Here is a 142,228-nt window from a genome sequence, read left to right as displayed (position 1 = left end):
CGCACTGACTAGCCCAGTCATGCGTGCGTTTTATTGACCAACGCGGCGGCGCCCTCCAGTGATCATTAACGTCACAGAAATTTCATCCACCGAAAGAGAATGAGCCTTGCTTTCCCCGCACTCTAGGAAACATCGAAACCAAGGCAGAAGATTTGCAAGCATTGGTGGTTCGCGAGAGAAAGTTTTCCATTAACTTTCTATATCTCAAGAGTTGGTGAATCGTGTTTAGAGAAACAGAAAAGAACAGTCCAAAAGTTCCAAGTGGTTTGCACACCTAGCTGGGAGAATAACCGCATCTATAGCTGTGCAGCAATTATGAGCCAGCCCTCAATGATTTCAGTTGAAAGAATTTGTTACCGTGAGAGTAACAAATTTCCATCGGCAGCTACAGAATGGTGACTGTAGCATGAGAAGCAAGAATTTTTCTAGCTGCAATGTGGAAGCAATGCGAAAGCACAATGATCTTGCTCATAGAAGGAGGGGTACTTTTTTATGTGTGGAGCAGCCGCACCTTGCAGCGATCCCCGATTCATTTGTTAGTTGTGCATGCTGTGGTTATTATATTGTTGAACTCAAGTAAGTGTCCATATTCCGTGACATTTTGCAAACAATGACAACCTCTAACTATTGCTTTGAGCAAATCGACGGAGGGCTTCACATGAAAAGCACACATGCGTATTTCTTTCAATTCCAAACGTAGATTCTAGTGTATTGTATTAAATACTGTGATTGGTGTCATGTGGGCGCCAGCGTGGCTTCACGTTGAAAGAGTGGTGCAGGACACACATTTATTGAGTAAAATTTTGAGAGCGGCGACATGCTTTTTCACCTTGTTGTTCTCCTAGAGCTGTTAGCAGGTTCAGGACAACATTCGTTTGGGCATTAGTTGGCGCTGTTCCTTCCTAATTCAATGTTTGCAGGGTTTTTCACGCACAAACATAACTCCAAAGCGGGAAGTGGTGGCTGAACTGCCACATTCTGCAGCCTTTCGCGCCCAGAAACAGCAAAGATCAGCGCTTGTAATGACAAAAAATACCCTTACAAGTGGTTTTATTACACTTGCAAGGAATTAAGCGGGCACCAAGGGAGTAGGTGTGGCTTTTTTTGGACTGCTCAGCAGAAATATGTCCGTAGTATTGCTTTGCCATGTGCCTACAAGCAGCAACAGGCCCCTCCCCAGCAGCAATTGCAAATTTTAATTAGACACTGAGGTTGCAGAACGCTATGTACTAACTGAAAAACCGAAATAGTTTACTACAATTTTTCAAATAAATCCATTATAGAGGAGGCAGGAAAAACTGAAATGTCATCTTGTAATGTTGCTAGGAAGCAAGCTTTACTGCCAGTATAAATGCCCCCGCCTTTGTGTTGACTAGGATATACAAGCGTCATTCCTTCCGTGCCATTTCCTATAAGGTTGCCAAGGTCCCTTGCCATCTTTTCACCATGAGCCCCACCTACTTCTCTCTTCATTTTTCCTGTGTGGCGCACTTTCAAACGGCGGTATTGCCCGTCCTGCATTGGTTTACTTGTCGAAGTCGGGTGCCATAATCGGTAGTGTTGCAGACAGTGTCTTATGCAGAGGCATTTGTGCTTTGACCTCGACTCTTTTGAAAGCGGGGACCCTATGAGAGGAGGGGTGTGCGGGGTTCAGTTTGAAATTTCAGCTTTGTTCGTGCCGTGCAGCCATTTTCTAATTTGCAGACAGAATTGCTACCCACCTCACTTGTCTGTTTGCAAGTTGTGTTCTTACATTGTGTGAAATCAAAGATGTAATAGGCTACGCCAGCGTGGGAGGGGGTAGGGTATGGGGAGCCGTTCTCATGCGTTCGCAGTTACGTCAGAGTGTTCTGTCAAATGAGGCTTAAAAAGTTATGGGGTTTAATATGTCCGGAAGTGGACATTGGGTTCTGAGGGAGGCTGCAGTGGACGTCTCAACACTAACTTTGACCATCTGGGTGTACCATGTACAGAAAGCACGCTAAATGAGTATTCTTGCATTTTGCTTCCATTGAAATACACCTGCAACAGCCAGGGATAAATGATTGAAAAGGCATGGCGTTATTCCTCTCATTCTGGGCCTACTCTTATGTAGAGCGCATATATTTCACGCAGGCGGGTCCATGCAATAGCGCAGAGGTTTAAAGGATAAAGATAAGGTATGGCTATTGTTAACCACTCTTCTATGTCTTTTTGTAATATGAAATTGACATTTTTGAACGGAAAGTGATACTTCTTGTGCTAAGGTTGTCATTTCATTTCCATCAGTTTTACTTCAATCTTGCATCAGGCTCTAAGCGTATGCTACGTAGCAGAAAGTTTGTTTGTAAACTTTTATCGGTAGTTCACTACATGTAAGTATTTCTTCTCTTTCGTGTCCTTAACTGGCGCTGCTTGCAATGCATTGTTACCAACTAGTCTAGTTTGTCATCCTAATAACTTTATGCATTCAGTAGCGTATCCATGTTCACATGGAGATATATGAGGATCGGAAGTTTTGTTTTAGGCTGCTCACGTGTTACTTGTTTTCTTTTTGAAAATGGCTTTGTGATAGGCACTCCTAGGACTTCAGTGTTCTGACCCTTAAATTCTTACGCTTGCACCCACTGACGTCATGGCTGTGCCATGACAGGGGCTATAGCTGTTCCATAGGGGCTTACGCAGACCGGCAAAAACTAAACTAACTTACTTTCGATAGTACTTTCGATAATTCCGAACAAAAGGTGCCGCAAGCATTCAGATGTATGCACGCTTAGAAACTAGTGAGGTGTGACATCAAAGTGAAAGAGAGTGTATTTATGTATAATTGTTGTAAGAAATCCTAAATTTTCTGTATACTTATATACAATTTTATGCAATGACACGTTTCTTCCAGCCGGATGGCGCAATATGAAGCTTTTTATTTCTTTTCTAATTCTTAGTTATGTAGTGTTCACAAGCTTTGAAACTAGTCCGGTCTGACATTTGCATTTTGTTAACTATATCAGGAAATCTTGAAATTGGATTTGCATTTATTATGCAATTTTTAGCAGCGACATGTTTCAGCTGGATAATGCCTTAACGCTTTGATGGACAGAGATACGTATTGTTCTCACTTTTCTGGGCAACTTCACTGCATTTTTGTGGTGAAATATAGCTACGTTTGTTTAGGGATAAGAAAAGAGCAGATTGGGTGAGGGAACAAACGCGAGTTAATGACATCTTAGTTGAAATCAAGAAAAAGAAATGGGCATGGGCAGGACATGTAATGAGGAGGAAAGATAACCGATGGTCATTAAGGGTTACGGACTGGATCCCAAGGGAAGGGAAGCGTAGCAGGGGGCGGCAGAAAGTTAGGTGGGCGGATGAGATTACGAAGTTTGCAGGCATGGCATGGCCAGAATTAGTACATGATCGGGGTTGTTGGAGAAGTATGGGAGAGGCCTTTGCCCTGCAGTGGGCGTAACCAGGCTGATGATGATGATGATGATGATGATGATGATGATGCTGTATTTCTTGTGTGGCTTTTTTAACTCCTATTAGAAATAGTTGTATTTATTTGTTAAATTCCATATAATTAAACACGACGGCATAGTTGCACTGATTACGTGCTATGCTTCCTTTATTGCTGTGCTTTTTTTTTCATCTTTCACCTATTTATTGGTTAAATTTCTTCCACTAGACGCTGGAAATGGTCAAGCCCGTTTCCCGCATAAGACAGGGAGTATTATTTTATAAATTTGAATTTTTTAAATAGTTTTATAGCTCTAGTTGTGCCAATCAAATGGTTACCTTTTTATCTGCATTTGTTGCTAGGCTCCTTCATTATTATGTTGTTATTTACAATGTTTCATTTCATCTCTGTGGGTGAATCGGGGTCAGGCAATGAACAACTTTGTTGGAAGAATGAACGGGATATATATACAAAGTAGTGCCGCAGTGGGTCATACGCAGTTCATGTATATAAGCGTGACGTTGCACTTATTCAGCCTTCCTACATCTTTCCTTTTACAGGGCAACTAAGACATCGTTACCGTGTCTCTTGTTGAGGGTACCGACAGGGCTCGCGTCGAAGTCTTGTGCTTCTCCGTAGTTCTTGAGGAGGCTCTGTGGAAGACACGTCTTCGAGCACGAGGCTCGCTTCTGGTTGTGGGTCTACCAGGCGGAGGTGCTCTCGTGTGCGCCGAAGTTCTCGGCAGTCTTCAGTCGTGATGATCGTCGAACGGTGTTCTTCGGCTGGTCGTAGAAAGACGGTGGGAGCCCAGGTCAGCTGGTTTGCATGGTACACTGTGACCTGCTGACTTGGCATCACAGGCGGCAAGTTCTTGCTGCCACAGTTGTAGCAGGTCCTTTGTCGTTGGCACATTTCTTGAAGGCGGCCCTGGACTACGTCAAGTAGAATTGTCCGTGGTTTCAAGTGGCTGGTAGGTACTGGTAGAAGCGTCCTAGTCTGGCGTCCCAACAGCCTCTGCACGGGGGACTGGAGCACATCATCACGTGGGGTATTGCGCCATTAAAATAATGCCATTTGAAACACAGGCATTTTAAAGGCACACTTCTTTAAAAGATCTTCTGCTTCCTGAACCGCTCTCTCCGTCATGCAATTGTAATGCGGATGATAGGGGCTTGAGGTGATGTGATCAACACCCAAGGTGTTGAGAAAGTCCTTTAAATTCACGGCTGTTAAAAGGCGGACTATTGTCAGTGCACAACTTCCTGGGCAAGCCATGGACCGGGAAAATTTGAGAACACCACGTGTTAAGAGAGCTTGCAGTTGTTGTACGAAACTCTCGAATTTCAAAGAAGAAGGAGTAGAAGTCGACAATAAGGGCGAACTCGTGGCCTTCATAGGAGAACAAGTCCATGCAAACAGCTTCCCATGGTAGTGAGGGTACATCATGACTCAGGAGTGGCATTTTAGGGTTTCGAGGCTGATGCTTTTGGCACACTTTACAGCCTTTACAGAACTGCTCGATGTTGCTCGAAATATTGGGCCAGAACATCACGTTCCTTGCTCTCGCATTCATCTTATCCACTCCTACGTGCGCCGCGTGAAGAAGACCCATCATTTCCCACATCTTTCATTGAGGAACAATTACCTTCCTTCGAACCACGAGGCCGTCCTGTACATGTATCTCGTCCCGGTACGCCTAGTACGTGGCTCCGGGACTTCTTGCTTGTGAAGCGGTCACGTTGTATTCGCGTACTTCCGTAGCTTGACGAGGGTATCGTCATCATTGGTTGCTGCTGGTAAATCTTGCAGGAAGCGTTGAGAGGCTGAAACACATTCAAGAACATTGACTTGAAACTGCTCGTTTTGTTCCATGAATCTTTTATTAGGAAACCTTGATAAGGTGTCAACGAGGAACAGCTCTTTCCCAGGCTTGTGCGTCACATTGATAGGATAACGCTGTAGAGCTAGGCGTATGTGGTGCAGACGTAGCGGGCACCGGTATAACGGTTTACTGAATATCGCCACTAAGGCGCGGTGGTCAGTTTAAACTGTCACTGCATGCTGTCCAAATATGTAGTCATGAAATTTGGTGCATCCATGAACAATAGCTAAAGTTTCTTTTTCGGTTTGAGCATATCTGGCCTGTGCCTCCGTGAGTGTCCATGAGGAAAAGGCAATGGGATGCGCATCCTGTATAAGCGCAGCACCTACCCCCTGCTGACTTGCATCAACTGATAGCGTTACTGGTTTGCTTGTGTCAAACTAGCGGAGCACAGGTGCTTGAATCAGAGCCTCACGCATCTAAGAAAGCTTTCTTGCTGTTTTTCCGTCCAAACCCATGCAATGTCCTTGCGCAATAAAGTTCTTAGTGGTGCTGTTACTACAGACATGTTTCGGATAAAGCGCTGTACAAAATTCATAGTGCCCAAAAACACTTGAAGTTCCTTACAGTTTCTTGGTGTCGGCCTTTCCAGAATGTCTTGAACACGTTGGGCGTCCACACGCAGGCTTTCGGCGCTGAGCACGTGTCCCAGGTAGCGCACCTCTAACTGCAAAAAGAAGCATTTCTTCAAATTTAGTCGAAGATTCCGTTCCCGGCAGCGCATTAGAAGAAGCTGTAGATTCTGGTCGTGCTCTTGCTTAGCCTTGCCCAGAGAAGGATGTCATCCATTACTACTGCGACATTTGGCAGACCTTTTAGGACGCGAAGCATCGCTGCCTGCAATATCTCCGGAGCAGAGGCAATGCCAAAAGGCATGCGCAAGAAGCGGTAGCGTCCGTTCGGTGTACTCATTGTACAAAGTTTGGAACTTGAGTCGTCTATCTTTATATGCCAAAACCTCGATGCTGAGTGTAAGGGTGAAAAAAACGTTGGCTCCCGCAAGCTTTGGCACAACGTCTTCTAGAGTAGGCATAGGATAGTTTTCCCGTAACAACGCCTTGTTCAGCGCTATGGGGTCTAGGCAGATCCGCACCTGCTCTGATCTGCTGGACAAGTACGGCCGGCGTAAACTTGAAGCTTTCTTTGGGTACCTCATCCTCGTCATGGCAGTCACTTCCGGATATGAGTACGTGTGAGTGGTCCCTGACCAGGTGCGAGTGGTGGAGGGCCTGTTTGTTCCCTGGTGCTCACATTGCAACAGCCGGGCCCTCTTGCAGGCAGTGGGCATTGTCGGCGCTGTCATCACAGCGCACAATCTCTACCTACACTCTGCACTTGTAAAGTCACGAGATGTAGTCCGTGCCCAAAGGTCCAAGTTCGGGAAGCCAACAAATACCTTTTATTGAAGCCTGCATTGCACTCCTCGTCTCCTTTATCATCAACATCTTCATCATGGGTGCCTTTGCCCATGGACTCTTTGGCCGCACCAACCTTGACATTAGAAATCAATGCATAGGAACTGAATTCCAGAATGTCTTGAACACCTTGAGCATCCACACGCAGGCCTTCGGCGCTGAGCACGTGGCCCAGGTAGCGCACCATTCGCTGCAAAAAGAAGCATTTCTTCAAATTTAGTCGACGATTGTGTTCACGGCAGCGCGTTCGAAGAAGCTGTAGATCGTGGTCGTGATCTTGCTTAGTCTTGCCCCAGAGAAGAATGTCATCCATTAATACTGCGACATTTGGCAGACCTTCTAGGACGCGGTGCATCACTGCCTGAAATATCTCCGGAGCAGAGGCAATGCCAAAAGGCATGCGCAGTAGTAGGGGGTAGGCGCTGTGTTTTCCTGCCCTCCTCTCCAATTGTTACAAGCAACGTTGCTGCTTGGACTTCCTTGGGCTGCTTACTTAACTTGCTTACTGTAGAGATTTATACAGTACCAGTGGCACCCACGACGATAATGGAAGAGAGAGTAGTCTAGAGGAATTCGAAATCCCACAGGTAATGCCGGAAGAAGTATAAAGAAAGCCTTGGGAGCTATGCAAAGGGGGAAGGCAGCTGGGGAGGATCAGATAACAGCAGATTTGTTCAAGGATGGTGGGCAGATTGTTCTAGAGAGACTGGCCACCCTGTACACGCAATGCCTAATGACATCGAGCTTACCGTAATCTTGGAAGAATGCTAACATAATCCTAATCCATAAGAAAGGGGACGCCAAAGACTTGAAAAATTATAGACCGATCCGCTTACTGTCAGTTGCCTACAAAGTATTTACTAAGGTAATCGCAAATAGAATCAGGAACACCTTAGACTTCTGTCACCCAAAGGACGAGGCAGGATTCCGTAAAGGCTACTCAACAATAGACCATATTCACACTATCAATCAGGTTATAGAGAAATGTGCGTAATATAACCAACCCTTAGATATAGCTTTCATTGATTACGAGAAAGCGTTTGATTCAGTCGAAAACTCAGCAGTCATCGAGGCATTACGGAATCAGGGTGTAGACGAGCCGTATGTAAAATTACTGAAATATATCTATAGCGGCTCCACAGCCACTGTAGTCCTCCATAAAGAAACCAACGAAATCCCAAGAAAGGCGTCAGGCAGGGAGATACGATCTCTCCAATGCTATTCACAGCGTTTTTGCAGGAGGTATTCAGAGACCTAGATTGGGAAAAATTGGGGATAAAAGTTAATGGAGAATACCTTAGTAACTTGCGATTCGCTGATGATATTGCCTTGCTTAGTAACTCAGGGGACCAATTGCAATGCATGCTTACTGACCTGGAGAGACAAAGCAGAAGAGCGGGTCTAAAAATTAATCTGCAGAAAACTGAAGTAATGTTTAACAGTCTCGGAAGAGAAAAGCAATTTACAATAGGTAGCGAGGCACTGGAAGTGGTAAGATAATACATCTACTTAGGGCAGGTAGTGACGGCGGACCGGGATCATGAGACGGAAATAATCCGAAGAATAAGAATGGGCTGGGGTGCGTTTGGCAGGCATTCTCAGATCATGAACAGCAGGTTGCCATTATTCCTCAAGACAAAAGTGTATAATAGCTGTGTCATACCAGTACTCACCTACGGGGCAGAAACCTGGAGGCTTACGAAAAGGGTTCAACTTAAATTGAGGACGACGCAACGAGCTATGGAAAGAAGAATGATGGGTGTAACGTTAAGGGATAAGAAAAGAGCAGATTGGGTGAGGGAAGAAACGCGAGTTAATGACATCTTAGTTGAAATGAAGAAAAAGAAATGGGCATGGGCAGGACATGTAACGAGGAGGGAAGATAACCGATGGTCATTAAGGGTTACGTACTGGATTCAAAGGGAAGGAAAGCGTAGCAGGGGGCGGCAGAAAGTTAGGTGGGCGGATGAGATTAAGAAGTTTGCAGGGACGACATGGCCACAATTAGTACATGACCGGGGTTGTTGGAGAAGTATGGGAGAGGCATTTACCCTGCAGTGGGCGTAACCAGGCTGATGATGATGATGATTACTTATCTGGTTAGCCGTGGAGAACAATGTGAACTCACATTTCCAAGTTTTCCATCCAAGCCATGCGTCTGCTGACGGGTCCAGTGGTTTCGGCGGGGGAAGCAGCGTTGATGGGGCCGACATAGCGATAGTGAACCGCTGCCACCATGTGGGCAAGTCGGGGTCAGGCAATGAACAATTTTATTGGAAGAATGAACGGGATATATATACAAAGTAGTGCCGCAGTTGGTCATGCGTAATTCATACATATAAGGGTGACGTTGCACTTATTCAGCCTTGCTACAGTCTCCTTACTCAGGAAAATATATAAATTGAAGAGAAATCATTGAAGAGGCTTGATTATGCATGCAGTACTTAATGCTAAACAATGTTCGGCATTTTCTTGTTGTCGAAATGTCTTGAACTTAGAAGATCGGAGTGCTGAGGATTGCTTATCGCTGGCGAATTTATTGCAGCTACCATTAGATGAAACTGCACAACATGAGCCCCGCACAACTTCTTGCGTTATGAACTGTCGAGTAGTATACCACCACATTGCGGTAGACTGTAAATAAAACTGCCACTTCTGCAAAGCAGGAAACAATAATTCACTTGTACATGTCATTGCTACCCAAAACTTAACATCAGCCATAATGGTAAATGTTTATTTGCAGGAATCAACCGCAACGTTACACATTTCTGGTAATTTGCCGACCGTTCATAGCTCCAATAATTCTGCCCGAGATGATTCGATAACTGTATAGCTGCTCTCTACACTAATGGGGATTTCAACATATCGCTATCGTTTTCTTAGTACTTGCAATACAGTATATCTAATTGCCATTTCTTGCCATTATTTTCTTTTTGTAAGAACTAAATTTTGGAGTGCCAATAAAGCACTGAAAAGCGCAACATGAGCTGTTGTTCATTTGTTAAAACAAGCTTCTTTTCTGCAACCGACCCAAAATCAGTAAAAACTAGGGATGTTTGAACATTTAATCGAATATTTCCAATCTCTAAGCAAACTGAAGTAGTATCAGGGTTGCATAGAGCCCCTTTAGCAAAACAAGCTTACTAACGCTAATTCATACATGTGATGCTTTTGCTCTGGACGTCTGGTCAAATGAGAAGGCTGCACATATGAAACAATTGACAGGTGATTGTACACGGCGCTTCATGACACCGATAGTTATTATAAAAGAACACCACACGCATGTTGTAGTGTCGTAATAGCTGAAGGAGCTAGGTGTAGTACTACTAAACTGCACACCTCTTTATAGGGGCCCTGAACCACCCGTTGGGCATGGTGAAATAACATTGTCCGCGGGTAGCACACGCTCTTTTGAACATCTCAGCCAAGTTTTGCTGCCGTACGCGGTGCGTAGAGCCCACAAGCGGAATGCGAAGTGACTTTTCTGTCAAATGCTCTCTTTGGAACAGAATCTTGCTCTTCATTTTCCTTTGGACACTTTATTTCATAATAAAGTAGCTTAGATACCACGGCCGCCGCGGGTTGCCGCCATGAGTCCATTGACTAAGCGGACTGCGGCTCTCTGAGGACAACGGCGTTTGGCTTACGTTTAGCGCGTCGTAGGCACCGAAATCGGAAGTCGTGGTGTCTACGTTACCATTCAAAATGAAATTTTAACTGCGCGCTACGGTGACATTTAGAAGGCGGAACGTTGTCGGCACGCCCCACTTCGCCGTAGCCTTCGCGATGCAAGGCATTGAAAAAGGAGTGGAAACACAACAAGGGCCGTGTTCGATTACCAATAACTCCGCTTTTGCTGAACGCACTGGAATACTTATTGCGCAAAGTATTTCTGAAATAGCCTAGGTTCACTTCAAATGGCTGTATCCACGTCAACAAAAGTGGTTCAGGGTCCCTTTAAAGAAATCCAAACATGGTGAGATGGACCCAACAGTAAGTCGCTGCGCCTACTTATTTGATGAATGGAAATAATGGCGGAAGTGAATTTCTCCACACATCTGCTCATAAAATGCTGCCTCTGCTTAGCTACTGCAGCCGCTCTGCGGCAAATTCACTCTGAAGGGTCTTCACGTACATCAGTCTTTCTCCCTATCAAATGCAACAATTCTTGTCAGCCCTGTTAGTATTCGGTAGAAATTAGTATTTGACAACCTCAAGTAAACGTCAAATCGAATAGTACGTCAAACATTAGCACACCCCCTAGCAAGAAATGTTCAGAAATACACACTCAGACATTCAGAAAAATATCCCCTGCGTGCGAATAGCGCATCAATACCACTACAGGAAAAAAACTTCATGCAAAACGCATTCCAAACACACATACAAGACAGACAGACAGACAGACAGACAGACAGACAGACAGACAGACAGACAGACAGACAGACAGACAGACAGACAGACCAGGAAAGTGCGTGAAGTGCCCAAAGAATGCTAACGCATCAAAAAACATTACAATCGGCATAGAAATATAACAGGAACAAAGGGTTGACTTCTATTCACAGTCGTCCCCGTATCACCAGGACAAGCTTTTTCCTTTCACTTGTAGCCATGTCGGACTGTTCTTGCTGTAAAATTGGCTGTACCAATTTCTGAATTCCTTGACGTTGTTATCTTCATCCAAAAAAACAATCTTCTTAAAGGTTTTCTGATTCCATACAGAGACGTCTCTGTCCATCTGCAAACAAAGTTACGAGCAGGATTTGTAGTGCTGTGAGTAGCGAAGACATGTGTAAGAGTTTCATTACCTGACTAGCTAGTGAAGTAAAAACACAAGCGCTGGTTTGTTACTTGGGACTCCTGCTGCAGTTATACAGTTAAAGGAATTCCTTATCTTATACACTGACTTTATGCGGCGTCTGTACATGAACTACAGGTCTGTCATGGTTGCTTTCGGACGCACGTGAAGAATACTACTGCCTGCTACCAAGTTATACTACCTCCAACTTGCGCTCAAAGTGAGCCAATACAATTCCATAAGAATGGTTACAGCTCTTATTATCAATATAAATGCTGTTAAATGCACATAATTGCGAATTATAACATATTCAATTGCAAAAACATATTCGAGGAGTTACTTTACAAACTGCGCTATTTTTTGAAAATAATGCTCCTTAAATCTTCAATCTAATTATACATGGTGTTTTTAATTTAATTGACTTTTTGTACGAGCCCTCGGCGCATTTGTTTATATGGCTTATTTGGAGGCACTCACATTTTAATGCACCCCTATTTTTTAATGTTGAAGATCGCCCTGATTCGATATATTCATATTCTAATTACCACGCTAAATCCAAGCAATAGCAGTCATGTGAGTTTGTAAGAAGCATGTGAGGCCTTCTTCAATTAACAATGCGCGCACCATCACTCATATAGATTTGTTATATAAAGGTTGTTAGTGTAGCGTAAGGGGTATTTTCGCAGGTTAGTTCCACGTCAAAGCACACATACTTTGCCCTTAATAACGAATACTTTGCCGCTAATAATTAACGAGCAAAATTTATTTGACCGTTTTTAGAGCCCTCGTGGCAGTTCATATGGGAAATATAGAGGCAGTGACACTTTATCTATGTATGTGACAACTTTATTCAATCTCCTGCAAATTGATGGCCTGGGTCTAGGCCGCGCAGGGGGCAGCAGTCTCTCGGTAGCTTCCCGAGCTTGCTGGATGATCCAAAGACGGTCCTGGAGATCTGAGCCATTTTAATGCCCCCTTTCTTTTTTAATCTTGAAAATCTCGCCTAACTCAAAATATTCATGATCGAATTACAACTCGAAATCCAAGCAATAGCAGCCATGTGAGTTTGTAAGAAATTTGTAAGGCCTTTTTCTTCAATAATGAGCGCGCCTGACGAATAAGAGCCCTCGTTAAACCTTCATCGTAACCAGACACGCATTGGGCAGTTTTCATAGGCTGAAATATAGTATAGGCGAAGCATTTTCGTTGTGCAAATGTGAAAGCTACTTTTTGTTTTCTTAGTGCGACAACGCCGTCAATCGCTTCCTTTAAAGGGCCGTTAGCAGGCTTGCACCACGCACACTCAGGAGGCGAGTGTTCGTATGGACGACAAGTATTTCAGGCCATAAAGCATTCCTCTTTTCCTATCCCTTGATCCTCAGCTCGATGCGAGAATGACCTCTGCCAACCATTCTATACAGACAGCCCAGTACATTGAAGGCGAAGTTTATAAATTTTCGCTGCCCCCCAAGGCAACACAACCAACCACAGCAGGCGACGAACCATCTCGCTTGCAGTTTAGCGCGACCGATGGCTTGCACTTCAAATAAAAGCATAGAAGTGACTTTGCGTAAGAAAAAATACACTAAGCCGAACATTTTTAGGGTAGCTTTCTCTTTTGACTTCAATGGTGACGTTAAGGCCTTGTCACACGTACGCGTCGGCGTCTGCTCACTCCTGATTGCCGAAAAAGTGACTACTGTTTGTGGACAGAACATGTTCTGAAACCGAACCACTTCGTACAATTCAGTTCTCCCTCTCTCTGCCGACGATCTTGAGATGGGAGACGCGCGAGTTTTGTGCTCGTGCCTTGGAAGTGGGTGAGGCGAGGGTAAGTTGTGTGTTCACTTCAAAAACACCTCCAGATCGGCCCATTAAAAAATGGAACCAGGAAATCTAGTGGCGACATCTTGAGACAGCGTTTCCTACCAAGACGAATTCTGAACATTTCAGAGCGTAGTACTACTCCTGATGGAGATAAATTGAACAAAATGATTGCTTTAATATAACAATGTCTCGTCAAAACGCTTATACCAGCATATAAGTTCGGCTTTAGAAAGAAAGCCATTCGGCTTTCTTTCTAAACTGGTTTCATGGATGCTTCGTTACTATTGATCCAACCCTATTGCACGCACGCGATATGGCGGTGTTCTGAAGCAGCCTTTTGTAACCTGGGCTGGTATAATGCGAGAATTCACCTCGCTCGAGGAATTCGCCCATCGCTAACAACCTGAGCACTGTGGTGATAATGTAGGCGGAGCGCCACTCGGACGATTGACGAAACGTAAAATGAAAAGAATTGAAATAGAATCATTACATTATTGTGAATCTGTATGTATTCTCTGGCAGTCAGTCTGAAAACTGTAGCTCTTACATGAATGCACCTATACGTGGTCCCTATGCTTAATGGGAAGAAATTTTAAAAATAGCGATGCATGACGTTTTCTTCAGCCCGTGCTTTACATGAATAAGTCACGCAACTCTAATTTCAGAAGGTTTATACAGCATGAAGTTAAAGAAACAGTGATTTGTTTATAAATAAGGGCTCCAGATCTCACTTTTGCTGGCATACGGTACGTATGCGCATGCGCCGTTGTTTCCTCGGAACCTCCACTCATGGAACGGGCACTCGATGCAATCCCCTACCAGGCGCCCCAATACCCCCAGGTGGGCGCCCAGGTGCGGGCAGTAAGCGTCCAGAACGCGCGCAACGCGCCCGCGGTGCGGAACGCCGCCAGCTCCTGGGCTGCGAATAAAAAAAAAGAGCTCGAGCAGAATAGCTACCTGTGGTACAGAAATTATTGCAGAATTGCCTGTGGAACAAGACATGTTTATAGGTATGCCTATGCATAACATTTACTTAACTCCGTCCAGATTGTGGTGCATGCCATCTAGCCACCGTACAAGGCCGCTTCGGCACGCATGTTATGAAGCAAATATATTTGACCGCTTCTGAATTCGACAAAGGGGCGAACAATGCAGAAATCTTAATGTCCATTTGCATGCGGCATTCTATCTTTTCAGTGGTATTCACATCATCCCATTTGAGCACCGTTCTCCTCTCTCGTTTGCCATGAACTTCGTAATCGTAGAGTGAAATTACACAGCAGGTAATGACCACTTGACGGATGATAGTAGAAAAGCATTCGCCAAACAGCATTAGTCGAACGGAAGAATAATGTTTGCTACCGCCTCAAGCTCTTCCCATCGACGCATCACCGCTGCTTTGTCCTGCGGCGCCCGCGCACTCCTTTAAAACGAGGCTTTCTTTGGCTACCGTCCTGGGTTTGCCATGATTGCTGGCTGGTTCGCTCCGCATCTCCTTGGATATACAGTAACGAACAAAAAATGATATTTTGCATTTGGATCCTGTGTGCTTACTGTTAAAGGGACTGGCAACCAATTTTTATAGTACCCGTATTTCTTTGTTTTTTTATTGAAAGAGAAAGCTTACTGGTGAGACTGTCCAATCCTACAGCTTAACCTAGGAAAATACCGTGCAAAATTTTTGATCAGAATTTTCGGATCTGCCTAGAGGGTGTAGTTGTGCTCAAGAAACATGGTGCAAACAGTGACAGCTGAGCGCGAAAGCGACTATGCGCCGCCATTAGTGTGAAATCATGTTACAGCGAAGCTCTCTATGGCTAGGTTCCCAGGATTTCTTCCTGGCGTAACGTCGACAGAAAAACTATCTTCTATGGCTCATGCCCCCAAATGCAATAGCTCAGATCCCGGTAAGGCAGAGGATACAAGCACTCAGCAAAATGCTGTGAACAGTAGATACATTCTTTATAATCACGCACACAACATACAGAACAGCATATATTTCAATAAAGAACAAGCTGAAAACAAGCATCGTAACTACATAATTGATGATACGGCGCTCCTGCGCCTAAATGGAATGCGAAGCACGTAGCGCTCTCCGCATACGTTTGTCCGTAAAGATTACTGTTGCGCAAGCTGTCACGGCGACGGCAGCTTCACTGCAGCATACGAAGCAAGAAATGATGTAACGCACTTTTTTACGTAAAAGAAAAACCCTCCAATTTGTGTTCTGACTGTGCTATGGGAGGGCCACGTATAGTGACGACTCCTGAAGAGCAGCGCCCATACGAGCCGCGGCGAATTTCTCTTCTCCCTGGTCCACTCTTTGTAGCTGCACGAAGTGGCGGCGCAAGCCAAGTCGCGCGCCCTCCACATGTCTTAGTCTAAAAATTAGATTAGGTACATCCGAATGTCCGCACGTGAATAGTTTCAATCTATATCGCAATGGGCGCTCGTTCTAGTTGTGGTTTACAGCTTCGCTGTAAACACCTTCGCAACGTGGATTGGAGGCCATTCTTTGTTTATGAAGTCTATATTCCTGCCGTTCATGCTTTATGAAGCGTTCATTTACTTTTACAATAATAGGTGGTATCCGAAAATACGCCCCAGCGACGGCTCCCTCCAACTAACACAAAGCGATCCCCAAGGCCATGCTTTTGCTGGCTGCATGCGCCAGGATTTCTTTAGCCAAGCCAAGCTAAATGGTAGGATGTGACAGTAGTGCTATAATTGCAGTGCTGGCACTTATTAACCTCATTACTCATCCAATGAATTTTGTAGCTCACATAGAACACATAACTACGGGTACTAACTAGCAAACTAGGGCGCGCACAACAGCCCTCATGTGTACCGTGATGCATTGTACAGCTCTGTCCGCCCTGAGGCTCCATCCGTTGCTACCAAAGCAGCGTTCCTAGCTAGCGTGCACTATATTTTACTTAGAAATACATGTAAAATAAAGCGCAAGGGCCTAATAATATCCAAAATGCAATTTTAAGCAATAAGTATGCTGTACTTTATGACAGCGGACTTATGTATATACTCATATACTACATCCGAAGTAACAAGATTTCACCGCCAGGAAATTATACGTAATTCCTATAAATCGCACAAAGCGCGCTGTATTCCTATCACTATGAATCCTGGTCATTTCATTTCCATCAACACGCTTCGGATGCTCCTTCTATCTATCAGTCATATTGAGGCTTCATGAGCACAATATGTACGGGCTATGTCACTTTGCTTTGCCTTGAACACTCGTGTCTGGCAGGTTTCACTTCATAACTAAGGTCACTATGTCGGCGAACTGCGTCATATGGCTCAAAATATCGGCAGAGTTTCTCGAACAGCCCACGACGTCGTGCATGGGGTCCAAATCCCCACTTTCTCACCCGGTACATACTTCGTTTCACGATGTCTCCAGTTGTAATGCCTTGCGTCGATCTGTTGTTGGCGGCGTACTTGGTATCTTGACAACTGGCGGGCTTCCTAGGCTCTTCGAAAGAATTCAACTAAATCTGAAGGGTACTCATCTTCATCTATCGGCAGCACAGCATCCAATGTTGCGGTAACTGCACAGCCGTATACAAGCTGGAATTGTGTGGCTCTAGTCTCTTGTACGGCCGTGTTATAGGCAAAGGTGACGTAGGGTAAAATTTCATCCCGTATATTATGTTCAATATCGACATGCACAGAGAGCCTGTCAGCGAAAGTTCGGTCCAGGCGTTCACTTAGACCATTGGTTTGGAAATGTCAGACGGTAGTTTCCTTATGGTGCGTATGAGTCATCCACAGGATGCATTGCATAAGTTCCGCTGTGATAGCTATTCCGCGATCAGTAAAGACGACGGTTGGAGCGCCATGCCAGAGGAGTACGTTGTCTCCGAAAAACTTGGCGAATTGATCCACCATTCCTCGGTGCAGGGAAAAAATAATTATGGAATTTAACGTGCCAAAGCCACGTTCTGATTATGAGGCACGCCGTAGTGGGAGACTCCGAAAATTTGAACCACCTGGGGAATGCCTCTAAAATATTAATTATAGTGTTTTACGTTCCAAAACCGCGATCTGATTATGAGGCACGCCGTAGGGGGGGACCGATGAAATTTGGACCACCCTGGGTTCTATAATGTGCGCCTAAGTCGAAGTACACGGGTGTTTTTGCCCCCATCGAAATGCGGTCACCGTGGCCGGGATTGGTTCCCGCGACCTCGTGATTAGCAGCCCAACACCACAGCCACTAAGCTATCATAGCGGGTCGCTCCGTGTTCGTTCTCATCTTTCGCTGTGCTACGTCGAGGGACAACGCCGATGCTTGCCGCAGGAACGGGCGCCTAAGAACTGCGCCCTAATGTAAGGTGCGGGACTGGCCACAATTGCTTGTCAAGCATCTTGCTACTGCAGGACTTCGGTCACCTGAGGATAAGCCGCTTCTTGCTCTTGTGAATTATCCGCAGCTCGACCAAGGTGTCACAGGAAGAGAGGGTGAAGTTATTCTTGCCTTCAGCCCCCTATTTGCTGGACCACCGAACACCACAGGCTGGAAGGTAGGACGAGGCCGGATCGTTCAGAACAAGCTCCCAAACAGTTATTCTGGTCCCGCTTAAGTCTTGAAGCTCGGGCCCGCAGCCCGACAGCTTCGATTCTCCGCCCGGCACTTCAGTAGTCTTGATGATGATGTTGACGTTCTGCTTTAATGTCGCGTAAACACTAAGCGGGATAGGCCAAGAATCAGACGGCAGGAATTAGCTTCAGAGAGTTCCTATTTGAAGAGGAGAAATGGAAATTAAAATGAAAAGCAAAACGAAATATCGGAAAGATTGGAATAGTATGCGAGTGAGCACTCAGACTAACTGAATTAAATATGTGAGAGAGTGAATAGGAGAGTATAAAAGAGAGTATGAAGACAACCGCGAGTTTTTAAAGCCTTGCTTTTCTTCTTTTTTCTTATCTCTCTTCAAGAATCCATGTGATTGACTGTTGGTATAAGTACCACGACCTGCGAGCTCGCACCCTATATCACCGTTCTTTCAAATGCGTAAGCATTTTTATGCTTAACCAACGAGAAAACCCAACCATCCGTCACGTAAAACGAATCGCTATGAAGCAAATAATGTATAGAAAAAGAATAAATTTGAAACGAAGAACTTTGGTAGGGTGATTTACGAACCTACGACCACACTCTCAGAAGCCTAGTGTCTTACCCACTGCTCTAAACAACGACGCTTGCAGAACGTCAAAATATCTGAACCATATCAATGTGTTGTAAACGCGGTACAAAACAAATGTCAATCTAGAATACTCGCGACGAGTTCATCGAGGCTAAGCGCCTAGCTCACTGCGAATGCCTCTCCCACACCGCGACCGGACGCCAAGTCCTCAATCAGCTGAGCCTCCCTTACCTCAGGCAGGATGGAGTCAAGCCCTCCATACCGCAGCACATTCGCGACACTTTCTTGATTCCCTCTCTTCCGAAGAACATGCGGTGCGACCTGCTGTAGTGTAGTCGGGGTGCAAGGACTCAGCAACTCGGCAATAAGTATGAGGGCGCCTCGCACGTGGCTTATGTCGACGCTGCGGACTACCCGACCCACTCGGCCATGACACTTGCCGTGGTCGTGGGCTCGAAACTGGATATCACAATAACCAGCTCCATGCGCGGTTTTTATCCTCAAGAAGGTGAAGAGTCTTCTATAGCTCTCGCGTATGCATCGACTACTGCGTCATTCATCATCACTGATTTTAAGACAGTCATACGTAACTGGCTGTCATGGTGATGTCTTGATGATGCATCGACCACTGTGTCGTGCATCATCACTGACTCCAAGACAGCCATGCCTAACTATACCAGAGGACTCATCTCGCCCCAAGTGCACCGCATTCTCACCGGCACCCACCCCTCCCGTCGCCGCAGCGTCCACTTGATCTGGGCCCCGAGCCACACAGGTCTTACCGGAAACGACGCGGCGCACGACGACGCCCGAGCAAGCGTCCACCGGACACGTCACTCCTCCTCGGGCCAGCAGTTTTCCGGACGGCCTCACCATCCGCAAGCCCCTCATCACGAGGCCGTAGCCTCCTGGCGCAGCCACATGCGCGTGATCACCTATGGCGAGATATTCACATACTACCGTAAAGCCCGCCTCTAACCTTCCCTCCCGACAAGTCTCTCAACAAGCATCAATCGACCCCGTGGTGGCTCATAAAGACGCACACCTTTCCTTCACTGTCCCTGTATCATCACATGAGGGACGCCGTAGTGGGGGACTCCGGAAGTTTTCACCACCTGGGGTTCTTTACCGTGCACCTAAATCTCAGGACACGGGTGTTTTCGCCTTTCGCCCCCATCAAAATGCGACCGCCGTGGCCGGGATTCGATCCCGCGACCTCGTGCTCAGCAGCCCAACACCATAGCCACTGAGCAACCACGGTGGGTCATTCACCGAATAAAACAAGTCACACCAGCAAGTTCTTTTCCAAGCGAATCTCGATGTATACACTGCAAACACTATGAAATTTCTGCACCGCAATTTTCGCCATGCATAACACTTGTAGTACATAACACACTTTTGTAACTAAAAACAAATTGCAAACATTAGCTCATTGGAAACTGACGTTGGCAACATTTAACACCCGAACTCTCTCGAGTGAAGCTAGCTTATCAGGGGGAGTATTCTGTAAGAATCTACCTAGTGGACTGTCCATTTACGCCGCTGCTGATTGGATGCTGCTGTACGAGAGAGGAGTCCACAAGGTAGAGCCTTACAGAATACCCCTCCCCCCACCCCCCGAGGCCTCTTTGAGGAACTATCAGGGATTGCTTGGGATATCATTGGCCTTAGTGAGGTTAGAAGAACTGGTTTAGTTTATACAGTGCTGACTAATTGCCATGTCCTCTGCTGTAGAGGACTTCCAGGTAAGCTATACGGAGTAGGATTCCTCAGCGATAAGGACATAGCGGGCAACATTGACGAATTCAGCAGCCTATGAGAGGGTAGCAGTAGTAGTAATAAAACAAACTAAGAGCTACTACATATTAAAGGTAGTACAAGCCTACGCTCCAACCTCCAGCCAGGTGGTGTTGAAGCAGAGCAGTTTTATGAAGATTTAAAATTAGCGATGAGAAAATTGGAAACTCAGCATACTGTACCAATGGAAGACTTCAATGCAAAATTGGGGGAAATGCAGGCTTGTGTACAAGCAATCGGCAACTACCAGCGTCGATTCTAGAAACACTAGAGGAGAGATGTTGGCAGAATTCGCGGAAAGGAATAAGTTGCGAATAATGAACACCTTCTTCAGAAAGCGTAGCAAAAAAAGTAGACCTAGAAAGGCCGTAATACTGAAACAAGAAATAAAACTGATTTCATACTTTCTGTCGATCCCGGCATAGTGCAGGATGTAGAAGTGTTAGGTAGGGTAAACTGCAGTTATTATAGGTTAGTTAGAGCTAGGATTCACCTCAATTTGAAGAGAGAAAAATAAAATTGGTCAAGAAGAAACAGGCCAACATAGACACGTTTAAGGTAAGAGCAGACCAATTCAGGGTGGTACTTGGAAACAAATATTAGGCCTTAGAACAGCGAAATGAAGATGACATAGAGGTCATGAATGAAACCGTAACTAGGCTGGGCTTCAGAAGCATCAATTGAAGTGGGAGGTCGCGCACCAAGGCAACCAATTGGTAAGCTCTCCCAAGCAACGAAGGACCTAAAGAAGAAACGACAAAAATTGAAAGTGCCCAACTCAAGAGATCTGATAGCATTCGTGGAATTGTCAAAACTGATCAACACAGACAAAGTAAAGGATATTCGAAATTATAACGTAAGAAATACTGAGGAAGTAGTAAAAAATGGACGCAGAATGAAATCAGTGAGAAGAAAACTTGGCAAACGACAAGGCAAGATGGCGCACTGAAATATAAGCAGGTTAATATCATGGGCAATTTAGAAGATTTAGTAAAATCAGCGGAAGAAATCTATACTGACCTGTACAATACCCAGAGCAGCCTCGATGCCTCCATTCGAAGCAGTGATGAAATGGTTGCAGAAACTCCTTCTATAACTAGCGATAAAGATAGAAGGGCCTTGCAAGACATGAAACCAGGAAAAGCAGCAGAAGATGGAATAACAGTCGATTTGATCAAAGATGTAGGAAACAGCATGCTTAAGAAGGTTGCGGCCCTTTATGCTAAATGTCTCACGACTTCAAAGGTCCCAGAGAACTGCCAGAATGCCAAGATTAAACTAATACAAAAAAAGGGAGACGTTCAAGAATTGAAAAATTCTAGGCCCATTAGTTTTTTCTAGTATTGTATAAAACATTCAGCAAGATAATTTCCAATAGAATAGGGGCGACACTTCAATCAACCAAAAGAACAGGCTGGCTTCAAGAAGGGAAAATGTACAATGAATCACATCCATGTAATCAATCAGGTAAGTGAGAAATCTGCAGAGTACAATCAGTCCCTCTATATGGCTTTCATAGCTTACTAAAAGGCATTTGATTCAGTAGAGATGCCAGCAGTCATAGAGGCAACACATAATTAAGAAGTACAGCAGACTTACGAAAATATCTTGGAAAATACCTGCATAGATTCCACAGCTACCCTAATTCTCCACAAACCAGCCGTGGTTGCTCAGTGGCTATGGTGTTGGACTGCTGAGCGCGAGGTCGCGGGATCGAATCCCGGCCACGGTGGCCGCATTTCGATGGGGGCGAAATGCGAAAACACCCGTGTACTTAGATTTAGGTGCACATTAAAGAACCCCAGGTGGTCCAAAGTTCCGGAGTCCCCCACTACGGTGTGCCTCATAATCAGAAAGTGGTTTTGACACGTGAAACCCCATAATTTAATTATTTTAATCCTCCACAAGAATAGTAGCAAGATACCTATAAATAAAGGAATCAGATAAAGAGACACAATAAAGAGACACACACTGCACGTTTGGGAGAAGTACTCAAGCTATCAAACTTGGAAGGCTTAGGAGTAAGGATCAACAGCGAATATCTCAGCAACCTTCTGTTTGCAGATCACATTGTCCTGTTCAGCAACACGGGGGACGAGTTACAACAAAAGATTGAGGACCTTAACTGAGAGAGTGTAAGAGTGGGATTGAAGATTAATATGCGGAAAACAAAGATTATGATTAATAGCCTTGCAAGAAAGCAAGCGTTCAGGATCGCCAGTCAGCCGCTAAAGCCTGTGAAGGAGTACGACCATCAGAAAGCAATTTAAGAAAAAACTATAAATGAGTTGGAGCACATACGGCAGACATTATCCGATCCTGACTGGAAGCTTACCATTATCAATAAAAAGAAAGATGTGCAACCAACGCATTCTACCGATGCTAACATTTGGGGCACAACCTTGGAGACTGACAACGAAGCTCGAGAACAAGTTACAGACCACACAAATAGCGAAGGAATGAAGAATGTTAAGCGTAACGTTAAGAGAAAGACAGAACTCTCTTTGGCTATGACCCTCATCCTTACTTATATTCGTCCTGGTGGCATTCGATTTGCCATTACCGTACTTCTAGTGGTGCGCACCTGTGCCCTATCACTACGCGTTATGCCCCCGCACCATTATAAAGCTTGAAGAGCAATATTTAAATTTGTGTACCTTCGAAAGCAGTTCACTATCATTGGTAATTACTCCTCTTCTCTCAGAAGTTTGGTGTGCCTGTGTGCCATAGGGAAGTGTCCTTGGACACCAACTCTTTCTCATTTTCATTAACAACCGGCCATCCGAAATTACGCTATTTATCGTCAATTCTGCTCACCTGATAATCACATCGCTCTTAAACTAAATCATGAACAATTTTTGCTGCTCAGCTTGGAAAATGACCCTAAATACTGGGAACTTTACACCAATGACATTGAGCCGTAAACATTGGTATTCCACTTTCAGTCACTTACTTAACAACAGCCTCGTCACCCGCGCACGCCATACAAGTGCCTTGGCCTTCTTCTAAGACCAAGCTTATAATGCTCTGCCCACGATGAAAAAGTAACAGCTAATGTCTCGCGCACGCTAAACTATCTAAAACACAACCCTCGTGGTGCTCCTTCCCTCACATGAAAGCTTGAGTGTCAGATGTTAGTAAGGCCCAAACTAAAATTTGCAGTTACAATTTGGTCCGCCTCAACACGCATATCTAATCCCCATTCTCGAGTCGATCCAAGAACGCTCTGCACGTTTCATTGCCAGAGATTGCAGCCCATATTCGATAGTACGTAACAATAAGTTTTCATTGGCACAGTCATCCTTGCAATCAGGCCGGAATGTAGCTTTTCTTTCTCTGCTACATATAATAATCCATAATGAGCACCCTTCCACCTTGCCACACGTTCGTCCGTTCCGCATGTCTAGGCGCCTTAACAACCACTTGAGCTTACAGCGACGTTGGGTTTAACGCATTTAACGCATCTGCTTTGCCACGTGTCATTAAACGTTGGAATGAGGTTCCCGATTACATCGTTGACATAAACAATCCTTTAACACTCAAACAAAAAATTCGCGATGTTTGAGTATTGATGAATTGTTTATTTTTGGTGTACATAACTCCTTGATTTATATAGTTATGTAAACATTAGAGAGATTTAGAATAGGGGCCCCAAACGTTTTGGGGCCCCAAAGAAATAGCGTTGAAGCCACTGGGCATGCGCGAGACGCAAACTGCGTTTGGGTTTTGCGTTGGGAACTCTATTTTATCGATTTATCGGGAGCCTAAATAGCGTCCCCAAAAGCTTTGCGTCAGCAAACATGGCGGCACCCATCGAAGCGACGGCTGTAACCTAGCACTAAACTGGCTTCGATTCGTGGTAACGCATGAAGTTCGCAAGCTATGAGAAGTGACTGCGGTTATCGCTTTCTCTCAACTAGCGTGTGTTATGAATATTGATTCATTAGACGCCGCCGATTCCGAATTCGATTGTGGATTTTATGACTCGTAGGCCTAACACGGCTAAGCTTGGCTGGTGAAGGCACGTAAAGATGGTTTGCTCAAAACTAAGTTCTACTAATTGTTTGCTGCTTACAGAATAACCTCTAAATTGTACTTAAGCGCGAATGCACGCAAGTCAAAATTACTATTCCTATCATAAAATGGTATATTTTATTTCGTTATTTCTAATAGCTCTTTTTTGACGCCGTAGTGGCGCTGTCAGAGCAAGACGCTATCCGCAAACGCAAAGCCCTATTCTAAAACTCTTCACTCCTGCGTGCCCCAACGCTAACAACCGCAAAGCTCTTTGGCGCCCCAACCTATTCGGGCCCCTATTCTAAAACCGTCTATTAGCTGTATAACCCTGCACGTGTTCTACTGAAAGGCTTTTATTTACGGGGATTATATCCTTTCTATTATTCTTCTGAAGTGTATTTTTGATGTTTATGACATTGTACAACTTGTTTTTTGCTGTTTTGTCATTATGGGAGTGTCTCGGCGTAGCGAGGTAACTATAGACTGTGGCGACCTCACTCCACTTCTTTCCGGTGGATGAAATCCGAAAATGTGCCAGTAGCTCTATGATGATAAGACCGCCCAAGGCTTGAAAGACGGATATTACTCGCGTAATATTCGCGTTAGTCCGCGAATGCCAACGTCCAAACCAAAGTGAATGTTATGCGCAAAGCTATATATATATTCAAATAACGGTTGGGGAACTTTGGGCCAGAAGTTCAAATGGGGCTTACCGTGAGATGAGTTCAAGAGCAACTTAGGCGAGTAATAATGCGGGCTCGTGATGGCAGTGTAGTGGAATGTCGGTGAGGACGTCGCTAAGTACTGTCGGGAGATATATTTTATCGTGCTAGAGATAAGCGCGTTCGCTTACTAATTGATACTGCATCCTTCCCATCTATGAAGATTTCATCTATTGTTTTCCTTTCCCTCCCTCTTTCGCAGGTTTGATCTTCTTCGTTTGACCACATAGCTGTCAACTGCCGTTCATAACGCAACTACGCCTCCCATATGCCTTTCAACACAATTTTAGTCGCCCGGAAACTGTCTTCTCGTCATCCCATTCCGTTGTGACTGCTTAGTCAAAATGTATTCTTTCACAGCTTCAAGAAGCGGAACACCAATAATGGATTATTTCACACTTTACAGGCTATTGGGTGTTACTTTAGGCTTTTCCACAGTGATCCTCATTTCAGCTTTTAGGTTCTGCCGGATCGAATCATATATCATTTGTTTCAGGTCACATTTGGCAAATTCAGACTGTTTGATTGACAACGCTTTAACGGCCACTGTTGTGATTTTTCTAAGAATCATGCTACGTATGAAACCTTTAAAAGAAAGCTTTAGCTCGGGTCCAACTCCGACACGGCCTCTTCAAATACATGTAAAACTCAGAAATGCTTTTCTGAGATAACCCCTGGACCACTTTTAATGAAATCTGGTACATTTGAGAGAAAAAGTTAAATTCTAGTGACTGTTGGAAGCGGAATTTCGATTTAGGGCCTGAATTTTGTTAAAACAATTTTTGAAACTTTGAAAGTTCGAAAAAAATAGAAGCACGAAGCTTACAAATTCATAACTCCGCATCAAGAACAGATATCACGGTTCTGTAAAGGGCATCCATTAGATCAATACACGCCGACAAATTTGAGATGTCAATTTATATCTTACTTGAATTCGTTAGGTTGTATAGAATGGTTCTGCAAAAGATGTATTTTCGTATTACTAAATTTTTTTGACATTAATGCGTAACGTATAAATTTTGTCCGGTTTAGATGTACTATTAGATGCGATTGACATAATTGTGATGCGACTTGTCATTGCTTAGTTACAGAGTTTTAAGCTAGATAGTTTAGTTTTCTGAGAATGTGCGATTTTTGAAGAAATTTTTTGAAAGAAATTCGACTTTGATCACGCCCCGTAATCCTCTACCTGCCTTGAAAGAGTTTTCTTTGGCAACAGTTGTGTTGCTCAATTTTCTTATGCTTGCTCTCCTGCTTGTTTAGGCAATGACTCCGTGAAGGCTCTGCCTTTACTGATTCGAACGTGTTTTCTGTAATCTGTGAAGTTGATATGCCAAGGATCGTTATATTCAGCAGACTCCTGAATGTCCTGATAGATCACAAGGATGTTATGTCATCCTTGAATAACCCTTTCTATTGACTTTCTGTTTTTGTCCGGAAACAAGTGTTGCCCTGGTTCTGTTCGAAATTACCTACATTAATATATTGTAACTGGAGGATATATTCTTGAGCAATTATTTAAATTTCCTTTCTTTAAGGATTGTAATTTTCAGGGCACTCTTTCAGCTCCCTGATTTAAGTCACGAGGCATTGCATGTAAATGGTAGCAAGCTTTTTGAGTATACCACCCCTTTCACCAGGTCAAATGTTTATTTGTTCTATCATCGGGCACATTTCCCCTGTTAATATCTTGCGAAGCCCTGCTGTCTTCATGCACACTTTCGCAATTCGACTCTGCAACTGTGTCTAATTGAGGCCGCTAGCCATTCTCGGTAATATACCAGTTCAGTAGACAAATGGTAATTACTAAATGCTTCTGTTTTTATTCCTCCTCAGTGCCGTAATTTTTTTACGAAACTGTCGATCGTATATTTGTGCATACACAGTGCAATCTGTCCACGAAAGTTTAAATACTGCAAGGAAATCCCTAGTGCGATAAAACAAAACTGGAAACCTTCCTACAAACTGTGCAGCAAATACTGGGACAGCTAGCACAATAAGTAGAGTTGCCATTTGGGATGCAACTTAACATCTTCCGGATAAGAGGTCTTCCCAAAATGCCAGAACAAATAGGCCGCACAACTGAGGCAAGCACGAGCTATAATTATGGCGTAAAAGACGGCAAACCACATGAAGAAACGACCGGACAGAAATAGCGCCACTCGTCACTAAGTTTATTCAGGGAATGCAGGTACAGGTGCTAGCAAGCGCAAGCACGTGTGCTCACTCACATCAGACCAGTTAGCTACGAAAATAACATTTTCGGCAGGGCAATTGATAATCAGGACAATAGGCCATAAGCGTGGGAAAAGAACTGAAGTGAACAAACTGAGACTTGAACATGCATTGAGCGAGGTAGTTGTTTTTTTTTCTTTTTGCCTGTTGTCCTGCTCGATATTGAGCGCGCACTGAGCGAGGAGCGTTGAGCTGCAGCGAAGTGAAGAAGTCGGCGACCGAATATTCGATGAAGTCGGCGACGCAGAAGGTCACAAAAGTACATTCCCCCGTATGCGTCATTTTACGCGAACATTCCCGTCATAAGCGTTCAGTTTTGCAGAACATTTGCAGTCAACAATCGTGCAAACATCCCAGAGAGCTACGCTTAACACCGATTCCTACGTAAGCTTGGAATGCGCGCAATCGATAGCAAACCGGTAGCTACGGAATTATAATGGGATTCTAACTGCACTCGTCTCGTGGGCCCAATGTGAGGTGTCGCTACACTGCATGAATGCTAATCTCATTATCGTGCTGTGCGTTCTGCGGGGATTTTTTCCTCTTGTCATTTTTCTTTTTTTTTAATCGGCAGTCACGTGTTGTGGCTTGTTTTCCCCTGTTTTCGTCTAAGCGGATCTGCGAGAAGGACGAAGCACAGAGGTGCACGAGTACCGTCTCTATTACTCGGTACTCTCTGGTGCGGAGGCGCACGCCAAACTTAACACGGCGACGCTCGTTTCTCAAATTTACTCGGACGGCGCGTGTGCTTCGCAAGGCACACCGGTGCAAGCTTAGCCCCTTGCCATGCTCTCCGTGGACGTGTTTTTCTGGTCCAGCCTGGGCTTTGCACCGCTCATTGCTTTGTTCGCCAGCCTCACCTGGGCCTTCTTGCGGCACCGTTCACGGGCATCGGAGGAAAAGAAAAGGGTAGGGCTTTCAATTTATTCTGTACACCGTTTTTTATTTGCTGTACGTGTCCCCGTATTTAGCGAGTAGTAAAGTTCTGCTTTCCCAGTGCGCGTGAAATGTGTTTTCGCCTTCATTCACGAGAGGGCTTTACACGGGCTCTTCGGAATAGTTTCACCCACCGGAAGTTATTTTCGGCCCAATTTTTTTTTATCAAATACGCCAAACGCCTATATGGGCGTCACAAAAGGAGGTGTCAGTAGGTCAAGGCTAATTACAGCACCCGTTACATACATACATGCTAATAAAAAGAATACGACGAGAAATCAGAATAAAGCAAAGCAAGGTACAGGCATTTGGCACATTTATTATAAATTATCATATAATGGTGGGTGGGAGGACAGGGATGGGGAGTTGGTTGGCAGCGGTGATATAGTTATGACATTGTTAATGACTACCGAGGCTAAAACCGCAAAGTCCAGAGAAAAACACGACTCTCGTTTTTTTTTTATTATTCGCTCGAGTTCCTAGAAAGCATCACTTCGGGTTGAAATTAAATGTAAGCATTAAGGCCAGTTTCCCCCATGCAGTTGCAACAAAAAATACTCGACTCATAACGTGGTTCTTTGCAGTGACATTGCCGCCCTGTTTTTCTTCGGGCATCTCGTACATATCGATGCTCACAATGCGCGAATTTAATGGCATTAGCGGTAAATTTAGGTGCTCATGGCCTGGCCTTTTCACCGCACCGAAGAGAAGAGACATTTGGTTCGGCTTTCAACGAGTGAAGGCCCTTCCATCGACCCTTTTCTGCCTTTGTTTGCATTGCGGACGTACAAAAGAAAATCTTTTCGATTGGTCAGCACAATGAGGCTCATATTCCTGACCGAAAAAACGAAGAATGTGTGCCCAATTCATATAAGGTACATATCAAGCACGACTTAGCCGACTGTAAACATTAGTTATATGTGCCCTGTAACGAAGTGATGAACATAGCTTTATAATGCGATATTTGTACTCTTGAACTTTGGCAATTATTGTCGCGACCTGCTAATTTGTTGGTGCTGCTATTTTAGCTCTGTTGAATAAAAACGTCAGTGTGTTGCCTCTTAAGCTTGTTTCTTATGTTCTCTAGTTGCTTGTTAGCAGCATTTCATAGTTGATCAAATCCTTGCCTGACATTAAAACTGCCGTACCGTCCGCATACATTGTTGCCTCTCCCTTATCAAGCTTTTGGGAAAGGTCGTTAATGTACAAGGCAAACAGTATCTGTTCCAACGCTGACCTCTGCGGTACACCATATGAGATAGTTAAGAAGTTAGACGAGATGTTTTCAGCGTGTATACGCTCTGGCACCTTTCCTCAAGATAGCTCTAAAAGTAATTTAGAATGTCACTACGAAATCCGTAGAGTTCCAACCTCCTTGGCAATGGCGTGATGATCGACGGTGCCGAACGCTGTTGTTTACGTCCAGGACAATTCATCTTACTATTTCTTTGGTATTCAGAAAAGCTTTAGTGTAGTTTCTCACTTAAGTAACTGCCGTTCTAGTTCCTTTATTTCGACAAAATCAATGCTGCAGTGGAGTTAAAGTACTAAATTTGCTTAGCAACTTAGTACTGTTCTTGGATATAAACTATTCGAGCCACGTGCTAACGGTTGAGAGTATCGAAATGGGTGTGCTGTTTTCTAACATGAGATTACCGTTCTTAAAAATGGGAGATACCTTAGCTCTTTTCAGCAGAGTAGGATATGTACCAGCGCAAAAAGCGCAGTAAAAAATTTGCGCTCGATGTGGGCACGGTAAACCTTCATTAGGTTTCATTATACTCAATGATATCCTGTCACACCCCGTGGCTTTACAAGTTCGTATTGAAGAAATTGGGACCATTATTTCTTGAGCGGTAAGTTAAAGAAAGACAAATAAAGGTAAAGTGGATTAAAATTGTTTGCTTATTGTAGTTTTGAGTCAGCGTATAATATATTATGATGCACCTGGCTTGCTGAGTAATACCTTTATTAAGAGAATTAATTACTTCCCACAGCTTTCGTGGGTTCATTTGACTAGCTATCATAGTACGATGATCTACAATATCCTGTTCTTACTGCGCCGTAGAAGCGCTAATAATTTGCTCCTGAATAGCTTTTATTTATTTGTGCAGCAAACATTATCTTTCCTTTCCTTTTGCTTTCTATGCCTGCATTCCATGATGCGAGAATACAGGCACTTTGCGTCATCCAAGAGTTGATCCGCTGTTTGCACTATTCCTTGGCGTGTTCATGGGTTAGCGTTACGCTTTTTGTTATTGCATTATTCAAGATTCTACAAAATCTTCTCGCATGGTGGAAAACTCTCTCGAAGTGAAATACTATCGGTACGTGCAGCTGTTTCACAAAGCGATTTTTATTGTTGACGCACTGTTGAAGCAAGTAAAAACGCTATTTGTGAACCCGTATGATTCATCTAATGCTGATACGAAATGTTAGATTGATCGAGTTTACGTTTTAGTTAAAGTCTTCACAAACGAGTGCCTCCTTATTCCTGGTGCCCAGTTCATCTAACGTGCTTTCTAGTGTCTAAAGGAAAAAAGACTTTAGAACTTGGTGAACGGTACACAACGCCGACGGTTATCCCACCAGAAAATTCAATAAATAGCGCCTCATATTAAGGTGATAAATCTGTGGTTAAATGAGAGATGATTATAATGCCTGGGGTTGTTCACTGACAAATAGCAGAGCACCTCCACCCTCTCTTTTGCTAAGTCGTAGAATGCAATTTAAGTTATCACCTAAAAGGTTCACAGATTCCTCCCGCGTAAGCTGCGTCTTAGTCCGAGCAATAATATCATACTGAAATTTATGTTAACAAAGAAGTATCTGGAGACTGTTGATATGTCCAATAACGCCATTGATGTTGGAGTGTATCAGTGAAAAATTTTGCAATTTCTAATACCTATTCATTTCTTCATTTGTAGCGACTTGCATTTTCTTATGTGCAATGGCGACAACGCATAAGGTGCAAAACAAATGAATTGTAGTAAACAAGAGAAGATCGCCCTGTTTATCTGCTCCTTTCATCTCGTCTGCCGAGCCGTGATATTTAGACGCGAAGACACACCATTTGTGTTCCTTCGTGACACTGAGAGTAGGCGTCCACTTGGTGCTCTTATAAACATACAACCTGTGCAGCTACCTTTAATAATGCGAGCACACGCTTCAGTGTTTATAGGAGGATGCAGTGTAGCGATCGAAAACTACCCTGGTTTCGTTTCCCCTTAATTGGGTAACAGGTTGCAACGAAGGTACACTAATTGTCCTGACAATCACTTTTCCCTTGCTCGGACTACAGGATGTTGAAAGCGTGTCTGTTCCAGCTAGAAAAGGCGCGAGAACATGGACAAAGAAACGTAGAGGACAACGCTGGCCTAACCTATAACTTACTCGACCTGTGCGTTTCCTTGCATGTGCTCGCGTCTTTACTTGCTGGAACAATCACACTGTCATCATGCATCAAATGACCCAGAAAGCTACCCTACAGGATGTTACTCACTAATGACAGAGCATATAGAGGCCCCCACTGTCAGGGATCAGGCATATGTAAATACTCCACTTCCTTAACTAAAAATTCTGCCTGCGTTTACTAGTGCGCATTGCCCAGTATTGCAGTAGCGGTTTGCTAGAACCTCATGCAGAGAACCATAAATTAATTCAATAGCTTATTTCATTCGCGCAATTACATAGGCCCTTTTATACATCTCACAAACTCCTACAATCGGCAACAAACATTTTGAGTAAAGAAACTGGGATATCCTTGGGTAACTAGCTATCCTTGCGTCGTCACTTTTTCGATGCTCAATGGAACCCTATGAATCGTTGCTTAAGGAAGGGAAACGTTCACATAAGTTTAAAGCATTACATACTTGCACATGCAGTTGACTCCTGCCCGAAGGCGATATCCTCAAGAGGATTTGCCGCCGGTGTTTCCCAATGGCTGGTTTCCTATTATAGAGTCTCAAGAACTCAAGGTCAAACAAGTAAAGCGAGTCGACGTGCTTGGTAAGTTTTAGTGTCGGGGAATCCCTCTTTGACGTGTCCTAGAAAGAGAAAAAAAGACTACAGCCTTGAGCAAATAGGTTAGGCAATTAAAAAAATAAATATAACAAGGTATAGAGGAATTATTCTGTGTTTTTCATACTCGATTTTCCCTGTCTAGTCATTTGGGAGGGGAAACAGCTCGTAAGACGAGGACTAAGAAAGAACGACAACATATGCGCTGCCTACCAACGTTGTCTTTATTGCAACATGACAATATATATGCAGAACACGCCCAACACCCCGCATGCGTCGAGCATATCGTCAAAGATTAGAAATCAAAGATGAAAAATATTTTGTGCAGAATAAGGGTGAATCATGGATATTAAATAAGCGGTTATCCCTCAAGAACGACGAAGCTCAAGGTATGCAGGGGGCTGTGCGTGTTCTACATATTTATTGTTGCAATAAATGCAACGTTGTTAGAGAGCGCATGTGCTGTCGTCCTTTCTTAGTCTTTCGTCTTACGCGTTGTTTTCCTTCCCAAGTGGAACGCCAACCAGCCCAACGTCGGTCCATTATGCCGTCTATACCCGCCGTGGTTGCTCAGTGGCTATGGTGTTGGGCTGCTGAGCACGAGGTCGCGGGATCGAATCCCGGCCACGGCGGCCGCATTTCGATGGGGGCGAAATGCGAAAACACTCGTGTGCTTAGATTTAGGTGCACGTTAAAGAACCCCAGGTGGTCAAAATTTCCGGCGTTCTCCACTACGGCGTGCCTCATAATCAGAAAGTGGTTTTGGCACGTAAAACCCCAAATATTATTATTATTATGCCGTCTATTATTGAAATATCACTAACTTTTTGGCCTACTGCACGCCTTAAGCCTAAATATTTTACTCCTTGGAAATTGAAAGACATAAAGGATATCCTTTGCAACATGAAAAAATTAGCAGACTTCGCGAATTGCTCTGACTGAGCTCATTTGCTGCGATAGCAGCCGGCTGTCACAGTAGCGCCACCATTGTCCTATAGCTAATGTTTCAACCAACTTGCTCGCTATGCGTACAAGGTCACCCTCATTAGTTACGGCATTGCCTGTTGGGGCAAATGCCTCTCGGATCGCTCCATGCACTCTCCAAGGAAAATTAAAGTGCGCGTACCGCAGTTCGAGAACACCAGAACTAAGAGCCACGTAACCTTCCCGATGCAGCAACACAGTTTTAATCGGACAGAACGGTGCATGTCTAGATCCGGCCCGCAGCTGATCTGGCAATCTGGAGCCCACTTCGCGAGGTGCGCTAATATATTTTCCTCTTTCTACAGGATTAGAGCTTGTCGCGTTTCGTACCGAGGACGGCATTGCACACGTGCTTGACGCCCACTGCCCGCACCTGGGCGCCCACCTGGGAGTGATGGGTCGTGTGGTGGGAGATTGCATCGAGTGCCCCTTCCACGGGTGGAGGTTCGACGCAAACGACGGCGCTTGCACCCACGTGCCTTACTCGGCCAAAGGTGCGCTGTTACTATGTTCTCGTAATAAAAGGCTGTGGCGCTGAGATTTCAGCCGTTAAACATGCTCCTACAGAAGTGTCCATCCTCAAGCCAGCGCTTTCTTTTTTTATTATTATTATTGCTTTAATACACCCAAATGAAATCTTAGCAAAACACTTTAGGAGGGATCGATGGACCATTGTAATGAGAAAAATCTCGATATCAATTTCTGTAAACTCGTAGTATCTATCTATCTATCTATCTATCTATCTATCTATCTATCTATCTATCTATCTATCTATCTATCTATCTATCTATCTATCTATCTATCTATCTATCTATCTATCTATCTATCTATCTATGTGCGCAAGAAGAGCTTGACCTTGGTTAATATCCGTGGTACACATGGTAATGCTCGCCGCATTCGTCCACTTTTCTGGCTAGTTTTGTTTTATGCGTCCCAACTGTCGTTTTCTGAGCTGTCAATCCTCTTGTGATGGGTGTTGATATTTACACATAGCGCGTTCGAATAGGTTGTTTTGTACCATTTGGGAGGGATACTGTGTTATTTTCACCAGTATGGTTTCGTCCAGGCTGCGCTGCCACTAGGATGTGCGTAGGCGCTCGGCCGACTTTGGCTGTGTCGTGTATATGGCTCCTGTTAATCTGTGCTGGTGACGTTGAGACAAATCCTGGCCCAGACACATATGATCGAGTTCTTTCTGCAATTAAAGAAATGAGATTAGCCAGTGAAAATTTTCAAATAGAAGTTCTTGGAAAAATGAAAGATGTACAGCTGAGCGTTCCAGAAATCAAACGGCGCTTACCTAAGCTAGAAGAAAACTCGGCCGCTGTCACTGACGTCTCCAAAGAGGTCAACACCTTGGTCTAGATGCTGAAAGAATCGAAAGACAGGCTTCGAAGCTTAGAAACAACTCAAATGCGACAGTCTAGCAAAGTTCTTGATGACCTCAATAATAGAATGCGTAGACATAACTTGATCTTCAAAGGCATTGCTGAGCAGACAACGGAAACATGGAAAGATACCGAAGATGTGGTGACAAAGCTTTAACCAACAACTTGGGAACTTCAATTGGCGAAATCGAGCGAGCCCATAGAATAGGAGAACGAAGGGAGAACAACACCTGCCCGATAATGGTTGTGAAATTCTTAAATTTCAAAGAAAAGACCTGCATTCTCAAAAATGCCCAAGAACTGAAATATCTTAAATCTGCTTCCGTTTGGATAGAGAAGGAAGTTTCACCTAAGATGAAATTTATTTGGAAGCAGCTTAGAGACTTCGCTCGAAAGACCCGACATCCTGGTGAGCAATAAAAACTATTCTTTGATAAGGTCCTTCTTAATCGTGCCCTGTATTCATTCAACTGCACCACTAGAGAAGTGACTTCTCTTCCCTAGCGCCACTCTACAGATGGGGCTGCTTTTTCGAAAATTCGTATAAAAGAAATGACTACTCCCGCTGAAGGCGACGCGACCACTCAGGACAACTGACTACCACATAAAGGGATAAATCCAGCGTTGTCAATTATGGTGACAAACTTCCGTAGCCTCCTTCCAAAGCAAGATCATTTCTTTTGATATGTCGAAGCATGCTCAGCTGACCCGGTGTTAGAATCAGAGACTTGGTTATCTCCCGATGTTAATAATTCTTAACTATCCTTGTCCAGCCAACTTTCATTATTTAGGAAAGATCGCACTACTTCACGTGGTCGTGGGGTGATAATCGCCGTAAGGCAAAGCTTGCAAGCGTATGTTGTTGATACGGGATCGTGCCTGGAAATTTTGTGGATTGCGTTGCGTCTGTCACCGTCTGTAACTTGTGCCACTTGGGGGGGGGGGGGTGTTATCGCCCACCTGATTCCCACGAGGAATTCCCTGAACACCTGAATGAATCTTTACCTCACATTCAGAACAAATTTTCACGCGCACCAGTATTCATGGCCGGGGACTTGAGTTATCCGAATATTGAATACAAGACATGCAGGTTCCTCCATGTCACAAGAAAGCGTGAATGCCAGAATTTGTTGGATGCGCTAACACTTTTCAATCTGCGCCAAATGGTTTCCACACCTACGCGTGGTCATTCGCTCTTAGATCTTGCACTGACAACGGAACTGGAGAAGACACCTGTACACGTATTAGGTGGTATCAGCGACCACATGATACTGCAGTGTGATTTTAGAGCAGCCAGGAATAAACCAGAAAAACATAAAAAAGTTATATTTGATTATACCAGAGCAAATGTTGACGCTCTCCTCAATGAACTATCATTATTCTCTGCGGATATTTTCCACTCTTTCAGTACGCGGGATGCAAATGAGAACTGGTTCCTAATTCGTGATAAACTAACTCTGCTGAAAGATAAACACGTGCCTAAAGTCACCATCACCACATCTACAGAAAGCACATGGTTCACAAGGCGCGTGAAACGGCGCATAAACAAAAAGAAACGGTTGTACGCAACAGCTTAACTGACAGCATCTGAACACGATTGGAACAACTACCACACACATGTGCAACTGTGCAAAAGTGAAATCGAATCAGCGAAGGACAAATTTTATAACAGTGACCTTTCACACGTGTTAAAAACAATCCTCAAAAATGTGGGCGGGTTGTTAATCCAAGTCACAGTTCAAACTCCTCAGTATCCGTAAATAACGAAGGTAATCTTCTTACCTGCCTTGAGGTAGGAAAGGAATTTAACCAATTTTTTCTGCTCAGTATTCACTCATGAGGGCCCCTTACCTACTGACCTACAATTCCCAACGCTGCACTCAACTATGCCTGACATAACTGTCACGCCAGAAGGCGTATATTCTGCCATAAACGGTCTCCCTAGTTACTCGGCACCCGGCCCCGATGGAATATGTCTTAAATTACTCAAAATAGCAAAAGCCTGTAATATGCTCCATCTTAGCCGCCATTTTTCAGCAATCAATAGATACGGGCCGTCCCAAACGACTGGAAAATTGCGTGTGTCATGCCCGTTTTCAAATCTGGTGATGCTTCTAACCCGTCAAATTACAGGCCAATTTCGTTAACCAACATCAGCTGCAAATTACTAGAACACATAATCTCATCGGCCATCACGATCTATCTGATGAAGCGTAACTTATTTTTTTGCGAATCCTCACGGCTTTTTCCACGGACGGTCTTGCGAAACACAACTGTTAGAATTACTGACCTTCATTGCGCTGTTCATGCTCATTCTCAAATAGACGCCGTATTTGTAGATTTTGCCAAAGCGTTCGATAATGTTGCACACAAACGTCTAATAAAAAAACTTGAGAATCTGAACATTAATTCGAAGGTTATTTTTTGGATTAAAATTTTTTTGGCCAATCGCTACCAAGCAGTCTTTGCTAATGGCCCTTAATCAACCCTCTCCCACGTTAAATCTGGAGTAACACAAGGATCTGTACTCGGACCTACCTTATTCTTAGTTTATATTAATGACATAAGCAATAATAACCTGAGTTCTACGATCAGATTGTTTGCAGATGATTGCGTGATATAGAGGCAAATTAATGAGCCTTCTGATTCACTTCAGTAATAATCGGACTTAGACAAAATTAGCAATTGCTGCACGCAATGGCAAATGGAAATTAATACCTCAAAAACAAAAGTCGCGGCATTTACGACAAAATCTGTTCCCGAACCTTGCCATTACACTCTAAACAGCATGACCGTAGAATCGGTAGCTGTCATAAAATATTTAGGGGTCCATTTAACATCCGACCTTTAGCGGAATATTCACATAGATACGGTTATTAACAAGGTTTCTAAAACACTCGGATTTCTCAGACGGAATCCGCATTCAGCTAATGCAAATGTTAAGATTTTAGCATACATCACATTAGTGCGCTCGCAGTTGGATTACGCTTCTTTGATTTGGAACCCATACCAAGCATACTTAATAACAAAATTGCAGTCTCTTCAAAATAAAGCCGCTCGATTCATATCAAAGAACTCCTCGCGTACGGCAAGTGTGACTGAAATAAAGAAAGCTCTCAAATTACCTCTTCTTGAAAGACGTAGAACGCCTTCCATTCTGTGCTTTTTCCACAGATTGTATCACAGCCGCTCTTCCTTTCTGATGTCCCGTTTCACGCCAGCGCATCGCATATTCCCACGCATTGACAACAAGCTCAAAGTCGAACCCATCTTTGCTCGCACTAATTTCTTTAATTCACCTCTCGTCCTAGCCATTCGTCAATGGAATCTTCTGCTTGGCAGGCTTGCATCTGTCATTGATTACGAAGCGTTTGTAACCAGCCTGAAACATCACCCAGAGCTGCAAACTTCATCTTTCTCCTCCTCTCATTTTATATATGAGTGTATATATAAGGCTACTCTCTGTAACAATTGAATGGTTATTGATGATATTCAATTCGCGATAATTCATTAGGGTAAAAGAAATAATTCATTCCGTGCGTCAACTGGTTACATTTCCGGAAAGGGTTATGAGCTCCTCGCACGGCGCACTTGAAATCGTCCATTCGGATCAATGGCACGTAATATTTTTTAACATAAATTAAAAAGTCGAATTTGCATAATTATTCGTCTAATTTGCACCTCTACTCCGAATATAACATGAGCCCCTGAGTTAAAAGCAACAATGAGGAAATAACTTCATTATCCCACTTTCCGGTTGCCTTAAGAACTTTCGAACGCATTTCATGAAACAACCGGTATACTACACCTTTATCGCCTCTCCTTCAGCTACGCTACTTGCCTTCCTACAGTGCCCGACTTCGTCAAAATAAAAACTTGGACCACGGCCGAGCTTCTGGGCAACGTGTTTCTGTGGTACCACGCCGACGGCGACGAGCCCAGCTGGCAGGTGGAAGACGTTCCCGAGGTGACAAACGGTCGCTGGAAAGCGTGGAGGCGATACGAGGAAACGCTGAGCTGCCACATCCGGGACCTGTCCGAAAACGAGTCGGACTTCATGCACTTCAGCTACTTCCACGGACCCAACGTGCTGCTGCCGCCGGAGGAGTTTGCGAAAACCGCGGGCGACACCGTCTGGGGCCGCTTCTTCACGCACCTATGGACGGCCAAGGGGTACACAAAGGAGCACCGCTTCTGTGTCGACATCGTCGCCAAGATGCGAGTTCTTGGCCGGTGCCCGCACTTCTTCGACAACGTGAGCCACCTGACGCAGCAGGGACCCGGGCTAATGGTGGTGCGCGGCGAGTGTGGCTTCGGCAACCAACTTATCGTGATCGCGGTCACGCCGATTGGTCCGTTCCGGATCCGCGTGGTGCACACCATGTACTTCGAGCCCCGCGCAAGCTTGCTCTTCCGCTGGCTGGCAGGCATCTTCTACACGAAAGCCGTGAGTTCACTTTATCGTTCAAACTAGCCCACGAACATCCATCATCAACTGCACCGGCTACAGGAAGACAAATGACAGAAACGAAGCGACCGCACAGTGATCTGTGTGTTCGCCTCCTTCCTGCCGTTACTCTTCCTGTCGCGCTGCAGTTAATAGGGAATGGACACCTACTATCCTGGCTTTCAGTCTTTATGTCGACGCAAGACGAATAATTAAAGGAACTAATAGTAGTGTTGTAATCGCACCGCTGGCGCGAGTTGTTGGGAACTCGGCGCTGACGCCCGTTGTTGCACCTGGGTCGCAAGCCCCAAGGGTAGCGTTGGCCTGGCGGCCTGGGGTACAACTGGAAGCATCCGAAGGTCCCGGCAAAGCATGAGTCGACTGGTAACAACAAAACAACTTGTTTATTCTAACATCGCAAAGAGTTGGCGGTCAGGTCGACCGAAGTAGAGAGACGGGAGAGCACGTTACTCAACAGAAGAAATCGGAGCTTTGTTTGGTGTCCGGGGGCAGCTGCTTTTATACTCTCGCAGTTGAGGGCAAGAAGGAACCCCTCCATAGACGAGCACGCGACTGTGCCGCTCGGGCACAATGGGATAAGGTGGCGCAGCGTCGTGTCGGCGCCACTCGGGCACAATGGGAAGAGAAGGTGGAGCAGCCGTCGTGTCGGCGCCTGTCAGACCCCCTCGCTTCACAGTTGTTGGGAGCTCCTCTCCCCGGCTGCCGCGCTTTGACAAGCGTGGGCACCAATATGCACATACACTCACACACGCACATGAAGACACGTGGCATTGGAACATGCCTGGACGCGCTTGGCAGGGAGGCGTAGCGGCGGCGCCGAACGGGCCAAAATGTCTGCCGCTTTGAACGAAGCCCCGGCGTCCGTTGCATCCGCGCCGGCTATACCGCGCGTCGTAGGCGAAACGTAACAGTAGGTCTCTGGGTTTCCCGATGCAGTGGCAGAACCAGGTTTAATTGCTGCTGGGAACACCTAATACCTTGGGTAAAAATAAGTTGTTCGTGGAAAAAAATTAAACAAGTAAATTATGCGGTCTTACGTGCCACAACCACGATCTGATAATAAGGCATGCCGTAGTGGGAGACTCCGGATTACTTTTTATTACTTCAGGTTCTTTGAAGAGCAATGAAAGAGACAGGAAGCTGCTAAGAAAGAAGCGGCGCGAAAACGGCAGACCTGTGGTGACGCCACCCTGAAGTCCATGAGCCAGCGCCCCACGGCGTCATAGATTTTGATGGTGTCTGCTCCGATTCAGTGAAGTTTTTATCGAGCGATATTAACTGCATTATCTTCTAAAAGAACCTGCAAAGTTTCGACAACGTTTATTGGGAAAACACAGCTTAAATACGCTGACTCACTTTCAAATTCATACGATCACATTGAAGAGCAAGCGCTGGAGTTTCGGTGTGGAAAAAAAAGTGAACATTGGTCTTCATTTACTGTTTCAGTAAACAACTTGTTGCCTCGAAATTAATGAAAATATAGTTTTTGAGATATTGTTGCAGGAAGAAAGCAGGCCCACGAGTGTAAACTAACGTATATTTACAACTGAGGTTAATGGCGTTCAGGCAACTGCCAGACTTCGTCTTCCTCTCGTCCAATCCAACTTCTTGCTTCCCTTCACCGTAACATCACCCTCCCGGCGGAGTAGCTCCGTCCCGGTGCAAGTTATAGAGCCTCACTTAATGGGGGGACATAGGGCTTCAGCCTGGCGACGTGAACAACATCGCTGGTGACGTTGGAAGGCACTGAAGGCTGACCGACTGGGGGCGATCTCGTATGTCACGTCGGACAGTTGGCGTAAGATCTGGTACGGTCCAGAATAACGGGAAAGTAGTTTTTCCGACAGGCCGGCGCGACGTGAAGGCGTCCAAAGAAGGACAAGGGAACCAGGTGAAAAATGGGAGTCTCGGTGCCGAAGGTCGTAGCGTCGCTTTTGAGAAGCTTGCGAGACTGTGAGGCGATGACGGGCGACATCTTGGGCCTGGGCGGCTAAGTCAATAGCATCGCGAGCGTAACCAGTGCTGGGTGATTGTACTGCGGAAGGTAGCAACGTGTCAAAGGGCAAGGTGGGGTCGCGGCCATACAACAGGTAAAATGGTGAAAAGCCGGCAGTATTGTGACGGGACGAGTTGTATGCGAAAGTGATGTACGGTAAAGCGACGTCCCAGTCGCGGTGATCGTCGGAAACGTACATGGCCAGCATTTCAGTTAGCGTGCGGTTGAGTCGCTCGGTGAGGCCGTTCGTTTGAGGGTGGTACGCGGTAGCAATCTGGTGTTCTGTAGAACAGGAGCGGAGCAGATCATCGACGACCTTCGATAGAAAGTAGCGGCCGCGATCCGTCAGCAACTGGTGAGGGGCGCCGTGGTGCAGGATGACGTCGTATAGTAAGAAGTCGGCGACATCTGTAGCGCAGCTGGTTGGTAGCGCTCGTGCGATGGCATATCTCGTGGCATAATCGGTTGCTACAGCAATCCATTTGTTTCCTTTGATGGAAATTGTAAAGGGGCCAAGGACATCTAGGCCCACACGGAAGAAGGGCTCTGTAGGGATGTCAATTGGTTGCAGCAAACCAGCGGGAGGCATAGCAGGCGTCTTGCGGCGCTGACACAGGTCGCAAGAAGTGACATAACGGCGCACAGAGCGATAAATGCCGGGCCAGAAGAAGCGTCGCCGCAGGCGGTCGTATGTTCGAGTGATGCCCAGATGTCCAGCAGTAGGAGCGTCGTGAAGTTGCTGGAGCACGGCTAATCGAAAGTGCTTGGGAACGACAGGAGGAGCTCCGGGCCGTCAGGACGAACGCTACGACGGTATAAAGTTCCATCACGCAAGGTGAACATCCGGAGGGACGGGCCATTGGGCGAGGAGCTTAGACGTTCCATAAGCGTTCGAAGAACAGGATCTTTGCGCTGCTCGTCGCCAATATGGAGGAAGCCGGAGAGGGATAGAACACTGATGTCCGAGTCTGCATCGGTATCGTCCGGTGGATCCACTGGATTGCGGGACAGGCAGTCAGCGTCTTTATGCAGGCGCCCTGACTTATACATAATAGAAAATGCATATTCTTGTAGACGCAAGGCCGTACGTGCAAGTCGTGCAGTTGGGTCCTTCAAAGAGGAGAGCCAGCAGAGGGCATGATGATCGGTTACGACGCAGACGCTCCGACCGAAAAGGTACGGCCGAAGTTTCGCGACCGCCCATACGAGCGCGAGACATTCTCTCTCAGTAATGGAGTAATTTCGCTCGGGCGTGGAAAGAAGGCGGCTAGCGTAAGCGATGACATGGTCTTGGCCCTGTTGACGCTGAGCGAGGACAGCGCCGATGCCATGACCACTCGCGTCAGTTCGTGCTTCAGTGGGCGCAGAAGGGTCAAAGTGTGACCGAATTGGGGAAGTTGTAAGCCGCTCAATCAGGGTGAAGAACGCTTTCTCCTGCAGTGGTCCCCAAGAGAAAGAGACGTCTTTCTTAAGAAGGTCAGTGAGAGGGTGAGCTATGTCGGCAAAATTTTTCACAAAACGCCGGAAATAAGAGCACAAGCCCAGAAAACTACGGACATCGTTTGTTGAACAAGGTACAGGAAAATTTCGCACGGCGTGAACTTTCTGTGGATCAGGTTGGATTCCGGCGGCGTTTACGAGATGACCGATCATGTTAATTTCACGGCGACCGAAATGGCACTTGGAGGAGTTTAGCTGAAGGCCAGCCCTGCGAAACACGGAGAGTATGGTTGTGAGACGCAGCAGATGGCTCTCAAAGTTCGGCGAAAACACAATCACATCGTCGAGGTAACAGAGGCATGTAGACCACTTCAAGCCGCGCAAGAGAGAGTCCATCATGCGCTCGAATGTAGCTGGCGCATTGCATAAGCCAAAGGGCATGACTTTAAATTGGTACAGACCATCCGGTGTGACGAAGGCGGTTTTCTCGCGGTCCATCTCATCGACGCTAATCTGCCAATAGCCGGAGCGGAGGTCTCTTCTCTTCTCGACCGTAAACTAGAAAGTGTCTATCATTATTTCGGGCCTTATGTTCGGCATATTCCAGTGTCATTTATCGTCGACAGCGATTGCAAAGCTCAAGATTGGTTTCCCTCGGTCCATCCGTCTGTCTGCTCTTTTAATTACGCCGTCGCCTATGAGGCGGCTGTAGTCATCATCATCAACTCGCCATCGCCTCGTCGTCAGGTTATCTCCTCATCCTCAACTTCAACCTCCCAATAGGGCGAACGAAAACTAAATTTTCTCAGCACCACCGCTAGACTGCTCGAACTTGAAACCACATTATCTAGCATGACATTTTGTCACAAAGCAGGTTCCAGATAGCGTACCTACGTTTTGCTCAATTAAAGAATGAATCACGACATAATACCACTAATTTTTAGTCGGCACATAGGAATCTCTAAAGCACAAAGGCCTATTGCTAATAAGAGCTCGTCACTGCAACGGTTCTATTATTTCAGCAGATTGGGTGCCACATACAAACTTGGACGAAACGCGTGGAGGGTAACAAAATAAGCGCTTGCGCGCTAAGAATGATGCTTTGCTACTACACCCCCACTGGGATTCGAATTCACATTCCTGCGGCAACGGGAGAGCGGAAGTGGGACACGCTAGCCTCTGTGCTATTACGTAACATTTGCACTTGGTACTTTGCGCAAGGCTTTGACTACATATTCATGGAACTAGTTTTGTGTACCAAAAGATGCGCCGCACAAAGGCATATCTAATTAACTCAATTCACCACCCTTATGCTTTAGCACATATTTAGTTACGTGATGTCGACTCGGTGTTGCCATGACACGCACAGAACATTTCGTTGTTCGTTGTGAGATATAGTGCTATGTATAGCACCAGTAGTTTAACCGTTCTTGCCACCTTATCCTTTCTGCCTCGCAGTTCGAAAGGGATCTGCTCGTGTGGAATCACAAGAAGATGCTATTGAAGCCACCTTTACAGAAAGGAGACAGGACTATTGCCGAATTTCGTAGGTGGTACAACCAATTCTACAGCCAAAGTAGCCCCACGTGGCAGGACATTCGGTCTCGCACGCTCGAATGGTGAACCTAATCTTTTGCGGTGTTATAAAATACATTGTGCTTCTATGAGTTATTCAGTTTGGTTGTTCGTGTCTGCTTTTTTCCTACATTTACACTGTTTTGCTGCAGTGAGCGACTATGTACAAGCCATGACCGTAGTGTGTTTCCTAGCTTTCTATGCCCCATCTTTAGGCCTTGCAATAATTTTAGAGCACAACTCTTAGGCAGCCGTTCCTGTAGCGAGTGTCGACGTAACCAAGCGAAGGAGCACAGCGAAAGATGAAAGCGAAGTCGGAGCGCAGCGGTTGATGAACCTTTACAAATTTTTTATAGGAAGTCTACAGACAGTTTATAGACATTTGTCTATGTAGTCTATAGACTGTATATAGACATTTCTTTACACTAGTCTATAGACTTATGGCCATACACTTTTTATAGAATAGTCTATAAAAAGTCTGTTCTATAGATCTCCAATAGACTGTCTACAGACAGTCTATAGCATGTTTCTGGAATATCTATAGACATTTGTCCATAGACAGTTTATAGACTTCACTCTACAAAAGTAGAACTATATATACAGTTCTACATTTGTAGACTTAAGTCTATAAAATGTATATAGATCGTCTATAGACATTCCATAGGCTTCAGTCTACAAAAATAGAACTATATACAGTTCTACTTTTGTAGACTGAAGTCTATAAAATGTCTATAAGCAAATGTCTATAGACTACATATAGACATTTATCTATAGACATTCTACAGACTTGTCTACACGAACAGAACTATATATTCCTATACACTTTTTCTATCACATTCTGCAGACATTTGTCAACAAACATGAATTTTCCTTAATCTATAGACAGTCGATAGACACAGACATCTTATAGACAAGTCTACAGAGTGTATAAGGCCATAAGTCCATAGCTATCTGCTATCTACAAGTTAGTTTACATTTTTGTTTACATGTGGCAGACCCGCCGTGGTTGCTCAGTGGCTATGGTGTTGGGCTGCTGAGCACGAGGTCGCGGGATCGAATCCCGGCCACGGCGGCTGCATTTCGATGGGGGCGAAATGCGAAAACACCCGTGTGCTTAGATTTAGGTGCACGTTAAAGAACTCCAGGTGGTCAAAATTTCCAGAGTCCTCCACTACGGCGTGCCTCATAATCAGAAAGTTTTTTTGGCACGTAAAACCCAAAATATTATTATTATTATTACATGTGGCAGCAAAAATTTTTAATGTATTTATGCATGTGCACCTGTTGCTTTTCATCTGCACTTAAGCATTAACGTTAGTAGATTAATAATGCTCGTGAACTAGCTGTACTCTCATATATGTTGCATAAACAGACAGAATTGAAGTGCTGAATCATGCAGTGCAAAAAAGAAAACAAGTGCACCGGCAATGAATTAACTGTTTTGTTGCACGATATAATAGATGAATTTCTTAAAATACATGTCTTATGCTATTATGGAAAGAGACTAAATATTTACACTACTTCCCCTTGGCAAGCATGGTCGCCAGGCTGGCCTTGCCCTTTGTGTCATTAGACCCAAAGGTGATGCAGGTGTATGCTGCAAATAAGTAGATGCAGCAATATGAGGCAAAATAACAAGTGTATATTCTTTGTATGTTCATTAAGCCACTTAATGTAGTTGCTCAAACAATATAAGTCAATACTTAATGCGGTTTAACTATGACTAATCGCTGCTTGTCAATACAAATCAGTACCATTATAGAATGTTTCATTTTATGGTATCGTGAACAATTAAACAGTCACAACTGCTGCTCGTGCCAGCAACAGTGTGTTCCCTTTTATGACAAGTTCATATATGATACATTAACATACTTATCCCAAATGATCTCTATATTTATTGCTGAAACGTTACCCAGTTGGACTGACTGTACATTTTTTTTGGCTGGTAGTTAAATATGCCCGTGCAGAGGGATATGCTCCGAATACGTGACTGGAGTATTCACAGTATCATGCGAAAGATTGTAATTTATTTTACTTAATACACATTTAAATGTGTTTCTCACACTCTTAAATGAATGGGTCATTGGCCATAACTTCAACAGAAGACAGATGGATTGATTGTATAGGTATGGTCACTTAGTTTCTTACAGGTAATGAGGCCTCTTAGGCGTGCTAACAGGTTTCCAAGAACAATTGCTATAAATAAGAACAGTTGCTACAACTTCTGCGACCTCCTTAAGTGCAGACTTAGAACACCTTAAACGTGCTCCCTCGTACGAACAATGCCTAGAAAAACGCACACAAAAGCGCACACAACTAACCCCATCCGCACTATCCTCCACAAAGAACAAATGGATGATGACGCTGTGGCCCATGTCGGCATTACAATTCATCTTGTGTTGTCATTCAGCTACGTATCGCTGCAGCGGATGAAGGCATACAGGTCCCTTGACTAACTTAACCATTTCACGAGCGGGTGAGTGCGGGACATGTCTGCCAAGAAGTTGCCATCAAAGCGTGTCGTCGTGCTTACCCAGGTGAGTTGAACACATTTTTTTCGCATTTCACAGCGCTGACAAAATACCGATAACTACGTAAAGACATACCAGTCTAAATAAAATTAAATATTTAAAGCTTCAACAATATTTAATTTTGTCACTGTTGACCACGCCACGATCTCGCCGAGTGGGGGAAGTAGGGCACCAAATTTTACACCTGAGTCAGAAATAAGCCAACACAAAGTGAAAGTAAGAAAAATCACTCTTGCTTCCAAAGTGATGTGATATTAGCCGAAAGAAAAGTGGAACTAGTGGATGCAGTGTTTACAGAAAGCACCTCTAGTGTGTCGACTCCACCGAACTGTCGAGTTCTCGTTTATCGCTGCTTTTTTCCCGTAAATTACTTGCAATTAGCTGCAACAAGAGCATGACTGCTGCTAGCAAAAGTTGTGCAGAATAATTGCTAGCTTTGTGTAAGCCAACAATCAGACAAACAGCAAGTTCAGGTGCTCTGTCGTCACCTGAATTTCTTTAGCAGCGCGATTTTAAATTATCCTTACCACGAAAGTAAATGATAGCGAGGCATAGGGAAAAGAAAAATGTGCTCGTGTGTTCGCTAACGAATTGAGGCAAGCTGTCACCAATCCGCTGTTCGTTCTTTCTCTGTACGTGCACCATTCGCAGCGTCTGCAGGGGCACCCATCAACGACTGGCTCTTGGCAGATATGGATGGCAGCATCTTTACTGCACACTGCAGTTGCATAGCTGGAGCAAGAGAGGCTTGCTCTCACGTGGGTGCGACTCTCTTTGCTATAGTGACAGCAGTGCGGATCAGGGACTGCACAACCTTTATTTGTTTATTTCAGAATACTGCCAGCTGATTTTCTGGCAGCCAAAGCAAGGGTGGTACATACAAAAAGAAACGGGACACTTTACCAGCCAAGATAATGTCGCAATGAAATTCGAACATAGCAGGATTGTACAAAATGGAAAACACAAGATATATGTTTATACGCTACTGCGCAGAACAATAGCTCCGATTACTAAGGACATGAATTGAATAAGAATATCGGCACCAAAGAAATCACATGCCTCGCTCACAAATGACGAAGAGGTGATATCAAAGGGTCAACAGAGCGCTTGTTTCTTATCCCTTGTGGAAGCCTGCTCCACTCCCTCATCGTTTTGGCAAAAAAAAATGAAAATCGATAAGCGATCTTTCTAGCGTGGGATACAATAAGGGTAAGTTCGTGTTTTCCGCCGACACTTCAAGACTTGGTAAACTGCAAATACTTTTCAAAATTAATTTTAGTTTGGCCGTTGACTATCGTGTAAATCATCTTCAGACAGCGTAACTTGCGGTGTTCCTCCAGTGTTGAGATACCAGACCTTGAACGGAAATCAGACAGCGACACTTGCGTTCCGCATACATTAAAAATAAACTTGAGTGCTCTTTTTTGTACTTTAAGCGTATTCTTATCATTCTTTGTGTGTGGATCCCGAACGACGTCACCATAATCAGGTAGAGGACGCACCAGGGATGCATAACCAACTAGTTTTCTCTTGCTCGTACACTGTTTCAGACGTTGCCTAAGCAACCAGAGCCTTATCGAGGCTGACGAAACTATTGTTTTAATGTGCGCACTCCCTCCTAAATCGTGAGATATTTCAATACCCAGATATTAAGATGCACCGACAGGCATAATGTCAACGTTGTTAATTGTATATACATGCGATAGCACATTTTTTCTTCTTGTTACAGTTATATTGGAACACATTAGGGTATTTAGGCTCATCATCCAGGTATGACACCAGTTAGAAATTGATGTTCAAGCATTAAGAGTAATTGGTCATGTTTAGGTTGAATTGCATGATAAACCACGCAGTCATATACAAAAAAATCGACATTGTGCAGCAGTGTCGAACAAGAGATCATTCAGATATATAAGAAAGAGTGGGGGCCCAAGGACGGTCCTGAATAGTCTATAGCCATTTATAATTTAGAGTCACCTATTTGAGCATATTTTTGGCGTTGCGTTAGGTCAGAGTGAAGCCATCACAATATACGCTCATTTCTGAAGAGATGGTATAATTTTAATAACATTTTGGAATGGCGACACTTTCATTTGGGAAACCAATATGATTTTGGAATGTGAAAGGCTTTTTCAAAGTCTAGACAGATTATTTCGACCTGGCAACCATTATCAAGAACTGCAAACAAATTGTTAGTAATGTCAAGCAACTGAGTGACTGTTGAAAGGCCGCCGCCAGAATCCATGCTGACGGGTTAAGAAAAAATTGTTGCCTTCAAAGAACGGCTTAAATGTTTGAAAAGAAAATGTTCTGATATCCTGCTAGCTGTGCACAACAAGCACACCGGGCTACAAGTAGTTATTGTGAGCTTATGCCCGGTTTTATGTATCAGTATAATTTTACATATTTTCCAATCAGCAGGAATTTCCCCCAACTGCAAACTTTCGCTAAAAATTATATAAAGATACTTAGCAACACACTCCGCGTATCTAAAAAAGTATGTGTTTAGAATATCGTCGGGTCTCGAAGCTTTCCTAGTGTCTAAATTCCACAGTGCCCAAAAAATATACCTTCTTCAGTGGTTAGCAGATCGGAAAGTTCATACCTGGGGGCGTGACTTAATTCGGCCATTATCATGGCCGTTACCGGTACTACACCGAACGAGAAGTAATCATTGTATTCCGTTGCTATACAGCTTGGGTCAGTGACGTCCTTATCGTGCATTCTCAAGTTATTCTTTCCTCTGTGTCAAGTGAAGCCAAAACATTACCGGATCAGTTGAAAGAAAGTTATGCATTTTGACGTTAAAGAACCTCTATCTGGACGATTTTATTTTTGAACGCATATCTGATCGCAGCAGAGCCAAGATGGTGCTATCTCTCTGGGTTTTCGACGACAGTCATCTTACGCGCCGCTTTAGGTTATGTATTTCGCGTGTTATATAGAGGCATTCACGTTTGTTTCTTGTTTCTCTGGGATGTGCTTCTTCACGCAATGATACACCGCTCACTTGAAGTGCAGCCACAAATTATTAACACTAGGGAACTTCTTGTGACACTGTAAAAAGTGATCATAGTCTTGTTTCAGAAAGTCTGATATTCTACCATCGTCCGCATAATTAAAGTATTGCCTTGGCTTGCTGCGCTCAGCTTTACGCCACAGATGGCTTTTAAATAGGACATATGAGTGGTCCGATATACCAGGCACAATGTCAACAGTGTAACACAGCATATTGACATTATCGTATATGAAGACGAGATCAAGAATCGAACTATATAAGCAATCTGGTGCGTTGGGGTATGTATCGACGGCATATGTGATATCAAATAACAGATACGCGTGTTGTCATTTTGAAGTAGTCCACACCAAATCCCAATCTAAATTAGGCAAGCTGAAGTCGCCACTCATTATAATGCAATTATGGCGCTTTTGTTGTCTTACAGAAAGTCGTGTAATGCTTCCAGCATAGAGATGTCAGCATTGGGTGATGTATAGACAGGTCCGATAAGTGCGTTTTGGGAGGAAAGTTTGGCAGCTATCCACACCACTTCGATCTTCTTATTGTGTGGGACCAGTGTATACTAAACGCCCGTTTTAGCAGAAGTGCCACTTCTTCCCCTCTTGCACAGCGACAGTGACGGACAATTTCATGGGTCACAGGTACAACATCTGCATCATCTATGCTCTCGTGAAGTCAAGTCTAAGTTACCACGGTGATATCAGGATCATAAGCAACGAATCAAACTTCCAGATCGTCGCACTTGTTTGAAATGCTCCTACCGTTGATACTCATAAGGGACACCGTCCTTCGGTTGTAATAAACTACTGGCTGTGATCGGTGGTTATTTTGATTGTACTGTTGGGTGCAGTTGTCCCGAGAGCCTGGTCATTGCGTAGTAGATTGTACAACTTCGTTCCACGCGTCATTCCAATGATAAAGGGTTCCATTGATTTTAACCTTGTCAAAAGTACTTATGACCTTGGGCTGCTGAGCACGAGGTCGCGGGATCGAATCCCGGCCACGGCGGCCGCATTTCGATGGGGGCGAAATGCGAAAACACCCGTGTGCTTAGATTTAGGTGCACGTTAAAGAACCCCAGGTGGTCAAAATTTCCGGAGTCCTCCACTACGGCGTGCCTCATAATCAGAAAGTGGTTTTGGCACGTAAAACCCCAAATATTATTATTATTACCTTATCCCTATGGGACCTGTTTACTTCGGTACTTGCCCGAAGCTTCTTACGGATAGACTGCACCATAAGTGAAAAGTCCTCCAAAATACTGAATCCTGAACCTCGCAATCTACCGCATGTGTCAAACTTGCTCAGACAATGGCAGTGTGTGGCCCCCTGCACACAACCTTACGACGGAGTTCCGGAAACTTAAAGGCATTGATTTTGCCTCATCCAATGCCAATGATGTGAATGGACGTCATTCACATCAGCTCTCCCGACTCACGTGAGCCATCGCACCCAATGCAACAAATTCAAGCTTCAACGCGAGAGGAACATTAGTAGTTTTATGCTTCGATTGCAGCGGCTGGAATTTCTCCTGCTTTATTTATCTTCACCCAAAATACAGTTCTAACTTTCATCCACCAAAAGAGAATGAGCCTTGTTTTCCCCACACTCTAGGAAGCATTGAAGCCAAAGCAGAAGATTTGCCAGCACTGATGGTTCGCGATAGAAAGTTTTCCATTCACTTTTTATATCTGAAGAGCTGGTGAATCATGTTGAGAGGAACAGAAAAGAACAGTCCAAAAGTTCGAAGTGGTTTGCACACCTAGCTGGGATAATAAACGCATATATAGCTGTGCAACACGTATGCGCCAGCCCTCAATGATTTCAGCTGAAAGAATTTGTTACCCTGAGAGTAACAAATTTCCCTCAGCAGCTACAAATGGGCGACTGTAGCATGAGAAGCTAGAATTTTTCTAGCTGGAATGTGGAAGCAATGCAAAAGCACAAGGGTTTTGCTCATAGAAGGAGGGGTACTTTGTTTATGTGTGAAGCAGCCACACCTTGCAGCGATCCTCGATTCATTTGTTGGTTGTGCATGCTTTGGTTAATATTGTTGAACTCAAGCATGTCCATATTCCGCTACCCAGTGTGGCATTTTGCAAGCAATAAACACTTCTAACTATTGCTTTGAGTAAATGGTTGGATGGCTTCACATGAAAAGCACATATGCCTATTAGTTTCAGTTCAAAACGTAGATTCTAGTGTGTTTTGTTAAATACTGTGATTGTGTCGTGTGGGCGCCAGAGTTGCTTAACATTGAAAGAGTGGCGGAGGATACAGATTTATTTAGTAAAATTTTGTGAGCGGTGACATGCTTTCTCACCCATGTTGTTCTCCTAGAGTTGTTTGCAGGTTCAGGACGACATTTATTTGGGCATTTGTTGGCGCTATTCCTTCCTAATTCACTTTTTGCAGGATTTTTCACGAACAAAGATAACGCCAAAGCGGGAAGTGATGGTTGAGCTACCACCTTCTTCTACTTTATGTGCCCAGAAACTGGAAAGCTGTGTGTTTGTGATGGCGAAAATGGCCCTTACAAGTGGTTTCATTATACTGCCAGAGGAATTAAGCGGGCACTAAGGCAAAAGATGTATCTTTCTTTGGACTGCTCAGCAGAAAAATGCCCCTAATTGCAAATTGTAGTTATACACTGATGTTTCAGAACGCTATCTGCTAACTGAAGCACGGAAATATTTTATTACAACTTTTGAAATTCTTTCATTATTAGAGGAGGCAGGATAAACAGAAATGTCATCTTGCAATGTTGCCAGGAAACAAGCTTTGCTGCCAGAATAGAGGCTCGCCCCTTTGCCTTGACTAGCATATACAAGTGTGATTCATTCCGTGCCGTTTCCTATGAGGTTGCCAAGGTCCCTTGCCGTGTTTACACTACGAAGCTACGAACCCCACCTACTTCTGTCTTCATTTTTCTCGTGTGGCGCACTCTCAAACGGCGGTACTGCCCGTCCTGCATTAGTTTACTTATCGAAGTCGGGTGCCATAAACGCTAGTGTTGCAGACAGTGTCTTATCTAGAGTCATTTGTGCTGCGACCTCGACTATATTAAAAGCGTGGACCCTATGAGAGAATGGGCGTGCGGGGTTCAGTTTGAAGTTTCAGCTGTGTTCGTGCCGTGCAGCCATTTGCTAATTTCCAGACAGAATTGGACCCACCTCACTTGTCTCTTCGCAATCTGTATTCTTACAGTGTGTGAAATCAAACATATGATAGGCTATGTCAGTAGGGGAGATGGTAGAGTATGAGGAGCCGTTCTCATGCGTTTGTAGGTATATCATGTCAGAGTGTTCTGTCAAATGAGGCTAAAAATTTATGGGGTTTAATATGTCTGGAACTGGGCATTGGGTTATGAGGGATGCTGCAGTGGGCGTCTCAAAACTAACTTTGACCATCTGGGTGTAGCATGCACAGAAAGCATGATAAATGAGTACTCTTGCATTTTGCGTCCATTGAAATACGTCTGCCACATCCAGGGATAAATTATTAAAAACGCATGGTGTCATTCCTGTCATTCTGGGCCTGCTCTTATTTAGAGGGCATATATTTCATGCAGGCGGGTCCATGCGCAGAGGTTTAAAGGATAAAGATAAGGTATGGCTCTTGTTAACCAACATTCTATTTCCTTTTGTAATGTGGAATTGACATTTCCGAACGGAAAGTGAAACTTCTTGGGCTAAGGTTGTCATTTCATTTCCATCAGTTTTATTTTAACCTTGTGTCAGGCTCTAAGCGTGTGCCACGTTGCAGAAAGTTTGTAAACTTTTATCTTGTCATCTTGTCATCCTAATAATATCATCCTATATTGTCATCCCAATAACATTATGCACTCAGTAGCGTAGGCATGTTTATATGGAGACATGAGAATCAGAAGTTTGTTTAAGGCTGGTCACGCGTAATTTTTTTTTGTTGAGGATGGTTTTCTGATAGGCACTGCTAAAACTTCAATGTTCTGAACTTTAAATTATTATGCTTGCGCTCACTGTTGCCATGGCTGTGCCCTTACACGGACTGGCAAAAATTAAACCGTCATTGTTCTTTTCGCATCAAACACTTGCAATAATTCATAACATAAGGTACGGTAAGCATTCAGACGTGTGCACACATTGAAACTAGCGAGGTGTGACATCAAAATGAAAGAGTGTGTATTAATGTATCTTCTTGTAGGAATCCTAAAATGTGGTGTACACTTATGTACAATATTGTGCAATGAGATGCTTCTTCGATACAGATAGTGCAATAGGAGCCTTTTTATTTCTTTTTTAATTCTTAGTTCTGTAGTGTCCACAAGCTTTGAAACTAGTCAGATCTGACATTTGCATTTCGTAAAATATATCACGAAATTTTGAAAAAGGGTTTGCATTTATCATGCAATTTTTAGCATGGACGTGTTTCAGCTGAACGACGCCTTAACTCCTTGACGGACACAGAGACGTATTTTTCTCACTTTTCAAGGCAACTTCACTAACTTTTTGTGGTGAAATATAACTAAGATTGTATTTTTCTGTGTGGCTCTTTTTGGCCCTTGTTAGAAATTCTGCTTTCTTTATTCCTATTAAATGAACAGGACGGTATGGTTGCACTAATTTCTTGCCTAATTCATTACTGCTGTGCTTTTTTAAATCATTCACCAATTTATTGGTAAAATTTCTGGCACTGGAGGTTGTTACCTTTTTATCTTTGGTTGTTGCCAGGCTCACTCTTTATTATTTTGTTATTTCTTATGTTTGCTTTCATTTGCTTAGTGTGGAAAGATATAAATTAAAGAGAAATCTTTGAAGAGGCCTGTTTATGCATGCAGTGCTTGATGCAAAACAATGTTCGGCATTTTCTTGTTGTCCAAGTGCCTTGAACTTAGAAGATGGGAGTGTTCAGGATTGCCATTACCTGGCGAATTTATTGCAGCTATCACTAGATGAAACTGCACAACATGAGCCCCGTACAACTTCTTGTGTTATGAACTGTCCCGTAGTACCTCCACATTCCAGTAGACTATGTTGTAAATAAAACTGTGACTTCTGCAAAGCAGGAAACAATACATCACTTGTACATGTCATTGTTCTCTAAAAGTTAACATCAGCAATAATGGTAAATGTTTATATGCAGGAATGAACCGGAACGTTACACATTTTGGTAATTTGCCGACGGTTTATAGCTCCAATAATTCTCCTCGAGATGATTCGATAATTTCGTAGCTGCTCCCTACACTAATGGGGCTTTTAACGTTTCGCTATCGTACTCTTAGCGCTTGCAATACAGTGTTTCTAATTGCCATTTCTTGACATAACTTTTTTTTGTGACAATTAAATTTGGGGAGCCAATAAAGCACTGAAAACAGCAACATAAACTGTTGTTCATTTGTTATAACAAGCTTCTTTTCTGCAATTACATCAACCGACACAAAATCAGTAAAATATAGGGACATTCGAATATTGAATAGAATATTTCCAATCTCTAAGCAAACTGAAGTAATATCAGAGTTGCACGGAGTGCCTATGGCAAAACAAGCTTTCATTCGTTAATTCGTACATGTGATACTGTTGCTATGGAAGTCTGGTCAAATGAGAAGGTTGGATATATGAAAAAATTGACACCTGATTGTAGCTGGTGCTTCATGGCACCGACAGTAATTAGAAAAAGAACACCATACGCATGTTGTAGTGTCGTGATACTTGAAGGAGCTAAGTTTAATACCACAACGCTGCACACCTCTGCACACCGCTGCCCAGGCTCCCTGGCCCGAGGGTTGGGCCAGAGAGCCTGGGCCACCCCTCGGGCTTGGTGAAATAACATAGTCCGCTGGTAGCACGCGCTGTTGTGAACATCTCAGCAAAGTTTTGCTGTCGTACGCGGTGCTTGGAGCCCGCAAGCGGAACACGAAGTGACTTTTCTGTCAAATGCTCTCTATTGAACAGAATCCTGCTCTTCATTTTACTTTGGACACTTTATTTCATAATAAAGTGGATGCCCGTACGTTGCTGCTATTGTAGCTGCTGTCTGCTACGTAGCGTATAGATACCACGGCCGTCGCGGGTGGCTGTCAGGAGTCCATTGACTAAGCGCACTGCGGTTCTCTGAGGACAACGGAGTTTGGCTTACGTTTAGCGCATCGTAGGCACCGAAATGGGAAATCGTGGTGTCTACGTTACCATCCAAAATGAAATTTTAACTGCGCACCACGGTGACATTCACAAGGCAGAACATTGTGGGCAAGCCCCACTCCACCGTAGCCTTCGCGATGCAAGCCGCATTGAAAAAGGATTGGAAACACAACAAGGGCAGTGTTCGATTACCAATAACTCCGCTTTTGCTGAACGCACTGGAATACTTATTGCGCAAACTGTTTCTGAAATAGCCTATTTTCACTTCAAATGACTGTCTCCACGTCAACAAAAAGTGGTTCAGGGCCCCCTTAAAGAAATCCAAACATGGTGAGACTCACCCAACAGTAAGTCGCTGCGCCTACTTATTTGATGAATGGAAATAATTGCGGAAGTGACTTGGTCCGTACATCTGCGCATAATATGTTGCCTCTCATTAGCAACTGCAGCCGCTCTGCGGCAAATTCACTCTGAAGGGTCTTCATGTGCATCAGACTTTCTTCCTATCAACTGCAACAGCGCTTGTCAGCCCTGTTAGTATTCGGTAGAAATGAGTACTTGACAACCTCAAATAAATGTCAAATCGAATAGCATTTCCAACATTTCCACACCCCTCGCAAGAAATGTTCAGAAATACACACAATCACACATTCAGAAACAATCCCCTGCGAATAGGGAATAGCGCATCAATACCAATACAGGAAAAAATTACATGCAAACCGCATTCCAAACACACATGCTAGACAAACCCACACAAAGAATTAGGCCACGAAAGTGCGCGAAGTGCCCTAAGAATGCTCACGCATAAAAAAAACCTTACAATCAGCGTAGAAATATAACAGGAACAAAGAGTTGACTCCTATTCACAGTCGTCCCCGTATCCCCAGGACAAGCTTTTTTCTTTCACTCGTTGCCACGTAGGACTGCTCTGGCTGTAAAATTGGCTGTACCAATTTCTGAATTCCTTGATGTTGTTATCTTCATGCAAAAAAATAGGCTCCCTAAAGTCTTCTGATTCCATACAACGGCATCTCTGTCCATCTGCAAACGAAGTTACGAGCAAGATTTGTAGTCCTGCGACCAGCGAAGACATGTGTAAGAGTTTCATTAACTGACTAGCTGTTGAAGTGAAAATGCAAGCGCTGGTTTGTTACTTGGGACACGTGCTCCAGATATACAGTTGCGGGAATTCCCATACATTGACTGTATGCGGCGTCTGTACATGAGCTACTGTAAGCCCTGTCGTGGTTGCTTTCGGACGCACGTGAAGGATACTACTGCCTGCTACCAAGTTATGCTACCTTCATCTTGCGCTCAGTCAAAGTGAGCCACAAAAAAGCCTTAGAATTCCATAAGAATGGTTACAGCTATTATTATTATTATAAATGCTGTTAAGTGCAAGTAATTCCGAGTTATAACGCATTCAATTTCAAACACAAACTCAAGAAGTTACACTCTAAGAAAAATAAACTAAAAGGGGTAGGGTGGTTAGTCCTTTTGGAGACTAACTGATTTGCCACAACCATTAGTGCTTTCTGGGGACTAACTGACATGGGATGAACTGTTACTCCCCATGCGTTTACTCCTTCGAGGACTAACAGTTGCCCTTTTCCGATGCTCCTGAAGGGAGTAAAGGTAATTATTTCCGATGCTCCGCAAAGGTGGAATTAATGAAATTAGGCATTTATACCCTAATAAAAAATTAATGAACAAAACGTGCCCGATAGTAGGATTCAAACTCACGTCCTCTCGCTCACAAGTCAGGCACTCTAACCACTTCGCCACGGTGCTCTTTCTTTTTTCTTTCATGGTATTTATTATAGTAGCATTCAACCAGACGTTCATCCGTTCTGAATAGTCAGAGAATGGAGGGCACAGTGAAAGTCACACACAGAAAAGGCAGCGTTCATAGTCTGAGTAGAAACGTTCGTTTCACTTTAGAAGGGTGGCAAGGATAAGCACCTCACCAAAATAGGGTACCAGTCCGGTTGTACACCGGGTCCATCCTAAACATGTTTTAGGTGCAGGGTCATTTGGATAAAGTATACTCTTGTAGGCACCACCGTTTCGGCGTTTCGGTCCATCATTCGCGTTTTCCGCAAACTGTGCATTCCCATGACAAAAAAACATATGGAAAGGTGCACTATTATCAGAGGTTGGCAGCAGGTCACGCACAGTATGAGCGTTAATCTCAAAGTCTTTCTTTAAAGTCCGTTGGAGGACATCCCAAAATAGGATGGCGTCGGCGCAGCTAATAAAACAATGTTCAATTGTCTCTGGTACATCACAAAGGCGACAGTTAACAGAAGAGACAAAGATACCCTTTTTTGTAGCCATGTTTTAACCACTGTGCTCGGTTGACAGGAGTGGTTATTTAGACAAGGTTAAGCATCGGAACGCAAATGCGGCAATATAAAAGTGACTTGGCATTTTGTGCATGCTATGCAGTGAGAGTCTAACGCGGAGTGTACTTGCAACCATAAGCGACTGCGAAAAGAAATCAGCCCGAGTATTCTTAGGGCGATTTAAACGGAGGCATTACGCGATGTATACGTGTAGCGAGCTCAAACGGGGCACCCAAGAGGACAGAGAAAGCCAATTTCTCTGTCGCTTAGCGTGTCCCGCTTCAACTACACATCGCTTCAGTTCGCAACCTCCTTGGAACGGAAGGAACTTAGGTACTATTGACCAAGAAAATCTAGCTGTCTATCAATGACTTGCGCGTTTAATGTGCATCGCTCACTTATGTTGTACGCACGAAGGACATGGCTCTTCACATTGCAGCTTTAAAGTTTCACGCAATTTTCTCAAGAAGAGGCAAGGTGCTGCTATGCATGTAGTTCAATAGACAATGCACGAACTTCGAACTATTCACGATTTATAGACAATACAGTTTTCGCCGCATCGCTCCATGACACGGACGAAAACAGCGAAGTGCATGGGGAGTAACTGTTGTCGTTCTTCCTCCCGTTACTCTCTTTGCGACAAGGGACTAAACACTTACTCTTCGAAATTTGCACACAACACGCACATTCATGCAGTTAGCCCTTTGAGGGACGAAAGCGCCCTTTTTAGGACTAACGGCCCAGTTACTCCCGTTTTCCCCGGGATTTTTCTTAGAGAGTACTTTACAAACTGCGCTATTTTTTGAAAATTATGCTCCTTAGGTCTGCAATGCAACGATGTGTGGTGTTTTTATTTTAAGTACCTTTGTATACGAGCCCTCGGGGCAGTTGTTTATATGGCTCAGTTAGAGACAGTCGCATTTTAATGCCCTCATAATTTCTTTATCTTGAAAGTCGCGCCTAATTCCAGATTTTCGCAATCTAATTACAACGCTCAATCCAAGCAATAGTATACTCATGCGAGTTTGTAAGAAGCATGTGAGGCCTTCTTTAACAACGCGCGCCTGATTCATATAGCTTTTTTATAAAAAGGTGGTTAGTATAGCGCAAGGGGTATTTTTGCGGGTTAGTTCCACGTCAAGGCAAACTCACAGTGCCGTAAATCACGTCCGAGAAAAATAATTAACGAGAAAAACTTAATTGACCGTTTTTAGCGCCCTCGGGGTAGTTCGTAAAGGAAATTTGGAGGCAGTTACATTTTATCTGAGAGTGTGACAACATTATTGAATATCCTGCGAATTGATGACCTGGGTCTAGGCCAGGCAGGGGGCAGCAGAGACACCCTGTTTCTCGGTAGCTTCCCGAGCTTGCTGGGCGATGCAAAGTTGGTCCTGGAGATCTGAGTCATTTTAATGCCCCCCACTTTTCTAATCTTGAAAATAGCGCCTAATTCGAGATATTCGTGATAAAATTAAAACTTGAAATCCAAGCAATAGCAGCCATGTGACTTTGTAAGAAACTTGTGAGGCATTTTTCTTCAACAATGCATGCACCTGACCAATAAGAGCTCTCCTTAAACCTTAATCACAACCAGACACGCATTGGGCAGTTTTCAGAAGTGGAAATACGGCATATGCGAAACATTTTCGGTATGTAAATGTGAGAGCTGGTATTTTGTTTTCTCAGTGTGACAACGCCGTCAGCTGCTTTCTTTGACCCGCCGTGGTTGCTCAGTGGCTATGGTGTTGGGCTGCTGAGCACGAGGTCGCGGGATCGAATCCCGGCCACGGCAGCTGCATTTCGATGGGGGCGAAATGCGAAAACACCCGTGTGCTTAGATTTAGGTGCACGTTAAAGAACCCCAGGTGGTCAAAATTTCCGGAGTCCTCCCCTACGGCGTGCCTCATAATCAGAAAGTAGTTTTGGCACGTAAAACCCCAAATATTATTATTATTAGCTGCTTTCTTTAAAGGGCCGTTAACAGGTTTGCACCACGCACACTCAACAGGCGAGTGTGCGCACGGACGACAGGTATTTCACACAATAAAACATTCCTCCTTTCCTATCTGTTCATCCTCAGCTCGATGCGAGAATGACCTGTGCCAGCTGTTCCATGGACAAGAACGGCACCGAGAGCGGCGCTGCTGCGCCAGCGTTGAGAGCGCCGCATGCGAAGCAAAATTCTATTAGCGGATGGAAACCCTCTCCCACCTCTCGTTCGCACCGCCTTGATTGCCTCCTGCACTGCGCGTGATTGGGCACGTTTCGTGCCGCGCGCGGTGTGTGCCTACGTGTGTGCACGTGGACATTTCATTCGAAGGGCGATGTAGTACAGTCTGTTTCACATTTAGGGGAAAACTCAGAGCGCATTGCATCGCGATGCGGCGAGAGCTTGAGTCAGGCGGCGGCAGCAGCTGCAGCAGCTCGCGCAGGTGCTCGAAGGGCGGGATCTTGAACGGCGTCGTCTGCTACGGCGGCGCGCACTGGCCGCATTGTCGGGAAACGTTCTAGTGTCAGTTACAGGGCGCCGATCTCATCGTTACTGCGTGAAATGAGCCGGTATTCTTTACTAAGCGTTGTGCAACGCCCACTGATACGCCTCGAAGGTAAGTTCATCGCTGCAGGGCAGTCATAGACGACATACTGATTCCATACATTCTTGACGGCCCGTTTCTGGAAGGCGACCATATATTCTAACGCGATAGGTCACCGATCCACACTGCTCGTGTTGTGCAAGAACTGCTGGAAGAGCGCGCAGTCACTCTCTTGCAGTGTCCGCCTCAATCTCTGGGCGCGAACATCATTTAAAATGCCTGGGGCTCGTTGAAAGTATCGCTGCCGCACCATCCCCTCTATCAGTCGCCCGAGGATAGGCTTCGATCCACCATCGTCAGCGACTGAGACGTGCTGCGAATGAACACATCCCTGATCAAGTCATTCTATACTTCACTGCCTTCCAGGATGAACGCTGCCATCGCTGCCGCTGGGGACATGGAGAGATACTAACTGAAGTCCCGAGCGTGACGTGTCCAATTCCCCGCCGGTGGGCAGGGTCTGTCTCGTGTAGTGAATGATTGTCGAGAAAAATCACTTCCAGCTCATTGTCTTAACCTAAAACATTCCTTTAATCGTATCCGTTTGTTTGATCGTGTTCGACCCCCATAGTTATCATTGTTGAGTGATTTGTTTTCTTTTCGTGTCAAACAAAGGCTGAGCACGTTGCGCGCATATCTTGGTGCATCTTGTCGCTTCTTATTACGGTAGCACACACAGTGAAGAAATATACGTGCACGCGCTTAGTACCCCGGCCTTTCGAAAGAAGAAACGAAGAATGGTGTAAAAAGAAGTTTGTGGAACTCCATTATCGCCAATGAAGGCTCAGAGTTTGGCGACGCACAACGTTTAGTAAAGAATATCAACTGAGTTCCCGCAGTACCGATGAAATCGGTGCACTGCCCTTGACAGTAGCACGCTTCCCGACAATGAGGAAAGCCCGCGCCGCCGCAGCAGACGACGCAGATCACGACACCGCCCCTCGAGCGTCGGCGCCTGCTTGAGCTGCTGCCGCCGCACGACTCCATTGCTTGCCGCATCGCGATGCAATACGTTCCGAGTTTTCCCCTAAGTGTGAAACACACTGTATACGCTTCTATTTGCCTTTAAGAAGATCGGTACATTTGACGATTATTTTTATGGCTGAAATGCGGCGAAAGGACAGCGTCTGCTTAACCATGTAAGTGACGCTGAGCAGGTAATTGGAAACGACATCGTATGTACCGCCGGAAAAATCGTCAGCACATACGATGCGGCACATACATACGGCACATACGAGCTAAAGTTATTTTTGCAGATTCTCACAATATGTTTGCTACAAATCCGTGCTGTCACTGATGGCGACAACGGACTTCCGTCGACACTGTGCGGAAATGAACAAAATATATAGCTGCATAGCACATTTACGATATGCGCACACAACTTTAACTAGTACGTCCCCTACAATATGGAATAGAGGCAGCAATGTAGACAGCTTGGCCATTTTTTAACAGTGCTCAAGAGATGGAAGTTGAAAGTATTAGTAATCATTCCTGCTTCTGCAATGCCGGCGCGACCAAGACACGGGCGTGTATCGTCCAATAACTCGATCGATCGGTGCAGTGGTGAAGCGGGAATGAACTCCGGTCATGTTCAATGCATCGTGCACATATTCAATTTCTCGGCACGCGTGAGCTTCAGCCACTGCTAGCGCATACAACAGAAGTGGTTTCCATTCTTGGACAGCGCACACGCATACAAAGCACGAGAAACAACACAGGGCCAGCGCTCGTCGAACGCTTCGTTTGCCAGTTGCTTACTTCGCTCGGCGCACCGCAGTAATCCATGTCTGTCGTCTGCTTTTTTGGTGCCATTTTCTTGTGAATTGGCAGAATATCACTGGTGGCATCAACCGTTTCGTGTTTACATTGCTGTCGTGACAGTTAACAACACAATAATTTCCGGTCATCCGAAGAGGCGCCGTCGCAAAGAAGATACGTTGCGCGCGCAGCGCGAACTGAACGCGGGCGCTACCGCCAAGGGAAGCGGCGGCGGAAACCTACACCCGTTGGAGATGAAATCGTTCCGCCAGGGGAGAAACGAGCGCTGGCGTCTAGGATGAAACTTGGCGTGCGGTCGTCCATAGAGAAAGCCCAGTAAGTTCACGGCGTAGTTTAAAATTTTTCGCTGCCTCGCAAGCCAACACAACCAACCACAGCAGGCAACGAACCATCTTGCTTGCAGTTTATTGCGACCGATGGCTTCCACTTCAAATAAAAGCATAGTAGTAACTTTCCGTAAGAAAAAAATACACTAAGCTGAACATATTTAAGGTAACTTTCTCTTTTGACTTCAGTGGTGACGTTAAGGCCTGGTCACACGTACGCGTTGGCGTCAGCTCACTCCCGATTCCCGAAAAAGTGACTACTGTTTGTGGACAGCACATGTTCTGAAACCGAACCACTTCGTACAATTAAGTTCTCCTTCTGTCTGCCGACGATCTCTCGAGGGGAGGCGCGCGACTTTTGGGGAAGGTGAGGGTAAGTTGTGCGTTCACTTCAAATACACCTCCACATTGGCCCAATAAACAAATGGAACCAGGAAAACTAGTGGCGATATCTTGAGACAGCGTTTTCTACCAAGAAGAATTCTGAACATTTCGGTATAGCACTACCCCTGATGGAGATAAATTGAACAAAATGATTGCTTTAGTATAACTATGTCGCTGCTAAAACGCTTACACGAGAATATAAGTTGAACACAGTCCCTCACGGCACTAGTACAGTCCAACACAATTTGTTTAAACACAGCTTCGCAAGGTGTTGGTAACAGAGTTGTTGCTAACCCACGCATGCCAATCTGCAACGTTAACTTGCAGACACAAACACAATTCCCAGCAGCGACGTTTGGAGCACGTGACCGAAGTGCCACGGAGAACGCTCAAGTGTTGTTGATATCTACGTGAAATAATCGCCAATCTTTTTTTCAGTCACTAGGCGCTACCCATCAATAACAACCGTGGCACAGACTCACCATGTTGCTGATACCATGTTTTGCTGCGTGGCACCAAAACCAAGACAAGAGGCCAGGTGTCCCATTAGGGCGGTGAACAATGTACGTTCGAAATGGAGCCTCTGGCTTCGCCGAAATCACCGCAACGAATTCTACGAAAACGTTGGGGACCGTGACAATGGTCAGAGCCGGGCCCACCTGCATCACGACGTCTCGGCATTGAGCGAACTTGGGCTTCCATCCTATAAGCGACACTTGTATGGACAACGACGCGGAGACCTCCTCACCGGCCACTGCAAATTTCGCGTCCCACTTGAGTTTCATCAGGCGACACAGCCACGAATCTCTGGGTCTCCTCGTGAATGCCTGCATGAAACGCAGATACCATTTGTTACAGAAAACAAAATAAGAAGATCAGTAGATGGCGTACGGTGCAGTAATTGCAGAGGCATGTATTGTATACCGCCTTAGAGGCACATTGGACAGGCGGTCACTGTCAGAAAAATCTGGAGGGCGCTTAAGCTTCGCCTTTAAGAGTGAAACGCGGCAGCGTTCAAAGATCCCTGACTGCTTCTCACGCTTCCCGGCAATTGCAGCGCATTTACCCGCACTGTTTGCCGGGAAACGCTCGCGGCGAACGCTATGCACGAAGGCGGGCTTTCTGATAGAAATGTGGCCTCTTGCGTGGGCCGCGAAGTGTTTCAATGAAGCGGGCGCACCGCTACATGGACTCCGAGATATTTACGTGCCGATGTACACAAATGGTGGACACTGTCTCCGGTCTATGAATTGTAGAAACGCTGGATAACGACGTCTGACGCGGGACGTCGATGTTGGATTTCCGGCAACACTGGCTCCTTAACGCTGTCGCGTTAAAAACTAGTCGGTCGGTGGTCACAGTGAACGTATGTAGAGCCCTAGTTCGCTGCCTGTGGTCTACGGACCTATAAGATAGACATTTATAGTGGCGTCTGGCCTCTCACAATTTTGCGTACCATTTCCATTTTACTACTCGCCTTTCTCACTTCGTATCATTTTAAATCCATTTCAGACAGGTGCCAGCCTCCGCCGTGCTGTATAGCGGAAAATGCTATGTTCACGCTGATAAGTAGCAGCGCCGGACAGTATAATTTTGTCGATTCTGTTCTTTCTTCGCTTGTGGCTTTTTTGTTGGGATGGCAACTACATGGACACTGCAAGCGCATTTCTACAGTCGCCGTGAGGTCCCGTATAAAGTCCAAGGGCGATAAAATCGTCATCGCACGCCGTATGCTGTATGTGCGAGCGAAAGCGTGCGAGGGTGAGCTGGCGATCGCGGCTAAATCTTGCGCACGAAAGAGGGGACATATCCAGCTTTTCTGGACAGGTACCAACCAACGCCTCAAAGGGCCGCGGCACGAAGGTAGCGCGTTTTAAATGGAACAACCGGGTTTTCGCGAATAGCAAATGCTGCAGGTCGATTATTGAAAAAGGCAGGTGACGAATGTTCTGGAAGACAATCCACACGAGCCAAATACAGTGATCGCACTCAGGCAAGCCAGATTTTTGTTCCCAGAGTGGTCAAAGACTCAGCAATGGAAGCCTATGGAGACGACGAAACATTGTACTTGATTTTGAGACAAAAATGGTAGCTGTCATAAAAATCGTAAAAGTCGCGGCAGCGTATGTAGTCCAGAGACACATCTTTTGATTAATGCCTCTCTCGACACTCTACACCATGGCGTAACATTGTTCCCAAAAGCGATTTTTAACACACAATCGTGCAAGTTCATGTGGTATATATAATCATTCGCGCGTATCGCTGGCGGAAACTTTAAAAGCATTGGCCGAGTCGTTTATTCCATCGTCCCTATCGTTCCGCGCTATGCTGGCAGCAGGTTCGATGCCGTGATGCTTCCTTTATCGCCACGTAGGACTGACTTCGACAGTCTTCCACCAGATGGACCAAACACAAAACTGAAGATTTGGTTTCAGTTATGGTTTCTTTTTTCAGGAGGGCTCCTCAAATATCATATTTTCAATTTTTACTTCCTAAAACGTAGGAATCGGTTGCTTATTTGTTAAGTCATCGCTTTTATTATAAATTTTATTCCTTGGACAACATAACGATAAACATGCGCATATCTTTGTGCTGCGTTAAAGAACAATACCATCATGCCTCGTAGCCTGGGCATACTCAAGAAATCTGGACATTACACCTTCACCATCCCCTGGAACTTCACGGCAATGCACATGCGTAACAGAAAGGGCAAATTTCTTAACTATTTTATTTCTATATAATAGCCGAGTATCAACAACTTTCACATGTCTGCGCCAAGAGGGTACTCTTTTGTAACAAAAATTGGAGGACGCTTAAGCTTCGCCTTCAAGAGTGGAACGCGACAGCGTTCCCGTCGACCCGCCAAGGGGTGTTAGACAATGGGCTACGGCGCAGCGACTACGCGCCCCGCATCGGACGCGGTGAGCGTCGAGCAACGCAGCGTTCGGCACGACAACGAAATGTGCGCCTGAGCAAGCGACGCACGCCTGAGCCTTAGAAACAGCTCGTTTCTAAGGCAACACCGCGTTCACTAGAGGCGCTTTTGTACCGCTTTGAAGCATCGAACTCGTGGCTCAGTGGTAACGTCTCCGTCTCGCACTCCGGAGACCCTGGTTCGATTCCCACCCAGCCCATCTTGGAAGTCGCTTTTTATTTATGAAGTGCCTGCCGTGATTTATCGCTCACGGCCAACGCCGCGGACGCCGACACCGACGACACCGGCTTTTCTGCGACACGAGCTCCTTAACGCTATCGCGTTAAAATATGCATTTAAGGCATTTAGTCGGAACATTGGTGGTGCGTTAAAGCAGTGTTTTGGTCGGAGATGGGCGGTTATGTCACACAGCAGGAGCAAATGGTCTGGTGCTCTCACATCAGAGGCCACATTGACTTGAAGAGGCGCGAAATTTAAACCGTAAAGCGACTTATTACAGCTGGAGTTTTGAACGGTAATTGCAGAGCCCGTGTCATTCACTCACTTTGCGCACGCAAGTTTTTGTGAGACAGCAGGGAAGGAGAGGAAGTGTATATGGCAGTGCACACCTTGAGCGTGCGTGCGTATGTATTTGTATTTGTGAGAGCGTGCGTGTTTGTGTTTCAGTATTTCAATATGAATGCGCACGAGTGCGTGTATGCGTGTGCGAGCATGCCCGTGTTTGTGTGTGTGTGTGAGTCCCGTGTACGGGTGTGCGTGCATTTTTGTGCTTGTGTGCGTGCGTGGGCGCGTGTAAATGTGAATGCGGGCGAGCCTGTCCGTATCTGTGTGTGTGCGTTTTTGTGTGTGTGAGTACGTGGGTGCGTGCGTACATTTTTGTGTTTGTGTGCGTGCGTGGGCGGGCGCGTGTATATGTGAATGCGGGTGAGCCTATTTCGTATCTCTGTGTCTGTGCGTTTGTGTGAGCGTGTGCGAACGTGCGTGCGTGCGTACATTATTGAGCTTGTCTGCGTGGGTCGGCGCGTGAAAGTGTGAATGCGGGCGAGCCTGTGCCGTATCTCTGTGTGTGTGCGTTTGTGTGAGTGTGCGCGAACGCGCGTGCGTGCGTGTGTGCGTGCGTGTGTGCATGCTTGGGCGCATTTAAATGTGAATGCGAGTGAGCATGTCTCATATCTTTGTGTTTGTGTACGTTTGTCTGAGTGTATGCGAACGCGCGTGTGTGTATGTGAGAGTGCGTGCGCGCATTTTTGTGCGTGCGTGTATGCGTGCGTGCTCACACTTTTGGGAGTGTGTGCATGCGTGGGCGCCTGTAAATAAGAACTCGGGCGAGCATGTGTCGTATCTCTGTGTTGCGTTTGTGTAAGTGTGCGCGAACGTGTGTGCGTGCGAATGTGTGTCATAGTGTGTGTGTGAGCAAGCGAGCATTTCCCCACTTACACCTACTCTTGCGCATCAATGGAATATAGAGTTTATTTAAACCGATATTTAAATCTACGATACAAGAATGAATGTCATTGCATCTATAGCATTATCTCTTTCAAAAAGCGAAATCAATGCAAAAAATCCAGTGCCCTACCACTCTGTGAAGAAGGATGACCAGCAAAGCTTTGTATGTGGGCCAATTAATAGCGAACTGCAACTCCGCCGCGGTTCAGCCCGGCATTGCACTATCTTTGGGATCGGCCCACGTATGGGGAGTGCTTAACGCCTGCTTAAAGGGACCCTGAAACGCTTTTGACGATTTTCTACAAACGTACTGAGTCGTTAGAGTAGGTCCTTCTGAACATTAATTGACACATCTAAGTGCTCTGCGTGAAGCGTGTAATTTGTTATAAGGTTTTGAAAATGCACATCGCTGCCGATCGCAGCGCACTGCTCGGCGGAATTTTAAGCCGCCCCTATCCATATGACCGAAATCACCCATATGACGTCAGTGGGGCGAGCTATCCGATTGGCTGACCAGGGCGCGTGATCGATAATTTTTCCAACTTTATGGTAAACAAATGATCTTCGTAATAGTTGGAATGTTAGTTAATTTGTTTTTATAAAAAGAAAGTAGCATAAAGAAATGCACAAGAACAATTTTTCAGTACACTTAAGCACTTCCGGCACACAGCAAGTGTCGTCTGCTTGTGTTACAACGTACTCCATTTTGACGAGAGCTCCGCGGTCAGAGTTGGTCTCAGACTTTTCGCGAGCACTATGATTCGACTTTGTTGCCTTGTGGATTGCAAACGTAGCGACTGGCAATATGTCAAGCTGCGAATCGTGTCCCTCTGCAAGGCAGCGTACGAGCGAACTGGCTGCTGCGCATCGGACTGCCGCTATACGATCGGCGCCAGGATTTGCGCGTTTGTGGCCGTCACTTTACACCGGAAGATTACTAACGCAATAGCGTTTCGCGAGTCCCGTATTAGGGCAAACATAAGCGCAAGGGGACAGGGTCTGGCCGCTTGACTGTGCCGTAACGGGATGAGCCGAGATGAGCAGAAGGGCAAATGTGAATGGTCTGCACGGTGCAGCCACCTGGTGGCATAGAGCTCAACCATACACAGTAGCAGCAACGAAGCGTATTCTTCTTTGCTGCTGGTGCGTATATTTCGCAGGAGTGTAATCATCAACACGTTGTTTTTATAAATGTTTAAAATGTTTTACACTTGGTTAGAGCAATATTAGCGCTTTGTATGGCTGGTTAAGCGCTGCGCCAACAAGTGTCTGGACCGTGCAGACCGATCAGGCCGCTCACGTACGTCTACGCCAAAGTTCCTTCATCAGCTTGAGTTTATGCCTCCAGTCATTTGCCGAAATGACCAGCTTGCCTGTGGTTAACGGAATACCAGACACGTTCGGAGCTACGACAGAATGCTCGCAACGCACGCTGCTTCGATAGCTCTCGCTTGGGGTCGACAGCCAAGCGGCTAGCGGAGAAGTTTCGCGCAGGCGGGGGTGGGCTCCAAAACAACCGGAAGTGGACGATGTGACGTCGCATCGTGACGCAGGACCAGTGAAGGCGGAGCTTAGCCCCGCTCGCTCGGCGAACGAGTTGAGGAGGAAAAGCGTGGCTGGGGAGGAGGGTAACTTCTAATCACTTGTAGCTCCATTAATACGTAACGCTTCACTTAAATTGTGGTGCGAATGTTCTACTTAAGCTGTACCCTACGCGTCTACAAAATTTGTCCGAAACGTTTCAGGGGCCCTTTAACCTCCACCGCGGTTTGGCCCGGCATCGCACAACATTCGGGATCGGCCCACGTATGGGGAGCGCTGAACGCATGCTTCACCTCCGCAGCGGGTCGGGCCGGCATTGCACGACATTCGGAATCCGCACACGTATGGGGAGCGCTGAACGCCTGCTTCATCTCCGCTGCGGGTCAGGCCGGTATTGCACTATCTTCGGAATCGGCCCACTATGGGGAGCGCTGAACGCCTGCTTCACCTCCGCCGTGGGGCAGGCCAGTATTGCACTACATTCGGGATCGGCCAACGTATGGGGATGCTTAATGCTTGCTTCACCTCCGCTGCGGGTCGCCCAGCGTTGCACTATCTTCGGGATCGGCCCACGTATGGGGATAGCTTAACGATTGCGTCACCTCCGCCGCGGGTCATGCTGGTATTGCACTCTCTTCGGGATCGGCCCATTTATGGGGAGTGCTCAATGGCTGCGTCACCTCCGCTGCCGGTCGGCCCGGCATTGCACTTTCTTCGTGATCGGCCTATGCATGGGGAGCGCTGAACGTCTGCTTCACCTCCGCGGCTGGTCGGGCCGGTATTGCACTATCTTAGGGATCGGCCCACGTATGGGGAATTCTTGACGCCGGCGTCACCTCCGCCGTGGGTTGGTCCGGCATTGTAGTAACTTCGGGATTTTGTTCTACACGCGGACACCATAGTGAGGAATGTAACCCTTAAAGGGAAGCTGAAACGGTTTTCAAATTCAATGAATTGCTGGGGTTAAGAGAACAGACCTATTAATTTACGGTTTCAAAATTCTTTTCTTCGTTTTGTTAATATAAGGGGCGGAAATCGCTTTCTAAATCCCCCCTGCGGACACGACCCCGTCGCTTCCCGGAGCACCGGGTAAGGAGGCAGCCGGAGGAGAGAACGTCGAGAGTGACGTCATTCCCGGGGAACGTGCCGCCGGACCGGCGTACTGGCATGTGCTGGCGTGTTTCTTTCCGTCCTGCGCTTTGCTAAACGACGCTACGAGGAATCTGCCGCCGCGGACGCTTGCTTTCTTTGGCGATTTTCGTGAACTGTGCTTCCTTTCTGTGCTGCGTGAGTGCCGACAGCCAAGGGCGCCCAACATGCCCTCGTTCTGTGCAGCATTCGGCTGTGCGGGCGGGCGAGACGATGCATGGTGTTTCACATGTTCCCGAAGAACAAGAAGCTTGCAGCGCAGTGGGTCATTGCGGTGAGGAGAGATAATTTTGTGCCGACGAAATCAACTGTGCTGTGCTCGGACCATTTCCCCGACAGTGATTATCATCGGAGCTTGACAACGATGCGGGCAATCGGTATTCCATTTAAATCGGCGCGACTGAAGCCCGGCGTTGTTCAGTTTATATTCTCACACAAGAGAACCACTTCGCCACCTCCAAGAACGACCTTCGCCAAGAAGAGAAAACATGAGGTAAGGGTTTTAATGTGCACACGGGCAATTTTAGCACATGATCACCTGAGTGTCGAACAAACGACCTTACAGCGTCCTATGACGAAGCGAGGTGGAGGCACAGCCGGGAATATGCACATACGTGTAAAGTGCATGCTGTTTTCATCCTGTTTTGCCACTCCGCTTTGTCACCTAACACTGTACTACGGCTGTTTGTTCGGCGCTGTTTTGATATGGTGAAATAACTGGCCGGGGGTACGCTTGCGCATCCAATGATATTTGTTATTCGTCCTACCACGCGGTGCCCGCAGGTTTAGCTGTTCAGCATTTATGTTCAAATTGCACGACATGAGGGGTTACGGTAATATTTTCATGCTCGCGTTAGAGTAGTTGAACTCGGCGTGTAAAAACTTCGTTCCGTAGATTTCGTACTCACAGCTTGCTACCAGCAGCGAACTCTCACAAAAATGAGCGTCGGCACAGCCGCGACCGTGGCAAAGGGAACGGGCTCAAATAATGAAGTAACGTTGTGAGGTATTGAACTTGTGAGCGTTTGACGTGGTCTAGCCCAATACAGGCATCGCTGCTGGACAAAAAATGTTTTCTTGCCCTTGTTCCTAGAGAACTAGCTATCCGTCACTCATGGCAAAATTATGATTTGAAAGTAAATATATTACATTACTCATCACTTTCTTATTACGCTCATTGATTTGAATTACGTTACCAATAACCGCTTTAAAAAAAGTAATGGTATTACTTTACTATTGCTTACAGAAAGCTTCATGCATACAAGAAGCAAAAAGCAAAGTATAAAGGGATGCCAACCTTTCTTCAAGGTAACATACACTTGCCAACATTTCATGCCACCCCCCCCTCCATGTTTCTCCACGACACCTCACCGCACTACCAACGTTCTGGCGCCGTACACAGCTTACTGGTGCATATTTAACGAAATAAATAGGTTACTTTAGCCATGAAATTACAGACACAAAATAATTCACATTACTAAATCACTAGACAACTAATCGATCACATAAATTACTGAAAAAAGTGTTTCAATTACTGTAAGTAATCCAACTGCTCTTATGTTTGCTGATGTGCATGATATGCTGAAATTCATGACATCCATGCCTTGCACTCTTTCAGGTTCTAGCAGAGCTCCTTGAGAACCGAGCCCCTGATGAACCTGTTCCACCACCATCACTAATTGAAGAGTTTGAAGCAGCCAGTGTGGAATGTTGAAAAGTTTGAAGTAGCCATTGTGGCACAGGCAGCTGGTGTTGATAAAAAAAACACGGAATTTTAGACAAGCAACGGTAAGGTGCTTGACATCGCGGAATATTGCACCCGTGTTTACAATCTAATGAGGAGTTAGTGCTTCGGCATTCTTCCAGCAGCAAGTTCCCAGTGACACTTTAGTGCGTTTTTTCTTCTTTCGTTAGAGCGTGCAGCTACATGAAAAAAAACATGCGTACCAGCTAAGATTTCCAACGCGCGAGAACGTGTACACATCGCTCTCACTGTTGGCACACTCAACATCGTCGTTGCCCCCGTTTCCGCTATCGTTTTCTGTATCGGCTGTCGGTTCGAACCTGTACGGTGAAAAGATAAGCTGTCCGAGACAGGAGAACGTTCCCTAATGCTTACAACTCAGCTGTGAAGCCAGAACAGAATAGCATGCTACGCTCTGAAACGGCGGCGCCGACCGGTGATCCCCGTGAATGACGTCACAGCGGTCCCGACACATCCCGACCAATCAAACAGCGGCGTTCGCGCGATGCCCTGAGGCGCTGGTTCACGTTTTCTTGCAAAAAATGTCCGCTTGCGTTTGTTTCCGCCCTTTTTAAACGAGATATTCGTGCTCAGTGGACTAAATACTGTAGAATGCCATAGGGAACTCTTTTTCGAAAAGTGTTTCAGCTTCCCTTTAAGACGAAGCTTTAACGCGGGTGTTGCTATCTAAATGCATGTAAAAGGAAATTTTTTTTCCTCGGTTACCACTGCACCAAATTTGACAAAGTTTGTTGCATTTCAAGGAAAAACTGAACATCTATTCACTGTTAATTTCGAATTTTTGATTTAGGTTGTCCTTTGTTTATTCAATATTAGCAAAAGTAGCAAATTCTCAGAAAACGAAACAATCAAGTTTACAACTCTGTTTTTCGGCGATAAAAACGATATCACAATTCTGTGCATTGCATCTAACAAAACATCTAAAGCGGACAAAATTATTATATTACACATTAATCTCTAAAATATTATTATTATGGAAATACAGCTTTTGCAAAACTATTGTTCACAACGTAACGAGTTCACGTAAGATATAAATCGACATATCGAATTTGTGCGCTTTCATTGATCTAACGGATGTCGTTTACAGAACCGCGATTTCTGTTCTTGAGGCGGAGATATCAATTTGTAAACTTCGCGCTTCTATATTTTTGGCACTTCCGAATATTTGAAAATTCTTTTAACAAAATTCAGGCCCTAAATAGAAATCTTCATACTTTAGAAGGATCGACATTTGGGCGAGTTGGTACTGGTTGAACATCTTGAAGGGGCAGCGCAAAAAGACGATGACAGAAGGCAGCGCTGTCCTGTGTGTTCCTGCCTTCTGTCATCGTCTTTTTGCGCTGCCCCTTCAAGATGTTCTTCATACTTTCTTGTCTGCCGGTTGTAAGCTACATGCCGCAATTGTTCGGAAGCGCTGAGCAAGATGACACTATTTAATGCAGGCTATGCTCGAACGATTCTCGTAGCCGGAGGAGTGCCAACCTCGCGAAATTTTTAGTTTGTATGTACATATGCACACGCACATATAGAAACATACGCACGAACGTATATATAAGGAGTAGAACTACCTTTGATCTGTCGAAATAAAATCCTGACTACGCCTGTGGCTCGAACAGCTCAAAACTGCGCGTGCTAACGTGCATTACCTTGTAACAAACAGCCGTGCAATGTCTTTCAGCATGCATATGAAGTTTTGTCGCGGAAGCCTGTAGGCAAGAAATGTTTTAAAGGGTTTTTAAAGAAAATTTCACACACGTGTGGTGGACATTTGTGTGAGCACATTTTGGCTGCCGAATCCAGACGAATAATGATCGTCGCCAAGAGAATTATCGCGCCTGCAATTATGTCAGGGACTGTTAACCGTGACCGTCATTCATCACTGACCGTCGTTTACAGCGCCTGCACATTTTCGATATATGCAGTGCAGACAGGTAGATTTAAACGCATTTCAAATGTTCACATGCGAACATATTATGCAAGGCTTACTTTTACGATTCATACCGCAAACTTAACAGCTGCTTCGTAGCAGCAAATCTGCAAGTGGAAGAAGAATCAAGATGCATTAGCTTCTGTTCAAATTTATTTCGTATAATGGAATGGATGAGCAATGGCTGGTGGCAGCAGGGGATGAGTGCTAGTTCTTGGAGATCTAGGAGGCAGATTTCAAGGCCACTGGAAAGGGAAGAAGTTATTAAGACTGACAACAGGTTATTTTTATTGCACTAATCACATAAGATGGCAAACTTGCGAAGTAATTATTCCCCCATTGCAGACTGTAATATGAGAACACATTTTTATTTATCTCTTGATACTACTCAGGTTAATTTTCTATGACACAGTGCTTAATAAACGTACAAAAAGAATTTTACCTTCCTCACGTCGAATAAGGCTGATCGAACGAGCAACATATTGAGGGTGGCAAATGCTGAAGCTATGAAAGCTGTCTATTAAGCGGTAGCGCACGATGTTTTCGCTTACTAGAAAACAATGAACACCAGCACATCAACCGACTTTACCTAAAAAATCATTTCGCTGCAAAAAAATGGAAAGAAAAACACACAGGGTAGCGAGAAACCAAGGTGCAGCGGGCAAATTGCATCTGCTAGTACTTACTCTGTTTCGAACACACTGTTCTAAAGCCGCTTAGTCAGAACAATCGTACAAGAAACACAGCGAATTGGGCGAGCTGGTAAGTTAACATTCTTGACGTATATGTGCAGCGCAACACAGACGTGTCGTTCATTCTTTCTCACCCTTCTGTCGCACTGCACATATACACCAAAATTGCACAAGTGAAAAACCTCTCATGTCAGGCGTACGCAATTCAACGTGTACAGGATTGTTACTCGAAATAAATCCTGCTTCAGTGTAAACAAGCCGAACTCACCGATAGCCTAGGGAGACAGAGGCACCCCGCAAGGATCGGTTCTTTCACCGCTTCTTTTCAACCTGGCACTCCTCCTTCTCCTGGCTTTGCTTCAAGACAGGGGGCATAGATCACGCTCTCTATGCAGGCGTTATCACTGTGCGGACGTCGAGGGCAGGGTCGGAGAGTAGGATGGAGGAGACCCTTCAGAGAGTGGCAAAGACCGTGCACGACTTCGCTAAATCATGCGGCCTCAGTTGCTCGCCACAGAGGTTAGAGTTGCTCGTCATCAAGCCAAGAAGAAAAAGGAGACCAAGAGAACGTCCGCATCACCATCGACGGGACAACCATAACGCCAACCACGCTAGCACGTATCCTGGGTGTCATCTTCCAGAACAATGGCAAGGCGGGGGAGTCGATCGACAAAATCAAGGTTATAACGGAACAAATCTCGAACATGAATGTTTGAACATGAATCTCAAACAGACACAGATATTTAAAGGAGGGCGATGCACTGACGCTCGCCCAGGCCTTCGTGACGTCGCACATCGCTTACGCGGCGCCATACCTCAAGTTACTCAAGAAAGACAAGGACCAGTTTAACGTCATTATGCGCAAGGCAAGCAAGATGGCGCTGGGCATGCCGAACAAGCTTCTCGGCATGACCAAGCACAACGTCGTCGAAGAGGTAATAGAAGCTCATCTGTCTAATCAAAGAGTTCGACTCAGTCAAACTTCGGCGCCACATCGCGTTCTTGACAAGTTAGGCTGGCAAGAGGCAGAGCGGAAGGAAACGGGGCCGTTAGCCTGGTTGTGGGCGCATAAAATCGACAGTAAGCCACTGCATCGAAACATGAGGTCGTGTCGTAACGACGACCACGGAGCGGCTCGTATAGCGGCCTTGACGGAGACTTTAGGTCAAATAGTAGAAGAGGCAGAGGGGGTCACTCTCTTCACAGACGCGTCATTACCCAAGTTTTCATCGAAAGCCACGCTGGCAGTTACGACGCGGGATGTGCTCGTAAACTGCGGATCCATGAAGACGTCGTTTCCGGAGGTGGCAGAAGAGGCCGCGATAGCACTCGCGCAGCCCAAGGTGGGAAGAATTGTCACTGACTCACAAAAGGCGTATAACAGCTACAGAAAAGGGTATTCTCAAGAGTAAACGCGACGTACCTGAAAGGAAAGTTGAGTTGATATGGACACCGGCTCACTCTGGGCTGGAGGGCAACGAACCTGCCCACCAGTTCACCCGAGAGATGGAACACCGGGTAGAGGCAGGTGAGCCACAGTCCATATTAGTTATAGGGACAATACGAACCATTGTAAGACGGAGAGGCGCCGGCCGGTACCCCGATCCTCACAAATCGCTTAGCAGAGAACTGCAAGCGATCTACAGGCAGATACAGGCAGGGTCCTTCCCGCACCCTTACCTTCAAAACAAGATGTACCCGGAAAGGTACGAGCAGGAATGTGATTTCTGCAAGACTCAGTTAGGCACGCTCCAACACGTCATTGAAGTATGCGATTTCGTCAAGGCAATCCCCCCACATCTTACCTGCCCCACTACCCTACCCCATCCCTCATCCAGCCTTACCGAGCGATGGGAGACCTTGCTAACCAGCCCCGCCCTGGAAGACCAGCTCGTCCTGATCTCCAGGGGCCAGGCGGCCAGGAAAGCATATGAGTCCAGTGAAGAGAGAACCACTTCCATCGACTGCGTCTAAGAAGATGTCGAGCTCGGCTCAATAAAGTTGTTTCTCTCTCTCCTCTCTCTCTCTCTCTCTCTCCTATGTAAACAAGTTGAACGCCACTCGCATATCCTGGTCCCTCTTGGAACCGGCCGGTCCCGTCCGTCCGCACGGCACCGCTACTAACTTTGCCATCTTACGTGCGGTTTGAGCACTTTGCTGCGCTGCGCCCCATCATACTGGAATATAAATGTCGAAATGATGTGTTTCGTATCACTTCACCAAAGTAATTCACTTAATATCGTCTAATACCGTACCTGCAACCCGGAGCCGATTGATGCAACGACCGCTCGACGGTCCGGTGGTTGCAATTTCGATAGCACTGACGGAAGCGACTCGGCCTCGGGCCTGTAAAGTTGGCTTCGCAGCGGCACAGTTGAACATTTGATGTCATTTTGCACCGCGTTGTAGCGCTCGGTGAATAGTAGTATGTAAGGGGTCATAAAGGTTATGCGCAGCTCTGCTTCCTGTGGAAACAAATCCAGGAACACTATCTTCACAAACAAACCACCGGGATTCGAGCCTATGGATTTGCAGTATTCTGCATTCGGGAACTGGGCACGCTAACTACTACGATACCGCCTCCCCCCACCATGCGAGTTTGCGAACGGAAGTGAAAGGCAGGAGGGCAACACGCCTTCCTGAAATGAAACATTCGGAATTACTCTTTGTTTGACTTTGGACCACGATACGAACCACCTGCAAGTCGGTATCAGCTTGCAAAGCGAGAACTCAGATGAAACGTTGTCAAGCGGATAAGCTTTTAATTATAAGGATATCTTGATTGAAGATCCTTACCATGAGGTGAAAGCCGACTAATAAGCAGTTAAATTTTCTTTGTTATTAAGACCTCCTGTTAATATAAGGTAGCTGTCTTTTACAGCCTCCTAAAATAAAAAGTAATTAGTTATGAAAAATAAATTGTTGCGGTAAATGTGTAAACGCGCACGCAAGAAAAGCCCTAGTCAATTTCGCAGTATTCACTCAATGAAGGTGTAGCGTATCTATACTGACACGTTGTAGGGATGTGAAAAGCAAAGCCCTTTCAAAAGAGTGAGTCACGAATATAACAAAGCACAAGCGATGGCTACGCATCTGGCATCTGTTCATCAGTTTGGAATGCCCGTACATTTCAGCGCAATCTCGGGTCCTCATATGTGATTGAGAATGTACGCCACTATTCGCTTCACGCGCGCAATGTGGAAAGATAACGCTCTTTCGCTATTTAATCCGTGACAACATACTGGAAATTAGAAACACATGCAGGCGCGTCTTGAGCTAACCGATAACTTTGGAACAGTGGTTAAACGCTAAAAAAGCTCCCCCCTTCCCGCCCCCCCAAAAATCTATACAGTTGCGTTGAATATTAGCTGAAACATACTGCTCGTGGTAACTAGCTAGGCCCCTAAGACATGCACAGCGGCGCCGACATAGCAAAAATTCAAGAGCTCAACGCTTTCCAATTACTGGTATTTATATAACCAGCATTTAGTGGTTCAATGTAGCCCTGTAGTCAAGGGTCCAATTCCACCACGGGTACTGCGTCGGAGCTCGTATGTCATGTCAGAATTTTTTGTCCCAGAATCACAGTATTTTTCTTTAGACCTTAACATTACACAGCCAAAATACATGCAGCGAAACCGTTATCCTAATACTTTTGTACTTTTCGTTCTAACGAGCATGTCCTCGCTGATCCATATAGTATAAAGTACTGAACATGTATTCAATGCTTTCGCCCAGGCAGCTGTTTTTATTCCAGATGATGCCAGGAAACCGAGCCTGATGCCACCAACGCTCAGAAATCTAATCGGGAGCGCGCAAAATGTTTTCGCACACCTTGTGTGATGTACAGCAGCGCTGAGGGGCTTCTTGCATAATGTGGGAGAATCGGTTATAAAGGCAGAAGTGCACGGTTGGGCACATCTGCTTAAGTTCATGAAATTGATTCGCGCCAAGATATCCCGTCCAAGCTTTCACACTTTTTCTATAAGAATCCTACAGCACCACAAATATGCCGCCTACTTTTAACTGCACCAAACAAAACTATTCAACCAACACAAATATTGGTGACATCATTTTATCATTCGAGTGTTCAGATTGGTACCCTCTGGATGCAGAGTAAGTTGAGAAGTTCTGTGCGTAATGTAACAAAGCTATGTTAATTAAATTTTCAGTAATTGATCTTACCTGGCTCAAGAGAATGAGCAGTTTGGAGCCTAGCGAAGAAATTTCGATTAAACAGGCTTCTGTAAGAGCCATGCGAATAAAAATTTTCTAAGTAAATGCTCTTGGAAGGTGTAACTGACGCAGGAACCACACTCAAACTTCGCTAACAACTTGAAGCGCTGTTCTTTCTGTGATAATGAAGCAACTAGCCCGTCAGTCATTCCTTGCAAACCTGTAAAGTGAACCTGACCGCATCTAGCCTTTTGTGATGCCGTCATCAATAGTATGGCCCCGTGAGCATGTTCCTTGTGGCCAGTCCGCTTTCGATTTTTATTCACTCTGTTTTTTCGAAGGCAAACAGTTTTAAAGTTTTATGGTATCTTCGACTGGTCGCCTGTATGCCCCGAAGCAGGGTCGGGTAGATCGGTCGTTTCCCGAGCTCAAAGATAGGGGACAAGCGCGCAAGCCGAACGTGTAACTCGCTCTCGGAGGAGGAAATTGCTGATGCGAAACCACGTGACTACTGCCAACGTCCGATGTTTCGCCTATCCAAAGCTCCCGGCGCTGCCGGAAAAACCGGCGGACGTGCCGGCGGGACGAACGTTCGTCGAGACGCCAGCATGCAGTGGCCTAGGTTGCCAAGGTTACGGTGGGCCGTCGCCAAGAGCAGCGACGCGGCGCTGCGATGACGTTTCAGTCTCGATGACTGCTCCGACCACAGGGCTCGGATCGCCCCAGAGCGCTCCAAGATAGAGGAGAGCAATCGAGAAGAACCAGCCGAACGCAGGGCGCGCACCCTCTTTCAACCAGCCGAAGACAGCGCCGCTCGCGAGAGCGCTCCAGAGTGCTCAGAAACGACCAGCCGAAGATAGCATTAGTGTCAATACAGCAGTGAACGTGGGCCGCCGAAAGCTTGCTTGGTCGCGGAAGCGGTGCATGACGCAATGATGGTGCAGATTTAGCGCGTCGCTGGCATCAAGGCAATGCGCTGCAGCCGAGGTAAGGAAGATAACGAAAGTGAACAGCTTGGTAGCTGCTCAAGGTCCCGTGCCGATGGTGACTGTGCCATCGTGACGAAATCTGGGGCGTCGATATTGACGGCTGAGGCGTTTTTTTTCTTTTATTCTGTTTTTTACAGCGAAGCCATCGAGAAAGCAATATAACAAGAGCGCACACTTCGCGAAAAGTGGTAACAGGAAATACGTCACGCTATAGTATTAACGCCGACCGTTTGGTGCCGTGAGCATCGAAAAAAAAAGAATGTGAAATGAGATTAACAAAACTTGTTTTATCTTTTTTGTATTCTTTCCCGGGAAAAGTAAAAATATCTGCGTATAAATTAAACTTTGCGGCTTACTTCCGTTGCCTAGCGACAGGCGAATCGGCGAATGACGAGCCAGATGCTTGCGTCATTCTTCAGGCCCGCCGCCGAAGCTAGAGAGACCGGCCGCGCATCTGAGCGTTGGCCTGTTGGTTCACCCGTCTGCCTGTTTTTCTATTTTTGGATTTAGCTTGGTTTGGTGGGCTCCAGGCGATTTCTTGCGTTCCTTCTGAACTTCGACATGCCACCGCTGCACTATTGGACTAGGCAAGGTGAGAAATGTTCGACAGGCTGCGACGCATTTCGAGCAATTAGGCTATAGGGCACGGCACCTAGGCTAGACTTGTGACGCAGTGAACAAAAAACAGCGCGGCCGTCGTGGCGCAGTTAATTTGAATTATTGAGTCGTATTGGCAGATGTTTGCGAAGCTTTCTATGAGCCCCAATACTACTTTAACTTACTGCGGTAGTTCTTCGGCACGTTAGTCGCACAGGGTGCTGTAACGCAGTTTTGCGTACATACACTCAGTCTTGCTGCGACAAGTTTTGGCGCTTTGTCTGGTCCCCAACATTATTGTAACTAATTTCGTTAGTTTTTGGGGTACTTCTCAAGCGCAGTGAGCGCGTCTGGCACTCTGACGCGGTCAGCGAAAAGAAGCTCGGCCGTGGTGCGCAGTTTCGCGCTTTAATGCACTGACGAGACAAGTTCTTGGCGCTTTCTCTGACGCCCTACATTGTTGAAAATTATTTTCGGCACTTTCTTTTGTTACTTATGAGGCACGCTCGCCGCGCCTGTCCTGACGCAGTAACTCGAAAAGTAACTCGAAAAGCGAAGAGTAACTCGGCCGTGACAGTTAGTTTGGCGCGTACTGAATCATACTGCGACAATTTGTGACAATTATGGCCGCCCAACAATTTAAGCCTTCTTTCGAACTCACGCTTGTCGAAAACGCGATCAGCAACTGTCAAGAGTGATAACACGGGAGTGAGTTGCTTGCGCCGGCAGAACGCGCAAAAGATAACGCCAAACAACTCAAACGCCAGGAACTAGTAACTCGAAAATTCCGTCTTCTGAACGGCACCCATGCATTTGTCATGAGTGCGAGTACAAGGAATTCTGCGAGCGTCCAGCATGGTCTGGTAGCCTGTGTTGGCCATCTGTGTATTCGTAGCGTACTATATCGCGTCGGTTCTAGCTAAGTTCTGGATATGCTTAGTAGCCCGTGTATTCGTGCCATTAAGGTGCAGGAAATAAGGCCCGTGAAGAGGGGAATGCTTGGAAATATGTTTTCGTGGTATGTACGGTATTGTTTGGGATGAGTCGGGTATATTCTACGCCGTGTGTAAATACAAACTGCTTTTGTTTGTAATGCCGCCCATTCATCATTGCCGCACGCTTCGCCTTTACACGCATTATTCTTACATGTTAATACCAAAATAACAATTGCTTGTAATTACATTTTTTCAGTCGACGTCGTCTGGTGGAGCTTCCTACGGAAACTACTGCTGCTTACCTGGTGAAACAACGTTGGTTGAATGCACAAAAAGCCCGCAACGAGCATTTATAAAGAATAAAATAAACAGTTCCTCATTTCACAAGTCATCTTGCGTCTTTATGAAATTGCACGTGGCACATATTCGATGGAGGCTTGTGAAGATCTTTCGCAATCAATTTTCATCATCATCATCAGCCTAGTTACGCCCACTGCAGGGCAAAGGCCTCTCCCATACTTCTCCAACTACCCCGGTCATGTACTAATTGTGGCCATGTTGTCCCAGCAAACATCTTAATTTCATCCGCCCACCTAACTTTCTGCCGCCCCCTGCTACGCTTCCCTTCCCTTGGAATCCAGTCCGTAACCCTTAATGACCATCGGTTATCTTCCCTCCTCATTACATGTCCTGCCCGTGCCCATTTCTTTTTCTTGATGTCAACTAAGATGTCGTTTACCCGCGTTTGTTGCCTCACCCAATCTGCTCTTTTCTTATCCCTTAACGTTACACCCATCATTCTTCTTTCCATAGCTCGTTGCGTCGTCCTCAATTTCAGCAGAACCCTTTTCGTAAGCCTCCAGGTTTCTGCCCCATATGTGAGTACTGGTAACACACAGCTGTTATACACTTTCCTTTTGAGGGATAGTGGCAACCTGCTGTTCATGATTTGAGAATGCCTGCCAAACGCACCCCACCCCATTCTTATTCTTCTGGTTATTTCAGTATCATGATCCGGATCCGTGGTCACTACCTGCCCTAAGTAGATGTATTCCCTTACCACTTCCAGTGCTTCGCGACCTATCGTAAACTGCTGTTCTCTTCCGAGACTGTTAAACAATACTTTAGTTTTCTGCAAATTAATTTTCAGACCCACCCTTCTGCTTTGCCTCTCCAGGTCAGTGAGCATGCATTGCAATTGGTCTCCTGAGTTACTAAGCAAGGCAATATCATCAGCGAATCGCAAGTTGCTAAGGTATTCTCCATCAACTTTTATCCCCAATTCTTCCCACTCCAGGCCTCTGAATACCTTCTGTAAACATGCTGTGAATAGCATTGGAGATATCGTATCTCCCTGTCTGACGCCTTTCTTTATAGGGATTTTGTTACTTTCTTTGTGGAGGACTACGGTGGCTGTGGAGCCGCTATAGATATCTTCCAGTATTTTTACATATGGCTCATCTACACCCTGATTCCATAATGCCTCCATGACTGCTGAGGTTTCGACTGAATCAAACGCTTTCTCGTAATCAATGAAAGCTATATATAAGGGTTGGTTATATTCTGCACATTTCTCTATCACTTGATTGACAGTGTGAATATGGTCTATTGTTGAGTAGCCTTTACGGAATCCTGCCTGGTCCTTTGGTTGACAGAAGTCTAAGGTGTTCCTGATTCTATTTGCGATTACCTTAGTAAATACTTTGTAGGCAACGGACAGTAAGCTGATCGGTCTATAATTTTTCAAGTCTTTGGCGTCCCCTTTCTTATGGATTAGGATTATGTTAGCGTTCTTCCAAGATTCCGGTACGCTCGAGGTTATGAGGCATTGCGTATACAGGGTGGCCAGTTTCTCTAGAACAATCTGACCACCATCCTTCAACAAATCTGCTGTTACCTGATCCTCCCCAGCTGCCTTCCCCCTTTGCATAGCTCCTAAGGCTTTCTTTACTTCTTCTGGCGTTACCTGTGGGATTTCGAATTCCTCTAGGCTATTCTCTGTTCCACTATCGTCGTGGGTACCACTGGTACTGTATAAATCTCTATTGAACTCCTCAGCCACTTGAACTATCTCATCCATATTGGTAACGATATTGCCGGCTTTGTCTCTTAACGCACACGTCTGATTCTTGCCTATTCCTAGTTTCTTCTTCACTGTTTTTAGGCTTCCTCCGTTCCTGAGAGCCTGTTCAATTCTATCCATATTATAGTTTCTGATGTCCGCTGTCTTACGCTTGTTGATTAACTTAGAAAGTTCTGCCAGTTCTATTCTAGCTGTAGGGTTAGAGGCTTTCATACATTGGCGTTTCTTGATCAGATCTTTCGTCTCCTGCGATAGCTTACTGGTTTCCTGTATAACGGCGTTACCACCGACTTCTATTGCGCACTCCTTAATGATGCCCATGAGATTGTCGTGCATTGCTGCAACACTAAGGTCCTCTTCCTGAGTTAAAGCCGAGTACCTGTTCTGTAGCTTGATCCGGAATTCCTCTAGTTTCCCTCTTACCGCTAACTCATTGATTGGCTTCTTGTGTACCAGTGTCTTCCGTTCCCTCCTCAAGTCTAGGCTAATTCGAGTTCTTACCATTCTATGGTCACTGCAGCGTACCTTGCCGAGCACGTCTACATCTTGTATGATGCCAGGGTTCGCGCAGAGTATGAAGTCGATTTCATTTCTAGTCTCACCATTCGGGCTCCTCCACGTCCACTTTCGACTAACCCGCTTGCGGAAAAAGGTGTTCATGATCCGCATATTATTCTGTTCTGCAAACTCTACTAATAATTCTCCTCTGCTATTCCTAGAGCCTATGCCATATTCCCCCACTGACTTGTCTCCAGCCTGCTTCTTGCCTACCCTGGCATTGAAGTCGCCCATCAGTATAGTGTATTTTGTTTTGACTTTACCCATCGCCGATTCCACGTCTTCATAAAAGCTTTCGACTTCCTGGTCATCATGACTGCATGTAGGGGCATAGACTTGTACCACCTTCAATTTGTACCTCTTATTAAGCTTCACAACAAGACCTGCCACCCTCTCGTTAATGCTATAGAATTCCTGTATGTTACCAGCTATTTCCTTATTAATCAGGAATCCGACTCCTAGTTCTCGTCTCTCTGCTAAGCCCCGGTAACACAGTACATGCCCGCTTTTTAGGACTGTATATGCTTCTTTTGTCCTCCTAACCTCACTGAGCCCTGTTATATCCCATTTACTACCCTCTAATTCCTCCAATAACACTGCTAGACTCGCCTCGCTAGATAGCGTTCTAACGTTAAACGTTGCCAGGTTCAGATTCCAATGGCGGCCTGTCCGGAGCCAGGTATTCTTAGCACCCTCTGCAGCGTCACAGATCTGACCGCCGCCGTGGTCAGTTGCTTCGCGGCTGCTGGGGACTGAGGGCCGGGGTTTGATTGTTGTATTCATATAGGAGGTTGTGGCCAAGTACTGCACCAGGGCGGCCAATCCTGCTCTGGTGAGAGAGTGCGTTACCGGTTCTGGTCACCGGGATCAGGCCGCACTCCAGGCCTGTTTGTGCAATTTTCTCAACACACGTTTTTTTTTTTTTTGTATTTTCCGGTGGATAATTGCGCTGCACCGGGATTTGAATCACGGTCCTTTTGCACTGGAGACGGATACTCTACCGTCCCCGCAGGAGTTAAATTAAACATTGGAGAATGGGGTATTGCGTGACAAAACCACTTTCTGATTATGCACGCCTTAGTGGAGGACTCCGAAAATTTCGACCACCTGGGGTTCTTTAACGTGCACCAAATTCTAAGTACACGGGTGTTTTCGCATTTCGCCCCCATCGAAATGCGGCCGCCGTGGCCGGGGTCCGATCCCGCGACCTCGTGCTCAGCACTCTAACACCATGACCACTGAGCAACCACGGCGGGTCCCGCAGGAGTTGTACGCCTCATTTAACCTACAGTGGTGCCCAATTTGATCAGTCAAGGTGGGCCAATCTGAGCACGGTTATACCTCAATTTTACTTATACCTAATCTGAGCTCGGTTATACCTAATCAATTTTACTTACCAATAAAACCATTTCGCGCGAAGACCGCGCGCGGTTGAGCTGTTGAAGCAAAAAAAGAAAAAACAGCGGAGCCAGCATGGCGCGAACCAGCTAGCATTCAAAACGCGCGCACAAAACCGAAACCGCAAGTGTGGTTGAGGTATTAACGCCGACGGCTTGGTGCGCTCCAGTCAATTGGGCCGCTGGGCTCTATGGCAGTGTCCGCTCTTGTTGTATTCCTTTCGCTATGGACAAAGCCGTTAAGAGGAAGCTTTAACTCGGGCCCAGCTCCGACGCGGCCTATGCAAATAGATGTAAAACACCGAAACGCTTTTCTGAGATAACCCCTGAACCGATTTTAGTGAAATTTGCCGTCTTCGAGCGAGAAAGATGAATTCTAGTGACTGTTCTGAGCAGAATTTTATTTAGGGCCTGAATTTTGTTAAAAGAATTTTCAAATATTCGGAATTGCGAAAAAAATAGAAGCGTGAAGTTTACACATTAATAGCTCGCCATTACGAAAATATATCGCGGTTCTGTAAACGGCATCCATTAGAGCATTCAAAGCGGAAAAATTCGATATGTCGATTTATATCTTCCGTGAATTCGTTGCGTTGTGAATGAACAAGGGTTTTGCAAAAGCTGGTATTTACATAATATTTTTCTAGATTAATGTGTAATATATCAATTTTGTCTGCTTTAGATGTACTCTTAGATGCAATGCACAGAATTGTGATATTTTTTATTGCCGAATAACAAAGTTGCATACATGATAGTTTCGTTTTCTGAAAATTTTCGATCCTTGGCAATTTTTAGTAAAGAATATATGACCTACATGAGAACTTCGAGAGCAGCAATCAGTAGATTTTAAGTTTTTATTTAAAATGCAATAAACCTCGTCAAATTTGGTGCAGTGATGCCGATAAAAACGATTTCTTCTTTTCCATGTATTTAGATAGAAGCACACGAGCTAAAGCTTCCTCTTAAGGGCTACTTTCCCCGCTATCGTGTCCGCGTGTAGAAAAAAATCACAAAGACAGTGCTATGCCAGGGCGACCCGCGGCAGAAGTGACGCAGGCCGATCCCGAAGATAGTGAAAGGCCGGGGCGACCCGCGGCGGAGGTGCAGCTCGCCATTAAAGGTATCACATACACAGCTTCGCTGGTCATATTTCTTGACAGAGCAGAAGGGAACTGCGTTTTATTTTTCATTTATTTCGCATTTAGAAAGCAATAATGCTATAAATGCAATGTCATTCGTTCATGTCTCGTACATGTAAATATGGGTTTAAATAAACTCTATATCTCATTCATCCGGAAGAATAGGTGTAAGCGGGGAAATGCTCGCTAGCGCGCTCACACACACACCAGCGCGGGCGCGCGCGCACGTTCGCGAAACCTCACACAAACACACACACAGAGAGATACGACACATGCTCGCCCGAATTAACATTTACACGCGCCCACGTATGCACAAACGCACAAAAATGTGCGCACGCACGCGCGTTCGCATACACTCAGACAAGCGCACACAAACACAAATATACGAGACATGCTCACACGTATTCACATTTACACGCACCCACGCATGCACACACGCAAGCACGCGCGTTCGCACACAATCAGACAAGCGCACACAAACATAAAGATACGAGACATGCTCACACGTATTCACATTTACACACGCCCACCCACGCACGCACAAAAATGTACGCACGCTCGCACACGCTCACGAAAAGCACACGCATAGAGATACTGCACAGGCTCGCCCGCATTAACATTTGAATGGCCCCGCCCAAGCACGCACACAAGCACAAAAATGTACGCACGCACGCACTTTCGCACACACTCCGACAAAAGCACGCACATAGAGATACTGCACAGGCTCGCCCGCATTAACATTTACTCGCCCCCGCCCACGCACGCACACAAGCACAAAAATGTACGCACGCACTCACTTTCGCACACACTCAAACAAAAGCACACGCATAGAGATACTGCACAGGCTCACCCGCATTACCGTTTACACGCGCCCGCCCAAGCACGCACACAAGCACAAAAGTGTACGCACGCGCGCACTTTCGCACACACTCAGACAAAAGCACACGCATAGAGATACTGCACAGGCTCGCCCGCATTCACATTTACACGCCTTCGCACCCGCACGCACCCAAGCACAAAAATGTACGCACGCACGCACTTTCGCACACACTCAGACAAAAGCACACGCATAGAGATACTGCACAAGCTCGCCCGCATTAACATTTACGCACCCCCGCCCACGCACGCACACAAGCGCAAAAATGTACGTACGCGCACACTTTCGCGCACACTCAGACAAAAGCACACGCATAGAGATACTGCACAGGCTTGCCCGCATTAACATTTACACGCCCCCGCCCACGCACGCACACAAGCACAAAAATGTACGCACGCACGCACTTTCGCACACAGAAAGACAAAAGCACACACACTGAGATATGGCACAGGCTCGCCCGTATTAAAGGGAAGCTGAAAGCTTTTCCAGAAGAAATGAGTGAAGAGCAGTACGCCGTGGTTTTCAACCCTCTGAATTCGAATATCGCATCGAAATTGAGCGAAAGAAGGCGCAAACATATTTTATTTCGACGAAAAGTGCAGCAACAGACACGCCCAGCTCGCGCGCCTCGTTTCCGCCTGTGATTGGTCGGGCACCTCGTGACGTCAACAATGGCGTTCGTCCGGAGCGACTGCTGCCGCTACACACGAAGCACGGTGCAAAGTAGTTTGGTGGTGTTTTGCTGAGACGGTCATGGGAATTTTCGAGAGCTTGCGTTTCTCTCAGGAGTTCGGCGTTATAAGTCCAAACTCTACGAAACCGATTTTGCGCGCGACGGTGACGGGCGACGGCTTCGAGCGACAAAACGGGCCGTCGCTTGAAGAAATCGCTCGGTGTTGTCGCTCGATCGCTCGTTTCTAGAAATCTAGAACTGGTCGCTCGTCGCCCGGAAGTGCTATGAGCGACTAGCCAATTGTGCGAAGCCGAAACCGGATGTAAATAACTCCGGTACCGGTACCACGCCCCACAACTGTGGGGCGTGGTGCCGGTACGGCTATGGCTGCGCCGCTCACGCGAATGCTCGTCTTTGTGCAGGTGCTACTCACTTCGCTTTCGTGCCCGTGCTTTTCAAGAAGTTGGCAAGGCATATCTTTGAAACCTGCGTCATCGGCCGAGGAATCTCCGCTAGTCTGTTCTTCTTGGGAAGCCGCCAAAAGAACCAACATCTGTGACGGAACGGACACCACCGCTACTCTTGGACTTTGTCCGATCCCAGTCAACGAACCTTGGAACGTCGCTTACCGCCTAGACAGCCTACTAATACAGCGGAACATCAGTCTGCCTCTGGGGCGTGGTACCGGTACGGCTATGACTGCGCCGCTCACGCGAATGCTCTTCTTTGTGCAGGTCAATCAGAATGCAACGTGCGATGCTTATTCTATTGTCATTCTGCCGGTACCACCCCCAGTGCTTTTTGCGAGTGTAAGAGCTCATGCCTGTCGCTTTCGACCTGTGTTTTGTAGGCGTTATTGGTTCAAGTTGCTACGCCGCTTCGCATTTTACTTTTTGTTGTTACTTGTTTGTGGTGACGTCGAGATCAACCCTGGCTCTGACGATACAGTTCTTAACCGTCTCTTAGACGGGCAAAAGGAAATTAAGGAAAAACTTGGTGCTATTGAAAAACACCAAGCCGAGAGTAACTCTGCCATATCGGACCTAAACGAACGTATGACTAAATTAGGAACAACGCTTACTAAACTTGAGGAACTGCACAGCGTCGTAAAGGGATGCAAACAGATTTGCGAAGTGCAGCAAGCTGAGCTAAAGGCGCTTGTAGATAAGGTTGATGACCTTGAAAACCGTAGTAGGAGGTGGAATTTAATTTTTTATGGTGTGAAAGATGATGAACACGAAACGTATGAAAAGACTGAGAAACGTATCTTGGAAATTTGTCAGTCGAAGCTTCAATGTGAAAACGTATCAATAGAGAGAGCACATCGTCTTGGCAGGCATAATCCTAATAAAAAGCGGCCAATAATGGTCAAGTTTCTTTCGTTTAAGGAAAAGCAGGCAGCGTTATCAAGCGCGAGGAAATTAAAGGGCTCAGACATTAGTATTTCAGAGACCTTTTCTGAGAGCGTGCGCAAAAAGCGGAAACGATTGTTAAATTATGCTAAGGCGAATCAAGTGAAGACTGACAAAGTAAACCTCAAGTTTACTACTCTTTACATAAATAAGGTAAAATACGTCTATAATGAATCCCTGGACGAAGTTGTGCAAGCAGACTGACAGGAACTGAAAGCAGATGGGTCGGTGCTTTCTTTTCTTATTGTGAATTGCATAAGAAATAAAGGTGATTAATTTTCTAGCCTCCTTGATATGTCTAGACCAACTGTCGTTCTTGGATCTGAATCTTGGCTCGATGCTGACGTTGACGATAACGAAGTATTTCCCAGGGGCTTTGTTTGTTACCGTAAGGACCGAAATCGTTTCAGGGGCGGCGTTTTTATTTTAGTGGATGCGACAATGTGCTCCCGGGAAATTGATATTCAATGCAGCCAAAGTGAAATGTTGTGGGTAGAGATTAGATTGAAGAACGGCAGGTCGTTATCGGTATGTTCATTCTATCGCCCACCAGGAAGCAAAGTTAATATTCTAGGTGAGCTTACTGCCGCAATGGAAACAGTGAGCACCGATTATCTAGTTATAGGCGGTGATTTTAATCTTCCAGAAATCAATTGGTCTCTGGCAGATCCCAGTTCCAGCGCTTGCAGCCAGTCAAGTAAAGAAATGTTGAAGGTAAGTCGCCTCTTCGAGCTAACACAACTAGTTCTAGAGCCCACACGAGCAAAAAATGTTTTAGATTTATTTTTCACTAACACGCCAGAAGCGGTGCGTTCTACAGTAGTGCTGCCGAGCATAAGCGACCACCAAGCTGTATTGTGCGATATGAATTTGCAGTATGTGAGAGCTGCTAACAGTGGTCCACGGCGTATCTATAGCTATCAAAAAGCACGTGTCAGTGAAATGACCCTGGCTCTAGATTCCTACTATGATGTATTTGAGACACAGGCTGAATTCATGAATATGGAAGGATTATGGGAAGTATTTAAGAACAAGTTGCTCGAGATGCGTGAAAGATATGTCCCATCATGGATTATGACTGCGCGGCGTAGCAAAAGTAAGCCGTGGTGTTCTCGACACGTGAAATGCAAGGCCAGGCAGAGAGCTCACGTTTACGCTGCTTATAAGAAAAACCCTTCGTTGAAGCTTAAAGATAAACTCAAAAACAAAACTGAAGAGATGAAGGTAGCGACGCAGACAGCCAAAGATAAATACTTTAGCACGTTCCACCTGCGCATACAGAAAAGACCAAAAGAACTGTGGCAATTCTTTAAAATGAACAGTAAAGATGTATTATCAATACCTGCTCTTGATAGCGACGGTGCTACCGTCCATAACGACATTGAAAAAGTCGAGTGCTTTATCTCGTTTTTCAGTTCTGTGAATGCTGCTCGTGTTGACACTCAAAACACTGTGGCGCGATCCACCCAAGTGGTGGGTGAGCCCATGGACGATATCGTGATCGACCAACGAGGAATAGAGGCAGCTCTCAGAACATTGAATGCGTCTAAAGCAACTGGGCCTGACGCTTTGTCACCAGCACTGCTTTCTTTGTGCCCACGGGAGGTGTCCAAATATCTGTGTGTAATCTTTACTAAATCTTTACTAGAAATATCTTTACCAGATGACTGGAAACTTGCCAATGTCGTCCCTGTGCATAAAGGTGGACCGCGAAGTAGTGTTTTGAATTACCGGCCTATCTCGCTTACTAGCGTTGCATGTAAGATACTTGAGCATGTGCTTTACAGTAATGTTATGAGCCACATGAACCTGCACTCTTTGCTCAGCCCCCAGCAGCATGGATTTCGCAGTGGATTTTCCTGTACAACACAGTTGCTTGAGCTGACGCATGATTTAGCAGGAGCTTTGGATAAGGGTTTTTCTGTTGACTGTTTGTTTCTAGATTTTAAGAAGGCGTTCGACGTTGTCCCTCACTCTTTACTTATAGAAAAATTGGAAATATATAATATAAACAGTACGGTTGTTAGCTGGATAAAAGAATACTTAAATTTAAGAAAACAAAAAGTTGTGCTTAATGGCAAAACATCCCGTGAAGTTGATGTGTCCTCTGGAGTGCCCCAAGGATCAGTCATAGGATCACTTTTATTTCTTATCTATATAAATGATCTTTGCTCCGGTATTCGCAAATCAGGCTATTTGCCGATGATTGTGTTTTGTACAAGACTATTCATACTACCCATGACTGCAATGTTTTACAAAACGACCGTTACAAGGTAAAGGAGTGGTGCAACAAGTGGCACATGAACATTAACATGAAAAAAACCGTTCATATGCGTTTCTCGAGGAAAAGAACCCCTCATGACTTCTGTTACTCTTTAAATTCAACCATGATAATATCGGTTCAGGAGCACAAACATCTCGGCGTTTATTTCACACCTGTTCTTTCTTGGAGCCTTCACATTGATCACATCACATCTAAAGCATGCCACATTCTAGGTTTCCTGCGCAGAAATGCAAAAACGTTGCCACTGGAGACAAAGGTATCATTGTACAAATCAAATGTCCGATCTGTTCTGGATTATGCATGTGCAGTGTGGGATCCGTGGACGGCACGTGACGTGCACAGTTTAGAAACAATTCAAAGCATAGCCGTTCGTTTTGTCTATTCAAATTACATTAGCAATTTAAGTGTTTCAAGAGCAAAAGAAAGCCTCAGTTGGGAGCCACTGCAGCAACGCAGGAAATATCTCAGACTGAAACTCTTTCACAACATATTCCACTTTCGAACAGGTATAAATCCCGGGAAATATTTTTTCCAAGCCTGATTACGTTTCTCAACGGCTGGACCATGAAAATAAGATTACACAAATAGCGTGCAAAACTGAAGCGTTTAAAATGTCATTTTTCCCCAGAACCATAAGCCAATGGAACAAGCTACCATCCGATGTCGCAATGATTCTATCAAATGATGTCTTTTCAAACTCTATACGTCCACTGAAGTAAGATAGTGTTCTTGTGTTTTGGTGTGTATGTGCAAGTATGAAAGCATTCCGGGTGTATGTTTTGTTTTGCCTGTTTTATTTATTGGTTCTTTGTTTCCTTCTCCCCCTTCGCTGTAATGCCTATGGGCGCTGTGGGTATTGTGATAAATAAAAAATAAAAAATAAACAAATACTACTGTTTGTCGCACGGAACGAGCAAGCTATTGAATTTTACACGTGCAAGAATAAGAACCTAGTGCAAGACCTTCAGAAATATTTTGTGCTCCTTCTTCAGTAAAATACATCAACTTAAATTGATAAAGCATGCGTCACGCTAGTTTCGGCGCGTATATTGCTGCCCTCATACGGGGAATTCGTCGCTCAAAGCCGTCGCTCGCGTGGAGTTCGGATTGCAGACGACGAGTGAACGCGACAACCATCGCCTCGCTTGTAGCGCTGTCGCTGTCGCGTGCAAGATCCCTTGTAAGGGGTTTATACTTGTACATACTACACGTACCTACATACTTGTACATACTACATGTACGAGCCGATTGCGAAGAGCCGGCCTCTCCAAGAAGCAAAAAATGCTGGTTCAAGCACTGCTATCCACGCGAACGAATGCGAAGTGTTAGCATCTCCTTGTGTTGGAAATGTTCTTTGGCGAGTATGTTTTTTGCTAAGCTGCATTCAGCGTTCCAGTGAGTACGTTTCCGGGCAAACAACTGTAGTGTTATGTTCCTGCATGCCTCCTCGTAGAACGTAAGCAGCGATGCGATCTTCAGCATTTGTGCACTGCCCCAAAGCTGTCGGCAATCTACACAGACGGTTTAAACGCGGGAAAAGTTTACCGGCTGTTGTAGCACGTGTAGTATAGAACCTTCATCAGCGCGCCATCCGCACACTACTCGTAACCGGCGAATTCCGTCGGCTGAGATGGTCGGTTTCTCTATGTGTGCGAGAGAAGGGGGAGCGCAGCGTCTTGGCGTGAGCAGGCTTTCCAACTCACGCAAACTTTACGCTTGCGCTGCGTTATGGTAGCTGCATGCAGGCTGTTTCACAACACACGTGCGAATAGAAAATTCGCGGCGCTTGGCGATGAAACCTCCGTCAAGGGTGGGCGATAAACATGCACCTTCCGTTCAGCGTGCTAACTATTTTTTTAGGAGAACCCAAAGCACGCATTGTTGATAAACTCCGGTAGTAATCGCCACGGAAGTGGTTAGAGCACAACACTGTTGTTCTTGAGCGCTTGAAGTTGTTTCGCTTCACAGCAGCCTCCCACTTAGCTGAAAGCTTCTTGTCTTGCAGGAACTAATGGAACATCGGAACATCGTCGCGGCCGCTGGTGTTCGTGCAAGCGTAGGCTGCACAGAACGCCGGCATGATCGGCCTACAAGTTCAATTGATGCTGCGCACGTCAACTACCACTCCTATATACACACAAATAAAGGAATGTAGGGTCGAGCAAAGCAGATGAGGACGGCACGCACGCAGAAATAAGCCCGGTCAGGCACGGTCGCGGAGACTGCGAAGGAGCGGAACACCAGTGTTGACGTCACTAAGCCGCGGTTTCCGGTCTCCGCTCGCATCGTCAGCGTCAGCAGCAGCGCGTGGCGCTCGACGGGGGGCGGAGCTACAGCGCAATTTTAACCGACGATAGCGTCGCTCCTAAGTGAAAAATTCCCCCCAAAATTTTACCTTCATGGTTTATAAGGTTCCCGCATCCGTATATAAGCGTCTTATTGAATTCGACAGACTCTTCAGCTTCCCTTCAATATTTACACGCCCCCGCCCAAGCACGCACACAACCACTAAAATGTACGCACGCACGCACTCTCGCACACACTCAGACAAACGCACACGCATAGAGATACTGCACAGGCTCGCCCGCATTAATATTTACACGCCCCCGCCCACGCACGCACACAAGCACAAAAATGTACACACGCACGCACTTTCGCAAACACTCAGACAAAAGCACACGCATAGAGATACTGCACAGGCTCGCCAGCATTAACATTTACACGCCCCCGCCCAAGCACGCACACAAGCACAAAAATGTACGCACGCACGCACTTTCGCACACACAGAGACAAAAGCACGCACACTGAGATATGGCACAGGCTCGCCCATATTCACATTTACACGCCCCCGCCCACGCACGCACACAAGCACAAAAATGTACGCACACGCGCACTTTCGCACACACTCAGACAAAAGCACACGCATAGAGATACTGCACAGGCTCGCCAGCATTAACATTTACACGCCCCCGCCCAAGCACGCAGACAAGCACAAAAATGTACGCACGCACGCACTTTCGCACACACAGAGACAAAAGCACACACACTGAGATATGGCACAGGCTCGCCAGCATTAGCATTTACACGCGGCCGCCCCCGCACGCACACAAGCACAAGAAAGCGCGCATGCTAGCCGATGCATTCATGCACTCGTGCGCAGGTACATTCAAATACTGAAACACAAACACGCACGCTCACACAAATACAAGTACACACGCACGCACGATCAAGGTTTGCACAGCCATATACACTCCCTCTCCTTCATTGTTGCCTCACAAAAAACTTGCGCGTGCAAACTGACTGAATCACCCTCGCTCTGCAATGACCATTCAAAACTCCAGCTGTAATAAATCGCTTTACGGTTTAAATTTCGCGCTACTTCAAATCATTGTGCCCGCTGCTGCGAGGGTGCAAGAGCATTTGCTCCTGTCGTGTGACATAACCGCCCATCTCCGACGAAAACACTGATTTAACGCACAACCAATTTTCCGACAACATGCCTTTAATGCATATGCTGTTACAAAAGAGTACCCTCCTGGCGGAGACTGTTGAAACTTGTTGATACTCAGCTATTCTATAGAAATAAAATTGTTAAAAAATTCGCCCATTCAGTTACGCATGTCCATTGCCGTGCGTAGACCTTGATCGTTTTCTCCGATTAAAACGGTCTGACTGCATCGGGAATGCTACATTGTTTTTAGTTCTTCTCGAACTGCGGTAAGCTCACCTCCATTTTCCTTGGAAAGTGCAAGAGTGATCCGAGAGCCCGATGCACTGAGGCGACATTATAAAGTAGAGTAAATTATCCAAGGAGCGACAGCAAGGCATTTACGATGTTTGCGGGCATTTGCCGCGGCAGGCAATGCCGTAACGAACGAGGGCGGCCTCGCACGCATTTATAGCGAGCAAGTTCGTTGAAACATTAGCTATAGGTGAAGGGCATCGCCAATGTGAAAGCCGGCTGCTATTGCAGCAAGTGAGCTCAGTCGCAGGAATTTGCGAAGTCTGCTAATTTTTTCATGTTTCAAAGGACGTCCCTTATGACTTCCAATTCCCAAGGAATGAAGGCTTTACGGTTAAGGCGTGCAGTATGCTACAAAATTATCCATATTTCAATACACTACACAACAGACCGACGTTGGGCTGCTTAGCGTTCAACGTGGGAGGGAAAACACCGCGTAAGACGAAGAAAGGACGACAGCGCATGTGCTCACTAACAAAGTCGCATTTATTGCAACAAAAAAAAATAAATATGTAGAACATGCACACCCCTTGTGTGCCTTGAGCTTCGTCATTCTTCAGGGAAAAAACCACCTAAATAATATCCATGATTCGCCCTTCTTCTGCATAAAAAACTTTTTATCTTTGATTTAATGTCTTTGACGACGTGTTCGATGCATGCGGGGTGTTGTGCATGTTGTGCACATTTATTGTATTATTTCAATAAAGACAACGTTAATAGGCAGCGCATAAGTTGTCGTTCATTCGTAGTCCTCGTCTTAGGAGCTGTTTCCACTCCGAAATGACTAGACAGGTAAAATCGAGTATAAAAAACGCAGAATAATTCCTTGATACCTTGTTTTATTTCTTTTTTTAATTGCCTAACCTATTTGCGCAAGGCTGTACTTCTTTTTCTCTTTCTACGACACTTCAAAGAGCGATACCCCGACACTAAAACTTACCAAGCACGTCGACTCGCTTTACTTGTTCGACTTTGAGTTCTTGAGACTCTATAATAGGAAACCAGCCATTGGGATACACCGGCGGCAAACCCTCTTGAGGGTACCGCCTTCGGGTGGGAATCAACTCCATGGGCAAATATGTAACGCTTTAAACTTATGGGAAGGTTTCCAGTCCTTAAGCAACGATTCATAGGCTCCCTTTGAACATCGAAAAACTGGCGACGCTTGAGTAGTTTCCCAAGGATATGACAGTTTCTTTACTCAAAATGTTTGTTGCCGATTTGAGGAGCTTGTGCGACGTATAAACTAGCGTCTGCAATTGTGCGAATGCAACTGACTATGGAAGTAATTTATAGTTTTGTACATGAGGTTCTACGAAGCCGCTACTGCAATACTGGGCAATGCGCACTAGTAAACGCAGGCAGAAGTTTTAGTTAAGGAAGTGGAGTGTTTACATCTGCCTAATTACTGGCAGTGAGGAACTCTATATGTTATGTTATCAGTAGGTAACCTCCTGTAGGGTAGTTTTCTGGGCCATCTGATGCATTATGACAGTGGGATTGTTCCATCAAGTAAAGACGCGAGCACACGACAAAGAAACGCACAGGTAGTGAAAGTTATAGACTAATAGGCCAGGGTTGTCCTCTACGTTTCTTTGTCCATGTGCTGGCGCCTTTTCTAGCTGGAACAGACACGCTTTCAACATCCTGTAGTCCGAGGAAGGGAAAGGTGGTTGTCAGGACAATTAGTGTACCTTCGTTGCAACCTGTTACCCAAGGGGAAACGAAACCAGGATAGTTTTCGATCGCTACACTGCATCCTTCTATAAACACTGAAACGTGTGCTCGCAATATTAAAGTTAGCTGCACAGGTTGTATGTTTATAAGAGCACCGAGTTGCTGCCTACACTCAGTGTCATGAAGAAACACAAATGGTGCGTCTTCGCGTCTACATATCGCGGTTCGACAGACGAGATGAAAGGAGCAGATAAACAGGACGATGCCCTCTTGTTTACTACAATCCATTCGTTTTACACCTAGTACGTTTTCGCCACTGCACATAAAAAGTTCAAGTTGCTACAAATGAAGAAATGAATCGGTGTTAGAAATTGAAAAATTTTTTCACTGATACACTCCAACATCTATGGCGTTATTGGACATATCGACAGTCTCCAGATATTTCTTTGTTAACATAAATTTCAGTATGATATGATTGCTCGGACTAAGACGCAGCTTACGCGGGAGGAATCTGTAAACCTCCCAAGTGACAACTTAGGTTGCATTCTACGACTTAGCAAAAGAGAGGGTGTAGGTGCTCTGCTATTTGTCAGTGAACAACCCCAGGCATTATAATCATCTCTCATTTAACCACAGATTTATCACCTTGATATAAGGCGCTATTTATTGAATTTTCTTGTGGCATAACCGTCGGCGTCTCTTTTTTCTTCAGAAACTAGAAAGCATGTTAGATGAGCTGGGCACCAGAAATAAGGAGGCACTCGTATGTGAAGTCTATAACTGAAACCTAAACTCGATCACTCTAACATTTCGTATCAAACATTATATGAATCATACGGGTTCACGAATAGCGTTTTTAATTGCTTCATCAGTGCGTCAAGAATACAAATCGCTTTGTCAAACAGCTGCACGTACCGATAGAATTTCACGTCGAGAAAGCTCGTCCGCGATGCCCGAATATTTTATGGAAGCCGGCCTCCCGAGTCATACCTTTATTAACAGAATTAACTACTTGCCACAGCTTTTTGGGGCTCATTTGACTAGCTATGATAGTATGATTATCTATAATGTCCTTTTCTCACTGCGTCGTAGAAGCGCTAATAATTTGCTCCTGAATAGAATTTATTGATTTCTGTAGCAAACATTATCTTTCCTTTCTTTTTTGCTTTCTATACCTATATTCATTGATACGGGATAGCTCTAAGGCACTTTGTGTCATCCAAGGGTTGATCGGCTGTTTGCAGTATTTCTTGGCGCGTTCAAGAGATAGCGTTACGCTCTTTGTTATTGCAGGCTGCTTGATATTAATTTATACGCTGACTCAAAGCTACAACAAGCAAACAATTGTAATCCATTTTTCCCTCATTTGTCTTTAACTTACTGCTGAAGGAGTAATGACCCTAAGTATTTCAATACCAACTCGTAAAGCCACTGGGTGTGACAGGATATCCTTGAGTATAATGAGATCGAATGAAGAATTTCTGTGCGCATATCTGGCGCACATTTTTTCTTACGCTTTTTACGCTAGTACATATCCTAATCCGCTGAAAAGAGCTAAGGTATCACTCATTTCTAAGAACCGTAATCTCCTGTTAGAAAACAACAGACCCATTTCGATAATATCAACCGTTACCCCAGGGTTCGAACAGCTTATATCCAAGCGAATTACAAAGTTTATAAAAAAATTTAATAATTTAGCTCCACTGCAGCACTGTTTTTGTCGAAATAAATCAGCCAGTAGGGCCGTTATTGATGTGACAAAATACATTAAAACTTTTCTGAATAGCAATGAAATAGTAAGAGGAATTGTCCTGGGCGTAAACAAAAGCATTCGGCACCGTCGATCATCAGATTGTTGCCAAGGAAGTTGGAAGAGTATGGATTTAGTAGTGACATGCTAAATTCCTCTTAGAGCTATCTTGAGGAAAGGAACCAGAGCGTACACATGTTGAAAGTTTTATCCAATAGACCTAAAATATCAGCACCAACAAATAACAAATTAGAAGGTCGCTACAAAAGTTGAAAAAGTTCAAGATTATAAATAGCACGCTATAACGCTAGGTCCATCACTTCATTACAGGCACACGCAACCAACGTTTGCAGTCGTGCTTGATCTGTACCTTATATGAAATGGGCACACATTTTTCTTCTTTCCTTTTTCGGTCAGGAAGATAAGCCTCATTGTACTGGCCAATCGGAAAGATTTCTTTTGTACGTCCGCAATGCAAACAAAACAGAAAAGAGTCCATGGAGGGGCCTTTACTCGTTGAAAGCCGAAGCAAACGTCTCTCTTCGGTGCGGTGAAAAGGTCAGGCCATGAGCCCCTAAAGTGACCGCTAATGTCATTAAATTCGCGCATTGATAGCATTGATATTCCCTAGATCATACACGATGAATAATAGTGGTTCAATATCACGGCAAAGAACCTCGTCATGAGTCGAGTAGTTTTCGTTGCAGTAAAACACGTTGTGGGGCTAGTTGGTGCATACCTTTCAAAAGGTGAAGCGCCAATAGTGACGGCACACAAGAAGAAATACAGACAGGACAAGGCGCTACTGGCAACTGTTTATTGATATCACAGGTGGCTGATTATATAGCCATGAGGAGAGGGGAACGAAAAAAGAGGGACACTGAATATGTTAATGCGCACGTGCGAGAACACTGAAGATCTAAATGAAGGGAACCACGCTTAACCTAAATCTAAAACTTATCTGAAAATATGCTTTAATTCGTGTATATATTCAACGACGCGGTACTGACACAGTTGTCCCCTCTTTTTTTAACCTCGTTGGCCTCCAAAAATTCACGTGCAACAGAATCTTTACTTTTATACATGATTGTCGTATCATGAAGCCTTGCTTTACATACTTGTTCATCCTCATTCCCGCAGGCCTTGCAATGAAGCGGCAAATTTGAACCATATCCATTTTTCAATGAAAACTTATGCTCCCGCAGGCGTTCATTAATACATCGGCCAGTTTGGCCGATATACTCTTTTCCACACTTCAGTGGTATGTGGTATACTACCCCTTCTTCACACTTAACAAAAGGGTTTGTATGTTTAATAGAACACCCTACTATTTTACAGTCGTTTTTCTTCTTGTGTGCCGTCACTATTGGCGCTTCACCTATTGAAAGAAATTTTTTGTTGCAACTGCATGAAACTGGTCTTCATGCTTACACTTAATTTAAACCCCAAGTGATGCATCGTAGCAAGCCAAACGAATAAAAAAAAGACTCGCGTCTTTCTTTAGATTTTGAGGTTTTAGCTATGATAGTCATTAACAATGTCATAACAACATAACCGCTGCCTACTCACTCCCCATCCTTGTCCTCCCACCTACCTATTTTTAATAATTTATAACCAATGTGCGAAATCCCTATACTTCGCTTTCCTTTATACGGCTTTCTCCTTGTGTTCTTTTTATTAGCTTGTATGATGTGTTTGAACGAGTGCTGTAATTAGCCTTGATGTACTAACACCTCCTTTTGTAACGCCCATATATGTCTTTGGTGTATTTGATAAAACGAATTGGCCCGAAAATAATTTCCGGTGGGTGCAACTATACTGAAGAGCCCGTGGAAAGCACTACCGTGAATAAAGGCGAAAACGCATTTCACGCGCACGGTTAAGGCTGAACTTTACTACTCGCTAAGTATAGGGACACGTACAGCAAGTAGAAAACAGATCTACAGAATAAACTGAAAGCCCTACCCTTTTCTTATCTTCCGACGCCCGTGCACGGTGCCGCAAGAAGCCCCAGGTCAGGCTGGGGAACAAAGCAATGAGCGGCGCAAAGCGCAGGCTGAACCAGAAAACACGTCCATGGAAAGCATGGCAAGGGGCTAAGCTTGCGTGGGCACACTTCGGGAAGCACACGCGCCTTCTGAGTAAATGCGGAACGAGGAACGAGATTCTGAGGAACGAGCGTCGCCGTGTGTAGTTTGGTGTCCAACTCGGGACGAGACAGTAACGAGCAAAGTAGACGGCACTCGTGCGCCTCTGTGCTTCCTCCTTCCCGCAGATCCTCTCAGACAAAAACAGGAGAAAACAAGCCACAACAACGCGCGACTACCGATTAAAACAAGACTGAAGACAAAAGAACAAAATCCTGGCAGAACCCATTGCACGATGGCTGCCGCCGCTAATGAGAACGGTATCGATGCAATGCATAGCGACACTCCACATTGCCGAAGTGGCCTTGAACTGATGAGATTTCCGTAGCTACTGGTTTGTTACGAATTGCGCGCATCCCACGCTTACATAGGAATCGGTGTTAAGCGAAGCTCTCGTGGGTGACGGCGCGAATGTTCAATGCAAATGTTATGCAAAACGAAACGCTCATAGCGGGAACGTTAGTATAAAATGACGCATACAAGGGAATGTACTTTTGTGAACTTCTGCGTAGCCGACTTCTTTGAATATTGTGTCGCCGACTTCTTCACTTAGCTGCAGCTCAACGCTCCTCGCTCAGTGCGCGCTCAATATCGACCAGGACAACAGGCAAAAAGAAAAAAAACAACTACCTCGCTCAATGCATGTTCAAGTCTCAGTTTGTTCAGTTCTTTTCCCACGCCCGGCTGCTTCGGCTGCCGACTTCACTTATGGCCTATTGTCCTGATTATCAATTGCCTTGCCAAAAATGTTATTTTCGTAGCTAACTGGTCTGATGTGAGTGAGCACACGTGGTTGCGCTTGCTAACACCTGTACCTGCATTCCCTGAATATACTTAGTGACGAGTGGCGCTATTTCTTTCCGGTCGTTTCTTCATGTGGTTTGGCGACTATTACGCCATAATTCAAATATGCTTGTGCTTGCCTCTGTTGTGCGCCCTATTTGTTCTGGCATTTTGGGAAGACCTCTTATCCGGAAGATGTTAAGTTGCATCCCAACTGGTGTAAGAGTTGAAGAGGACTTTGAGATGAAAACTGGAGGTTTATTTACATTTTTACATATTTTTCAAATGCTCAAAAAAACAAAACAAAACAACATGCTTTACTTCTGCGGAAGCTCTCCTGGCCTCCCGTTCCAAGTGTTTACGACTGACTCATACTTTTGAGCCGTACTCGAGGTGGTCGCGGCTACCGAGGAACAACAAAAGGGCTGACTCACTATCAGCTCCTCCAAGACGTTACAGTCTCCTGCCAATTTGCGTCCTGGCGCCCCTCTTTCATCACTAACTCGATTGACCACGTCGCGACTCCCCACCTGGTCTTGTCTTGCCACCTTGCGCTTCTTTGTACTACACGCTGAGCTTCGAAAAGAACGACGGAACGACGAGGAATTTAACTGCCCCGTGCCTTTTGTCCTCGTCCGTGCAGAACATGCTTCTCGGTCTCTCTTTGACCGGTGGCTTGAACGTGCTTGATGCGCACACGTCGTCAGTGACAACCGCACCTTTCTTTTCTCCGCGCCCTGCCTTCTCGCGCATGTCGCCGTCTTTGGCTTCACTACATTAGCCACCGCATTCTGATCTTTACGGCGCTTCTTTCTGCGGCGCTTTCTCTTTGAATTCTCTTTCATGTCGCCTTCTCGCGCCTCGTGCTGGCCGTTACACATCTCATCGGCCCGGTTCGGTCTCTTACCCGCACAGTCTGAGTGATTCCTAACTAAATCACCCCTCTTTTGGCTACCTAGACTGGCGGAGAGCCGCACCGATCCCTGAACAATGCAGTTGTTCTCTCGTGAGCCACGCAGCTCGCAATCCTGAGAGCTGCCCTCAACTGCATGGTCCAGCTGGCACTTCACTTCGGCAGGCAGATCTGACTCGACATGGGTGCTCGTGTCTGTCGGGTCAACAGTACCCTGTACCTCGCTAACGACCTCGATACCATGAGATGCGACGCACACGCGCGGTAACTGTGCCAATTTGTGCGCAGCTGGCCTAGCTGTCTCTACAGTCCTGTGTTGGCACAGCACCTTGTCGCTCTCACTCTGGCCTTTAACGGCCTCTGTTGTCACTAAGGCATCGTTAGCTGCTAGCACTTCGAGTTCACCTGTGAACGTGCTGCTACTCTCACAGGTACTACTACTTCTCTCGGCTTTCGACTGAAATCTACTAGATACTTCCTCATTCTTGTGCTCTGTACTGCCTACAGAATTTTCAGACAGCCGTTGTCTCTGTGCCTTTAATTGCTCACAGTATTGTATCTCTTTTATCAATGCTGCCTTCTCTCTCTCGTACTTTTGCTTACGTTCGTGACTCTCACGCTTATGTTCACGACGCTCATGCTCCCGTAGTTCTTGTATCACCTCCCAAGCAATCTTAATGCTTTCATTATCATTGCCACTACCTTGAATCGCCTTTATGATAGCTGGCGTTTTCATCTGTTCGTCCGCCTCAACTCCCAAATCGTCGCACACCAACAACAAGTCTAACCTCATCAACCTTCTAAGATCCATGGCAGCTGCCCCGACTGGTGGTTAGAACTGTTTTCCCTAATTAATTTGTGCAAACACACAATGCAACAAATTCCCGATTCCTAGAACTATCAAAATAAACACACAACATTTGAAGTCTGGCGAATCAAAAGGAAAAAACCACGTGCTCACTTACGGTTGCAGCACCCTGCCATCTGGTTCATTGGTCCGCTGTTCCCGGTTCCTCAGGACTCCTTGGGTCGAAGGCTCGCTCTTCTTCGCTACTCCCAGTTCCTCAGGACTCCTTTTTGGACGAAGGCTCTTCTTCGCTGTTCCGGGTTCCTCAGGATTTCTCTCGACGAAGATTGATCCGTAGCGCTGCCGCTAGTTGTTGCATTTGGAGGCGATCCCACCGCTGGCAACCAGTTGTAAGAGTTGAGGAGGACGTCGGGGTGAAAAACTTGGAGGTTTATTTACATTATTTACAGTGATACGACCAATAAATTAACAGTCATAGAGTCATTACGGGCCAGCAGCAACTCGGACGCTGCGGCCCGTGGCAAGAAGCTCGAAAGAGGTGAATGAAGGAATACCCTAGGAATGCTCTCTTGCTGCTCCCGGTGTGTGTCTTTTAAGCCCTTCGGTGTCTCGAAGTCACGTCAGGTTCGGCCAATCGGCGAGCCCGCACATGTGACGCCATTTTCGGCCAATCGGCGCCCGTGCGATTGTGACACACCCGGCGGAGAGGGTCGCTCCTTGGGCCCTAAATGTCCGAGGACTTACTTCTCTCTGCGGTATTGCCTTCCCCGCTTGCAATGCGCCGTCACAATAGGCGGACGGCGGCGATGGTGCCAGGGTGTCACGGTGCATTACAGCCGTCTTGCTTCGGGACCTACTTTACCTGGAACATTACCAGGCTCTCGCTTCACTTTCGGGAAGAGTCAAGCAGTGAATAGCTCTACCTGCGGCACACGAGGTGGGGGACGCCAACTCGTTTGCACGTGCCGCGCCTCGGGAATGTGGTATACGTGCTTCTGCGCTCCTTAATTAGCTGTGGCGCGATTCGATGTCGTCTGGTGAACTCCAAGGAGGCTCAGGAAAAGGTCCCGTATCTAACACTGGCAACTATACTTATTGTGCTAGCTGTCCCAGTATTTGCTGCGCAGTTTGTAGGAAGGTTTCCAGTTTTGTTTTTTCGCACTAGGGATTTTCTTGCAATATTTAAGCTTTCATGGGCAGATTCCACTGTATATGAACAAATATACGATAGACAGTTTCGTAAAATTAACGACACTACGCAAGAACAAAAACATACGCATTCATTAATTATACTTAGCACACCAAACTGGTATGTATTACCCAAAATGTCTCGCGGCCCCGATTAGACACAGTTACAAAGTCAAATTGCGAAATTGTGGATGAAGACAGTGCGACTTCGCAAGAAATTAACAGGGGAAATGTGGCAGAAGATAGAAGAAATGAACAGTCGACCTGGTGAAAGGTGTGGTATACTCAAAAAGCTTGCTACCATTTACATGCAATGCCTCATGACTTAAATCAGGGACTTCGAAGTGTGCCCTCGTTAAATAATTGCTGAGGTATAGATGCTCCCGTTACAAAATATTCACGCAGGCAATTTCGAATAGAACCAGCACAACCCCTGTTTCCAGACAGACGAAACTGAGAGTAATTAGAAATGGATATTTAAGAATGACATAGCATCGGTGTAATCAATCAGGACATTGAGGATTCCGCTGAACATAACGATCGTAGGCATATGAACTTCACAGCTTACGGAAAACACTTCCCTATCAGTAAAGGTACAGCCGTCATGTAGTCATTGCCTACTTAAGCAGGAGAGCAAGCACAAGAAAATTGAGCAACGCAACGGGTGCCAAGGAAAACTCTTTCAGGGTAGGTAGAGGATTACGGGGCGTGATCAGAGTAAAAAATGTTCAAGTACAGGATGGAGCCGGTCGGCGCAATATAAAAGTCGTTAGAGGTCACTTTGTGAGGGCTCGGTCCTGCAGTAGAAAAAAGATAGGCTGATGTTGATAGCTTGATAATATCCGGAAATACTCTTAAAGGGTCCCTCACCAGGTCTGGACATCTTGAGCTGACAAGCGCAGAGCATACATTGCGCATTAACGATCATGCCTGCAAAGTATTACATCCCCACGCGCCGCAGCAAGGTCTGAAATTTCAATCCGAACGCCGCTTTTCCTTCTCCACGGAGCCACTGCGCTTCAAGCCGGATGATGACGTATTTGCATGCCTGCGCCTACGTACTGGTGTCCGCAGTGTGACGATGCTCGTGGTGACACGTCACTTCGAGAATTATTCAAGAGAAGATCTGTTATCTCTGCGATCTGTAGCTTGAATTGACGAATTGAAGTTTAGAGAAATAATAAAACGTACAAACGGAATGTCTGCGTGTTTTTTTGTTTTGTTTTACTTCGCACCGGAGCAAAAGATATGTACTTCCGCTTCGTCTGCTTGTTCCCATGGTCGTGCAGTCAGGTGCGCAGGTAACGAAACTATGCCATTTTCTACCTTGTTCCAGCGCGTTATCATAATTTTCTATCCGCTTGTTCTGCTTCAGTATTCGTGTAGAATTACATACCAGGCAGAACATTAAAATGAGCTTGGTCTTAGACGAAGGCCAATGTACTTATATGGAGCGCGCGGGTGACGAGGCTCTTCTTCGAGTGACTCAAGGTGGAATACCAATGTTGACGGCTCAGTATCATTGGCGTACAGTTATCAGTATTTAGGGTCATTTGCCAAGCTAAGCACCAAATAGTTGTTCATGATTTAGTTTAAGAGCGATGTGATTATCAGATGAGCAGATTTGACGATAAATAGCGTAATTTAGGATGGCAGTTTGTTAACGAAAACGAGAAAGAGTAAGAGTCCAAGGACACATCCCTGCGGGACACCGGCACAATAAACTACTGAGAGGAGAGGAGTAATTACCATTGATAGTGAACTGCTCTCGACCGGTCACAAAGGAGCAGGAAATAACATTATTGTGTGCTCTGCGAGTTGGTGGGGAGAGCCAAAGGCCCCGCCTAGGTGACGGCCAGGAGTTCGTGGGTCCTGGCGGCATCCTCGGCCTGCTGGACGGTCCATATATAGTTGATCCTCGAGGGCGGGGCTGAGCAGCGCGGCTTCCCAGCGCGTGCGAAGGCTGCTGCTAGAGGCCGCGTTTTCTTTATTGTTATATATCCCTCGGCATTTCCATAATACATGCTCCAGAGTGACTCTGGATTCACATGTGTTGCATTTTCCGTTGGATATACATCCAGATATATGATGTGCCAAAGCGCAGGATTCGGATACGTCCTAGTCTGTAACTTCCGCCATGCGACAGACTGCTTTTTTGTCAATTTAGTGTGAGGTCACCGGAATATGCCCCTTTTAACTTATAGTGTTTCGTAGTGTCATTATATGTGGTCATTTTGTCCTCCCATTCCCACTCATTTACCGCACCGTCGCGTGCGGAGGGTGTCGGGGCGTCACTTGGGACTGCGGCTTGGTCCGTAAGCCCTCGAGCCGCGTCGTGTGCCGCCTTGTTCTTGCCGTCCTCCGCGATGGTGTGAGCGAGTGCCGAGGTGATGTATATCTTTCTTTTGCAATTTTGGTCTCCTGCAAGAAGAATGCGTAGTGCCTCCGGGGAGATTCGGCCATACGCAAAGTTTCTTATTGCCGTCTGAGAGTCGCTGACTATCACGGTTGCGTTAGTCTGAGCTACTGCGAGCTCTATGGCTACTTCTTCCGCTATCTCGTTACTTGTGGTGCGTATTGTCGCGCACGTCTTGCACCGTTTCTCCCTATCGATTACGGCCGCCGTAAACCCCCGTCTGCGACTGTATCGAGCCGCGTCTACAAACAATCCGTCCTTGTCGCTGCCGAATTTCATCTGTATTTGCTTCGCTCTGTTCTCTCGTCTGTCCTTATTGTGTGCTGGGTGCATGTTCTTTGATATGGGTGCTATTACCATTGTTTCCTTCGTCTCTCTCGGGATGTCCACCTTGACACCATGCTGTGTGTGGTAACCTATGTCTAAGCTCGCTAGGATGTGTCTGCCTGCCCTAGTCTTAGAGAGGCGTTCATATTGTGCCGTAAATTGCGCTTCAATGAGCTCGTCTATCGTGTTGTCTAGGCCTGACTGCAGCAACTTGTCCGTGCAGGTGCTGATCGGTAGCCCTATGGGTTGTTTGTATATTTTCGGAATGAGGCATTCTAGTTTGATCTTTTCCGCGGCCTGCCATTTTATGTACGGGCGCTACGTATCATCATCATCATCAGCCTGGGTACGCCCACTGCAGGGCATAGGCCTCTCCAATACTTCTCCAACAACCCCGGTCATGTGCTAATTGTGGCCATGTCGTCCCTGCAAACTTCTTAATCTCATCCGCCCACCTAACTTTCTGCCGCCCCCTGCTACGCTTCCCTTACCTTGGAATCCAGTCCGTAACCCTTAATGACCATCGGTTATCTTCCCTCCTCATTACATGTCCTGCCCATGCCCATTTCTTGATTTCAACTAAGATGTCATTTACCCGCGTTTGTTCCCTCACACAATCTGCTCTTTTCTTTTCCCTTAGCGTTACACCCATCATTCTTCTTTCCATAGCTCGTTGCGTCGTCCTCAATTTGAGTAGAACCCTTTTCGTAAGCCTCCAGGTTTCTGCCCCGTCGGTGAGTACTGGTAAGACACAGCTATTATGCACTTTTCTCTTTAGAGATAATTGCAACCTGCTGTTCATGATCTGAGAATGCCTGCCAAACGCACCCCAGCCCATTCTTATTACTCTGATTATTTCCGTCTCATGATCCGGCTCCGCCGTCACTACCTGCCCTAAGGAGATGTATTCCCTTACCACTTCCAGTGCCTCGCTACCTATTGTAAATTGCTGTTCTCTTCCGAGACTGTTAAACATTACTTCAGTTTTCTGCAGATTAATTTTTAGACCCACTCTTCTGCTTTGTCTCTCCAGGTCAGTAAGCATGCATTGCAATTGGTCCCCGGAGTTACTAAGCAAGGCAATATCATCAGCGAATCGCAAGTTACTAAGGTATTCTCCATTAACTTTTGTCCCCAATTCTTCCCAATCCAGGTCTCTGAATACCTCCTGTAAACACGCTGTGAATAGCATTGAAGAGATCGTATCTCCCTGCCTGACGCCTTTCTTTATTGGGATTTTGTTGCTTTCTTTATGGAGGACAACGGTGGCTGCGGAGCCGCTACAGATATCTTTCAGTATTTTTACATACGGCTCGTCTACACCCTGATTCTGTAATGCCTCCATGACTGCTCAGGTTTCGACAGAACCAAACGCTTTCTCGTAATCAATGAAAGCTATATATAAGGGTTGGTTATATTCCGCACATTTCTCTATCACCTGATTGATAGTATGAATATGGTCTATTATTGAGTAGCCTTTACGGAATCCTGCCTGGTCCTTTGCTTGACAGAAGTCTAAGGTGTTCCTGATTCTATTTGCGATTACCTTAGTAAATAGTTTGTAGGCAATGAGAGTAAGCTGATCGGTCTATAATTTTTCAAGTCTTTGGCGTCCCCTTTCTTATGGATTAGGATTATGTTAGCGTTCTTCCAAGATTCCGGTACGCTCGAGGTCAAGAGGCATTGAGTATACAGGGTGGCCAGTTTCTCTAGAACAATCTGCCCACCATCCTTCAATAAATCTGCTGTTACCTGATCCTCCCCAGCTGCCTTCCCCCTTTGCATATCTCCCAAGGCTTTCTTTACTTCTTCCGGCGTTACCTGTGGGATTTCGAATTCTTCTAGACTATTTTCTCTTCCATTATCGTCGTGGGTGCCAGTGGTACTGTATAAATCTCTATAGAGCTCATCAGCCGCTTGAACTATCTCATCCATATTAGTAATGATATTGCCAGCTTTGTCTCTTAACGCATACATCTGATTCTTTCCAATTCCTAGTTTCTTCTTCACTGCTTTTAGGCTTCCTCCATTCCTCAGAGCATATTCAATTCTATTCATATTATACTTCCTTATGTCAGCTGCCTTACGCTTATTGATTAACTTCGAAAGTTCTGCCCGTTCTATTCTAGCTGTAGGGTTAGAGGCTTTCATACATTGGCGTTTCTTGATCAGATCTTTCGTCTCCTGCGATAGTTTACTGGTATCCTGCCTAACGGAGTTACCATCGACTTCCATTGCACACTCCTTAATGATGCCCACAAGATTGTCGTTCATTGCTTCAACACTAAGGTCCTCTTCCTGAGTGAAAGCCGAATACCCGTTCTGTAGCTTGATCTAGAATTCCTCTATATTCCCTCTTACCGCTAACTCGCTTACCGGTTACCGCTAGCACTACGTGTACTTATTATTCTACTTATTTCTACTATTACTATTCTACTATTATTCTACTTAGTATTCTACTTATTACGAAGGCCTGTATTAACCTGATCGTGTTTTCCTCTCTCGTCCCGCTATGTTTGTTTGCTATCCTTCTGATTAGCCTCATGATTTGCACTACAGTTCCCTCCAGTCTTCTGAGGGTTTCTCCGTTGTTGCCCTTGGCTTCAATGAGGAGGCCCAATACCCTGATCGTATCGACCTTTGGTATGGGTTTCCCATCGGCCGTCTTTAACTGTATCTCTTCTCTATGGGTGAGATTTTTCCTGTAGTTGCCTGGTTTGCGCCCTCTAAGAGTCGGTCTGTACAGCAACAGCTCCGATTTCTCTGCCGAACATGTTAGATATTTTTCGATTGTTTCGACCGCTGTTTGAAGCGTTTGTTCTATTTGTCGGTCACTTCCGTTTCTCACCCATAGGGTGATATCATCAGTGTATAAGGTATGATTGAGACCCTCGATATCTTGTAGCTTGGCTGGCAGCCCGATTAGCGCCAGATTGAATAGCATCGGTGATAAGACCGAGCCCTGTGGCGTACCTGCACTGCCTATCTCTATATCCTCCGAAACAAGGTCCACAATCGTGATCTTTGCCTTTCTGCCCGTTAGGAAATTGCGTACATAATCGTACGTCCGTTTTCCCAGTCCTAGTTCTCCTACTCTATATAATATCGTTGCATGTGTTACGTTATCGAAGGCCTTTTTTAGGTCCAAACCGAGAATTGCCTATGTCGATCTGCCCGAATCGTCTATGATATGATGTTTTAGTTGTAACAGAGCGCCGTGCGCTGAGAGATTTCTCCTGAATCCTATCATCGTGGGTGGGAGCGCGTCCCAGTCTTAATTAAATATTATTCTTGAAGCTTTATAATGGCGCGTGGGCATATCGCGCAGCGATAGCGCACAGGCCCGCCTCGGTCTGAAAAGACCGGGCTTCAGGACACTAATAAAGTTTTGTGAATGAATGAATGAATAGCGCACAGGTGCATACCACTACAACTACGGCAATGGCAAATCGAACGCTACCAGGACGACTGAGTAAGGAAGAGGGTCACCGCCAAAGAGGGTTGTAAGAAAGGCTTCCCAGTCGCAACTTTGGAACCTACAGAACGTTGCACCGTGTTAGCGATGTGAATTTTTCCCGGACTGTGCGGTGTCGCACCGGCGTCACCAGCACTCCTCAGCGATGATGCATATTGTTCGCATGAAGCCTTACTTTGCGCGGTAATGCAATTGCGGCAATTGCGGCCTGACTTTAGGTCTCTTTTTCAAGTTTACGCGTCCGAGAGCACTCTTAGTTGTCCACTGCAACGCATGCGCGCCGTGCAAGTGTACGCAAGATATTTTCTTTCTTTATATTGTTTCGGGAAGGAAGAAGCGTGCGTCTATTTACAATGGCTTTTAATGGCTGAGCCAACGAGCGTATAGCAGCGATAATACTAAACTCTTCTTCGTCGTCTTTAAGACCACCATCAGCGTCCTCTTCTTCTCATATTACCGACTGCGACAATATTTACAGTTTCGCGAGGTCCCTTGAAAAACATGTGTTATTTTTCTCTTTTTGCGGCCGAAACCAAAGTAGTTAAGGGCCCGCTTGCTCTGGCTCGAGGATTCGCGCTATTTTTGTCTAGTCCACGCTGTTTTGTCGGCCGGTGCAGGACCCTTTTGTATCTTTGTAATTGGTGACAATATTCTAGCTAGTATCAAGCGGAAGAAGTGGAGTTTTGAAGTTGGCATAATGCTTAGAACCAACCAGTGGCTTATTAGGAACTACGGGTGCTATTTAGGCAGGGAAACGCTGTCAAGAACAGCAACGGATTAGGTAGTGTGACGACTCGGATGAGGAAACGTGCGGGGATAGGATGGGGGGAATCAATTGACAAAAGACTTTGGTATATGGAGATCATTGGGAGAGCCTTTCGTTCTGCGATAGAGGACTACGATGACTATAGTAATGATGAATAATGTAAGCCTCGTAGGAGGATCTCTGCACAGTGGAAATTGCCGAATTGATGTTAGCACGTCCAAGTAAATGCAACACATATCAAGACATTTCGAATTGATGGTACATTTGACATTGCGTTGCAGTGTACGTGCTACTTAAAGCTCACCTGCAGAAATTGTGCGATTATCTTGCAGAAGCGGCCATATGAGATTTATCTGCGCTTCCCGGCAAGTGTAAGACTTTCCAGTTTACATAAAAGAATTATGACGAGCAAAAAAACATTACTTCAATACTGAAACTAGACTGGACATCGCGTAGAGCCTCTTCTCCTGATGTCAGTGTTTTGTTAGGGCGCGCATGTTACACTAATAGAAGCGCTCGTGGCGACAGCTCTTGACAATGTCTTCGATGATAACAAATGTCAAACATCTTTTATCACTGAACTCATCTTAGTGAAACAAAAAATCATGGCGTTTTACGTGCCAAAACCACTTTCTGATTATGAGGCACGCCGTAGTGGACGACTCCGGAAATTTTCGACCACCTGGGGTGTTTCAACGTGCACCTAAATCTAAGTACACGGATGCGTTCGCCCCCATCGAAATGCGGCCGCTGTGGCCGGGATTCGATCCCGCGACCTCGTGCTCAGCAGCCCAACACCATAGCCACTGAGCAACCACGGCGGGTGTTTGTGAAACAAAAACATTTCTTTGCGAAAGTTACGTTGCTACCAAACCATTATCCGCCCGAATATGCGTTAAACACAGTTGCTCATGGGAATAAAAAGGCTGTATACATTTCTAAAGGCAAGTTGGCGGTACGAGCGTTGCTGCTCCCCTGCTGCAATGTTTTCTTCATCATTTGCATGAAAGCAGAGAGAGAAAGAGGCAAGGAAGGAAAGGCAGGAAGTTTAATTACACATTGCTCAGTTTGCTACCCTATATATGGGGAGAGGGAAAGACAGTGAAATAAAGAAACATCGCGTGTCATACCGTAAAAGCGTTTAAATTATGGGGTTTTACGTGCCAAAACTACTTTCTGATTATGAGGCACGCCGTAGTGGAGGACCCCGGAAATTTTGAAAAACTGGGGTTCTTTAACGTGTACCTAAACTAAGTACACGGGTGTTTTCGCATTTCGCCCCCATCAAAATGCGGCCGCCGCGGCCGGGATAAGATCTCGCGACCTTGTGCTCAGCTGCCAAACACCATAGGCCGTATAGGCCATTCGCAATTGGTCAGATGTTTTCGGGTTGCGTCCACTTCACCTGTTTGTCACAGGACGTCGCAAAACCGCGAAAACTCACGACGTCAAAGTGACGTGCAGGCACTAAGGACGCTTTGATAAGCCGAAAAAAAAATTTTTTTTTTTTTTGCATAGCCAGAGACTGCCCCTTTCCGAAATGAATCGAAGATGGCTGCCCGCCGATCGCTGGTCCTGGCTACTTCGAGCTGCAGGGGAGATTGGATTCATTTGCATATAACAAAAAAGTTTTCGTCGCAGCATAAGGTTGTCGAGCCCTTTGGGCACGTGTACGACATCTCTTTGCCAACTTTTCCTTGCTTAGGATCCGGTTTAGCGGCAATTAAACGATGCACAAATACTGCATCGTATGTAGTCGATGCATGGTTTGCCAGGAATCATCACTATTCTTATCGTGTTTACAATTACGACGAAAGTACAAGTAAGGGGACGTATTCTGTGACGATCCATTTGGCGATAGCATTGTCGTGATGCGCGCGCATATTGGCTGGTTCAGCAAAATCGGATGAGCTGATTGGCTGGTTCAGCCTTACGTTAAGCGAAGGCGATAGTATCGCTGAAGTGATTATCGTAGAACACATCCACACATCAGGATTGTTTTGTTCCTGGTTTCATTTACTTCCATAAGTTGTCCGTTTAGTTCTACACTACACTTCATTACGAAGCACTCGAGAATACATTTCTGTCATAAGTACACTATCACGTAGATAGGTGCGATGCTGTTTGAACACTGTCAGTGTTGATTTCAAAGGCACAATAGTTCTAGAGCTTTCCAATTATTCCAGCTTCTTCATCGTTCATGTCATTCTTTCGATATGTTGTTGCACTGGGCGCACTGGATACTCACTAACAAAAACGTTCGGCTCTACTTTTTCTTTATGATAATAAAAAAAAGAGATTCAGACACCGTAATAAGGAGGGCTGCTACTCTTCTTTACATATAAGTACTTGGTAGGTAACGAGGCTCTGTGACACTCGATCAGCAAGTTCGATTATGTCTTTGACGCTTAACACTTACGGCTCCCCCCGCCACGTTGTACGTGGCATAATTGCTGACCGTTTGTCGTTTGTTGTAAAACGTTGTTATGCTAGGTAACTAACTAGGTTGTTAACGAGGCAGCTAAATTCACCGAACACTGTAAATAGAGAACCAGGAAAAGGAATGCAAACACCCATGGCAACAAGTCCGCTGTAGAAAAGAATCTTGACTAGCTAGTTGCGCAGCGAGGATATATTTAAGCATGTGAATTCTATATATAAATGTCCTTTTTTCCTTAATATATGGAGGTATCCCATACAGACATCTAAAACGTTCTCCTTATGCCTAATGTATTCCGAGTTGGTATTGTGAAAAGCACCAATTGTAACAGCACCTCATGTAATGTCCCCAATAAGAAAGTTTTAAAGAATTCATTGAATTTAGGGGTTTTACATGCAAGAACCACGATTTGATTATGAGGCACGCCGTAGTGGGAAAAGCCGCATTAATTTTTACCACCTGCGGATCTTTCCCGTTCTGCCAATGCACGGGACACGGGCGTTTTTTCATTCTGCCCCCATACAAACGTGGCAGCAGCGGCACGCGGATTTGATCCCGCGACCTCGTGCTTAGCAACGCAATAGCACAGCCGCCAAGTCACGGAGGCGGTTGAATTTTTGAGGCAATATCAATCAATCAACGATGTGGCATTGAAAACACCATGAAGCTCCTGTTGTGTGACTGCCCTTCGTACCATGACTACAGGCACCTCTGCCCTGTTTAAGGAAAAACGGCGTTCGGATTGAAATTTCAGACCTTGCCGCGGCGCGTAGCGTGTCATACTTTGCAGACACGATCGTTAATGCGCAATGTATGCTCTGCGCTTGTCAGCTCAAAATGGTCAGACCTGGTGAGGGACCCTTTAAGAGTATTTCTGGATATTATCAAGCTATCAACATCAGCCTATTTTTTTTCTACTGCAGGACCGAGGCCTCACAAAATCACCTCTAATGACTTTTTCTTGCGTCGACCGACTCCGTCCTGTACTTGAACATTTTTTACTCTGATCACGCCCCGTAATCCTCTACCTACCCTGAAAGAGTTTTCCTTGGCACCCGTTGCGTTGCTCAATTTTCTTATGCTTGCTCTCCTGCTTAAGTAGGCAATGACTACATGACGGCTGTACCTTTACTGATAGGGAAGTGTTTTCCGTAAGCTGTGAAGTTCATATGCCTACGATCGTTATGTTCAGCGGAATCCTCAATGTCCTGATTGATCACAGCGATGCTATGTCATTTCATTTCATTTATTTCATTTATTTACCTTAAAGACCCCACTAGGGGGTATTACATAAGGGGTGGGTGTACATAAAAAATAAAACACTCAAATTTGTGACGACAGGCACTCAGTCACATTGGCAGAAAAAGATGATGGACAGGTGAGAACGACGATATTGCGAGGAAGGCTGTTCCAGTCTTTGGCTGCACGAGGAAAAAAAGATGCTGAAAAATTAACAGTTCTCATACGTGTACGGGAAACTTGCAGTTGGTGACCAGTGCGAGGAGATATGTATGTGGGTGGTGTTATGTAAGGGGCACTGTTAAGTGATGAATGGTAAAGCTTATAGAATAGACAAAGTGTTGCTATGCGTCGGCGGAGGGATAAAGCTTGCAGCCCAGATTTCGCTTTGAGGGCGGTAACACTGATTTCGTGAGAATAAGATGAGTGAATGAATCTGGCGGCACGATTTTGTACCGCTTCAAGGTCATCTACGACGCATGCTTGATGTGGGGACCATATGGCTGACGCATACTCAAGTTTTGAACGGATAAGTGACTTATAGGCTAGTAATTTTACTTGTTGGGGAGCGTTACGAAGGTGACGTTTCCGAAAACCGAGAGTTCTATTTGCCGATGATATGATGTATGTAGTATGTGCATGCCATGAGAGATCATTGGACAAAGTAACGCCTAAGTATTTGAACGATGTTACTGCTTGTATAGGTTCGTTAGCAATTATGTACGGGAATGTAACGGGGTGCTTTTGGCGAGTAATGGAAAGAAGTTTACATTTAGTCGGATTAAGGGTCATTAGCCAGCGGTCGCACCATTCCTGGACACGGTCTAGATCATGCTGAAGTTTTGCTGCGTCGCAATGATTAGAAACTGATCGGTAAATTACACAGTCGTCAGCAAACATACGGATTTGGCAAGATAAGTGTTGAGGCAAGTCGTTAATATATATTAGAAATAGGAGAGGACCGAGAACAGAACCTTGGGGTACACCAGATGTTACAGGAACAGGGTCAGAGGTATGATTATTAACAAGGACGTGTTGGGACCGGTTAGACAAGAATTCCTTGATCCAAATCAGAATGTTGTGGTCCAGGTTTAACTGGTTTAGTTTTAAAAGTAATCGTTGATGCGGCACTTTATCAAACGCTTTTGCGTAATCTAAGAAAATGGCATCAGTTAGTATGTTGGTGTCGAGGTTAACGTGCAAGTCATGAATGAAAATGGCCAGTTGGGTCTCGCATGAGAAGCCCTTTCGAAAGCCATGCTGAGATGGATGAAAAAAGTTATTTTTATCGAGAAATGCCATGATATTAGAATAAATGACATGCTCCATGATTTTGCACGGGACGCTTGTTAATGATATGGGGCGGTAATTTAGCGGGGAATCTTTTTTACCAGATTTGTAGACAGGAACAACCTTCCCCACTTTCCAATCATTTGGCAAGTGACCTACAGAGAGTGAATGAGAAAACAAAATACACAGATACGGATATTCTTGAATATCCATTTCTCATTACTCTCAGTTTCGTCTGTCTGGAAACAGCGGTTTTGCTGGTTCTATTCGAAATTGCCTGCGTGAATATTTTGTAATGGGAGCATCTATACTTCAGCAATTATTTAACGAGGGCACTCTTCGAAGTCCCTGATTTAAGTCATGAGGCATTGTATGTAAATGATAGCAAGCTTTTTGAGTATACCACACCTTTCACCAGGTCGACTGTTTATTTCTTCTATCTTCCGCCACATTTCCCCTGTTAGTGTCTTGCGAAGTCCTACTGTCTTCATTCACAATTTCGCAATTTGACTTTGCAACTGTGTCTAATCGGGGCCGCGAGACATTTTGGGCAATGCGTACCAGTTTACGGTACTAATAAAAATTACTAAATGCCTATGTCTTTATTCCTGCGCAGCGCCATCAATTTTACGAAACTCTCTATCGTATATTTGTGCATACACAGTGCAATCTGTCCACGAAAGTTTAAATATTGGTAAAAAATCCCTAGTGCGATAAAACAAAACTGGAAACCTTCCTACAAACTGTGCAGCAAATACTGGGACAGCTAGCACAATAAGTAGAGTTGCCATTTGTGATGCAACTTAACATCTTCCGGATAAGAGGTCTTCCCAAAATGCCAGAACGAATAGGGCGCACAACTGAGGCAAGCACAAGCATATTTGAATTATGGCGTAAAAGACGCCAAACCACATGAAGAAACGACAGGACAGAAATAGCGCCACTCGTCACTAAGTTTATTCAGGGAATGCAGGTACAGGTGCTAGCAAGCGCAAGCATATGTGCTCACTCACATCAGACCAGTTAGCTACGAAAACAACATTTTCGGCAGGGCAATTGATAATCAGGACAATAGGCCATAAGTGAAGTCGGCAGCCGAAGCAGCCGGGCGTGGGAAAAGAACTGAAGTGAACAAACTGAGACTTGAACATGCATTGAGCGAGGTAGTTTTTTTTTTCTTTTTGCCTGTTGTTCTGCTCGATATTGAGCGCGCAGTGAGCGAGAGGCATTGAGCTGCAGCGAGGTGAGGAAGTCGGAGACAGAATATTCAAAGAAGTCGGCTACGCAGAAGTTCACAAAAGTACATTCCCTTGTATGCGTCATTTTATACTAACGTTCCCGCTATGAGCGTTTCGTTTTGCATAACATTTGCATTGAACATTCGCGCCGTCATCCACGAGAGCTTCGCTGAACACTGATTCCTACGTAAGCGTGGGATGCGCGCAATTCGTAACAAACGAGTAGCTACGGAAACCTTATCAGTTTCTAATCCAAGGCCTCTTCGGCAATGTGGAGTGTCGCTATAGATTGCATCGATGCCATTCTCATTAGCGGTGGCACCCATCGTGCAATGGGTTCTGGCAGGATTTTGTTCTTTTGTCTTCAGTCTTTTTTTTTAATCGGTAGTCGCGCGTTGTTGTGGCTTGTTTTCTCCTGTTTTCGTCTGAGAGGATCTGCGGGAAGGAGGAAGCACAGAGGCGCACGAGTGCCGTCTACTTTGCTCGTTACTGTCTCGTCCCGAGTTGGACACCAAACTACACACGGCGGCGCTCGTTCCTCGCATTTACTAAGGCGGCGCGTGTGCTTCCCGAAGCATGCCCTCGCAAGCTTAGCCCTTTGCCAAGCTCTCCATGGACGTGTTCTTCTGGTCGAGCCTGCGCTTTGCGCCGCTCATTGCTTTGTTCGCCATCCTCACCTGGGCCTTCTTGCGGCACCGTGCACGGGCGTCGGAAGATAAGAAAAGGGTAGGGCTTTCAATTTATTCTGTAGATCGGTTTTCTACTTGTTGTACGTGTCCCTGTACTTAGCGAGTACTAAAGTTCAGCCTTAACCGTGCGCGTGAAATGCGTTTTCGCCTTTATTCACGGTAGTGCTTTCCACGGGCTCTTCAGAATAGTTGCACCCACCGGAAATTATTGTCGGCCCAATTTCTTTTATCAGATACCCCAAAGACATATATGGGCGTTACAAAAGGAGATGTCAGTACATCAAGGCTGATTACAGTACTCGTTCAAACACATCCTACAAGCTAATGAAAAAGAACACAACGAGAAAGCAGTATAAAGGAAAGCGAAGTACAGGCATTTCGCACATTGGTTATAAATTATCAAATAAAGGTAGGTGGCAGGACAGGGATGGGGAGTGAGTACGCAGCGGTGATGTTGTTATGACATTGTTAATGACTACCATGGCTGAAACCGCAAAGTCTGAAGAAAGACGCGACTCTTTTTTTTATTCATTGGGGTTGCTACGAAGCATCACTTGGGGTTTAAATTAAGTGTAAGCATGAAGGCCAGTTTCATGCAGTTGCAACAAAAAATACTCGACTCATGACGAGGTTCTTTGCCGTGATATTGCACCACTATTATTCATCGTGTATGATCTAGGGAATATCAATGCTATCAATGCGCGAATTTAATGACATTAGCGGTCACTTTAGGGGCTCATGGCCTGACCTTTTCACCGCACCGCAGAGAGACGTTCGCTTCGGCTTTCAACGAGTAAAGGCCCCTCCATGGACCCTTTTCTGTTTTTGTTTGCATTGCGGACGTACAAAAGAAATCTTTCCGATTGGCCAGTACAATGAGGCTTATCTTCCTGACCGAAAAAGGAAAGAAGAAAAATGTGTGCCCATTTCATATATGGTACATGCAGATCAACCACGACTTAGCCGGCTGCAAACATTGGTTACGTGTGCCAGTAATCAAGTGATGAACCTAGCGCTATAACGCGCTATTTCTACTGTTGCACTTTTCCAACTGTTGTTGCGACCTTCTAATTTGTTGGTGCTGCTATTTATCTCTATTCGATAAACATGTAGTGTACTTTGTTTTTTATGCGTTTTCAAGTTTAATGTGTTGTCTCGTAACCTTATTTCTTATGTTTCCTAGTTGCTTATTAGAAGCATTTCATAGCTGACCAAATCCTTGCCTGACATTGAGCATACACTGTTCCCTCTCCCTGATCATGCTTTTGGGGAAGGTCGTCAATGAACGCGGCAAACAGTATCTGTTCCAACGCTGACCTCTGCGGTACACCATATGAAATAGTTAAGAAGCTAGACGACACATTTCCAACGTGTATACGCTCTGGTACTGTTCCTCAAGATAGCTGTAAAAGAAAATTAGAATGTTCTACGAAATCCATAGGCTTCCAGCTTCCTTGGCAACAATCTGATGATAGACGGTGCCGAACGCTTTTCTTAACGCCCAGAACAATTACTCTTACTATTTCTTTGGTACTCAGAAAAGTCTTAATGTAGTTTGTCACATCAATAACTGCCGTTCTAGTTTATTATTTCGACAAATACAGTGCCGCAGTGGAGCTGAATTATTACATTTTTTAGAAACCTAATAATCGCTTGGATATAAGCTGTTCGAACCATTTGTTAACGGTTGAGAGTATCGAAATCGGTCTGTGGTTTTCTAACATGATTTAACCATTCTTAAAAATGGGAGATACCTTAGCTCTTTTAAGTGGATTAGGATATGTACTAGCGTAAAAAGCGTAATAAAAAATGTGCGCCAGATATACACAGAGAAATTCTTCATTAGATTTCATTAGACTCAAGGATATCCTGTCACACCCTGTGGCTTTACAAGTTGGTATTGAAATACTTAGAGCCATTACTTCTTCAGCGGTAAGTTAAAGACAAATGAGGGGAAAAGGAAGCAATCTTGTTTGCTTATTGTAGCTTTGAGTCAGCGTATAAATTATTTCCAGGCAGCCTGCAATAACAAAGAGCCTAACGCCACTCATGAATGCGCCAAGAAATACTGCAATCAGCCGATCAACCCTTGGATGACGCAAAGTGCCTTAGAGCTATTCCGCATCAAGGAACATAGGCATAGAAAGCAAAAGGAAAGGAAAGATACTGTTTGCTACAGAAATCTATAAAAGCAATTCAGGAGCAAATTATTAGTGCTTCTACGCCACAGTGAGAAAAGGGTGTTATAGATAATCCTACTATCATCGCTAGTCAAATGAGCCCAAGAGAGCTGTGGGAAGTAATAAATTTTGTTAATGAAGGTATTACTCAGGAGGCCAGCTTCCATAATATATTCGCGCATCGCGGACAAGCTTTCTCGACGTGAAATTCTATCGGTACGTGCAGCTGTTTGACAAAGCGATTTGTATTCTTGACGCACTGATGAAGCAATTAAAAACGCTATTCGTGAACCCGTATGATTCATATAATGTTCGATACGAAATGTTAGAGTGATCGAATTTAGGTTTTAGTTATAGTCTTCACATACGAGTGCCTCCTTATTTCTAGCGTCCAGCTCATCTAACATGCTTTCTAGTGTCTGAAGAAAAAAGAGACTTTAGAACTTGGTGAACGGTACACCAAGCCGACGGTTATCCCAAAATAAAATTCAATAAATAGCGCCTCATATTGCGGTGATATATTTGTGGTTAAACGAGAGATGATTATAATCCCTGGGGTTGTGCTGACAAATAGCAGAGCTGTTCAAACCTTTCTTTTCCTAAGTCGTAGAATGCAACCTAAGTTGTCACCCAGGAGGCTCACAGATTCCTCAGGCGTAAACTACGTCTTAGTCCGAGCAGTTATATCCTACTGAAATTTGCGTAAACAAAGAAATTTCTGGAGACTGTTGATATGTCTAATAACGCCATGGATGTTGGAGTGTAACAGTGAAACATTATTACATATCGAACACCTGTTTATTTCTTCATTTGTAGCGGCTTGGATTTTTTATTTGCAGCGGCGACAACGCACAAGGTGTAAAACGAATCAATTGTAGTAAACAAGAGCAGATCACCCTGTTTATCTGCTCCTTTCATCTCGCCTGTCGAGCCGTGATACTTAGACGCGAAGACGCACCATTTGTGTTCCTTCATGACACTGAGAGTAGGCGGCCACTCGGTGCTCTTATAAACATAGAATCTGTTCAGCTAACTTTAATATTGCGAGCACACGCTTCAGTGTTTATAGGAGGATGCAGTGTAGCGATCGAAAACTATCCTGGTTTCGTTTCCCCTTGGGTAACAGGTTGCAACGAAGGTGCACAAATTGTCCTGACAATCACCTTTCCCTTCCTCGGACTACAAGATGTTGAAAGCGTGTCTGTTCCAGCTAGAAAAGGCGCGAGCACATGGACAAAGAAACGCAGAAGACAACGCTGACCTATTAACCTATAACTTACTCGACCTGTGCGTTTCTTTTTCTTGCGCTCGCGTCTTTACTTGCTGGAACAATCCCACTTTCATCATGCATCAAATGGCCCAGAAAACTACCCTACAGGAGGTTACTTACTGATAACATAACATATAGAGTTCCTCACTGTCAGGAATTAGGCAGATGTAAACACTCCAATTTTTTAAGTAAAAATTCTGCCGGCGTTTACTAACGCGTTTTGCCCAGTATTGAAGTAGCGGCTTCCTAGAACCTGAAGCACACAACCATCAATTAATTCAACAGTCTATTGCATTTGCGCAATTGTATACGCTACCTCTAACAAGCTCTTAAAATCGGCAACAAATATTTTGAGTAAAAAAACTGTGATATCCTTGGGAGACTACCCATACGTTGCCACTTTTTCGATGTTCAATGGGAGCCTATGAATCGTTGCTTAATGACGGGAAACGTTCACATAAGGTTAAAGCATTGCATACTTGCACATGCAGTTGATTCCTGCCCGAAGGCGGTATCTTCAAGAGGATTTGCCGCCGGTGTATCCCAATGGCTGGTTTCCTATTATAGAGTCTCAAGAACTCAAAGTCGAACAAGTAAAGCGAGTCGACGTGCTTGGTAAGTTTTAGTGTCGGGGTATCGCTCTTTGAAGTGTCGTAGAAAGAGAAAAAAAGACTACAGCCTTGAGCAAATAGGTTAGGCAATTGAAAAAATAAATATAACAAGGTATCGAGGAATTATTCTGTGTTTTTCATACTCGATTTTACCTGTCTAGTCATTTGGGAGGGGAAACAGCTCGTAAGACGAGGACTAAGAAAGAACGACAACATATGCGCTGCCTACCAACGTTGTCTTTATTGCAACATGACAATATATATATGCAGAACACGCCCAACACCCCGCATGCGCGAACCATATCGCCAAAGACATAGGAGAAGGGCGAATAATCTATTTTAAATAAGTGGTTTTTCCCTCAAGAACGACGAACCTCAAGGCATGCAGGGGGCTGTGCATGTTCTACATATTTATTTTCTTGTTGCAATTAAGACAACGTTCTTAGTGACGCATGTGTTGTCGTTCTTTCTTAGTCCTCGTCTTACACCGTGTTTTTCCTCCCAAGTGGAACACCAACCAGCCCAATGTCGGTCCCTTATGCAGTCTATTGAAATATGGATAATTTTTATAGCATACTTCAAGCCATAAGCGTAAAGCCTTCATTCCTTGGGAATCGAAAGCCATAAGAAACGTCCTTTGAAACATGAGACAAGTTAGCAGACTTGGCGAATTCCTCCGACATATCACTTGCTGCGATAGCAGCCGGCTGTCACATCGGCGACGCCATTGTCCTATAGCTAATGTTTCAACGAACTTTCTCGCTATGCGTACGAGGCCTCCCTCGTTCGTTAAGGCATTGCCTGCAAACGTCGTACATACCTTGCTGTCGTTCCTGGGATAAATTACTCTAACCTTATAATGTCGCCTCACTGCAGCGGGCTCTCGGTTCGTTCTTGCATTCTCCAAGGAAAATGCAGTTGCACGTTTTGCAGTTCGATAACACCAGAACTAAGAGCCACGTAGCCTTCCCGATGCAGCAAGACAGTTTTAATCGGACAAAACGGTACACGTCCACATCCGGCCCGCAGCTGATCTGGCAATCTGGAGCCCATTTCGCGAGATGCGCTAATATATTTTCCTCTTTCTACAGGATTAGAGCTTGTCGCGTTTCGTACCGAGGACGGCATCGCACACGTGCTTGACGCCCACTGCCCGCACCTGGGCGCCCACCTGGGAGTGATGGGCCGTGTGGTGGGAGATTGCATCGAGTGCCCCTTCCACGGGTGGAGGTTCGACGCAAACGACGGCGCTTGCACCCACGTGCCTTACTCGGCCAAAGGTGCGCTGTTATCATCTTCTCGTAATAAAAGGCTTGGGCGCTGAGATTTCAGCCGTTAAACACGCTGCTACAGAAGGGTCCATCGTCAAGCCACGGCTTTCTTATTTATTATTATTTTTATTATTATTATTGCTCTGATAGACCCAAATGAAACCTGAGCAAAACACTTTTGGAGGTATCGATGGACGATTCTAATGAAAAAGATCTTGATATCGATTTCTGTAAACTCGTATCTATCTATCTATCTATCTATCTATCTATCTATCTATCTATCTATCTATCTATCTATCTATCTATCTATCTATCTATCTATCTATCTATCTGTCTATCTATCTATCTACGCAACAAGAGCTAGACCATGGTTAATAACCGAAGTGCACATGGCAATGCTAGCTGCACTCGACCATTTTCCTGCGGAATATTGTTTTATGCGTACCATACAAAAACGAAGCGGCTAAAGTACGCTTTCTGGTGCCTGTATTTTCGTCAAGACATTTAATTCAGAGCAAAACAATGCTCAGGTTTCTTGCCAGAGGCGTTTATACTTGTAGTGTCTCACAAAGTATGTGCGAAATTACATAAACATAGGGAAGACGAGATAATGAATTTTTTCTGGGTTACTTGTATGACTCATATACATTTGAAAATGACTCTAGAAAGTAATTAGACAAGTATTTAGTCAAATTAGACTAACTTTTCAGCCAGGTGAGCCGACAATTGACAGTAATGAAGACTTGAAATACGTCGTCCGAGCTGCTGATAACGGTTTCCAGAAATCGAAAAAGTAGACGCTCACAATTTTTACAGCGTATTGAATTCGGGCTAATTTCAAACATACACACATACAAAAATATTAAACCGAGAGAGCGAGAATCAACTTTTACTGAGCCCTTAGTGAAGGTTGGTGCGCGCTGGCACCAGATGGGGTGGAACCTTCTTCTCAGGTCCCATATGCGTCCAGCAGTTCCTGGCCCCTAGCCGCCAGCAGGAGCTGGGTCTGTAGGTCGGAGCTGGACAACAATGTCTCCCATCGCTCGGGGGGGGGGGGGGAGGGTTGGGGCTGGGGAGGGGGGGGAGGGATGATGGCGGGCTCTTGAGCTTAGTGCACTCTGCAAGGATGTGTGCTAGAGTGCCTTCCGATTGTCTGCAAGACGGGCATGAAGTGTCATGCTCTGCCGGGAACATTTTGTGCAAGAGCATGGGATGCGCTAGCGACCCCGCTTGCGCGCGTCGCACGATCGTTTGCTGCCTCTGGCTGAGTTGCGGATGCCGACGGGGAAGCCTACATCTGCCGTCTGTGTACATTTGGGTGATGTCTTTGTAATTTGTCACGGGGTGCGGCAGCTCTCGCTCGTCCTCGGCCTAGATTGACAGTTCTCGGGCATAGTGGTCGGCGAGTGCGTTGCCTTCCACTTGCGAGTGAGCCGGGACCCACACGAGCTCAATGGCCCGTCCCGGTGATTAGCGTTTTGTGAGGATCACTAGTGCCGCGGGAGACATGTTACCCTTGCGGTAGCTTGTGTAGGCGGTCTTGCAGTCTGTGACCACGGTCCTCACTCCCGGTTGTGCGAGCGCGAGGGCCACGGCCACTTCTTCGGCTTCGACTGTATTCGTCGCCCGTATCGACGCGCCTGTGACCAGTTTATCGATGGTGGTGACGACCGCCGTTGCTCTGGTGCCATGCTTGGGAAGCGAGGCGTCCGCGTAGAGAACCTCGGGGTCCTCTTCCAGCTGTCGAGCCAGTGCCTTGGTCCGCGCAGAGCGTCTGTCGTCGTTCGTGCCCGGCTGCATGTTCCGGGGGAGGGGCTTGGTCTTAAGAATGTATCTCCACGTTGTGGGGAGCGGCTCCGCTGTCGGTTGCTGTTCAATTTGCCATTCTATCTTGCGTAGGACAGCCCGGCCTTGCTTTGTCCGCTCAGCCTTACTCTCTGGTGGGACAGGTGTGCTTCCATCAGCTCTTCCACCCTGTTGGGGGCACCCATGTCCAGCAGCTTCCGCGTTCACGAGTAGACTGGATGGCCATGGCGAGTTTGACTGCTTTCTTTATTGTCGTGTTCAGCGTCTCGCGGTTCACCTTCGTAAGCTGGAGGTACGGGGCGGAGTACGTTACGCGTGACACGACGAATGCCTGCACCAGGCGCAGTGCGTCTTCTTCTTTGATTCCTCTGTTCAGGTTGGTGACTCTTCGGATCATGCTCATGACCTGCTCTGATGTGGTCTTGATTTTGTTGACGGCTGCGTGCGCCTTGCCGTCGCTGCGCAACAGCAGGCCCAGTACCCGGATCTGCTGCGTTGGCTTGATCTCTGTTCCGTCGATGGTGATAATTATGTTCGGCGGTGGCTCTTTCTTTGGTCTTCTGGGCTGTACAATGAGCAGCTCCGATTTCTGTGGAGCGCAGCTTAGGCCACAGGTCGTGGCATTCTCGTGGACGGTCGTTGACGCTCTCTGCAGGGCTTCCTTCGCCCAGGCATCGGACCCCGCGCGGTTCGTCCACACCGTTATATCGTCGTCATAGAACGCGTGGTCTACGCCTTCAAGCTGATTGAGTAGTTCGGGCAGGGGCAGGAGGGCCAGGTTGAAAAGCAGAGGCGACAGGACCGACCCCTGTGGGGTAACCCTGTCTCCGAGCTCCACAGGCTCGGACTGTTCCTTTCCTATCCGGATAGTCGCCGTTCTATTGGTTAGGAAATCTTTAATATAGCCGGAGGTCTTGCGGCCACACCTCGTCTTGCGCAGGTTCGCGAGCACGCAGGCGTGGGAAACGTTGTCGAAGACCCCCTTGAGGTCCAAAGCCAGTATACCCCGGGGCACATGCCTCGTTGCTCTCCTAACCACTAGTTCATATAATTGGGTAAGGACCTCTTGGGTGCTCACGTGCTGGCAGAATCCATACATGGCCGCCGGCATCTGACACGTCTCGTCCAGGTGTGCTTGAATTCTTCTGAGAACCATGCGTTCCATGACCTTGCCCACACAGGACGTGAGCGAGATCGGGCGCATGTTCTCGATCGTCAGAGGTTTGCCGGGTTTCGGTATGAACCGTACCTCGGCCTCTTTCCATTTTGCGGGTAACCTCGAGCTTTCCCAGGTTCTGTTGATGTGACCCAGGAGCCCGCGTGCCGCCGCATCGCTCATGTTGTTGAGCAGCTCGTATGTAATGGCGTCCGTTCCGTGTGCGCTCGTCTTATTACTTTTGTCTATGGCTGTCAATAACTCCGTGATGGTGTACGGTTCATCTAATGCCAGATTTTCCGGTCCCCCGTACTCTTCCGGTATCGGAAATTGCCCTCTCTCCATCTAGAGGTAGATCGCCTTGAGGTCTTCAATGAGCCTTTGGCCGTTGCCATCGTAAGCATTCAGAACTTTAGTGCGGTTGCGGTTGGGTGCGGTCTTGCTGCTCAATGGGGTGATCAGGTGTCTGAGCAGGCACTAGGTCTTGCGCGCCGACAGCTTTCCCTGCAGGCCGTCGAACGTACTCACCCAGTTCTCTCGGCACAGCTTGGTTGCGTATTCAGTGATCTGTTTGTTGAATATCGCGATGCGTTTGACGAGCTTCTTGTTTCGACGTTAACGCTTCCATCTTCGCGTGAGCGAGTGCCGCGCCGCCCACATGTGTGCCAGCTTGGCCTCGACGAAGGGCGTCTGCATCGTTGTCACTACTTCTTGAGTAAATCTGTCGAGCGCGATCTTTTCTTCTCTCGCCCATTCTACGTACATTTGATGTCTGCCGTCATCCGCGTTTTCTCCGGAGGTCTCGTTTCCTTCGTCCGTGTGCTTGCGCATTCGATCGCAGTCGGTGATCTGGGCTTTGCCGAGGGCCGCCCGGAACCTTCGTCCCTTGATCGTTATACTTATGATGCTGTGATCGGAGCCCAGGTTTGCGTCTTCGTTCCGCCAGGCTACTTCAAGGGAGCCCGCCATCCACGACAGGTCCGGTGTGGTGTTCCTGTTGACGCTGTTTCCCTTTCGAGTGACGACGCCTGGTTCATTAGGGAGCGCCATTTCTTGGTTCTCCATTGCCTTTGCAAGAGCCTTGCCTCGTTTCGATTGGTATTTGTAACTCCATGTAGTGTGAGGGGCGTTGAACTCACCTAGGACCAGGAGCGGCCTGTTCCCCGCCAACCTCTTCGCCGGGCTCACTGTTGTTCCAAAGTCGTACTGCCTTTGTGACGGCCTGCAGTATGCGTTCATCACAAACAGGCTTCCGGCACTGCCAATCGTCCTTGTGTGAACCTCGACCAGCGTGTGTGCGCAGCCCTTTTGCGCCGTGAGGTGCTGGGTGGCTGCTATGTTGTTGCGCAACAGTAACGCCGTCCCGCCTTCCGTCGGGTCCGTGTAGGTCAAGTATACCGGGAGTCTGGGTCTGCCGTGCGTCTCTTGCAACGCGATCATATCCGGTTTCTGGTCGAGCCCATTTATGTGAAGTTGTAACTCGGCATCCTTGGTGTGGATGCCCCTGCAATTCCATTGGTAAATGGTCGTTGTTCCCCCCGCCCGCCCCCCCCTCCCCCCGCGGATTTGCTTTTTACTGTTCGGCGTCTGCGTCATCTTCCTTTGCCGTTTTTATGCGACCGCGCCTGTACGCGATCGATTCCTTGACTTTATTGGCGCGTTCTTTCTTTAGCGCTGCGAACTTGTTCTTCACGGTTATCGTTGCTGCCTTCGCCACCAGTCGTTCGTGCTTGACTGACAGGGTCTTTATTTGACCTTCTAAGGCCTCTAGGCTGGCATTCATATTGCCGAGCTTCCCGTTTATTTGATTGATGGCTGCGAGAATCGCTGCCAGTTTGCCCCCTTGCGGCGGTTGCTGTTGTTGATGCGACGTCTGCGGTGCCGCTGTTGCCGTCTCGCAGTCAACGGTGGTTTCAGCGTCCATCACTTCTCGAACATTCAATGCTTCTTGCATGGGCTGCACCTCTCCTCTCCGCTCTTGGCGGGGCGAGGGGGGTCCCTCCACGGCACCTTGCGTTTCTCGTTGGCGTCCTCGGGTGCCATGCACGTTTTGGTTATTTTAGTCGCTGAGCTGCCGCTAGCTAGCGCATCTATATTACTCATGAGTGCTCTGATCTGCACGTTCTGTTCTTGAATCCGGGTGTTTTGCCTTTCGATTAGTCTTATAAGTTCTTTACATTCGCGGCACTCTTGACGTGTTGCGGCGTTTTGGTTAGAGGAGGGAGGTGGGGTAGGGTTGAGGGGTTGGAACTCTCTGTCATTCCCTAGAGCGACGGAAGACCTGTCGATCCAGCCCACCTTTTTCTCAGCGAGTATCCCTCGTTGATTGGAGTCGGCCCGGGTCCTCGATCTGGTCCGGGACCTCGAAAGGGATCCCCGGCGTCTTCCGCTCGAGCTTCGACTGCCTCCTTGCCCCATCGTCTCCCAGCGGCGGCCGTCCTTGGAGCCAGCCGATGGCGTCTGGTCAGCCCCGTTCGGGCCGCCCCGGGAACGGGATCTCGATCGTCGGCGGCTTTGGTGGCCGCCCTTGCGGGCCGGCGGTCTCGAACGGCTCCGCGAAGAGGTGCTGCGTTGGGGTCGCCCTGCAGGACCTCTTTCCTCTTGGTTGCTGTCGTCGTAGGCCCGGCGCCGCTCCCAGCACCGGTGCCGCACCACGTACGGCGTCTTAAATTTTGCCTTACAGGCCCGGTCGGCGATGAGATGCTTGCCGCCGCACAGGCCGCACTTGGGCACGCACGCATGCTCTTTGTCAGGGTTGGTGATTCCCCACCCCCGGCAGATGAGATTTTGGGGATTGGGGCACACGTCCATTCGGTGTCCGACGCGGCCGCACTGGTAGCAGACGTCGATCTGCTTGCGGTGCAAGGAACATTCAGCGAGCAGGTTCCCGTAACGCACGTAGTTCGGAACCTTGGGTCCCTCGAAGGCGATCACCACGGATCTGGTATTGCCAATCCGTTTCGCCTGCAACGCCGTCAGGTTGTGCTTGTGCATCACTAGGTCTTGAATTTCTTGGGCGGTGTCCTCTAGCGGGATGTCCCGTATCACTCCTTTAACGGTTCCGTGAGGCGCCGATTCGTAAGCGCTCACCTCGTGGGACGTCCATAGAATGTCGATGCGTTTCACCATGGCGTACTTGTCGGCATGCTCCCTCTTCGAGGTACTCACGACGATTATGTTCTGCTGATGGTTTGGACAAATAGTATCTTCTCTTGCTGCAGTTGCATCGACCTGGGCCTCCCCAGTAATCACTCGGCTTAATTCGACCCGGGCCATATCCCTCAATTGAAGCCCGCCGCGTGGCCGCATTACAACCTTCACGTCTTCGCGTCCTTGAACAGTTTGCCCTTGTTTACTCGCTTCATCCTGTGACGAAGGCTCTTGGCGGTGGTGCCATCGAGGTCATTGCCACGTCTGTTGCTGACGTCAGCCGCGGCTTCGGCGCCATCCTGGCTTGCGTGGTTCCTTTGCTTCGAATTCTCGCCGGCAGTTTTGCACCCCTCGGCTCTCGTGAGCTGATCCGGCGAAATTTCTTCGCCATCTACCTCATTTCTCATAGCGGTCGACATATTGGGTCATTGTCCGCTTGCTAAGTTAGCGATTGGCCTGTAATTGGCTGCGGCACGCTGCGGCACGCTGCGGCCTGAGGGTAGGCCTACCGCTTCCCTGGCCGAAGCCGAGGCCTGTGCGCGGACCTCGTAGGTCACATATTTGGCTCTAATTAGCGAAGAAATAGACCCCTACCTCGGAATTGGGTATCCCGGTGGTCCACCTACGTGCATACATCCGATCGATGCACTTTCATGAAAATCCGAGTTGAATAATCAGCACAATTAGGGAAAATTCAGAGAGCTGCCCTGGAAAACGTTCATTCAGCAATGCAATGGCTCATACCATTAAACCGAAGTACACATATGAAGTCTCTTGCGTGAAATTCGCCAAACGGTGAGGAATAAGCAGTAACATCACTTATGGGTGTCTACTGTAAAAGAACGACAGTTGTGCTCTTTGGCTGTTGAGTTTCGCTCTTATGTGGACAATTCGCCATAATTCATTTGGGTAAAAGAAATAATTCATTACGGTGCGTCTACTGGTTATATTTCCGGAAAGGGTTATGAGCTCCTCGGATGGCGTACTTCAAGTCATCCATTCGGCTCAATCGTACGTTGTTTGTTTTCGTTAACATAAATTAAAAGGTCGAATTTGCAAAATTATTCGTCTAATTTGCACCTCTAGTCCGAATATAATATGCGCCTCTGTGATAGAAGCAACAATGAGGAAATAACTTCATAATTGCATCTTCCGTTTCCTTGAGAACTTTCGAACGCATTTCATGAAACAATCGGTATACTACACCTTTGTCGCCTCTCCTTCAGCTACGCTACTTGCCTTCCTACAGTGCCCGACTTCGTCAAAATAAATACTTGGACCACGGCCGAGCTTCTGGGCAACGTGTTTCTGTGGTACCACGCCGACGGCGACGAGCCCAGCTGGCAGGTGGAAGACGTTCCTGAGGTGACAAGCGGTCGCTGGAAAGCGTGGAGGCGATACGAGGAAACGCTGAGCTGCCACATCCGGGACCTGTCCGAAAACGAGTCGGACGTGACGCACTTCAGCTACTTCCATGGACCCAACGTGCTGCTGCCGCCGGAGGAGTTCGCGAAAAACGCGGGCGACACCGGCTGGGGCCGCTTCTTCACACACCTATGGACGGCCAAGTGGTACACAAAGGACCACCGCTGCTGCGTCGACATTGCCGCCAAGATCCAAGTTCTTGGCCGGCGCCCACGCTTCTTCGACAACGTGACCAATCTGACGCTGCAGGGACCCGGGCTGCTTGTGGTGCGCGTCGAGTGTGACTTCGGCATCCAACTTACCGTGGTCGCAGTCACGCCGATGGGTCCATTCCGTATCCGCGTGGTGCACACCATCCACTACGAGCCCCGCGCAAGCTTGCTCTTCCGCTGGCTGGCAAGCATCATCTACACGAAATCCGTGAGTGCACTTCATCGTTCAAACCAACGCGCGAACATCCATCATTAACTGCAGCGGTGACAGGAAGACAAAGGACAGAAACGGAGCGACCGCACAGTGATCTGTGTGTTCGCCTCGTTCCTGCCATTTGTTTTCCTTCGCGCTGTAGTTAATAGGGAATCGACACCTGGTAACCCGGCTTTTAGTCTTTATGTCGACGCAAGACGAATAATTAAAGAAACTAATAATAGCTTTCTGGGTTTCCCGACGTATATGAAGAACCAGACTTAATTGCTGCTGGGAACACCTAATATCTTGGTTAAAAAAAAGAAAGTTGTTTTGGAAAAATTTAAATAAAGTAAATTATGGGTCTTACGCGGCATAACCACAATCTGATAATAAGGCACGCTGTAGTGGGAGACCCCGGATTACTTTTCATTACTCGAGGTTCTTTGAAGAGCAAATAAAGAAAAGGGAAGCTGGTAAGAAAGAAGCGACGCATAAAGCGGGAAAGACACACGGTCCGATTCGGTGTCCGATTCGGTATCCGACGCGCCGGAACAGCAGCCGGAATCGAGGTGTTTTTCCGTGCCGAAGCGCCGGATCAGACGTCCGGCGTGCGACAAACGGGGCAGATTTTCATCATCCGACAACCGCACCGTCGTTAGGCCGCAGCCAATGACAGCGCGGCTGGCATGTGACGTGCTCTGACGTTCCCTCCACGGAGGTGGCGCTGGCTGGCCGGTTTCTCGCCGTCTTTTAACGCGATAGCGTTAAGGAGCTCGTGTCGCAGAAAATCTGTATCGTCGGCGTCGGCGGCGTTGGCCGTGAGCGAAAAATCGCGGAAGGCAGGTTATAATTAAAACCAACTTGCTAGATGGGTTGGGTGGCAATCAAACCAGGGTCTCTGGAGTGTGAGACGGAGACGCTACCACTGAGCCATGAGTTGGATAGTTCAAAGCGGGACAAAAGCGCCTCTAGTGAATGCGGTGTTGCCTTAGAAACGTGCCGTAGAAAGTTATACTGCGGTGGATATCGGCAATTATAAGCATGTAAATTACAGAAGTCGCAGTTAAACGCGTAGCGAAGTGCGTTTCCGCTACATTTCTTCTGCGCTTGCCGCACAGGCAGAACCCTCTTGCGGCAAACACAGAAGACCCCTCCTCGCAATGTACGGCGCTACCCCGACAGGTGGCGCGCCACTCGACCGCTTCTCGCGGCCATGCGGGGACCGGTGCGGAAGCGAGTCGCGGCCCGGCTGTCCGTGCCGATCACGACGTTCGGCTCGCGTAGATCCTTTGTCCCTCAGACACACCGAGTTCTTTGGTTCGTTCCGCTTGTTCAGGCGCACGTTTAGTTGCGCGCCGAACGCTGCGTTGCTCGGCGCTCACCGCGTGATTGGTGGGTGCAAAGTCCGATGCGGGGCGCCTCGTAAGTGATCGCTGCGCTGTAGCGCATTGTCTTACACCCCTTGGCGGGTCGACGGGAACGCTATCGCGCTCCACACTTGAAGGCGACGCATAAGCGTCCTCCAATTTTTTTTGCTTGCCTGCTGCAGTTTGTTTCCGACACGAAATATTTTACAGTTCAGTAAAATTATCTCGAACGCGTGCCTCTTATGCAAAGCAGTGCCTAGTACACTAGCACTAAGCTACTAGCGAGATCGGGAGCCGCGACGCGAGGTATTTCGCGGTCAGACAGCACACAGCGACCGTCTGAGCGAGGCTACTCGCTTCGCTTGCACGTTTGCCCTTCGCAACGACTGCGTCCAGTAAACCAATTGTATTTAATTAAGGGCGACCTAAGTGCACAGTGTTGTTTTGGCAAAAATAAGCGCTCTTCGACAAGCTTGGGTTGGATTGCAAGTGCCGTCGGCCGCAGCGTCCGCCTAGCTAGGCCTATACCGGCCCTATCGCTGGCTGTTCGCGGAGCCGTCAGTGGACAGGCGCCGTCGTGAAGTGTTCTGTCACTTGCAGGGGCATAATTTTATTGACAGCGTTCGCGTAAAGCGAAGCAGTGTTGTGCAGAGTTGTTTATATTGCGTTTCTCGACGTGGATATGAATTCAAGCTGGGGGGGCTGGATGTTGGCGGGGCTTACGCGCCGCTCGATCTTTCGGATGCACGCACCATGTGCTTCGAATCGCCGTATGCCGCAAGCCGGAGCATTCAGCGCCGCACGTCGGATCCGATGCCGAATCGTACCGTGTCTCCTGCTTAAACGGCAGACCTGCGGCGACACCACCTCGAAGTTCCTGCAACAGCGCACCACGGCGTCATAGATTTTGACGGCGTCTGCACCGATTTGGTGAAGTTTTTATCGAGAGATATTAACTGCATTGTCTTCTAAAAGAACCTGCACAGTTTCGACAATGTTTATTGTGAAAAAACAGCTTAAATACGCTGACAAACTTTGAAATACGTGTGGTCACATTGAAGGCCCAGCGCTGGGGTTTGGGGGTGGAAAAAAAAGTGAACATTGGTCTTCATTTACTCTTTCAGTAATCAACGTGTTGCCTAGAAATGAATGTAAATTGACTTTTCGAAATATAATCGACCAGTCTAAATTCATCCGGCGTTTCCCTTTAAAAATGTGCGCCCAATGCACGGTATACACGAGCTATTTTTTGCATTCTACCGTCATCGGAATGCGGCCGCCGCGGCCGAGATCGAAGCTCCGACCTCGTGAACAACAGTGGAACGACATATACAGGGTGTGCCAACTATCATGCACGAAGGTTTAAAAATATGGAAATGCCATGTAACTCGACCGAACAGAGGTAATGTTGTTTGCCGTCGCTTGGAGATACCCAGATTATATCTTCTTGCATTCCGCCGAATTACATAGTTAGTCTCATTTAGTTAATCAAGTTCTCAAATAATATAATTAGATTAGAAGTGTCAGTGAGAAAAGTGTAGCGCAAGATGATGAAATCCCGGTACAGCTTTCTGTAGCTCAATACGTGCTACATAAAAGTGTTTTTCTGAGGGCGAAAGAAGCCCGCGAATACATGCGAAACTGCTACACGACTAGCCACTCGAGGCACTTTGCGTGTATTCGCGAGCTACTTTCAAGCTCGGAAAAACACTTTACCTAGCACGCATAGTAATCTCTAAAGCACAAAGGCTCTATCGCTAATAAGAGCTCGTCATTGCAACGGTTTCAGTATTTCAGCAGATTGGGTGCCACATACAAACTTGGACGAAACGCGTGGAGGGTAACAAAATAAGTGCTTGCGCACTAAGAACGATACTTTGCAACTACACCCCCACTGGGATTCGAATTCACATTCCTGCGTCAACGGGAAAGTGGAAGTGAGACAAGCTACCCACTGCGCTATTACGTAACATTCGCGCTTGATACTTTGCGCAAGGATTTGCGCACTATGCACCTTCTCTGAGAGGTAATAGTGTAGAAGACGAGCATGACGTTGAGTGTTTTGCAAAGAAGTTGTTCATGCCAATTTCATCTGTGAGAATCTAGCATCTCATCGAATCCTCTCTGCCATCATCTATGTTAGGCGTTGAATAATCATTGGTGTCCGTCAAGGCAACTTCAGGTTCCATTCTAAAGTTCAAGCTACCGTATTCTACCGTGAAATTTCTGCATCCTGAGTGCGTCAATCTACTGAGCTTCTACTTATTTCGTGGCCAATTTTCAACAGAAATTTATTTACAAATAGGTTTTCGCAAATTTGGTTTTCCCTACGCTGGTTAGTCATTCCCTCCCTCGGGGTGACTTCGCAGGACCCCAGCCACAAGGACGCCTTATAATTTTATCTGTGACACAAAACAACTAACATATTAAATTTCTGAGAGCGTCTATTGCTTCACTTTTAAAGAATAATACTCTCAAAATTCTTTAAACATCGTAGGAAGAATCAGTGGCTGTCATTCGTTTATCTCTCGCTAGAAATTACCCACACTCTTACTCATAAAATGAATATCACCGGCTTCGTGGCCAGTCGCCCATATAGAGGTAAGCGCCCTGAGAACTTGCGAACTACAACTTTTGCAATAAATAAGTTCAACGGCGGAGAAATCACTCTAGTCTGCTTATTTTTTCTTCGTTCTTCCTTCACTTTTTGTTTATGTGCGTGGACAAATTGTGTCATAAAGGGAATGTAACCTTAAGCGTTGATGTCAAGTTGAGCGTGCACAGCCGGCGGCCATCGAATTCGATGAAGCAGCTTAAGCATCGCTGGTATTCATAAAGCATCAATGGCACATTGAAGATCGAGCAACGGTTATCGCAACAATTCTAGAATAGACTACAAGCATCGTAGCAAGTATACCATAAGTCCATGTGCCCCTGTGGTCGACATGCAAGAGGCGCTTCTTCCCAGAGAGCGGTAGCATACAGCATACTAATTAACGAGAAAAAGAAAAATCGAGGGATTCTATTTTTTTTAGACACGCCCATATGAAGCCAGCAGTTACTGAAGCTAAGGAAAACCTATGGGAAGTCATTTGTTGTTTTTCATTGAAGTGTAGATATTTAAGGCAAAGGGTGACTAAAGTGGACGAAAAAACAACTTGCCTCCGGTGGAAGCCACAGCCTCTGCATTACGCGTGCGCTGCCTTATCACTGCCGCTACAGCTACGGCGGCGGATATTCACATTTCCGCATTCTTCGGTGCTTTGTATGCGTGCATGCAAGATGTAACCAGGGGAGCATTAACCAGCGCCAGTCATGGCCACGGCGGCGGATGTGGAACATTCTCTTGACCGTTCGATGATTGCGTCACGTAACCCGTGAGCTCTGGCAGCAGGCGGCTTCTCCTAAAATTACACTGAATTAAGCTCTACTGAAAGATGCACAATGAAATGAGCAATAATTAACAATCGTGGAGTTTACCAAATACTTCAAGTGTAAGGGTTGGTGTTTTATATTCAGTGCGTCAAGAGACGGCTGAAGACTACATATCCATGCAACTAGTTTTGTGTACCAAAAGATGCGCCGCACATCACCGGCATATCTAAACTAACTCGTTTCACCACCCTTATGCTTTAGCGCATTTTTAGTTCGGTGATGTCGATTCGACGTTGCCATGACATGCGCCGAACATTTCGTTGTTCTTTGTGAGATATAGTGCTATGTATAGAACCAGTAGTTTAACAGTTCTTGCCATCTGATCCTTTCTGCCTCACAGTTCGAAAGGGATCTGCTCGTGTGGAATCACAAGAAGATGCTGTTGAAGCCACCCTTCCAGAAAGGAGACAAGACTATTGCCGAATTTCGTAGGTGGTACAACCAATTCTACAGCCACAGTAGCCCCACGTGGCAGGATATTCGGTCTCGCACTCTGGAATGGTGAACGTCAACTTTTGCGGTGTTATAAAATACATCGTGCTTCTATGAGTTTTTCAGTTTGGTTATTCGTGTCTGCTCTTTTCCTACATTTACACTGTTTTGCTACAGTCAGCTATTATGTACAAGTCATGATCGCACGCGTGCCATATTTAGGTCTTGCTATGATCTTAGAGCACAACTCTTAGGCCCCCGTTCCAGTGGCGAGCGCCGACGTAACCACGCGAACCAGCACAGCGAAGGATGAAAGCGAACTCGGAGCGCAGCCGGGGATGGAAGACGCAAACAGCAAAGCCGAAAGGAGGGTGCAGTGGAACCATGAAGCGGAAAGCGGCGGAGAGTATGGCGAAAGCGTAATAAATCTGTAGTGCGGCGACGATGGCTACGAAATGGCGCCAGAGTAGTGCGCGCCATCTGGAAGGTCTATCGGCGACGGCGGCTGTGAATTACACCCACGCGTCACCCACGCGCTGGCTCTCGCCATCTCCAGATTAGCCAGGCAGTCACGCCGCACTTCGCGCCATAGCAACGGGCCACACAAAATAGGTTGTCCACGCTAGCCCATATACCGCGAAATGAAAACACGTTGCGCTCAAATTTCGCATTAGGAAGTAGCGCAATCCACAGGGATTTTTTTTTATTTTAAGAAACGCTGAACGAAGGACTAGAAGATTGCAGACTGGTGATTGAATATCAGGATGGCACGTCTTCAGATATATTTTTTTCGGTCGCCAGCAAACAAGCCAGAAAGCTTATTATTCGCGGAGACTTCAATGCGCCCCCCGCCACACCAGCCTAGGGGTACTAAACAGAAACCCCAAAAAGCCGCCGGCTTGCCTATCATGATTCTTCCTCATTTATCCTGCTGATAGAACCTGACACACCAACCAGAATAGGTAGCAAGATAAGCAGGGATACCTGCCACGACCTAACAATGATGAAAGGGTTAACTCAATGCTTCTGGAAAGCCCAATGGAACACCTGGGCAGAGACCGCAGCACCTTAGCCACTGAAGTCGAAGTGGCGGCGACACGCACCCCAGAACGTGTAATCAAAATAAAAAGCTAGGATAGTTTCCCGCACAAAATATCCAAGTCTGAACAACATGACACGACCTCCCTGCACGAGTGGGCACAAGAGCTACAAGCAGATTTTAAAGCTTTCACCAAGCAACTTAGTGCAACAACGGAGAAAGCGCATATGGACAGACATCTGCTCCACCTCTGGGAGGCGCGAGGAGACCTGACCAAATGACGAAAGAGGCAGCGGCAGAACCGCAGGAGGAAAAAGAAACCGCACGGGTCACAGCAGAAATGGAATACGCCACCATCATAAATAAGAACTATTGGTACAACCTCTGTGACCGCCTTAAGTGCAGACTTAGCACGCCCTTAAACGTGCTCCTTCGTACGAGCACTGCCTAGCCAAACGCACACAAAAACGCTCACAACACCATCCGTACTATCCTCCACAAAGAACAAATGGATGATGACGCTGTGACCACTGTCTACATTACAATTTATCTTGTATTGTCAACCAGTTACGTATAGCTATAGCGGATGAAGGCATACAGGTCCCTTGACTAACATAACCATTTCACGAGCGGGTGAGTGCGGGACATGTCTGCCAAGAAGTTTCCGCCAAAGCGTTTTGTCGTGCTTACCCAATGGAGTTGAACGCATTTCTTTTTGCATTTCACAGCCATGACAAAATACGGATAACCACGTAAAGACATACCAGAATAAATGAAATTAAATATTTAAAGCTTCAACAATATTTAATTTTGTCAAATTTGACCGCGCCGTGATCTCGCCGAGTGGGGAAGTAGGGCACCAAATTTTACACTTGACTCATAAATAAGCCAACACAAAGTGAAAGTAAGAAAAATCACTCCTGCTTCAAAAGTGATGTGATGTTAGCCGAAAGAAAAGTGTAACTAGTGGATGAAGTGTTTACAGAAAGCATCTCTAGTGTGTCGACTCCACCGAACTGTCGAGTTCTAATTTATCGCTGCTTTTTTCCCGTTAATTACTTGCAATTAGCTGCAACACGAGCATGACAGCTGCTAACAAAAGTTGTGCAAAATCATTGCCTGCCTTCTGTAAGCCAACAATCAGACAAACAGCAAATCAGGTGCTCAGTCGCCACCTCAATTTCTTTAACAGTTGATGTTATATTATCCTTGCCACGAGGGTGAATGATAGGGAAGCATAGGGAAAAGAAAAATGAGCTCGTGTGTTCACCAACAGCTCACCAATCTGCTGTTCATTCTTTCTCTGCACGTGAACCAATTGATGTTCAAGCATTAAGAGTAATTGGTCATGTTAAGATTGAACTGCTCAATAAACCACGAAGTCATGCGCAAAAAAATCGACATTGTGCAGCAGTGTCAAACGTGAGATCATTCAGATATATCAGAAAGAGTAGGGGCCCAAGGACGGACCTCTGGGAACACCTGAAAGAACTGGAGCCATTATAATTTAGAGTCGCCTATTTGAACATATTGTTGGCGTTGCGTTAGGTAAGAGTCAATCCACTGCAGGATACGCTCATTTCTGAAGACATACTATAGTTTTAATATCATTTTGCAATGCGACACGAGGTCAAAGCCTTTTCCAAAGTCTAGACAGATTTTGTCGACCTGGCAACCATTATCAAGAACTGCAAACAAATCGTGAGTAATGTATAGTAACTTGGTCACTGTGGAAAGGCCGCGCCTGAATTGATGCTGACTGGTTAAGAAAAATATCGTTGCCTTCCAAGAACTGCTTAAGTTTGAAAAGAAAATGTCCTAATATCTTGCTAGCTGTGCACAATAAGGACACCGAGCGATAAGTATAGTTACTGTGAGCTTATCCCCGGTTTTATGTACCGGTATAATTTTACCTATATATAATCGGCAGAAATTTCCCCCTTCTGCAAACTTTCCCTAAATATAATATAAAGATACTCAGCACACCACTCCGCGTATCTAAACAAAAATTTATTTAGAATTTCGCCGCGTCTCAAAGTTTTCCTAATGTCTAGATTCAACAGTGCCGAAAAACATACCTTCGTCACCGTTTAGTAGCTCGGAAAGTTCATACCTGGGTGCGTGGCTGAATTTTGTGCCCTTATCGGTACCACACAAAAGAAAAACGGACGAAAAGTACTCATTGTATTCCGTTGATATGCAGGTTGGGTCAGTAACGTCCTTATCGTGCATTCTCAAGTGATTCCTTCTCTGTGTCATTTGAAGCCAAGACTTTCTCGGATCGGTTGAAATAACGTCGCGCATTTTGACTTTAAAGAAAGTATATCTGCACGATTTTATTTGTGAACCCAAATCTGATCGCATCATAGCCAAGATGCCGCTATCTCTCTCGGTTTTGGACGATAGTCGTTTTATGCGCCGCATTAGATTAAGTATTTCGCGCGTTATCAAGAGACTTTGACGTTTGTTTTTGTTTTTCTGGGATGTGTTTATTCGTGCAATATACACCGCCCACTTGAAGTGCTGCCACAAATTGTTAACACATGTGAAGTTCCTCTGACACTGTAAAAAGTGATCATAGTCTTGTTCCATGAAGTCTAATATGCTGACATCGTCCGCATTGTCAAAGTAGGGCCTTGGCTTGCTGTGCTCAGCTTTAGGCCACAGATGGCTTTTAAATAGGACACAGGAGTGGTCCGATATACTAGATACGATGTCAAGAGTGTAACACAGCATACTGACGTTATTGTATATGAAGACGAGATCAAGAATCGAACTTGATACTCAGTCTAGCGCATTGGGGTATCTACTACCTGCTGTAGATCGAAGGCATATGTGATATCTAGCAACAGAACCGCGTATTGTCATTTTGTAGTACACACCAAATCCCAATCTAAATTAGCAAGCTGAAGTCGCCACTCGTTATAACGCAATTATAGCACGTTTTGTTGTCTTACAGAAAGTCGTGTAATGCTTCCAACATAGAGATGTCAGCACTGGGTGATGTATACACAGTGTTGGAACCTCGGCGCTGACACCCGTTGTTGCACCTGGGTCGCAAGCCCCAAGGGTAGCGTTGGCCTGGCGGCCTGGGGCACAACTGGAAGCATCCGAAGGTCCCGGCAAAGCATGAGTCGACTGGTAACAGAACAACTTGTTTATTCTAGCATCGCATAAGAGTGGGTGGTCAGGTCGACCGAAGTAGAGAGACGGGAGAGCACGTTACTCAACAGAAGAAATCGGAGCCTCTCTCTTGGCGTCCGGGGGCAGCTGCTTTTATACTCTCGCAGTTGAGGGCAAGAAGGAACGCCTCTATAGACGCGCACGTGACTGTGCCGCTCGGGCACGTTGGGATGAGTAGGTGGCGCATCCGCCGGGCCAACGCCGCTCGGGTACGTTGGGAAGAGTAGGTGACGCAGCCGCCGGGCCGGCGCCGCTCGGGCACGTTGGGAAGAGTAGGTGACGCAGCCGCCGGGCCGGCGCCGCTCAGACCTCCTCGCCTCACAGTTGGGGGAGCTCCTCTCCCCGGCTGCCGCGCTTTGACAGGCGTGGGCACCAACATGCACACACACACACACGCACACCGAAGACACGTGGCATTGGAACATGCCTGGACGCGCGTGGCGGGGAGGCGTAGACGCGGCGCCGAACGGGCCAAAATGTCTGCCGCTTTGACCGAAGCCCCAGCGTCCGTTGCATCCGCGCCGGCTATACCGCGCGTCGTAGGCGAAACGTAACAGACCGCCCCGCCGGGGGAAGGAGATCCCGATGGTCAGGGGACTGCATCCGCTGTCCGGAGGGATGTCGCTCGATGATGCTCATAACCGAAGTCGGGCGTCCCTCGACGTTTCTTGAGCGCAGCGCACGGAGAAGGCCTCGTTCTCTCGTTCAGGTTCACACAGGACACTGCAAAGTGACTTCGGGAGAGTTCACATTTTTGTTCTCGTTCCCGGCAAGCGTTAGAACTACGCCGAAACTCAACCGCTCAGTCAGCAAGCACGGCACAACCCTCACTAAGCCCT

The 142,228-nt window shown here is 46.1% G+C and overlaps 2 protein-coding genes across 2 annotated transcripts; both read left to right on the top strand.

The window, feature by feature from the left end:
* Positions 1 to 27,975: 27,975 nt before the first annotated feature.
* On the top strand, positions 27,976 to 44,177 carry LOC142572029 (cholesterol 7-desaturase nvd-like). The gene is made up of 5 exons (XM_075680832.1): positions 27,976 to 28,200; positions 32,112 to 32,235; positions 33,537 to 33,725; positions 38,471 to 39,066; positions 43,982 to 44,177. The coding sequence occupies exons 1-5, from the start codon at positions 28,078 to 28,080 to the stop codon at positions 44,144 to 44,146; spliced, it is 1,197 nt and encodes a 398-aa protein (XP_075536947.1). The 5' UTR covers positions 27,976 to 28,077; the 3' UTR covers positions 44,147 to 44,177.
* Positions 44,178 to 60,582: 16,405 nt separating this feature from the next.
* LOC142572022 (cholesterol 7-desaturase nvd-like) lies at positions 60,583 to 137,250 on the top strand. Its single transcript, XM_075680819.1, has 4 exons — positions 60,583 to 60,715; positions 123,809 to 123,997; positions 131,350 to 131,945; positions 137,076 to 137,250. The coding sequence occupies exons 1-4, from the start codon at positions 60,661 to 60,663 to the stop codon at positions 137,238 to 137,240; spliced, it is 1,005 nt and encodes a 334-aa protein (XP_075536934.1). The 5' UTR covers positions 60,583 to 60,660; the 3' UTR covers positions 137,241 to 137,250.
* Positions 137,251 to 142,228: the final 4,978 nt, after the last annotated feature.

The sequence above is a fragment of the Dermacentor variabilis genome, chromosome 1 (genome assembly GCF_050947875.1).
Source record: "Dermacentor variabilis isolate Ectoservices chromosome 1, ASM5094787v1, whole genome shotgun sequence".
NCBI lineage: Eukaryota > Metazoa > Arthropoda > Arachnida > Ixodida > Ixodidae > Dermacentor > Dermacentor variabilis.
This window is presented reverse-complemented; position numbering and strand designations above follow the sequence as displayed.

Bases quoted from the DNA above. Each gene is read 5' to 3' on its own strand.
- LOC142572029 (XM_075680832.1), top strand. From the start codon at position 28,078: ATGCTCTCCGTGGACGTGTTTTTCTGGTCCAGCCTGGGCTTTGCACCG. The intron at 28,201-32,111 runs GTAGGGCTTTCA...TTGCACATGCAG, and splicing joins CATCGGAGGAAAAGAAAAGG to TTGACTCCTGCCCGAAGGCG. The intron at 39,067-43,981 runs GTGAGTTCACTT...TCTGCCTCGCAG, and splicing joins GCATCTTCTACACGAAAGCC to TTCGAAAGGGATCTGCTCGT.
- LOC142572022 (XM_075680819.1), top strand. From the start codon at position 60,661: ATGAGCCGGTATTCTTTACTAAGCGTTGTGCAACGCCCACTGATACGC. The intron at 123,998-131,349 runs GTGCGCTGTTAT...GCCTTCCTACAG, and splicing joins CGTGCCTTACTCGGCCAAAG to TGCCCGACTTCGTCAAAATA. The intron at 131,946-137,075 runs GTGAGTGCACTT...TCTGCCTCACAG, and splicing joins GCATCATCTACACGAAATCC to TTCGAAAGGGATCTGCTCGT.